This window comes from Cricetulus griseus, chromosome 5 (assembly GCF_003668045.3).
Source record: "Cricetulus griseus strain 17A/GY chromosome 5, alternate assembly CriGri-PICRH-1.0, whole genome shotgun sequence".
Lineage (NCBI taxonomy): Eukaryota > Metazoa > Chordata > Mammalia > Rodentia > Cricetidae > Cricetulus > Cricetulus griseus.
The window spans coordinates 125,471,260-125,615,438 of record NC_048598.1 but is presented as its reverse complement, the minus strand read 5'-3'; positions in this window follow the sequence as shown (position 1 = coordinate 125,615,438).

Below are 144,179 nucleotides of genomic sequence, written 5' to 3'. Positions count from 1 at the left end.
CTTCTTCTTCTTCTTCTTCTTCTTCTTCTTCTTCTTTTCTTTTTTTCTTTTTTCTTTTATTTTTCTTTTTTTTTTGAGCTTCCAGAAGCATTAGAATATCCAACCTGGAAGAAGCCTGAAAAAACCCAGCTAGTCTCATCCTGTTCACTGTCACCTTCCCTGTGGTGACCTGTGCGGCTCTCCAGGCAGTTTTCTCTCAACTGGAGTTGTAACAGCACTCTGCCTTTCATCTATCCAGAGGTCATTGTGTTCTGTCCCATCATTGTGAGAGCCACACAAATGTTTAGACAATAAAACTGTCAATTTTGTCATCTATACAAGGACCATAATAATGAGTATAATTAGGGCTTGTAGATGGTTCAGTAATTAAAGACACTTGCTGAGAAAGCCTGATCGTATGTTCTCTCCTGGATCCCCCAGGGGAAGGAAAGATTCTACTCAAAACAGTTGTCCTCTGACCTCTACACACACATATTGATGATGATGATTATATTGAGAATAAATTTTAAAAATAATGCATATAGTTAGTATCACTGTTTGCAACTGCCTTGTGGCAATGATATGAGAATTAATTGGACAAATATTTGTAAAGCCCAAAGAAACCATGCCAATGTTTATTAAGCAAATTGAAAACAACCAGTATCAAACCTAACAGCTAGGGTTACCTGAACTTGACATGCTTATCCGTCTCTACAACTTGCTTCACTACTCCTTCCTCTAGAATTCTCCACTTTTTCCTGTCTCAATTTTTCTGTCCATATTCTCCCAAATCTTCGTATCTCTGTTTACACGCCATAACATTATGACTATTGAGTCATTTCTCTTGCTCAGGTTATTTTCCTCCCAGAAGCCCGAGCACCTGCAAGTTTGTCAGTGATCTCCCATCCCTTCCTTTTAAGGACATTTAAGGAGCTGTTGTGCCTGACTCACAAACAGATGAAACTTGTTTCTTCATTTAACTCTAGTAGCATTTTTCTTGGTTGCATTGAAGCATAGAGCCGATGAAACTAGAAGAAAAGCAAAGGTAGGCATATAGAGTGGGAGCTCCTCCTCACCTTCCCCATGCATGTCCTTACAGACTCTGCTCCTGATTGCCACAGGCACCCAGCTCGGTCCTCACAAAACTCATTGTGAAGGAAGTCAGACCCTCCAGGACATCATCCAATGTCCTCTAACATCTCAAAAGGTCTAATGCTTTCCTCTTGTTTATTCAAGCCCTGGTCTGACCTTCCCACAATAAAATTTCAGAACAAGAGTTGCAAACAGGAAGCCTAAAGTGCCAGTTCTATGTTTTGTTTCATCTTTGGGTTTCATCATGGCTCAAAACCTGCCAGTTCTCCTTGGCAGGGAGTTTGCTAAGCCCGCAACCCAACTCTTTCTCTTTCTAGGTTCCAACACATCTGAATTACAGCATAGGAACTTATGAACTAGAAAACTACTTGAAGAGTGACCCTTGCCAAACATTAATATGTTTTCATGGAAACTCAGTGTCTTAACTTTCAAGGGACCTGAACTTAACAAGGGAGCTGAGGAAAATAAGTTAAAGAAGGAAAGATTTCTCTAATGCCTGGTTTTGGAGGTTTTGTTTGTACTCAATTGACTCTTCTGCTTTGGACTGGGGCAATGATATGGCAGTGGTAGAGTCTGATGCAGGAGGCTATAGCTTTTTGTAATTAGTGGCTAATATTCAAAATTTGAGAAATTTCATGTAAATTTCTGGATCCTTTTGAAAAATTGGAACAGGTTTTTTGTTGTTGTTGAACCTCCAGTATCAAGAGAGGGTGAGCTGGAGAGGAAGCCTGTTCTCCACACTCCTCACTCATTCCTGGTGTCCTCAGAGCACTTCAACTGGGCTGTGTCACCCAGTTGTTCCTTCTGAACTCTCAAGTTTGAAACTCTTGATTCTGTGACTGGATAGAACACACCACATCAACCTACACACCAAGAGTCCAAAAACAACTCAAGAACATATGGAAAGACCATGTTTTTCTTTCATCTACAAATCAAGCACAAAGTTTCCATGGAGCACTAACCATAAATCACACTCAGCCAATCACACTAGCTCCTTGGACCCACCTTCTCCATCCCTTCCTGATAGAGCTTTGTGTAATCAAAGAGTGTTAGTGAACAAATAGGTCAATGGGATTAGAGATGTAGGCTGGAGAGAAACTGTAATGAAATCCCATCTTCAGGTTGTTTCCCATTTGGGTTATAATTTTTAAAAAGACAATGAATTTTCTGCCATAGCTTGAAACACTTGCAGATTTAGCTTTCTGGAACAGATTTTAATTACATTAGAAATAAAGATGAGGACATACTTTGGAGAAGGAAGGGGAGGGGAAGACTTGAATTCAATTAAAAAGAAGTTATTCACAAGCTTAAAATGGAGATTGGAGGAAGACAGGGTCCCTGCCAAAGCACTGGATTGCTTTCTCTACTTGAAAGATGTGTCTGATCAAACCCCAGAACATTTCCATGCAGCCCAGTGCCTTTAGCTTCTTTTCTATTGCTCTGACAAAATGCCTAAGAAAAACAAATTAAGGAAGGGAAGAGCTGTTTTGGCACATGGTTTCATTGCTTTGAACCTGGGGCAAAGCAGAAATCACAGCATCAGGTATGTGTGGTAGGAGAGGGTGTTTATTTCCTGGAAGCCAGGAGGCAAGGACAGAAAGTAAGAATTCAGGGACAAGACCTATATCCTACAAGGGCTTGCCCTGGTGACATACTTCTCCAAAGAGAAGTATTTCCAACTGCCTCCCAAAAGTCCATTCAACTTTAACCTATCAATGAACAAATCTGTTGATTACATCGAAGCCTCTTGATCCAATCATTTCTCCAAAGCCCCACCTATTCATTGGAGACAGCCTTCAACACATTAGAGTTTGGGCGGAAAGTGAGGAGAGGCATTTCAGACCCAGAGCATGTCAGCCAGCATTCTAGAAAAGACAGTTACAAAGTTCTCACTAGAGGTTATAGAGTACAGTGGAGGAAAAGTCATTTATCTCTGTCCTTCATAGTTCTTAGCTCTGATGGACCATGGTAACAAGAGACAGTGTAACAAGAAAAACAAACAGAATTTATTAATATTCATATTCCATGTACACTTGAAAGATTCCCGAGGAATGAGTACTGCTCAAGGAGGGTGATTTAGAATTAAGATTTCTGAGAAGACAAAGGAAAAGGACGTTGATTCTCAGCAGGCAGCAAACTGTGAGGACGAATAAATGAAGACCAGCCATAGAGTCCTCAGCTGCCACTCGAGGCTGATGAAGGTCAAGAGCTGTCTCCAATGGTCAGGCTTTACTGGTGGAAAGTGGAGGAGGGATGATTTCACCTTTGTAAATGGGAGAGGGTAGAGGGCTACTTTTGTATCTGTTGCTTCTCGATTGCCTTTTGCTCAAAATGCTTGGGCCAAAATGGCATATTTGGAGTGACCTATTTGGTCTCCTACAGTCGCAATGATAGAGGCAGTGTTGAGTGAGGCTGTGGCTACTTGACATGTATTACAGACACCGGAGCAAAATACAAGAAAGTGCCATCTCCTGAGATGAATGAGGCACAAAATAACCTCATGAAACAGCACAATGCTTCAGCTACTTTGTGGCTACAGATTTTACCTGCTGGTATACATACAAATTGTCACACTGATGCATTCACCTTGAGAACATGGGTAAATAACATAAGACACTTCATAGAGCTGTTGTAAAGGTCAAATACACAAAGCACGAAGTACTATACATAGCCAGCAGCACTCAATAAAGCTTACATAGTAGTTACATTGCTACTGCTAGTTTTATCAGAAATTGAAACACTATTTGGGTCAAAGAAGACCAACCCTTCACTTACCTTGGAGTTTAAAGACATATTTTCATCTATTCTCTTCTCTAACAAGTCCATAATCTTGACCTTTCCATCAACTGGCCTACAGTGTGGAGGTATTTACCCTTGATGGTCTGTGATCTTTGTTTCAGCCACATGTCTGCTAGCTGAGTCAAGCTTCTGGCTTTTAATTTGAGGGTGGTAGATAAAAAGACGGGAGACAAAGCCCCTGTGCTGTCTTTCATCCTTTGAAGTTTCTGTTTCTGAAGTTGTTTAAGCTCTTTGAATCCATTACTCCAAGGACTTGTGAGAAAAGATGTTCTAGTCTGACTTAATAATAAGAACCTTTGATGAGGCTAGCTCTCAAGTACTGCTGCTCAATGCCCGTCCAGCTAAATGGATCTTGTGAGCACCAGTTTTCAAAGACTATCCTTGCACCTCAGTTGGGTTCTCTTGGTGTCAATGTAAAATATATAGCCCAGGAGCTGATATTTAGGTTGGCCTATATTCCATATTCCAACATGCTAACAGTTACATGATGTTTTTTATCATAACACGATAATAAATGTTGTTAGTCAAAACACTTCATATACATCAGTGTGTATATATCAGGCAGGTCACAGCAAAGCAGACAAATCCCTGTTATGGGCCTCAGATGCTACCCAATGACCTTCTTAACTAAAAGTCTGTTTGTATACCCCCAAAGGATTTGCCCAATAGTCACCAGGATGCTAGGTCATACATAGAGATGAGCAAAAATGGCCACTTAGGAGGCTAAGACAGCCCAGGGTAATTTGGCTCTAGACCTACAGCATTGCAATACCCTACAGCCTTTGGCTTTCTAATCAGTTATTTGCAGCATGTTCAGAGTCAGCCCAGCTTCTTTCTGGGAACTCAGTTAACAGCTGGTATGTGTTGCTGAGAAGAAAAACCTTTAGATTCAAGATGACACATAATTATCTTGAATATTGAAAATGAAAAGTAGAGTTCAGAGAGAGGTGGTAGAAAATCAAACCCACAATGTAATCAGAGCCAAGGCTGAGACTAGGACCAAATCTCTTCATTTGGGATCAGAGCTGTCTACACTTACAGACAGTGTACCAGGCCAGTACACTTTTCTTTTGGGCTACCAACCAGCTCCCAAATCAAGATATGGAGATTTATTGTTAGTTTTGAATGCTTGGCCTTAGCTTAGCTCTTATTTTGATCTGTTTCCCTTTATCTGCATTTTGCCTGGCTTTTTACTTTTCATTCTTTCTATATTGCCTTTCTATATGTCTGTATATATTTTCCTGCTCTCTATGGAAACATGGGTCTGGCTGGTAGCTGCCTGGCTTCTGCCCTGGGTATGTTCCTCTCTTTTTCCCCATTTTCTTCTTTTGTTTTCCCTCTTGTTCTTTTTAAGCCTAGATTTCTCCTCCTATTAATTCTCTCTGCCCACCAGCCCCATTTATTCTTTCTCTACCTGCCTATTGGCCATTCAGCTTTTTCTTAGACCAATCAGGTACCTTAGGCAGGCAACATGAAACAGCTCACACCTTTTCATAATTAAACAAATGCAACAAAAACAAATGTGTCACATCCTTACATTGTTAAACAAAGGCAGCAGGAACAACCATAACACACCTTTACACAGTTAAAGTACTATTCCACAGCATAAACAAGTGGAACACATCTTTACATAGTTAAATATTCCATAACAATGGCTTGGGATTTTCTGTTCTCACTGAGGAGTAGTTTACAAATGAAGGAGTCTTCATTTGTTCTTAGTGGCTGTGGTGGTAGAAGACTTTGTCAGGCCCAACAACTTAGAATTGGCTTTGTAGAAATGCACTGACCCTTCACTTGAGCCTACAACATAACTAAACATAGGGGGCAAACCCTGGCATCTCTGCCTCCATCTTGTGTCTGTCTCCTTTACCATGGGTCATCAGAATGACTCTGCTGTAGGTATGCTAATCACTCAAGGTGTCTCCATCTCAAAACCAATAATGCTTAGACTATCTTCAAGGCTGAAGACATAAAAATAAGAGTCACAGTTTAAAACCTCCAGTCACTTTAGTTTCCAGAAACAGCAAAGCCTCACAGAGCGTACCACTTCCCCAAACGATGGCAATGAGCTCCAAAGGTGAGGCTGCATGCCCAAACAGATGTGATCACCTGTGGAACAGATGGCTTCCTCTCACACTATGGCCATGATAACAATTTCTTCAGGCCACCTTGCAGATCCAGAACTGAAATAATGATTAGCTAGACCACCTTTTGGCCAAGATTACCTAATATCCACCCATTTCGGACTCCACTTCAGTCAGTTCTTTCTCTACTTAAAACTATCGCTCACTTCAGTACCTCACAGAGCAACTTGGGACGCTGGCTCCCTTTAGTGGTTCCTTGCTATCTGTGGTACCTTTTATGGAAGGAGAGTAAAGAGAAAAACTAGGCTGAAATGAGCATATGAAAAAAACAAAATAACAACAACAAAAAAATTAGTACGAAAAAAGAAACCCTCACCCACACAGGCCAGCCAGTAAAAGAGAATACTTGGGGAAAGTGTGCTGGGTCAAACCTGCACATTGAGACATAAAAGTCCTGATTTTGTTTTCCATCAGTCTCTTGTTCTGGGACACAAGGACCTAGACCACCCAGTGGGTACCCATTGGCCCCTGATATGGACCTGTAGCAACACAGATTGAATCTCCTTTCTCCACTCCTCACAGTCTGTATAATTGGCTTGTCCAGATGAGTCGCCAAGGCTAGTCTGCTGGAATTACAAGAGGGAGGGCTTCTGTCCCAACACTCAGTTAACAAAAACAGCACCTTCTCTATCAGTTTTACATTGGCTCTGGCATTCTTCAGGGAGCCAAGTGTTCAGCCGCTCTCTACTATTCATCAAAATTTAAATGGACAATCGGAAATATCACTCACATGTGGAGGGTTAAAAGCCCTGAGGTCTATTTTCTCTGGTCTCTCCAGGGTGCTGATCGGCACACAGCCTTTGAACTGAAGCAGTTGTTCCCTGCAGGCTCTGCCACCAGCTGTGACTTTGGACATTTTGAAGTAAAAGAAAGCTACATAGTTTGCTTCTTTTTAGAAACAGAAATTCCCAGAAACAGGGAGTTTGTTTTTTGAGCTGACTGACTCCTGATTTCCTTATGACATAGAGCCCCTCTCACTGAGAACAAGAAGAGGGGAGACTAAGCAGGAGGGGGAATTGATGGGGGAATGTCCTTCCATATGCTGTGAACATATGTTTCTCTTATTGGTTGGTGAATAAATGCTGATTGGCCAGTAGCCAGGCAGGAAGTATAGGCAGGGCTACCAGACTAGGAATGCTGGGAAGAGGAACTCAGAGAGGAGTCGCCAGAGAGACACCATGTAGCTGCCAAAGAATAGCACGGGTAACATGTGAGAGCATTACAGGTAAGCCACAGCCCCGTGGCAATACATAGTTTAATAGAAATGGGTTAATAATTAAGAAAGAGCTAGCTGATAAGAATCCTGGGCCATTGGCCAAACAGTTTAAAATTAATATAAGTGTTTATTTGAGACTAAACTGCTGATGGACCAGGTGGAAATAGAAATTCTGTCTACGGGGGATTAAAAGGAAAACCTTCGAGAAGCCAATACTAGGCCGAGAAACAGCACCAGGGAGTTAGAAGACCAGAAGAGACAATCCTAGAATGGGTAGTGGACACAAGCATTCTCTCAGGCTGATGATTTTGAGAAACAGCATACCAGAAAAACTCCTAAGGGAAATTTACCTTTATAAAAGAAATCTATCCTCCTAAGGGTGATCCTCTCTCAGTCCCTGGAGATGCTTACTAACATGAAACAGTGTCTTAAGTGTGCAAAACAAAACTTTCTGTCTGCACTCTTCTGACTACCTTCCCTCAAACAGCTCCCCTCCCCAGCAATCCCAGAACTCTTGTCCCTTTGTTGAAATTCAAACCCAAGTTTCAACCACCCCTTTGAGCTTCGGATCTCCAGGTTTCACCTGCATGTACGAAACACGTGAGTTCTGTTTGGTCTTCCCTGTCCTTTGTCGTAGAGACAAAACATGAAGGAGAAGAAGGAAAGGGTGTGTATGGTTTTGTTTCCTTTCAGACAGATGAAAGATCATAAAAAAAAAAAGTGTGAAACAAGAAAGCAGAAAAACTAGAGCTGAGAGCTCATGTGACCCTTCAGCACGAAGAGTGTCCCTTAAGGAAGTGACAGCTGCTCCAAGGGCAAGACTATCAGCAACACTGAGGCCTGAGAAGACCTGAGTGGAGGAGATTAGCATATGGTGTATTAGCATGTGGCAGCCCTCAGCCTGCACGGACTTCATTCAACCATTGGATCATGCTCAGAAAAGACTAGAACTGTGGGAACTTGGGAGAAGATTACTATATAACTGACCCATAAAATATCACACAGCCCCTGCCCTTCCCTTTTGCCCTCTTAATGCTGGATCACACGCTAAGTCTGGCACATCTCTGGCACATCTGTCATTCTTCTTTAATTAATTATCTCCTTTCCCGTAACTACCCATGTGTCTGTGTACAATTTCTTGTGATACCATGAGCCTCATCAACAGATCAGCATGGCATGATAACCCTACTGGTACACTAATGGCACACTTACCTTGGTTACCAACAGCTCCCTAATTGAACTTAAGACCTGTTCAGTGTTGGGTAATAGCCCCTGGTCATGAGGAAGTGAGGCAGGCTACACTGGGCAATAGATCCTAGCCATAAAAAATTGCTTGGCCCCAGACTGATTGTTCTGTTCCACTGCAGAAGGAAAAGTCCCCAGTATGAAAAACAATCTAGCCTATCTCCAGTCAAAACACAAAAGAGTAGCTGTACCTTCCTAGTAGCTAACTACATATGGCTCCCGGGGTCTCTAAATATATTCAACCTTCATCCCGTAAAAAGTTTGGGGTTCCTTGCTATTCAACCTTCATCCCGTAAAAAGTTTGGGGTTCCTTGCTATTCCAATAATGCAGTCTCAACCTTTTGAGATGGAGTCTGTCTGCCTCTCTGCCTCATTTTTCTTACACCCAAGAGGGAAACAATGCCTGGTACTGGAAACCTAGCTAGCTACCCAGTGCTAGTAAAATCATAGTTATTGGAGGAAACCCCATAACCACTAATTAGTAAACCAGCATAATCCCTAACAAGAATCTCTAAACACTTGTCCTTATACCCACAGATAAGTGTGGTCTTCACCCGTCATCCAGGAAACTTCTCTTTGCAATAGACAGAGACCACAGAAAACTGCAACCAATCAACATGCAGAGTTGTGGAGTCTAGTCCAAAAGGAGACAGCTAAACAACAGCTCACACCTAAGGCTCAGGGAACACTGAAGAAGAGGGGGCAGAAAGTTTGTAAGAGCCAAAGGATTGGCGAGTTTGTTGTGAGATTGTGTCTCCTAATAACACCAGAAGCTACAGTCATTAAGTCTCACCAACATGACTGCCCAAATGTGAGCTGAGTGAGGACAACACCAACAAGCATGCCAAACTGGATGGGAAAAAAGTCCACAAGATCTTAACCCTATTTGAGGAACTACAGGCAACTGAGAAAAGCTTGGAGTGGTAAGAGATGGGCTTCCCCAGGAAAGAGCTCAAACTATCCAGGGCCAATGGTCAGCAGTGGAAAACAACCATATAAGTAGCATTATATAGACTAAGCAGTTAAGTATTTAGTAATATGTATGTATATACAAATACGTTTATCTATGAGATAACCATTAGTGAAAGGAGGCGGCCATGAGTTTGAAGGAGAGAGGTAAAAGGTGTAGGCGAGGATAAAAGAACAAAAGTGAAGGGACAAATGTTATAATTACAATATAATCTCAAAAAATAAAACTAAAAAAGAGGCATAAGAACCTGGGAAGTTGGGAAGTCAAGTGGCTGCCCGCCAGACTCAGATCCACTCCTGTAACATTATGGGTCACACCCACAAGGATGCTGTCAGACTGCAAGGATATAGCCACTGGGAGTTGAAATTCCCTTTAAAAATCCACGTTTGTGTTAAATAGTCTACAAGACTGATTGGCTGGATAAAAATTTGTCTGTGATTATGGAGAGCTGAAATGCCACGAGTTGGGAGACAAAGTATCCTGGGTTATTAATCCCCATAACAGCCATTTGTTTGGCTCCATATTCTTGTGAGTATCAAAGTAAAATCCTTTTTGTAATAAACAAATAGATCCCTGGCTTTCAGCCACCTGCAGCCCGAAACAGATTTCCTCTCTGTTAACCTATCTACCTACCTCATGTTTTTATCCAAGTATTTTTAAATTGTATGTATGTGTGTGCATATTTGTGCACAGGTGTGTAAGCATATGTGTTCGTATACATACGGAGGAGAAAAGATAATCTTGGGTGTCATTCTTCTAATACCATCCATCTGTTTTGTTTTGGGTTTTTTGTTGTTGTTGTTGTTGTTGTTGTTGTTTTTGAGACAGGCTTTCTCTGTGTAGCTTTGGAGCCTATCCTGGTACTCGCTCTGAAGATCAGGCTGGCCTCGAATTCACAGAGATCCACCTGCCTCTGCCTCCCGAGTACTGGGATTAAAGGTGTGCACCACTGATGCCCAGCATACCATCCTTCTTTTAACTTTTTAAGAAGGAGTCTCACTGGCCTGGAACTTACCAAACCTGGCAGAAGTCCCAGGGACCTGCCTGACTCTGCCTTACCAGGTCTAGGGTTAGCATGTGCATGCATCACTATGCCCAGCTTTTTCTCATGTGTTCTGGGGATCAAGCTCAGGTCCTCATATCACAATGTGAGCACTTTACCAACTGAGCCATCTCCCCAGGCCCCACCAGTATAATTTTAAAGAGCCTTAATTTATGGTTTCCATTGTTCTGTTATTCCGAAACTAAATGAAACTGTCACCACCTTGGCAAACAGTATTTGGAGAACCCTAAAACTGCATCCCCAGGCCACAGCTGTTAGTATTCAGGCATCTGTATTGGCCTGTCTTTGGGGTTCTAACAGGATACACCCTCAGCTGCAGCCACTAAGAGCACCACCTGTGCACATTCACTATGTTCACTTTTAAAGCAGCCCTGCCCACCTCCCATCCCTCTCCCTCTCTCCCCTCTTGTGCTCTCTCTCTCTCTCTCTCTTTCTCTCTCTCTCTCTCTCTCTCTGTGTGTGTGTGTGTCTGTATCTACCCCTCCCTCTCCCTCTCCCTTCCTCCCTCCTTTCCTTTCTCCCTTTCTTTCCTCTCTCTCCCCCTCTTTCCTCTCTCTTCTCTCCTGCTGCTCCTGTCTCTGGAGGCTGGTGTCTCCCCTTCCCTTTCCCCTTTTTATGATCCCTTTCCCTAAGTAAAAAAAAAAAAAAAAAAACCCTCTGCTTGAACCCTGTCACATGGTGTCTTTTTCTCAAGCACTGCTTTTCTTAAATTGCAACAACAGTAATTTATGTTTGGCTCCAGAATAAGCTATCTCTTATCCCTTTTGAGGGAAAGGCTGTGGGTTTTTTTCCCCCATCAACTTCTTTATTGTTATTATTGTTATTAATTAGTACTATTATGTTTTTATTTAAAATAATTTTTAAATTTCAATATATTTTGATCATATTTTCCCTTCCCCCAAGTCCTTCCATATCCCCTCCTCATTCCTACACACCCAACTTTAAGCTCTTTCTCAAAAACACAAACAAAAACCCAATTGTCTTAGGGTTTCTATTGCTATGAAGAGACACCATGGCCATGGCAACTGTTGCAAAGGAAAACATTTAATTGAGGTGGCAGCTTACAGATTCAAAGATTCAGTCCATTATCATCCTGGTAGAGAGAATGGTAGCATTCAGGCAAACATGGTACTGGCTACATCTTGATCAGAAGGCAACAGGAAGTGGACTGTGACACTGGGTGGTATATGGTACATAGGAAACCTCAAAGCCCTCCCCCACAGTGACACATTTCCTCCAACAAGGTGATACTTACTCTAACACAGCCATACCTCCCAATACTGCCTCCTAATGCTATGAGATTACATTCCAACTACTATACCAATGCAACAATAAAATCTCCCCAAACCAAGTAAACAAAATAAAACCACTCCCCAAAAGAAAAAAGAGCCACCTAACTGTAACTAAATAAAAGCACTGTACACATGCATACACACATGCAAACAAAAACAAAACTGTGGAGTCCATCATATGTTGGTCAACTGCTCCTGAACATGAAGTCTGCCCTGGAGTGATTGCTATAACCAATGTTACTCTATTGGAGAAAACTGACTCAGCAACTTCCAACCTCCATGGATGAAAACTTCTTAGCACTTCACTGAGCACAGACAGATGGATAGGTACAAAGTTGGCAGGAATGCTTCTAGATACCCTTATAAAACCACTCAGTAAATCATCTCATAATAACTTCACTAGTGTTATTTGAGACACTGTCCTGGACTGAAGATTAACCCTTACCGAAACCAGTTCTCAGGGAGGAGTTGTTGAACTCTGACACACTTAAAGAGAGCAGAAATGAGAAGTTGTAAGACAGAGATTTAAAAACAGAAGGTTACATGTATAAATGTGATTGAGTCCTTCTGTTTCCAGATGTAAGAGAGGAAGGAACTTCTCCAGAGAGCAGGTAAGGCTTCTCTAAGAACTACCTAAGAACACAGCTTACATGTCTGAGCCTGCTTCTCTATCAAAAGGAATGGAAAATCTAAGAGAAAAAAACCACAAGAGAATAAATCTCCTGGATCAAACACTTCAAATATTCCATCGGAATAAAATCCCATCTACATTCGCTAATGCCTCTAGCTGTCAGGTTTTCATATTCAATCTTCACTCCCCTGCTCCAAAGAAACAAAGGAAGGAATGAAGGAAGGAAGGAAGGAAGGAAGGAAGGAAGGAAGGAAGGAAGATAAGGAGGGAGGAAAAGGAGGGAGGGAAGGAGGAAAGGAAGAAGGGGGAGGGAGGGAGGGAAGGGGTTGTTCCACATGTCAACTCAACCTTTTGAACCTTTCTTTCCAAATAATTCTGCACACATAAGCAAATTTAAGAACCCTGAGCTTTGGCTCTTAATCGCCCCAGTAGCAACTGAATCTGATTTTAAATTTAGCATTTTGTAGTCTAATCATTATGCATGTAATTACTTACATATGCATACCTAATCTAAATGTCTTTCAAGTGTTAAAAGTCTCCAGATTACAAAGAAACTTGGAGCAAGTCTTTCTCTGTTCCACCAGCAAGCTCCCAAATAATAATACAGAGACTTATTAATTATGAAAGTGTGGCCTATAACTTAGGCTTGTTCCTAACTAGATCTTATAACTTAAATTAACACATTTATATTAATCCATATTCTATCACATGGTGTTACCTATCTTCCATCTTGCACCTCCTGTTTCCCCTTCCTTGTCTCCTGGCATCTCCTCTGTGCCTAGATTCCTCCTCCTCTTCCTTTCTCTCTGCTGGGAAGTCCTGCCTATGCCTCCTGCCTAGCTATTGGCCATTCAGCTTTTATTACACCCATCACAGCAATACACCTTCACCCAGTGTACAACTATTCCACAATAGAAACTCTTTGTAAGGTCCCCTGTCTTAAAGGATTAGCTATACTCTGGTAGTTATAGATGGGCTGCTAAAAACACAACTGGACTCTGTGTATCTGCCACTTCACATTGCTTTCTGCTGCTATAGAAGACCAACATCTACAGCATTCCCACTCTCTCTTGCCACTAAAGGCAGCACATGGCCCATGACTCTTGGGAAGGCTCTCCCCCCATCCCCATCCCCAACAACAACAACAAAAACCTTTATTTTATTTACTATTATTGTATGTGTGAGAAGGGAAGGACATGCAACACACACATGCCACCACCATCACCACCCCCCAAAATATCCTTATTACATTTACAATGTAGATGTCATACAAGAACATATAAAACTTCTTCATTTACTATTGTAAAAAAGGAATGGTGTGTGCCACCTTTCTTGGAATCAGTTTTTCCTTCCACTCCACCACTTCTAATACCTGGTTTCCTGTGGACAGCAGCTGGAACCCGCTGATAATACTGGCTCCTCCTTTATGAACTGCCCTATGCAGTTCGTTCTGATCCCTTTGCCCAGAATTTGGAAGAAAACCTGCATCTAAATAATAAGGATGTGGATGAGTATAAATAATTATTTTAGGATTATAGAACCTAGACTATCTGGTAATCTTCAAGTTTTGTCAGAATATGTAACATGAGGCTTAACTCAGGTAATTTGCAGATAAATAACAATTCTAAAGAATTGTATGGGTTAGTCCCAGAAGGTTCAGGTCAATAGCAATGTTCTGACCAAAGGGGAAAATACACACATTTTAGATAAGGAGGACCCTACCCAAAGTGTAGCGTTCTTTTCTATTGTACCACTATTTCCACCCCTCCTTTCCTTTCTTATAAAAACCTTGTGTAAATGGGATCTCTAACTGACAGGCATCTTTTCAAGGTGCCAGCTCTTGAATAAATCTGACTTTCTTACCAATTATTGTCTCTTGGATATTGGCTTCCAAGTGGTAAGCAGATGGATTGGGGCAGTTTACACTACAATTTCAACTCTGACATTTTCTACATGTGAATAGCAGGAGAGCCCACAGGTTAAGGACTCAACCCCATAAAATGTTACCTACTTTAGATGCCAACCACAAGTTGCGGTTGTCACCCATACTGGTCACATGACTGACTAGGGTGAAATGCTTGAAAGTTTGAAAGTCGCATTTCACCCTGACTGGTCAGGGTTCCCTTTCTTTATGAGTCAAATGCTAGAGCAGCTCATATATTCAGAGAAAACTACTTATGTTTTCTTATTTATTGCAAGAGATATCACAAAGGGTACAGAGGGACACACAGTGTGAGATATACACATGAAGTGGGGCATAGCTTCCACACCCTTTCCAGGCATGTTACCCTTGAAGCAGGCACACAGTGGCCCAGAAACACTCCAAACCTTCCTAATGCTGCAACCCTTTAATACAGTTGCTTATGGTGACCCCAACCATAAGATTATTTTTGGTGCTACTTCATAACTGTAATTTTGTTACTGCTATGAATCATAATGTAAATATCTGTGTTGGTCTTAGGGGACCCCTGTGATGGTCTTAGAGGACTCATGTGAAAGGGCTGTTCAATCCCCCCAAAAGGGGTCGCACAGGTTGAGAACCACTGCTCTAAACCTTGTCTTCAGGGAGTTGTAGGCAAGTTTTATTATGTAGGCATGACTGATTAAATTGTTAGCCATTATAGGTCAAGTCACAATTTAGCCTTTTCCCCCAGAAGTCAGATATCATAGGTGGGAGATCCTGAGGAATGTTCTTTTTCTCTAAGCCCATATTTGGTCTGCTTACCAAAAAGCCCCATCTTGGGACTGCCTGAGAGCTCTAGCCTCCAGTCGCTGGTTGACATACAAAAAGATACTTGTTGGAAATGACAAGGAGTCAGAAGCTGTGTGCAATGGAGCTAGGAGGAAGATGATAGATGATAGATAGATAGATAGATAGATAGATAGATAGATAGATAGATAGATAGATAGATCTTATTATGTTAGTGTCATCCTGTCTCTAGATTCACTCTTATAGAAGAGAAAAATAAATGATTGGCTTAAGTTGCTGTAAGTTAAGTGAAATAGTTTCTTACATGGAAAAGTAGATATTGTAGATATTGTCAAAAGTACTCTTTCATGTTCTTTGACTATGCTGTTTGTATGCCTGTCACTGTGGTTGAGCTATTTTACAGTTCTGTAAATGCTATGTAACTACTAGTAATGCAAATCCGCTCTTGTCCATAAACATGCAAATGAATTCAGTCTGGCAGAGGTGTGACGGAGCCCCCACAGCTCTGCTCTACTAAGAAAATTCATTTTCATATTCCTAATTACCTATCTGTGCCTCTGCTCTCTGGATTGTCCTTTGCATTGATTATAATATCTCACTGGTTCCCTCTTCAATAAGTTAAATAAACTCGTCTGCACATGTTCAGTCTACATTTGTTTGAAAGTCGCATTTCACCCTTTAAAATGTTTCTTTTAATAGGGGTTTTCTCTACCTGCAGCCTGATTAAAAATACATAATCCTAACTGATTGACATACTTAGCATGGCTATATTTAAGTAAACTAATGCAAGGCTGAGGGAAACAGCCTTTTTCTTTAACAGTGAATGAGCAACAGAAACTAAATTTTCAAAGTCATGATACAAAGAACAAAGAATAAACTTTTCTCCTAGTAACCTAACTGTGAAAAGGATAGAGAGAGAGAGGGAAGTCCACTTGCCCCTCTCACCCTTACACTACAGAGATCTGGGAAAGTGACTGGTAAAGACTCAGTCAGTGTCAATTGTCACAGACTTGTCAACAGTTTCTGGAGTAAGTACAGCATCCAGACTTTTATAGTCTCTTCATAGTCACCAGGAACCATGGGGAATGAAAATTATGCATTCTTCTTATCTTACTTTTCTAGACACTTAGTTGGAAACACAAAACAGATTAACAGAGAAATGCATGCAGACAGATAAACCCAATTTCACTCATTTTGTTTTTGACAGATGGTAGAAGTCATAGGAAAATGAGATTTGACAAGGGAATGTGAGTGGAAGATTCAGGAAGCATAGGAAGGCCCGTCTGTCCAGATTCTTATGGCACCTGTCTGTCTTTGGAGATAAGGGTTCTTGTCAATTTTCATGGGAAAGCATCTCCCATGAGACCTCAGGGTCTCTATCAGGAGGAACTTACTTCGCTACTTCTCAATTTCCTCACTTTAATTATTCATTATACCAAAGCATCTTATGTATGAGCTGGATCCTACACCCCATTACAGGTACCTAGGCAAGAGCTGAAGTCACCACCACCACAACAAAAAAAGTCATATCAGATGAAACAACTCATTCTAGAAGACTCCAATTGAGCAGGCACTTAGATTTATCACACATTTACCTCCTTCCTGCTCATCACTCCCCTTCTCGTAACAGAGAGTGAGCAGGGGAAGTTATTAGAAAGGGCTCGGCTGACTTTCTTTATAAATTTGTGAGATACTTGAGTGGGAGAGGAAATTGGCTCCCACCAAATCTTGACCCTATATGACTTTTACTTACCTTGTAAACACTAAAAATCGATTTGATTTCTGGGTGAGCTTGGGCACCCTAAAAGGACGGGAACAGCCTCACTCCATCCATTCCATTTCTCTGTTCACAGCTAGTAACTCATAAAGGAGAAGGAAGGTTAATCGGGTGCAGTCTCTTGAGTCTGTTACAGGAAAAAAGAGTTCAAGTGTCCCCCTTCCCTTTGTATTATCTGTCTGGCCCTCCATAGCCACAGCATGTGTCATATTTTTTCTTGATGGAAGTCCCTTAAGGGCTTGTCTTTTGATGAGTCTCATACAGCATCCAGCACACTGGGGGCATTTCATTTGAATTAAAGAGCATACTGGTAATTGGAATAAGAAATTAGCATTTTTCTTTCTCCCAGGGATTTCTTTGTAATTGTCCCTGGAGAGGGCCCAAGCTACATCCTAATAAGCACAGGGACATTTTTCATGAGACTATTAAAGCGTGTCATATCCCATATCACCCCTGTCTAATCTTCAGGAGGCTCTGTGGGAAATCGAATCCCATTGTCAGTATTTGAAGATACATGCTCTTGTGTATCGGCATGTTAAAAGTTGATATCAGCCCAGAAAGGACTTTCTAGAGACTTGAGTAAACTATAGGTCAGCATTTGAAAGGGTATATCAAGCTTGAGATAGAATATTTTATCCAGAAGCTGTCTAAACCTAGGCATACATATTTTATCTAAAAAGACAATTAAAAAAGAAAACTGCCCTGGGAGAAAGGACTTTTAAAAAATTACATTGTAATCATGATTCTTTGTCTTGGCTGTCAGCTTGATTTGGATCTAGATTCAAATGTCTCTGGGTAGCTCTGTGAAGGTGTTTCCTATAAGGACTGACTGAGGTGGAAAATTCCCCAAGATGTAAGGTGCCTCCTGTCTGCAGCCCACATATAAGGAAGTCTGAGGCAAAACTACCTCTGCCTGCTTGCCTTGGTCCCTTGCTGCTGAGTGCACCTACTCTGTTGCTGCTACCACTGCTGCCACCACCATCCTTCACTGACATCTGAATCCAACTTTTTTGCCTCCCAATATGGACTGAAGTCCAGCTGTTCTCCAGGAATCCTCCAGACCTTCAGTACCAGGTGAGGATGGCTGAGGTGTCCAGTCTCAGGGACTGAGCATCTATCAGGTTTCCAGCCTCTCTAGTGTGAAAACAGCTATTGTAGACTACCCAGCATGTAGCCTGTGATCCAATCTGATATGAGCCCTCTTTATAAATATTCAGTCTATGGGTTCTGTTCCTCTGGAGAACCTTGACAGAGCCTGGATGCCTGAAGGAGTGGATCCTGAAATGACCCTTTGTCAGCAGAGTCAAAAGCATTAAAACCGGGGGATGCCCAAGGTTTTAAGATTCTTATAGCTATGTGGTTTCAAACTGGTCCAGGACAGGACTTCAGAGTTTAACTGGGAGGTTGTTATAAAGGAACAGAAGAGCTGAAGACAAGAAAAACGTAGACACAGTGCTCTCTGCCCGCTATTCTCCTCAAAGCAGAACACAGATTTACAAAGACAAGAGCTACTCTGGCCCCTTTTCTACCAAGGAGAACAAAAGCAACTTTAGACTCTTACAGGCTCAGAGTTGGCACTGGAAGAATCCACACGAATATAATTGACTGACTGGTCTTCAGCTGACATTTATTTGCTTCCCATAAGCTGCTGTCACAGTCCTTTTGCCCTATGGCTTCCCACAAAATTGTTGTTTTTGAAGACACTTTATATGAGATAGAACTAAAAGCCACTGTTCTGGGGACTGCTCATTGTATACATAAAAAAGTGTATATAGTAAAACCTTTTGTTTTTCTTTCTCTTTTTTGGTTTTGTTTGTCTTTCAAGACAGGGTTTCTCTGTAGCTTTGGAGGCTGTCCTGAAACTTGCTCTGTAGACAGGTTGGTCTCGAACTCACAGAGATCTGCCTGCCTCTGCCTCTCGAGTGTTGGGCTTAAAGGCATGCGACACCACCACCTGACTGTTTTTCTTTCTCTTGTTAATCTGTCTCTTGTCACAGGATCTGTTCCAATTAAGAACCTTTGAAGGTTAATGAAAATATTTTTCTTGTGCTCTGTTACCATAATATATTAGATACACAAGGAGCTTGAGAAGATGCCTGACATGTGCCACCCAATAAAGGAACATCATTGATGAGGTCACCAGAAGTGTATCTGCCTTACATGACCTCACCCTTGAGGGACAGTGACCTGAAGACCAAGTAATTGATGAGAAGAAAGGGAATCCTTTTGAAAAATATTTTATTTTTGTTTTTTAATTACGCTGCATGAGTAGGATGTTGAGCCTGTGTATGTGGAGCCTGTGGAAGCCAGAAGATGTTGAATCCCGGGGGCTGGAATTACAAGCAGTTTTGAGCCTCTTGCTGTGAGTGCTGAGGGCCAAGCCAGGTCTTCTGAAAGAGCAGTACATGCTCTTAACTGCCAAGCCATCTCTTCAGCCTCAAAGGGGGATCATTTAAAGAGACACGTGGCAGACACATCAACCAGAAAAAAAGGAAAAAGAATGCAATGACTTTGATTCAGCCTTCTGTGAAGAGGAGAAAATAAAACCATGTTGGTTGTTGCTTTTGTTTTCTCTTTCAAACCTCCCATGTTTCTAGTTAGGGCAGACTCCTGCTACAAAGGAGATTAAAAAGAAAAGCAAGCAGGTTTATTTGCACACCCTGTGCAAAGACAAGGCTGTAATTCAACAATACAGCTTCCGGGGTGCCGTCTTCCCACAGGAGCCTAGAATAGTTCCATATCCCGGAAGTTGTTCTCTGACCTCCACATGAGGGATTTGGCTCATCCACACACCAATAATAAATAGACTTTAGTTAAAAAGAAAGATTCTGGCTTGTAAAGCATAACAACAAATTTTAGAGAAGTGATAAAATAAAATAAAAGCAGTCTCAAACCAAAGGCAGGGACATGGGGAGGATTCGGCTGGTGCCCTCTCTGAGCTAGTAAGGATTACAAGAGAGATTTACCACTCTAAGAGGAAGAGAGAGAAAAAAGAATTTCCATCTGTGAAAAATAGACAGAGGCAAAGATCTGCCTTGCATCTTAACATCTTTACCCTAGCAATCCTTTATATTTGGGAGTGGCCATTCTGACTTCCTGCAGCATCTTTGGGGCCCAGATACCGCCTGGCACTTAGAAGTCATACCACAAATATTTGCTAAATCAGTGAAAGAACAGCAGGAGGTTCCAATGTTTCTGAGCACTCAGGAGACGGTGCTTCCATAAGCAGCAACAGCACCTGGCTCACTCACTTTCACCTCCAGTGACTGATCACCATCTGGCCACTTTTCTTCTCTTGATTCTTGTCACCAAGTGTGGACATTGGCCCCTTGCTCTGTTAACCCTGAACACCTCTACCTAAAGGTTAGTGTGTGAAGCATCCAGCCTTTATCAGTGTCAGAAGGGGCTGCAGCATTGCTCAGGTCACAGTCTCTGCCAGTACTGAGCCTCTGACTATCCTGCCATGGAGATGCCATCCCCCAACTGCTCCATTCCAGGCTCTGGGGCTGCTTTTCCACTCCCCTGTCTTCCTGGAGTTCTAGCCATTTCTGGTCTTGATTCCAATGCTGACAGAAGGAGGGCAACAGAGGCAGAACAAATCATTTTTCTCTTTCAAACTATCCTCAGGCCCCAAAATGCCATTAACTTATCTCTTTGGTGACTCCAAAAATGGATGGAATCCTTGAAAGTACAGAATTCCTTTTGGAGCTTCAGAGAAGCCATTAAAAGATATCAGCAAATCCCCAAACCTAGGAATCTTTGTTTCATTTTAGCTCAAATATTTCCATGAGCAGAATACTCTAGTCCCCACTGGCCAGAGCACTGTCCCAAGAGCTGTGCCTTCCCTGCCTCTTCTCACTATACAGAGGATATATTACATTTCTACACATGGTCCAGGGCAGGCCAAACTTGCTATTGCCACAAGAACTTTGCTCACTGTGCTAACAGAGTTCTTCATTATTGACAAAGCAGAGTTGGAAAGTGATGTAGGGGAGGTGTTGAATGAGATGGTTGTGGAACAACTATTACATACACATTTGTCTTTCCATCTCCGATTCCCACACACACAGCACCCCATTAAAACAAAGATGTGAAGTTCATTCTAAAGACTTCATCTTTTGGAGTTTCACTAATGGTTGCCTAGAAATAGACCCATCATAGTAGCCTCAGTTTGGAACTGTCTAGACTCTGTTTTAACATTAAATAATAGGAAAACACCAAGAGTCTGAAGCTAGAGAGAAAAAAAAAAAAGGAAAAGGACGGAAAGAGAAATCCAGAGGCATTTGTTTAAAAGACTGTAGATCAATGTCGTCTACACAGGGAGAGGTGGGATTTTGAAAGATGAAACAAGTTCTAGACTTCAGGAGAGAAGCTGAGGGAATGCCTACCTCCAGGAGATGTCTCTGGACTTTGAAGTGAAGCTTTAATTCTGTCCAGTGTCCTCTTCAGTAGCTGTAACCAGGAGTCACTACAGAAACATTTCCCTTTGAGACAAAGGCAGATGACAGGAAGAGCCTGTCCCCTGGCCTATCCCATCCTCTCTGAGGGCTGAGGCTCTTCTGGGCCCTTCGCTCTGGTGAACAGTGTTGCTTCCGCCTTCCTGCATGGGGAGGAAGATTCCATACTCAGCTGAGTCTCTATCCTTTTCATAGTCTTTCTCTGTGAAAATAGGTGAGCCAGTGAACTGGACTGGAAGTTGAGAATATGTCAGATTTTTTTCAAAATATTATATGCACTTAAAGTCAAATAATATTGTGAAAGACTTAAAATGATATTTCTTAATACATCCCTCTCACCTCCCACCCTACCCCTACTCCACCTCCTCTCTTCAGAGGCATGCTTTAAACTTGTATTGTTGCTGAATTATGTTCCCCTGCCCTTGGCTGTATTTCCACATTTCTGCATGATACTTACACTGCTATTCCTCAAATCATCAGTTTTAGAAACATCATTAATTGACTTCTGTATCAGAGTCCATAAACCCATGCCAAATGATTCCATACAGGGAAATTTTACATAAAGTATCAGAAGGTATTAGAATTGCAGAATTTCAGAGACTGGTGGCTCAAGCTCCTGCCTCCCCAGGGCTCAGGATGGAGGGGGAGGAGATACCTTCCAAATGGCCTAGCATGAGGGGGTCACTGCAGCCACCTGGAAGAATATGCAAATATCACTCAATTCTTTCTCATGTTTTTTTTTCCAAAAATAATGACGCGTTTTGTGTGTTGCTTGATTTACTGTAATAACCTGTGTCAAGTCTCCCAAGCACTATCCAGTATAGATAAGCATCAGTGTAGCTGGAGGTTTCTCATCCCATCTGGTCCCACAGTTGCTTTTAAAATAACTACTCAGAGGGGTAATACTAATTAAAAACTGATTGGCCTATTAGCTCAGGCTTATTATTAACTGGCTCTCATAACTAAATTAAACCATTTTTATTAGTTTATATTTTACCACAAGGCTCGTGTCTTGTTACCTCACATCTTACTTCTCCTTCTCAATCCTGCCTTCTTCCTCCCTGTATCTCTGCTTGGATTTCCTGCCTGGCTATTGGCCAAATCAGCTTATTTATTAACCAATAGTAATAAAATACATTCACAGCAAACGGAAGGGCATCCCACATCACATCAGTTCCATGTACGATTTTCCTGCTGACTCTCATTCCTGCTTCCTGGTCCTGATCCAACTGCAGGCCTGATCCTCCAGGCCTGCAACTAGACTGCACTCAAGACCCTCTCTCGGTCTCCCACACACAGGCCTCCATGACTTCTTTGGTTTTACTCCTTTATTATGCTGACACATATCCTCTGAAGAAGACTAACTACAAACTTTTAGACATAGCCTTTGAGAACACTTTTATTCTGCTCTCATGCTGTATTTAAATTCCAGATGGAAATTTAAATTCTGTGCAGAATCTTGAAGGCTTCGTTCTACTTTGATATAGTTTCCACCGTTGCTTTTGAGAATGAAATCCCATTCTGACTTCTGATCTTTTTTTGTGTGTGTGACCCTCTTTTTTCTCTAGAATCTCATGCTTTTTCTCTTTATTCCTGATGTTCAGAAATGTCACAGTAGTGTTCTTTGTCGGGAACTTTTTATATTCATGGTGTTGATCAATGGAAGGGTCTTTTCATTCATATAGAAGACAGTCAACATTTTCCATAGTGGGCCAGATAATCAATGTTTTAGACTGTGAAATCTGTAATATCTGTCTGGAATCTTCAGCTGTAAAGGTATAGCAAAGCAGCCAAGGACAACACAGAAACAAATGAGCATGATTGTGTTCCAATAAAACTTCATTTCCAAAAAGCTCATGGAATAGTTTACCAACTCCTGCTATTGCAGAATAGCATTGTTATATTAAAAAGTCACACTCAAATTAAAAAAAATTGCACACAATAAAACTCAATGTTTTAAATAAATTTCTAATTTTGTGATTTTTGTATCTGAGGAATTATCATCTCTGGGATAAAGCCTGTTTGTTCATTCTTCTCCTTTGGTTTTTAACTATGCCCTACTAAAAAGAAACAGTCACAAAGAACTGTTCTTTTGTGAATTCTACTAACAGACTTATTTCTGCATTGACATCATGCTGAGTGTATTTTTGTCTGCCCAGAAGTATAGTAGGTATTGGGTTTTACATTATCAGAAAATAAGCAACTTACACACATTCTTATGTTTCAGGAACTCTAGCTCCAAATCCCAAACTAATCAATGAAAAAGTTCAGTATCCTTTCATTTGCATGATTTTCTCCCCAGGCTAATATAAAGCTACAGAGAAATGAAATGTTCCTTCAAGCAGTTTCATTTTTATAACTTTCCTATGAATTTGGAATTTGTAATATGTCTTTTGAGGAGCCTTACGAGATCTGAGTTTCTGGTTTTTTGGGGTTGTTTGGGTCTAAATGTTCATGGTGCTCAGTTCGGGGACCCTGCCTTGGGTTATTTCTTTGTAATATCCTTTCCTGTTTCTTACGTTCTCCTCCTAGATTTTTTTTTTATCAGATGTTGGCTCTCTTAAACTGTCTTTCCTTTATTTTTGTTTTACTTAAAGTGGATTGCTTCCATTACTGAACAGTAGAAGAAAAAAAATTGAATTGAACATTGAATTTGGTAAGCATGTCTTAAAATTTCTCAGACATTGTCTGTCCTCAAAGTCTCTCTCTTTCCTTCCTCTCTCACTTTGCCCCTGTCTCTCTCTACATCTCCCTATCTCTTTTGAAAATGGTAGCTTGCTTTTATTTTGGAACTGAAATACATGTTGTCTTTTTATGACTATTCTTGGGGAGAACTGGATTTTGCATATCGAACCATTCCTGTAGTATCTCTGTTTCATTTGAGCATACACACCCCTAACTTCCCATTTTTAAGTTTTGTATTGTTTCTCTGTCTTCTATATTGGAGGCTCCGAAGAAAACATCTGTTAAACCCCACCTGTTCATTTACATTTAGAAGATGGAGAAAAGTGATGGGAGAATCAAAGTTACCAAGATGTAATGACTCACTCCCATCCCACCCCACAAGGGAAAAAAAAAGTTCTGATCAGTGCCTGTCACACCAGCCTCCCCCTCCCAGGACAGCTGTAATCCTGAATTTAAAAAAAAATAGAATGAATAACAAACAAATAGTCTCCTGAAGGCACTATTAATTGCCTTAGATACCTGGAGACCAGGAAGTTGGCATTTGAAAGTGCCATCTTATTTCCCTTGACTTCTAGCTTGAAAACAAGTTCCACTCTGCACCAAGCAGAGAGTCATAGTTCTAATAGACACTCCAGCTTTCAGGCTCAGATGTTCAGAGTACTGGGCAAAATCGAGAAGAAGCTGGTGCTTTTCCCACAAAGGAGTGGACCAACCAGAAAAGTGGGTCTCTGTATTCTGTAAATAAATTTCCTCTCACCTCCAGCTGTTCCCCAGAACTAGGGATGAATAGGGCAGGCTCTAAGAAGCTTGGGAAGAGTGGTGGTCAGAAGAGGGAAAGGAAGAGGAAGAGGAATAGGGAGAGGAAGGGTATCAGTTTGGCTACTGCCTACCACAAGGAAAGATAGCTTTCAGTTTTAGGTTGAATTCAGACAAGTTAGCAACCAGATAATTTCTAAATGAGAAGTTCTGAATGCCTGGGCATGGCCTATTAGTCTAAGGTTCAGGGGAATCCTCACATATTAGGGGTGTGTGTGTGTGTGTGTGTGTGTGTGTGTGTGTGTGTGTGTGTGTGTGTGTGTGTGTGTGTGTTATTCAGCCTCCCTGGAGAAGCAGCCACCTGGCTGACCCTGGTTGTTATCATCGCAGGGCCAGCCCCATGCTATGCCCCACCCTCAGAATCCCCGTATTCAGTTTCTGTGTTACTGTTGGTATCTCTGGTGTATGACGTTCCCATCATGCTCTGAGCCTAGCCTCTTGTGATGTTTAGTTTCAGTTGCCAACTTGCATGATCTAGAACCACCCTCTTTATTAAGAGACTCTCAATAAAGGATTATCTAGATTAGGTTAGCCTGTGTGCATGTCTGTATGGAATTGTCTTATTCTGATAACTGATGTGGGGAGACGGCCTACTTTGAGTAGCATCATTGACTGCATTTGATTCCTGGACTACACAAGAGTGAAAGGTGAGCTTGGTAATAAATATGCATGCACTCATTTCTCTCTGCTCTTAACGTTGAATGTGGTGTAACTAGTAGTTTAGAGTTCCTGCCATCTTGACATCCCTGCCATGGTTAGCTGTTACCTGGAATTGTGAGCTAAAATAAAAGCTTTCTTCCAAAAGTTGCTTTTTGTTGGAGTATGTTCTCATAGCAACAGAAATGAAACTTGGGCACATCTCCAGGGTCAATTTCTACTAGATGGCAAGGGGCCGTTATGACTTTTACAGGTATAAAGGAGGTACCAACCAAGCCCTGGCCCAAACAGACATGTCAATCTCATCTCCTGGGCCTCAGGGGTCATCAGCTTGGTTGTTACTGTTGCTCTCTGTGGGCAGTGAAATACTTGTCCCTCGGGTCAACACACTATCTCCTCCTCTGCTTTCCATCCTCAAAAACACATTGACATTTGATAGTTTAGCTTGCTTCCTTCCTCCTACGGCTTCCTGGCATTTTCTTTCTTAGCCTTTTCGTGGGGTTTCAGGAGAGGGAAGAGAAAGACATATCCATAGTTGAGTTCACTATTATGACAGCATCACCGAAGATACTCACATAGACTAACAATGTCAACAGGCAATGTAATCAACGAGACCCCCATCATACGATGATCTATAATTGACCAAAACATTTTCCATAAGACATGGTGACAACATGTTTTGGGGTGCACCTGGCATCTTAGGAGCAGGCTGCACAGGAAGGTATACAGCAATTAGTGCCAACAAGTGAATGCCTCAGCAAACAGCTGCCCTACAAAGGCAGGCATGGGTGAAGAGAGGTTTAAAGAACTGCCTTACAGCTGCCAGAGCTGTCCTTTATTACCTTTGGCTGAGAGGAAGCCAATGTGGAGGCAGACACAGAGGAAGCCTATCCCTGCTCCCCAGCAAGGCCACAGGATGTGAAGGTGCCCTCATGTTCTCCCCCCTCTCCCTCTTTCTCTCTCTTTCTCTCTCTCTTTCTCTCTCTTTCTCTCTTCTCTCTCTCAAGTGCCACACTGTTCTATTAGGCCACGTGTCTGCCTGCTTGCAGACTCCCTCTGAGGGAAGACAAAATAGTGTTTTGCACAGAACATCAGGAGCCACCCTGAGTTCAAGTTTCCCTCCCAGTTAGAGGGCTAGACAGGAAAACTAGAAGCTTCCCTCCCATCTGTATCTTTGGCTCTCTTCATATGTCAAGGATTTAAATGGAGCCAGATCTACCTCTCATGTGTGCAATGATGCAGTGATTTCCCAGCTTCTCTCTCTCTCTCTCTCTCTCTCTCTCTCTCTCTCTCTCTCTCTCTCTCTCTCCCAGATAAATAAATGAGAAGAGGTTAAGTACCCAATCAAGTGCAAGCAACTAAAAATGAGGAAGGGAAATTTGAAGCCAGAGGTGTCAGATTCCTAGGTAAGATCTGAACCACAGTGCTGCACAGACGGGCCAACTTCAGCAAGAAGGATCCCCTCATTTGAGCCATTTTTAGAATAGACCTAATGGCTCAGTCCAGACCTGGCTCAGTTCCATCTAGAGTTTGCCATGCTGAGCCACCTCTCTACTTCTTTAAGTAGCCAATGGTTGTAGAGTTTTTCTACAGCTTGAGCAACAGATTGCAGGGAATCAATTGTATTGGATCAAGAGCTGCCAGTTTCCATCTGCAGGAAGGCTTGTTTCAGCAGTCAAATAAACCAATGCCTTCTGTAGTTACTTTGCACTGTCCTCTTGGGGTAACAAGACAGCCTCACCTGCTCTGCTACCCCACTCCCCACAAAGAAGCTTCCCCCAGCAGGCAATAGAGGGGGGGCATCCACCCAAGGGCCCCAGGTGGACTCACTAAGTTGCTTTCTAAAAGAAATAGATGATTAAATTGGAGTGCAAACCAACACTGTGGGCGCTCTAGCCTCTGTGCCCATAGCTCTGTTGTGTGATTTTCTGTGCTTGTCAACAAACCACTCCACTGGCCTGCTTGTCCCCTCCAGGGACCCCTCTCATTGCTTGTCCCCTCCAGGAGCCCAAGAGAACATTCCCCTTTATCTCCATTGCCACTCCCCCACCCCAGACAATAAGCAGAAGACCAGCTGAATCTAGGCAGACCAGCAGCTCTAGAGAGCCTCCTGATGTGGGGAAGAAAAGTATCAGATCCAGTCAGCTGTGTCCCTGAATCCCTGTGAAGAGCCAGGCAGGAAAGAGGGACACTTCTAGTCAACATAAAGAAAAGTCGACTTTTGTCTTCCCTTTCTTCTCACCCGCTCTGCTATAGGCCACACTTGTCTGTTCCAAGAAAAATGTTTTATTATTGATCCCTCATGGCAGGGGGAATTGTCTCTCTCCGCTGACCCATGTGTCTGGAAAATACCAGCCTCACTTCAAAAAGAACCCCAGTTCCCAGGGATCAAAGAGACATTTCCATAACGGTTTATGTCCTTGTGGTCACTTCTCTATCTGGTGTTCCGTCTCCTGCCAAACTCTCAAATAACAATAGCCCCCTTTAGTCTCTTGCAGAACCTTCTCCGCAAGGAAGTATTTCTTCATCTCTCCTAGTTCTGTCCCATCAAGAGTTTGGCCACCAGTTTCCCATTAGAATAAACTTCAGGGAATTATTCACATTTTTATTTAGGGCAAAGTTTTCCCTCATTGAATACTGCCTGATACAAATAGGCCACTGGGAATCACTGGGATGTAGAGATTTTCATTATAGTGGCATTTGCTGTATGGAACTGCACCCAAGTTTGAAATTTTCTATTGACTTCAAATTGAATTCTTTTTCTCCAGCCTTCCAGAAAGTGAGCTGCAATTGCCCCCAAACATCACAGTTTTTAATAATATGGGACGATCTACCCCCTCCCCCAAGAGAAATCACCTCCCTCAGGGTTCCAGGGAAATTTACTAGACAGAAATATACCTGGTTGGTATGCACATTGGGAAAATTTACTGACCTCAGGGTGCACATGAGCATCTCAGAAGTGTCCAACACAATGTCACAGGCTTATCTTAAACTAGTACATACTGTACCCAAATAGTATAGATCAGGTTCCACTTCCTCTATTTTTTTCACAATATTCTCCAAGTTCAGCATTTCTCTAACCTCAAACACAATATTCTATAAAAGCTACCTTAAAAGATTGGAAACAAGTCTTCAAAGGGAGATTACACCCGACTCTTGCTTCAGGCATAACTTCTGATGTTATCTGAGGCACTCTTGGTCTCTTAAGAGAATTTTTGCCATTGCCTTAGCCTTAAGAAAATCGAGAAAGTCTTTAAATGCTGACAAGTGTTCCCAACTTTATGAATATACAGGCTAATGCTCTCTCTACCTCATGGAAGAATGAGTAAAAGTGAAACACTGTGGCCATGTTAAAATACCCGATCCCAGCCTAGGACTACAGTTGTCATCACTGTTGTCCTGACTTCTGATAATACTTAAGTTTCAGGAATTCTGTTTATAGGCAGGAAACAATCTTTATGATTCTGAACCTTTTGCTGTCACTCAAACTGGATTTATTCAATGACAGTGCTGACCTGAGCACCTTTCTTTGTTATTGTGATGGTTAATACTGATGATTAAAGTCCCAGTATGAGTCCTCAGTATCAAGGTTCAGACAGTCTACCTCCCCATGTTACCCACCAAATTTATGGACTGTTTCCGACCACCTGAAAGGTAATGCTGAAGGTCACTGGGGGGGGGGGAGAAAACCAGGGCAGGCAAATGAAATAAAGGGAAAAGTAATTATAGGTCAAAGCATTGTGAAATGTCTACTCATTGCTGGATGTGCCCCTTACACTTGGCACTTAGTGTCACTTACATCAATTAAGCTTCATCACTTCACCTTTTAAGATTCCCTAACCCATGTCGCCTAGATTTGAGATTGTCAATTATCCCTGCTCATAAGAATCCAGGTTGTTCTGGCTGACAGCGTGAGCATGAGAACAACTGCTGGTGCGTGAGCAGTGTGCGTGGGGTGCCTCCAAATCCACTCCAATTGGGCAGCTGCTTATCAACCCTTTTCCCCAGAAACCGATTTAGCCTAATGATTGCGAGTAGCAATGACTTCTGCTTAATTAGTACAGTAATCAGTGCAAATTCCCCCTCAATGGTAGAAACCCATTTGGCAGGTGCCAAGTGATGCTTAACCAGGTGCTAAATAGGTGTAAGAGCTTCAGTTCTGGTCCTTTCCAGCCAGTTTCCAGACACATCAAGATGAAATGAGGTCCTAAGCTTGCCTGGATAGATATACTGTTTAAAACTCTAACTTCTGGTGAAAGTCATGACCTCTACTCCAGCGCCCTGCCTCAATGAGTCCACATGAAGACAGAGATGATAACACCAATGGCAGAACTGAAAGGAATGGAGTCAAAGCCCATCTCCTGGTCCCTAATTCCTCCTCTCTCCCTGCCCCTACTCACTACTCCCTTGCTGGTCATATTTAACTTCACCTCTGTCTAATCTACAGCTCTGTTTCCATGGACAGAACATGAATGAGTGGAGGACTGTCATTTTAAATTGTACACTGTCCTATGGACCAACAGTGAGAGAGTGTGTGGCCCTGGGCCAGAGAGGAAGTGAAGATAAACATGAAAGGGATGAGGCTCCAAGTTTTTTTTTTAATTTTTATTTTATTTTATTAGTTCAAATTAGGAACAAGATTGCTTCGGATGTCAATCCCTTCTCCCTCTCCCTCCCCTCCCCCCAACATCCCACCTGCCCCTAGCCATCCCCCCTCCACTCCCCAGGCAGGGTAAGGCCCTCAAAAAGGGCTCCCCATAGTCTACCACATCATCCTGGGCCAGGCCTAGGCCCTTCCCCATGTGTCCAGGTCAAGAGATCATCTCCAAGGTAACCATTTCTTCAAATACATGTATTCGTTATGATCTCTCATGTAAGGTCCTTAAGCCATTCCACCTCCACCAGCCCACAAAACAATTTCTATGCACCAACCTTTTTCTCTGTAGCAAGCATTAATTAGTTAGACGAAGTCAATCTTCACAACTTTAGTATAAATTGCTTGAAGACATAGACTTTGACTTAAACTTGGCATAGCGACTACCCCAGAGCACAGTAAGAATTCAAAAACTCTAAGTCAGTATCATTAGTATTCTTACAACGTGGTTAGGCCACTTTGTTTTCAAATAAGCATGTATTGCCCAGCATCTATTAAGTAAGACTTTTCAGCACCAATTTTAGAGGTGTTGAGCATGGACGGACATTTGTGTTGCCTAGAAGAAGAATTCTGCCAGGTGTTTATTAAAGTCCCTCTTGGAGAACTGAGACCCACAGATGCTGCTTTGGGGGTTTTCCAGCCTCATATCCCTGAAAACAGATTGATTGATGTTTGAGTATAATTGGGGATGGAGGCTGTTCATGGGTGACAGCCTAGAACCTCTGATTGGTTCCGCAGTGGCAGCACCAGTTTTATCTTTAATGATCAATCAATATGCAACAAAATTGCCAAGTTTCCACTCCAGGGAAAGGATCATGGGAAGAATGAGTAAAAGTGAAACACTGTGGCCATGTTAAAACACCCAATCCCAGCCTAGGACTACAGTTGTCATCACTGTTGTCCTGACCTCTGATAATACTTAAGTTTCAGGAATTCTGTTTATAGGCAGGAAACAATACGTAAGTTCCAGGAATTCTGTTTATTGGCAGGAAACAATCTTTATGATTCTGAACTTCCTGCTGTCACTCAAACTGGATTTATACAATGACAGTGCTGATCTGAGCACCTTTCTTTGTTATTGTGATGGTTAATACTGATAATTAAAGTGCCAGTATGAGGATGTTTCCAGAAACAGCTGCACGGTGTGGGGGAGGGTGTCTTACTTACTTACCAGTTCAATCTATTGATGGATTCCAATCTAACAGACTGTCTGGAGATGGTGGAACTGTAGAAGGTAGGACCCTGTAGGAAGACATGATTGTCAACAAGTCCCCACCTCATTCAGGGCATGTATTTGAAAGACACATCTCAGTCCTAGACTCTGTTACATCTGCTTTTTGACTGCAATGAGGTGAGCAACTTTGTTCTATCAGGCTCCCACCACTGCTGTATCCTGCCTCATCTCTGCCCTGTAACAATGGAACTAGCTGACCATGGTTGAAATCTTTGAGACTATGAGCCCAAATAAATCCTTCCTTTTAAAACTATTTCTCCCAGATGTTTGGTCACAGGAATGAAAACTCTGACTAACACAGTTAATGACTAAGAAAAAAAAAAAGAACCCTTGAATTTTTCTGTTAATTAGCAACATTCCTATAGAGAAAGAATGTAAGAGCCTATGTATATGTGAATAGATGTCTCTGTGTGCAATAAATGGCCCAAAATTCTCTAGAAATATCTAGATGGGAACCTCACCTTCTGAGAGTGTCATTAACAAGCCGCACACATTCATTTTCTGCATCCTCTCAGTGCCCCACTGCAAGCCAGAATCTGTGATCTGGGACCAGCTGCTCTGCCAAGCATGGATTTTAATGAGGGACTCTGCGATGGAAAGCCATGGATGCCACCACTTTTCACATTACTACAGGCTGCTGATTGGCACCGAGGAGGCTTGCCAAGGTCTTAGGGTGTGTGCAAGGGAGCAGTGAGCTGTGTGTAGATAGAGTTCTCACATATTGTTGACAGCTAGTAAGAGCAAGCAATACAAATACAGCTCTAAGCCACATGAAGCTCACAAAAAAAATTAAACTTATCTCAATAGAAAATGTGAAATTAAACTTAATTCCACTGCACTTCGGGCAGATGGGAGTGAGTGAATTTGTTTTTGTTTTGTTTTTTGATGCAAACCTGTCATCTGTCAAACCAAAAGTCCTTCTTAATACATCCTTTGTACCTCACACTGCCTAGCATACAGCTGGTACAGCAGTACTTTATAGCTTATCTTGGTTTGTAAGTATATATTTTAATAGCGTTTTTATGTTTTGAAAGCCTCAGACATTTATACAGTGTATATGGATCTTATCTACCTCTACCTCCCTTTAACTCCCCCTAGTGCCTCTAACTTATCTCACGATTTCTTGTTCCCTTTTGGGTGTTTGTCTTGTTATTAATAGCCCTGAGTTCAGTTCGTTCATACTGCCCATAAGCACATCAGTGTGTGAACATCCACCAAGGCATGAGTAGCCTACTGATGGCTTTCTCTCCAAAGGAGAGTCTGTAAGTACATATTTATAAATTGATTTATTAAAGACTATTTCATTTACTATTTTGTCCCCACTGTGTGATACCAAGTAGATAAATTAGAGTTTTATATAATATTTTGCCTATAATAAAACATTCATTGGCTAAACAAGCACCCTTCATATGAGATGGAAGGAGATTCTACAGGAATGATAAATTAACCAGACTTGAGACTTGGAATTCTTGAGCTAAATCCCAACTATGGCTGGGCATGCCATGATTTGGAGGGCAGACTGGGCTACACAGTAAGGCCCTGTCTCAACAAGAACAACAAATTCCCAACTCAGCACCTTCCTTACTAAGTAATGACGAACCTGAGCTTCTAAATTCCTTCATTTATAAATGAGCATAATGAAATCTGTGTGTTTAAAATTGATTTTCAGGAGGTGGCTGTGAGGATTCAATGAGATAATATTGTCTAGGGTCCAATTCCCTAGAATCAGGGCCTAAGACAAGGATTCGTGGACAAGGAATTTACTAAGAACTGCTCCCAGGTTTAGCACACATAGGCCCTGGGTTGATTCAAGAATTGTTTAGAAGAGAATTAGATACGGAATTGGAGAATGCAGACTGGAGAAGCAAGAGAAATGGAGTGAAGATGTCCTTTTAGACAAAACCTGGACTCAGCCCTTCAGAACCCAGAGATAAATTTCTGAGTATAAATGATGCCTGCATTTGTCCTAATCCCAGGCAGAGGAGCTGGCGGCTCATAGGCGATACCTGTCAGTCATTGGCTAAGGCTGAACTTACAAAGAGAAATTCCCAGGCATTGACAAGCTGCTGTCTGGGCAGAGGGCCTCCAGTGGCAGCTGCAGTGTTTCAGAAAAGGAAGGCAATGGGAAGGAAGTAATTGTGCTACAAGACTGTAGAAACTGAATCCGAATTGTGTCTATTTGTGCTCCTGTGTGACCCGGTACCTGAAATTGGAGAATGTTTTAAACTATTGGCCCTTCCCTAAAACTGAGTGTTTGGTGCCTTGGAGAGAGATTTGAAGCATGCTGTCAGTCAGACTGCAAATGAGATTAATGTCAAATTAATGAACAGTAGGTACTTGGGGGAAATGAGCTTTTGGACATTTTTAGCAGAGTATAGGAGTTGGGGACTGATTCTACCATACTTACTCCAACGCCCAGGAGCTGACTCTTAGACAAATTTCACGAGTCCTGAAACATCTCTTCCCACATTTCTAAGATGGAACAGGCTTCAGTACCTGCAAAGAGGCCATTGGCTGCTGCCAGTGTCCATCCCACTGATTGACAGGGAGTCCGTTTGTGCTATTTAGTCTTAAAACAGGAAGGGCTAAACCTCCAAAGCCAAAGGAGGCTTAGGAATAACTTTCAGTCTCTGAAATCAGGGTTTCTCATTCAGGGATTGTGTGGGATGACAGAAACTTGGCTCTTTTGTGTGAATGAATGATTCAAGCTTTTCAGCTGTTTCTTAAAGTTGAGAAAAGGTTCCACACCTAGAGAAGATTCAAGAAGAGAAAAACCTGGCTATGGAACCCAAAGCTGGGCACAGAACCCCAAAGCTGGGCACAAAGCCCCAAAGCTCTACTTACAACCCCACATTTCAACTTAATAGTCACTGAACTTTAAGTGGAGCTCTCGGTTACCTGTGTAGGCAAACAAAAACAATGGGGTGGCCCCTCATTTCTGTGATAGAGCAGCAGAGTCCTGAAGGCCTGAGAACAAGACACTAAAGGCAAAAGGGAACACTGCAAGGAAAGGCAGCCATGAGGGCCAGACAGCAGCCATGGGGTGTAAAGGTAGGGTGAGGAACTCCAGATGGATCATGGGTAGGGGTAGGAGTCAGGAGGCATGAGCAGAGGGCAGAGGGTGCCGAATGAGAAGCAGCAAACACTGATAACAAGGAAACTGTTTTTTTTTTTTTTTTTTTTTTTTTTTTTGGCAATTCTTACCTTAACCACGCCCCCTAAATATCCGCTTGTTCTTCCCTTCATTCTCTCTCTCATTTCTTCTCCCCAAGGCAGAAGACAAGGTAAGCCATTTCTATAGGGTGAAATCACATCCCAGAGAGCTCAGACCTTCGCTAAGGCCTCTTCCAGCTCCCATAATTCTATGTCCCTATGACTTTTCCCAATAATAAAGGAAGAAGAGACTGTTGGGAGCTTAAGTAGGTCTGATACTTGACAAAAGAGTTGGCAAGAAAGCATTATCTTCTGACTTTCTCTGCCTAGTGTGTCATACACAGGCTTAAATTTCTTCCCTTCTCACTAAGAAAATCCTAACTGGGGGTAGCCTTAACCTCTAAGAAATGACTTGAAAACTAATTAAATGTACAGAAATACTTACGAAGATAGGCTGAAAGGAGCCTAAAAATATAGACCAAGTAACTAGAATTTGATGTGTCAACAGCACCGTCCAGAAAGTCTGTGACTGGGGTTGTCAGGGCAAGAACCTGGACTTCAGCTGTCCCCCAAGTGTCCCCACTCTGAAGCCAAAACAACAAGTAATGGTTGAAGGCAGAGAAAGGAGATATTTATCAAGATGGTAACACTGAGAAGAGCCACAGATAAAGGGTACAGCCACCCCATGCCCACCTTCAGGGCATTGATATGAGCCTTAGATTTAAGCAGAGGAAGAGTTAGTGCAGGAGGTGAGGGGTACGAATACACAAGTAGATGTGACCAAGGTGTGACCTACTTAACCACTGTCTCAGTTCTGGCTGGCCAGGTGATCCTAAGAATTCTTTCTCAGCTGTCATCACTTGAAGGGATCAATCTGGCTCCTACAAGATGATCAGATCTGTATTCTTGCTCCCACAGGTAATTGTCCCGCGCGTGCTCTGTATTTCTCGCCAGCAAGAAATCATACACGGGACACTCGGATCCTTCTGCAGACAAGCTTTAATGCATCTTGAGAGGAGAGCATAAGCTTCCCAGAGCGGAGACATTGAACCAAGAAAACCATCCCTTATAAAGGCTGACCAGCCGCCTGGGACGTGTTACCCTATGAATGGCTTTAGCTCCTCAGGCCAAAATGAGCCACGGGATAGGCAGAGATCAAAGGAATGGAGATTACCCAGCGCCTGTGAAGTAATTTACATCTTGGTGTCTTCAGGCACCTATTATTGTAATGGAGGATGCAGGAACCGGCTTCCTACAGGTAATTACCTTCCTGAGAGAGGAGTCTGCTCTGTGAGGGCTTGCTCTTCCTGGAATGCAAGGGTTTAGGACAAAGACGAAGTTCTGTGATGTCACTTTGAAGGGAAACGAGACAGGCTAGCCAGCTACTTCCCCCTTGAAGGTTACCAAGCTGACCAGCAGAAGTTAAGCAGTGGCCCAAAGTAAAGCACACAAACACAATGCAGAGGTGGAGATGCTATCTGTCATCCTTCTTTGAGCTCACTTCTGGGCCCAGGTGAAGAGTCAACACTTTTTTAGAAAACGAAGTTTCTAAGTTGCATGTTCCATACCCTTTTGGAAGCCTGTACCTAATGAATAATTCTTAAAGCTATAACATGTGGATTCAGCAATTAAGACAGAAAGCACCAACTGGCCATCTCAGTATTCACACATACAGATAGACACACATGTTTCATGTGTACATGGTGCAAGCATATACACATACCACACACACACACACACACACACACACACACACACACACACACACACACACACACTGTCTCTATCCCAGGAATTATATTTTCCCATTATAAATAAGAAACTGGGAATTTTTTTTTTCCTCTTACTTATCATGAGAGCTTGGTCAGGTGTGACTTAGTTTCTGTGTCTGAGTATCACATAACAAAAATGCATGTGCGTTAAGCCACAGAGTTTCAAGGCGACACCAGCTAGGCGGGTGGTGTTGACTGAGTAGCCAGCCCACATCTCCTTCCAGTAACTCTTGTCTACTCCTTCTCCAACATAACACCCAGGAATTCTGAACAGCTCTGAACCGAGGGATCACCCTGCCGTGGGGAAGGACTGGACAATTCAAGGAGAATCCGTGGTGGGACTAGAGCTTCTATTTCTCCTCTCTGGGTTCTCTGAGCCTGGCTGAAGCACTCAGTCTGGGACTGCCCATCTGAGCACACTTAGTCTAATTCCCTTTGCTCTGGAACTGCCTCCCCAGGGTACAGCTTTGCCATCTCAGATACTTTGTGTTGAGAGGCCAAAGCACAACTTCACTGAGACAACAGGACAACGTCATATCCTTGCTAGGTTCCCCTTTTTCTCCAACCTAGGCCAGGCAGGCATGGCTAACCCCAAGAGCCTAACCGTCACCCAGTTCCCTCTCTTGCACGATTTGCCTACTTCTCCAGGCCCAGCTTGAAGCACCCAACCTCATGCTGCCTTCTGCATGGACTGGTTCCCCTGTAGTTCTCACTGATTCCCATATTGAAGGACTTGCATTCACCCAACAATGAGAGAGGAACTAGAACAAGTAATACGCACACAGGACTCAGCCCAGTAGGAGCTGTGTTATCAGCTTAGGATCATCCAGCCAGACAATGCATTTGAGATTTTTAGACATGAAGAAAGTGATGTTATAGGAAGGACACAGAGAGCTGCAATAGCAGCCTGGCACAGGATACCACTGGTGCAGAGACCAGGCAGGAAATGTCTACTCGTTAGTATGCCTCTGCATGGCTGCATCTTTCAAGCCTGATTAATACTTAATGTGACTGTCTTAAAATCTGTCACTATCTGGCAGCGCTCACATGACTGCCAGTGACAGCAGCACAAATATTTGTATTAGAACGACGTTGTCTAGGAGGGTTCGATGACTAATAAGCTTTGCCTGGCCACCCACAGAGATTTTGGTTACTAATTTATCTGATAGAAATGTTAACTGAAAGTGCTAGAACTAGAGTGGGGAAAAAAAAGGGAAGGGCAGGTTGTTAGTAGCTGGAGGGAGTGGCTTTAATATCATAAGGGTATCCTACTGCTGAAGGGACTCATAAGTAAGTTAGAAAGTCCTCAGAATCCTGCTGGAACCAGGGCAGAAGTTCATGCAACTTGGAATTCCAGCAGACAATGGAGGAGATTTTGTCAAAAATTAATTAATTAAAACAAAACAAAAAACGTTAAAATCTCAAAGAAGGAAGGTGAGGGAAGAGGATGGCTCTGCATCAGGACAATAGTGATTGTTTTTCAATTTCAGAGAAAATGCACACAAGGTACCAACTGCTGTAACTTCAGCAATCCACACAGAACCACCCTATATGTTCCCAAGTGAGAAAAAAAATGTTCTGAGAGCTACTGCTTGATGGACAGCTATGTGGCTGTGAGCAATTTACAAACCTGTCTACCTCAGGCAAATCTTAAGTCAGTTCACCTTTTAACCCCTCCAGGGGTCATATGGGGCACTATGGTATTCCTGACTCCTCATTCTAGAGTCAAATATTTTCCCAGTGTGATGAAGCAGTGCTAGCTCTCAGGAAGGGTGTTGGGGAGGATTATGGGCCCAAAACATTGGGTTATTTTATTTTATTTTGAGACAAATCCAGCTTGGTAGTCCAGGCTAGCCTGGACCTCAGTATATAGCCCAGGATGGCCTCAAACTCTCAATCTTCCTTCCTCAGCCTCCCAAGTGCTAGCATTACAGCTGTGGGCCACTCTACCTGGCCCAGACCTTGATTTAGTCTAGCCTCTACCTTTTGCCAAGTGTGTACCCTGGGGAAGTTACTTAACCTCTCTGGGCTTCAGTTTTCACATCAGCAAAGTGACTGTATTTATCACAGTGTGGCTTCAAGCATGACACGACTTAACATACAACCATCATTTCCAGAGACTCAAACCTTCCCAATTCTTGGTCCCCATTTTCCCCTTTCTTTTACTCCTATATCTTTCTTCTCATGAAGCATTACTTTCCAGCTATTCAACACATATAATCCCCCTCAGACCTGCTGCCTTACCTGGACACTCCTCTTCATGACATATACACCATATTTCAAACATGATAGCAAAGGCATTGATTCAAATGAAGGCAGACGGAAATCCCCAATAGGATATGATGCTAACAGAAGGGGCCTGTGCAACTGTCTCATCATCATCATCATTATCACCATCAATTAGGTACCTGCCACGGGCTGGTTTATAAAAGATGACTAGCCTCCTGTGTCCTATAAGATAAAACCCAATAAATTACTGACAAGGCCAAATTACTCTATGTTAAAATCCAAATGCCACATGGGACATTAGGAGTATAGAAAGGAGAAACTGATGGAGAAGATGGGTTTGTGTCCAATGGGCAACCCTGAGCTGTGAGCCCTATGAGGTCAGGGCTGAGTCTAGAATGTCAGTCTGGGAATCTTAAGTGCTGTGAGCAGGGCTCATAGAACACACTCCACATCCAGGTTCCTTAGAGGATGCTACTGAAGATTCATGCATGTAGATCATCACTGGCTGTTTCATAGTTCCACAGTTATCCCCTTCAGCGACTACATGGCATCTCCCTGACTCTGCCTACTTTCTTCTGTGTATTTTTTGTTGGATTTCCTGCTTAGCTATATTCTCCCTGGTCATTGGTCAAATCAGCTTTAATTATCAACCAATAAAAGCAACACATATTCACAGCATACAGAGGGACATCCCGTATCAGCAGCTCTTAATCTCTGAGTCATCTCTTCATCCACTAAGCACTTGATTCTTGCTGTGTCTTTTCCTGGTTTTCTGTTTTTAGTATGAGTTTATATAGCATCTCCGGACCTGGCTCTGTCCATTTCTATAACATTTCTTCTCTCCTCAAGCTCTATATTCCAGACATCTTGGATGTTCAAGCACAGTCAAATTTCAGTTCCTCTTCTGGGAATATTACTCCCTCTTCTCTTAGCTAGTTTCTACTCTCCTCAAAACATGTTTTTTCTAGAACCCCTGTTCTGTCTCATTAAGCAAAGCTTGTTTACCCTATAATGTAGTCCTAACGTACTCTCTGCTAATTGAAACAGCATGAGTTATATTACACCAACAATACACACCTAAATTGTGATAACTTTGCATTACAACATTTTGTTTGACATTTAATTTGCAAAATAATTTCAAACTTGGAAAAAGTTGCAAAACTAAAAATAGAATAAAAAACTGCCATATATGCCCTTTACAAAAATTTCCTTACTGTTACAATTTATCCCATTTACTCCAGTATTTGAGGGGAAACCACATGAATTCTAGTCCTTTTCCACTAATCACTTCAGTGGATACATGCTAAGACTAGGAGAGCCTTTCACTAACCATAGTACACATCTATGCCACAGTTTAACATTCATGCAATACTCTTTAAATCTAACCTGACATCCATATTCCCATTTTGTCAGCTTATCCAATTATGTCCTTTATAGCAAGATCCAGTATAGAGGGCATATTTCATTTAGTCATTGTGTCTCTATATTCTCTTTAATCTGGAACATTGACACAGTCTGCCTTTTGTCTTTTATGACATTGACATTTAAAGCTTATTTTTCATATCATCATCTAAAAAAGAGTAGGCAGCTCCTCTCAGTTTCATAGCTATCATCTCTAGAATGTGTGTGCTCTCAAGCCAAGGTAAGATCTGAGCAAGCATGAAGACACTTCTCGTGCCCTCACATAGCATTAGTGAGAATTGATCACACATGCCTATTAAAAGCAATGGGCTGAGAATTGTGGGAAACAAATAGACAAGTACCAATAGTCTACTAGACTTTCTACATGTCTGTCATGAAATTTATCATGTAGTATTACAAATGCATGTGTAGATTCAATGCTATCATAGCAGGGACCATGTTGGTTGTTGTCATCTCTCCAGTCCCTGCTATTTGTCCCTCATATGTCCCTAGAACATAGTCATGTCTCCTAAAAATGTTTGTTGAGTGAGTGAATAATCAGGTATCCTGAGTTTGCATACTGTCTCAAATATCACACAGCCTTCTATAATCATTCATTATTCTAATCCTAGGATGTTCAAAAGAGTCCAGGCATTGAATGTGGTCAAATGTTTCCCTAAACTCTAGATAGATAATTCTAGAATCAACATGCAAACCTTAGTAATGATCATAAAGAAAGCAATAAATATTTGATTGTGGTTTGAATTTTTTCCTCTAATGTCTACATATTCTACAATGACCACCATCGGCTTAGTAGGATACCTGAGCTAAAGAGCAGCCAAGATAACATTTAATTCATATAAATAAGCCATATTCCAACAAGTCTCCTTTAACAACTTCTTGGAGATTCTGTCTTTTCATAAACCTTGGATAGGACTGAACACACACACAGAGGTTATTAAGAATAATATCCAAGACCTTAATGTCCTCAATCTCACAGCTATGAAAACGTATCTGCATCACCAGACTGGCAAGCAGCTATGCCAGTGGTAGAGCTGAGACCTTAGACTGCTTTGCTCATGCTCTCTCCTTCCCGGTCACCTGCTCACCTGGCCCACTCCCAGCACTGAGCTGCCAGTTCCTGTTTAGCTGCTCCTATCTCACCATCCAAATTCATCTCGGAGATGTTTTCTTCCCAGGCTCAGACTTTGAAATCTCTCACTGCATTTGTAATTAGCTACCTCTGTGTCTGTTTTTCACCTCTAGCTCCAGGAGCGAAGTCCTTGTTTTCTTCACCTTCATCTTCCCCAAGTTGGCATGTTAATTGGCCAGAGTGGTTATACATCTGATGGCATCAACTTCAAGGCTCTTACTTAGCTCTGTGGTTTGCTACTCGGAAACCTCAGCTTTGAACTACCCCTGAAATTGGAGTCCAGTTGGGACATCTAAGTGGATGTGATATGGCAAGAAGGGGCTAAGGAAATCTATGCACCATCCCAGTTGCCTGGTAATGGCAGCTTTCATTGTATGTTTTCCCTTTAACACAGCACAGTTAGCTCTTTTGTAAAGGCTTTACCTTGAACATCACTTACTAATTAAGCCCATTTCTCCCTGCCAGTTTCTTTGTACTGCAAATGGGATCCAGCCCTGGCTGCTGTGTGATTTGCAGCCACAGGAGTTACAAAGGTACAGAGTGCCCAGAGAGCACTCCCAAGGTGGTGAGAGAATGGGAGAGAGGAGTGACAAATGGTTTGTTTGTTCTAAGAATTACATATCCTCTCCTAGACTTTCTCACTGAGTATTGAATTATTTTACACTTCCTCCAAAACGTAGAAAATGAGAACCAAGCATTTGGAAAGCTGCTGTAAAGGATTAGTGCATTTGGCAAATAATGTGAAATAATCTTTTTTTTCAGCCTTGCATTTTCTTAATAGCTAACACTCATATAATGGGTTATTTTATGGCAGTTACTATTTTAAGCACTTAATCCTCATACCAGCCTTGGGAAGCAGATAACATTACCATGCCTACTTTACAGAAACTGAGGTACAAGGAGATAACTAGGTATTGTATTACATTTCCTGGGGAGACATAAAGAAACAGCATTCTCTGCAGAGAGAGCACTAGCCAGCCAAAGAAGGGTCTCCATCCAAGCCCAGCACAGTGAACTAATGAGTTCATTGTGGTTACTTACAGGAGTCTGCATCGGATGCCGAGATCTGCATTGCTACAGTCCCCACTTCCAGTCAACCTTCTGCCTCTTGCATATACAAGCATGCCTTAAATCCATAAGCACCAGAAGGACAAAGAGCAATTGATGACTTGAGGGGGTCCCTGTGGGTGTCACAGCAGGCAGGGGAAGTGAACCTTGAAGAGGTGAGAATGAAAAGTAAGTTTAGATTGACTTCCTCCACCTAGATCAAACTTCAGGAAGTCTGATGCCAGGGGGTTTACTGCCACTATATTTAAACACAATATAATCTGGAAAAAATGTTCCTGGTATAATACAATCCCCAGTACACAAGGAAGTATAATTACATAGAAACTCAACTTGGAGTAAATGTCATTTCTTCCAAGAAGATAGGTTCTAGAGATAGGCTACCTGTATTAGCTTAGTGGCCTTGAAGGAACCAGCTTCCCTTTTGGCAGCCATAACAGCCGAACACGTGCTTGCCATAAACCTGCCTTGGTCACTTAGAGGTCAGATGCCTACCTCGTGACAAGGAGCCAATCAGAAGGTAGCTGGTGGCGCTATGCTTTACGACCCTGGGTGTGCTTTTCGGACAAGCGCACAGCAATGACGTAGAGAACATAGCAACCACCCTGGGAGGGCCTATGGGCCATAACAACCAGTTGACCAATCAACACAGGGCAAGCCCTCCAAGCCTGGAGGCACACCAATCCTGAGCCTGTGAGTACCCCTAGACACTCACCTTACGCTGCCCTATAAGATCTTTTGGGAGCCCCTAGGAGCTGTCTTTTCTAGCCATCCGCCATGGCTGGTGGGTGAAAGACCCGAGCTAACATGGGGTTAGCTCGTTAAATTACAATAAAGCCTCGTGCAGTTTGCAGCAAGCTCTCGAATCCGCCTGGTGATTGGGGTGACCGAGAACATGGCCTGGGACCCCGGACACTTGAGTTTTCAGGGGTCTAACAGCCTAAGGAAGGATCAGGCCTGGTCTTGGTTTTATCAATAGTGTAGAGGTCATTTTGACTATTAGCCACTGCTGGACCTGGTTGTGGGAACTTGGGGGAGCCTCTGGCTATACAAGATAGTGTAAGAGTCATTTAGGCTATTAGATATCTCTGGTCCTGCTTGTGAGAGCTCTGGGAAGCCCCTGGCTATACAGGAAATGTAAGGATCATTTAGATTACTAGCCACCTCCAGTCTTGGTTGTAGGAGCTAGATATGGCCTGACCCAATAGATAACACTGATCACTAGGCTATTAATCACCTCCAACACCCAGCCTTCTGGATGGAAGGACATGTTTTACATCTTTTCCATTGAAAAGACCATCCTGAGTGCTTAATATTCCTGGTTTCCCTGGAGACCTGTGGGTACAAGGACCTTTGTGTTCCTAATGATGATTGGAGTCTTAGATGAGGATCATGACTCTCTTCCTGCCCCTAACAGGGGATGTTAACAAGCCTATTCCCATTATCACAGATCTAGCTATAGCTGTGTTTGTTTTTGTTTTTGTTGTTGTTTTCTTAGTTATCATATCTGCAGACCAAGGCATTCTGTAGACCTTTGCAGCAATTCTGCTTCCTGATGGCCTATGGACATGTTAAGCTAGGAAAAAATAGGTCTGTTGAAACAGTGGGTCTTAAAACATCATGGGGTAAATCCAGGACTTGAACTTGGCAGTTTGACTTCAAAGGCAAACTAATATACATCCAATCCACACACAAAAAAGGAGAAAATACACTAAATTTCTTCCTTAGTAAGTGTTTATCTTAAGTTTCTGTCTCCTTCTTTGGAGGCTAAGGAGAACTACTTTGTGGATGGATGGAGCATCGGTGGCAATGTCCATAATGTGCTTACTAAGGAAACCTATAATATGCATGTGCTCCAAAATTGTATTTAGTGTTATCACCTTTGCCATTCTTTATATATCAAAAGGGACCCCACAACTTTATTTGTAACTTTATATGTACCTATAATTACCAGACCAAGATGGATTCCTTTAAGCCCAAACTCTGAGTAATCATATGAACATTTACTATTTTCAGTATTGAAAATCTAACCTTAAATAGAAGACATCATGGAGCAAATGAAAAGTTTCCTGAAAGCTCCACCTGCCCCTCCCCACAGCATATGGGATTTTGGTGTTAGAGCCAGTATTACCCTACAGAGTCACTGGGTAGCCAGGCCAACTCCAAGCTCTTTGGGCCTAATCAGAGTGGGCTTGAATGTTGGCCAGTGGCCTCACTGGAGTCTATTTCATTCTAGAGTTCAGCCCCAGGACCCTAAAGCTTCCTAAGAATTTTCCAGATTGAGCATAGACTGTTCCAGGGCCCCCAGAGAAGCTCTGAAGGAAAGAACTCCCCTGATAAGTGGAAAAGAAGAAAATAAGGAAAGAAAACATCAATTCCCAAGAACCTCTGAATTTCATGGGCCCAGTTGAACCTAAAATTAAGCCCAGAGTAGTTGAGCTTTAAGATGTGAGTACCTACTAAAATCGTGAAAGAAAAATGTCATGAACCACACAGCCCCCTGCTAGGACCTTATGGCCACACCAAGTGCCTAACGAGAGAACAGAAGCCCATGGGAAATGCAGGTGGAAAGACAGAGCATGAATATGGCAGCCCCCTGGAAGTCTAGCTACACCAGGTCTACCACTGGAAAACAGGCAAGGATGATCAGACAGGGATGTCTTGCCTGGAGTCCTCTGAGGCAAAATATGAGCCTCAGAAGTGTGTGAGGGCCCTGTTCTTTGAACAAGGGGCATCGATAAGTGGCACCAAAGCTGTCGCTTTAAGAAGGAACTTGAAAGGGATAATCCTGATGTGTGGTTTTGTCAGAAAAGGATGAAAACTGTCACTAGAAAAAGAAAATTGCGTACGAAAGGACATCAGCCTTTCTCATCTACCTAAAAGAGCATGAGGGAAAGCATCTGTTCAGCCGCTGAACATTTTGCTTAAAAAGCAAAGAGAAAACCTCTGAGCACAGAGAACTAACTGTGCCTCTGCACAGGGCAAGGATTTGTGGTCAAATTAACACTTCAACTCGAAGAAATTGTTGTTAAAATCTCCAGACATGAAATTAATATAATTAGGTAATAGCCCCTGAACTCAAATCTCTCAGCAAGTTGAGAGGGAGAAAAAGCAGCTAGAGTGGACCTCATTAAAACGAAATGCATAAATCCAACCTCTGAAGAATGCCAGGAAGGGAAAAGCCACTGTAATTGCAAACTCAGGCAAGACCAATGAGCAGTGATAGAGCACAAAAGGCTCAGAACTGGGTATCCCAAAGTCTGGGATCATGCCTGGCCAGCAACTACACAGTCCTGGATAAATGGATTGAACTCGTGTTTTTCAAACTGTAGCATGAGCCAACACCCTTAAAACACAGCCGTTTAGATCCCATAACCAGTGTTTCAGCTTCTGTAGTGCAGAGCTGGACCTCAGTAAGTACAATTCTAATGAATCTCCAAAGGGAATTGATACTGCTGGACAAGGACCACACCCAGAGAATCAATGACTCTACCTGGGCCTTGGTTTCCAAGCCAATGAATAAACTGGAAACTAGACAGTCTCAAAGCTCTTACCCTGTGCAATCCAGAAACAGGTGCTTTCTCCACCCCTGTTAAAAAATGAAAATCAGGAAAATCCAGAAGTGTCCCCACTCAAAGCACAATGCTAATTACGGTACCAGTGCTCTCTTGAGAAAGCAAATACACATGATGAGAAGAAAGACTCTATTTATGATTCCAGGAGGGAAAAAACTGTCTGCAAAGATAGATACTAGATTGAACGTTATGCCATCAAGATGGTTCAGTGGCTAAAGGCATTTGTCCGGCAAACCTGATGACCACAGACTGATCACAGAACTCATGCAAAGGTTGTAAAAATAAAAAGAGCTGACCCCAAGACATACGGCACATGACCTCCACAGGCATACTGCAGCATGTGCACCCACAACACACGTCACTCACTAAACACTTACACACACTAACAACAAAAGTAGTAAGTAATTTTTAAATGATTAAATGTAAAGTCAGTGGTTTGTCTTGCCATCCTTGGCCACGTTTATATGTTATATGTTTGTTATGCTTGGCTTTTTAATAGAAAAAGGAAAACATGGGGATTCCATGGCCAATTGAAGGGTATGAAATCCCCACGCTCATTTTCTGCTTATTAATTGAGGTAAGTCAACAGTGTGTTATAAGCTTGGCATCTTTGATGTCTCTTTATTATTGGGGCTATTACATCTGTAATCACTTACAGATATGTATGTATCTATTATACACCATAACCCCACTATAAGAGTGTGTAAAACCATTAGGTAACTTTGTGAAAACTTAATATGAATATATATTTTATCATATTTTAATTAGTTGAGTTTATATGTGCATATGATTAAATGTGTAAATTTCTTGGAAAAAATAGTATACTTTTGATATTTGCATTCTACCTTTTTCAACAATATGTTCCTTGATCACTTCCATTAAGCTTTCTGTAGTAAATCTCTCTCTCTCTCTCTCTCTCTCTCTCTCTCTCTCTCTCTCTCTGTGTGTGTGTGTGTGTGTGTGTGTGTGTGTTGTGTGTGTGTGTGTGTTTAGTTATTCCTGTGTTTAAAAATTCAGAATGAAGCAAACTTAAGTAAGAGATATTGAACAACTTTTTTCACTTCATTCACTTCAATCCTCAGTTTCTTTCCAGAGAAAATAAAGAATAAGATTAAAAAATTTCTTGCTTCATAGGCTATTCTAACAGTTGCTTTAGTTAATAATGTATAATACAGCAACACATCTGTAAAACGGTAGCTGTTGTTATAAAATAATATGACATGTTTTCATTAAAATATTTAATTAGCTAAGTATAGGACTTTAATAAATATTAAATTAACACAACCAGTTTCCAACTTAAAATAATAAGCCTTTATTTCCAAGCTTAACTTCAAAAATTAATATGGAAACCGTTAGATTCCAGGAGAGGGACACTGATAAATGTGGTCACCTGAGAAGCAATGGCCACAGGGTAATTTTATGAACTTGTCCTTATTGTTAGGTCTTGAGCCATAAATTATATCTAACGATTCGTGTTTGAAATTGACTCTTTGTATCAAATTTATGACCTTAACAATTAGAGCTTTCGATTTTCTTACCACCACTTTCTATAGAAAGTTTCATGCCCTAATTGCTATTTCTGCACACATACATCCCCATCCAGGTTGTCACCTAAACATAAATCCTTGGCTGGAATCATCCAATCACATTTCTAAACAGCTGAGAGCATTAGAGTGATTATTGTGTACAAAATGGCTCAGGCTTTGTCCCAAGCAGCAGTCTTGTCTAAGGCCTTTGGTTTAACATATGGGTAATGATTGATAGCATTGACCAAATCAGGAAGCATTTAGAGAATCACTGCAGGGGCAGGGCTCTAGGCTGAGCACCTGGGGGAGCGATAGAGGCATAGAAAGGCATGACTTAGAATCTAAAAGGATAAACGCTATCTGTGATGGTCAGCTTTCATTGTCAACTTGACACAATCTAGAATCACTTGGGAAGAGGGTCTTAATGAAGGACTGTCCTCATGGGCATGGCCTGTGGAGGACTGTCTTAAGTACATTAATTGATGTAGGAAGACCCAGCCTTCCTACATGTAGGTGGCACCATTCCCTAGGCAGGGCTCTTGAACTGCAAAAGAGTGAAGGAAATGAGTAGAGCACAAGCAAGTGAGTATGTATGAAATTATTTCTCTTGGCTTTTGACTGTGGATGTGATGTGACTAGCTGACTTAAGCTCCAGCTGCTGTGACTTGCCCATAATGATGAACTACAACCTGGAATTGTAAGCTAAGATAAGCCCTCTCTCCCCTAAATTACCTGTTCAGCGTATTTTAGCAGAGCAATAAATGAAACTAGAACAATATATAATAACTATCATACTTTTTTTAAAAAATGAAGCACAACGAGTATCAAAATTGAGAGCTCCAAAGAGATTTGTAGTTTAAAAGACAAAAATATCTTCCCAGTATGAGTGACCATGTAAGGCAAGCCAGAGGGATACACATTGAAGGGTCATCAAGAGCGATGGGATTTCTCTGAGGTGTCATAAATTGAGAGAAGTCATTCTACATCTAAGGAATGGTGTATACAAAGATACTAAGACACAGGAGTGGGGTTTCCTTTGGCTCCAAGAGACAGGTATGTTCGAGTTATGCTTCTGCACCAATATAAGGGAAGATGATATTTTGGCTCAGAGTTTTAGGGGGTTCAGTCCTGATTACTTGGCCCTATCTGCTTGAGCAGAACATCACAGCTGCAGTAGCATTTGACAGAGGAGTTTCTTCATCTCGTGGTAGGCAGGAAGCACAAAGAGAGGGGTTTGGGGAGAAGCCTGGGTCAAGACTTTCCCAAGAACCCAAACTTTCTGCTTCCTCCTGCTAGGTCCCACCTTCTATGGTTTCCAGAACCTCCCAAAACAGTGCAAACAGTTAGGGTCCATGTTCAATTCATATGCCTGGAGGGATATCTCATATTCAAATAATAACAATGAGAAATGTAGATGGTTAGACAATGATAGTTATTATCAACTGACATTCACTGCATGCCTTCTGTATTCTAAATGCTTTGTGTACAATTTTATGTGTACAATTCTGTGCATTGTTTTATCCACTCTTTATTTAACGACTGAATTAAATGTAGTTGAATTGAATCATATTGATTGAAATGAATATTCTTTTGTAACCCTGAAAACACTATTAGGACCAAACATATAGTCCCAAAATTGTTTAGCTTGTTCCTGGAAATATGTAACACTGGAAAATAAGACTGAGAAAGTAAAACAGCTAACTTCCAGACCCTTGCCTTGTCCAGACATGGTGACACACACCTAGAATCCCACTACCCAGGAAGCTGAGGCAAGCAAACTGTAAACTTGAGGTCAGCCTGAGTTAATACCCTTAGACTGTTGCTCAAACCCTTGCCTCACAGTACTTGCCATTCCACAGTGACTGTCCTAACCTGGTCAAACCCAACTTCCTTGCCTTGCAAACCCCACCTCAAAGGAAAGCCTTCACCCTATCCAAAACCAACCCTCCCCTCTTTCTGTACACACACATACATACACATTGTTGAAGTATGATTTACATTTTTAAAATCTATACATATTTAATGTATATGTTTGATGAAAATAGATACAAGTATATTCTTGTGAAACCACCAGTGCCATACTCTATAATAAACCTGTCTCGTTTCTTCTGAAAATTCCTCTCTTGTTTTTATTTGTTATTATTGGTTTTGTAATAAAAATACTTGAGAACCAACATCTTAGCATATTTTGGTATGCATTATACCACAATTACATAGACACTATGCTGCACACTACATAGGACTTACTCATCTTGCATAACCAAATCTTTGTACTCCACAACTAATGCCTCCATCTTTCAGGCTCCCCAGAGTCCCTGGCAAGCACTCCACTCTCCACTTCAGTAAGCTGGACTACTTAAAATTCATCCTATAAATGGTATCATGTAGTATTCATTCTTCTTTATCTGGGTTATTTTACTTAGCATAACATCCTCCAGATTCATCCATGTGGTCAAAATGGTAGAGTTCCTTCTTCTCAATGTTGAATGATATTCCATTACATGTGTAACTCATCCAGCATCTGCCATTGAATGTATTGTCTTGGTAACTTAGCTTTTGCAAGTGATGCTGAAGTGATCTCAGGAACACAGACGCATCCTTAGGGATTTCTGGTCCCTATGCTAGCTCTCTTTTTAACATCTGGAAGACCCTCCATGTCATTCTCCATAGCAGCCATACCATTTTATGTTCCTCACTGAAAGTGTTCAAGGCTCTCTACACATCTTTACTGGCACTTGCTAATCTCTATTTGAGTGGGGTTTTTGTTTTGTGTTCAATAGTGACTAACCTACAAGTGTGAGTGGTATCACATCACAGTTTGGATTACATTTACCTTGTGAGCAGTGATGTTAAATACCCTTTCATATGTCTTCTGTCCATTTGCATGTATCTCCTTTGAAGAGTGTCTACTAAATCTATCACACAATTTTATTTCAGTTATGGGCTCCCCCCAACTGATCTGTGTGTGTTCCTTCTGTCATTAGCCCATCATTAGACATACTGGCAACTCTTTCCTGACATTCTGAAGGCTGCCGACCTTTACTCTATGATTGTCTCTCTGTTTTACAGAAAACTTTCAGTCTCACATAGTCCCTGTTTTCTACTTTTGCTTATACCACTGTGTCTCTGATGCCATCTCTAAGAAATCATTGCCAAGAGTCAAGCAGGAAGCTTTCCCTCAGGGTCATCAAAGAGTTTTATGACTTCAGATTTTGGGTTCATTTTGTTTGTTTGTTTTCCCCTTCTGTATAGTATAAGATAAAGGCTTAAAATAATCCTTTTGCATGTGGATATACAGTTTTTATTACACCACTTATTTTTCCACAAAACTTTAATGAAGATTAGTTGGCTATGCATGAGTTTTTTGCTGATCTCTCAAGTCTGTTCTAGTGGTCTGTATACCAGACCACTTTTTATGCCAATTGCATACTGCTTTGGTTGTATAATTTTGTAATAGTGTTATACTGCTAGCCTTTTTCTTCCTGTTAAAAATTATTTAGTTACTCAGACTCTTTAGGTTCCATATGAAATTCTTATTTTTTAATTTTTTTGTAAAGAATATTTTGGACTTTGATAGAGATTGCATTGAATCTGTAGATCAATCTGGGCAGTAGGGACATTTGAATAATGTTCATTCTTGCAGCTCATAGCAATACAATATCATTCATTGATTTGTCTCTGTTTTCTTTGTTTTGTAATTTTCAGTGTATACACCTTCTATTTCTTTTGTTGTAATTATTCTTTTAACATTTTTATACTTTGGTAAATATGATTTTTTTAAATTTCTTTTTTGGGTAATTTCTTTTTACAGTAAATAACTTTACCCGACTTTTATATCTTGCAGCTTTGTTAAATTCATTTATTACTCCTAACATTTTTGTGTGATTACAAAGGTTTTCTACATAGAAAAATTGTATTATCTACAAAACGATAGTTTGTTTTGTCCTTTCTGATTTGGATGTCTTTTGCTTATCTTTCTTACCTTCTCACTCTGGCCAGTTCTTCCAGTACTGGGTCTTACAATTGAATGAATCTCAGTTGAATACGGACTCCTCACACAGCCTTCCTTGTGTTGAAGTGTCTTCCATGTTTAACTTACTAAGAGTTTTTCTGCATCTATTGAAACAATTGCATGATTTTTATCCCTCATTTTGTTAATGTGGTGTATAGAGTCAATCGATTTGCATATGTTGAATTATCCTTGCATTCTAGGGATAAGCCACACCCAGACAAGGTAAATTATCTTGTGCTATTGAATTCCTTTTCTAATGTTTTGCTAAAGATTTCTTCATACATGCTCCTCAGGGATACTAGCCTTCATTTGGCCTCTTCTTCTTTTAATTTTTTCTTTTCCTGTACTGTCTTTCCAGCTTCCATAGCTGAGTTATGCTGGCCTCATAAAGAGTTTGTAAGCATACTTTGTTCTTCTAATTTTGGAGGGAGCTAAAGGATGACTGTGTAAATACCTTCCCTTGACTTCCCTTTTCTGAGTCAACTATGAAGACTTGTCATGTGGTGATGTCTCCTTTATTACAGAAATTCTTGCTTCTCAAGGCTTCAATAGCTGACATGTCGATACATTACTACTTTACAGCTGAGGCATCTTAGGCACAGAAAGACGCACTACCTTCTGCCAAACTAAGTGGCAGAAATGGGATTAAAGCTCAGACTCTGACACTGGAATTCAACCTCTTAAGCAATTAGCAGTGACAATAAATGGCAAGTCAGGAGTCTTGTACCCAAAGGGGCATTCAAGACTTCTCCTAAAGCTCTGCTGTCATCTGCTCACATGAGATTCCTGCTAGCTGAGGGATTCCTCTGCAGCATTACTGTACATGAAGCCCTATACCTTATGGTTCTCTTGCCTATTTGTATGCTTGTTTGCTTGTAGCCCAGGCTGGCCTTGTGCTTAGTTATGCCTGCCTAAACCTCCCAAAAGGCTGGGATTAAATGCATACACAGCCATATTCATCTGGATTTTCTATTTTCTTTTTCCAAGTGCCTTGTGTTGACTAAGTCCACTGCATGACTCAACTCAAGTACTTATTCTTTAGCACAGAGCACTCACAAAGGAAAACAATCTCACTTAATCAGGAACAGGAAACTACCCACAGTCTCCCACCCCACCCCCACCCCAACAGTAGACAAACCTTGCCATGATTTCCATCACTCCATCTAAAACATGTTTCAGTTTAGCACATCTTATTGCTTTTCATTTTGTGGGAGGCAGGGGAGAAAAATCCGGCCTCAGGCATCGCCTCAAACTGTCAGATTAGTATTTCCAGTTACCAGCTGGGGCTTAAATACTCACACTGAATTCCCAGGTCCAACAGGCACAGACTCCTTTTCACTGATTCTGTTCCTTAAGGCAATTACTTAAGAAGCACAGTACAGGGTGGGGAAGCAGGGAGACAGGGATAATGGTAGAAATCTTTAACTTATTTCCAACAGAAAATTCAGAAGAATTCAGGACTTACCATTTTCTATTGTCTTTTTAAAATTTATTAAGCAAAACCTCCACACTGGCTTAGTCATGCTGCCTAGTGTCATGCTCACTGTTGTTAAGAATTTTTTTTGGAAGTTTTAAGTGTCTGTATTTTACCTACAGGCATGTATTCACATCACTTATATGCTTGGTAGGCCCAATAAGGTTTCTGGATCCCCTGGAACTGGAGTTACAGATAGTTGTGAGCCATCACATGGGTGCTGGGAATCAAACTTGGTCCTTTGGAAAAGCAGTGAAAGACCCCTGGTGGCTCAGGCCCCCAAGATGTCGGCCCAGGACCGCAGCGACCCCAATCACCAGGCGGAGGCGAAAGCTTGATACAAACAGCAAGAGGCTTTATTGCAGTTGTTTAATGAGCTAACCCCATTAGCTCGGGCCTTTCATCCATCCACCATGGCGGATGGCTGGGAAAAAGACTCCAAGAAACCACAGGACAGAGATCTTCTAAGGCAGCATAAGGGGAGTTTCTAGGGGTACACACAGGCTCAGGATTGGTGTCCTCCAGACTTGGAGGATTTGCCCTGTGTTGATTGGTCAATGGTTGTTATGGCCTATAGGCCCTCCCAGGGTGGTTGCTATGCTCTGCACATCATTGCTGTGCACTTGTCCGTAAAGCACACCCAAAGCCATAAAGCATAGCACCACCAGCTAACTTCTGATTAGTTCCTTGCCACAAGGCAGGCATCTGACCTCCTAGTGACCAAGGCAAGGTAAGGCAAGCACGTGTTAGGCTGTTATGGCTGCCGAAATGGGGAGCTGGTCCCTTCAGCAGCAAGTATTCTTAACCACTGAGTTATCTCTCCAACTCTAAGAAGTCTTATTAATAGCCATTGCTAATAACTAAGTTAATAATTAAGAAACTTAACTTTAAGTGCCAAAAATTATGAGTTATATGACCACCGTTGAGCCAAAATATGATTGGAAGTTCCGTGGCTTTCTATGTTTTCAAAAGACAATCAAATACAGAAAGAAATATTCATGTGCAGACCAATATCTTATTTGCCTTTTTAGTTCTAACCTCAAGGTCAGAAAGTCATTCGGAGATCCCTGAGAATAATTCACTACTTCAAATATAGTAACTTGGCTAAAAATTCATATCTGCTATAAAACTGAGAATCAAACTTCTATTAACTATATTAATTATTTTTTAAAGCAGGCATGGATAATGACAACTTCCTGAACCATATCTCTGTACCTCTCTGAAAATTCAGACACTAAGTACACAGTCATTACCACTTCCCAAAGTATTGAGATTCATTTTTCCTTAGCCTAAATTGTTCTCCATCTCCAAGCAATTAGCATCTCCCTCCTTGTAAACAAGTGGAAGTTCACAGCTACCCTACCCCCCCTACTGCCCCCAATTGTTTCAGAGTCCCCATACACATGTTAACAATACATATATATATATATATATATATATATATATATATATATTAATTCCATGAGCCTAAAAGCAACTTAAATACAGGAACCAAGCATTGTTCATGTATGAGCCCTTCCAATATCTAGCACTGTGTTTGACATGGACAGGAACCCAGCCATTGTTGCCAAACTGTAGCTGAATGGAGCCATTGAAAAATAACATCTTAAAAGAATACTTTGGGATGATTAATCTGACTGTGGTCTGTGACAGTGATGGGAAAGTACAAGGAATGAAAGCAGAGGAACTGCTTAAGTAGCTGTGATAATGTACTACTTAGTGTGACTAGCAGGGCCTGGGCCATGTAGCTGTGGGAACAGAATCAGAGTATGAAGGAGATTTTAGAAACAAAACAAATACAGTTGGAGTGATTGGATGCAGTGGAGGATGAGTGTGGCAGAAATACTAAACTGATCACCAAAACTTCATGACTTTTAAAGGGTTGTCAAGAAGTAACCGTCCAGTTGGAGCCGATCTATCCTAGGGTTCCCTATACTTATATGTGCCTACACAAGTAGCATTTGCTATTGAAATGAGAGGAGTTATAAATGTTGCTAAATTGATTTGGCTAAATAATGGGTGTGTAGTTTGAATGTAATTGGCCCCCATAATCTCATAAGAAGTGGCACTATTAGGAGGTGTATCCTTGTTGGATTAAGTATGGTCTGTGGGGGACCAAAAATTACCAATTATAAAGTTTCTCAGTGTCCAAACCTCCACTCCTATTTCCAGGAGCCTGAATCTCCATTGTCTAGCAGATGCTGGCTAAATTGCTGCAAGATGGCTTGGCTTCAGTGGAGAATGTCTCCTAGTTTGCATTGCAACAGACCTAGGCCCTGAGTGTGCTGCACCTGTGCTGGGGGTTTTGTTTGCATGCCTAGGGACTGTTTGGGTGTGCCTCTAGGGTTAAAAGAATTACATGATATCAGCTTTATAGATGATAGTAGATGCCTTCTGCGGTCACCCCCACCATTGGGAAGCTTTTCAGAAGGATGAGAGAATAAACTAGAGACTCCAGATTCCAGCATGGACTGAGAGCCCTCCTGAAATGATAATGAAAGACCCCCGGAGGCTCAGACACCCAGGATCTCCACCCAGGAATGCGGCCACCCCAATCACTAGGCAGAGGCGAAAGCATGATGCAAACAGTAAGAGGCTTTATTCAACCAGCACGCTGGGGTCCAAACTCAAGTTCACACAGGAGTCAAGGAGTCTGGAACACACACACACACACACACACACACACACACACACACACACACACACACACACACACGAAGGTCTAAGGGCTTCTTAAAGGCAAAAACCACAACCAGGTGGGGTTGGGGGAATGAGGGGAATGCAAAGGTAAACAGTTCTGATGGGCTCACTCCAAGTGGCTGACCATAATCTCTGGGCCCATGGGATCATGGAATGTTCAGGTGGTGGCTTCCCTATCTCTGGGAATCATTTGTCAGGGTGGAATTCCTCAACCCTAACGGCCCTTTCCTGTTAAGGTCATAAGTTTAGATTCTTACATATCTGCAAAGAAAACATCTTAGGCTAGAGTCCTTCAGTTGAAGGCCACAAATTAGAGTTTCCATGGTTACTTAAGGTCATACAAGGTACAGAGTTAGTAACTATGCATTTCAAGGGAGATACATTTGACTGAGATAAGACAGGGCATGGGCTTGCAGGGTTACAGAATCACAGAGCCTGTCAGTTATCCCCTGGGATTGGGGAATCTTTATGACCAGCAATTAGCAAAGGAATGTTAACAGCAGTGGTGGATAGTTACCTCTCCTTCTCTGAGAGCAGGGCATCAGGAGCCAGTTGTGGTACTCCTGATTTAAGGAGTTAAATTTTCCTTTATCATTAGAGGTTCCCTAAGTTTTTAAGCTTTTATTAATTTGAATTCTTGGTCCTTCAATAAGGTGTCTGTGTCTGGTCTTTATTGCCGTTAGGTAGCTAGGAGTTTACAGGTCCACACACCCCCACTCAGGAATGGATCCGAGGCTGTTCAGATGGCTCCATTACATCCTCCAAGGACATCAGTCTGGAATAGATAGCCTCTGTGGCATGGGACTAATACAAGCCGGGCCCAGTAATGGTCTTGTTAGAGGAAGTATGCTACTGTTGGGGTAGACTTTGAGGTTTCCTATGCTCAGGATACTACCCAGAGTCTTAGTCAACTTCCTGTTGCCTGCAAGATGTAGGACTCTCAGCTACTTCTGCCTGCATGTTACCATGTTCCCCTGCGTGATGATAATAAACTGAACCTCTGAAACTGTAAGTGCGTCACCCCAATTAAATGTTTTCCTTATAAGAGTTGCTGTGGTCATTGATGGGGGATGTCCTTCTTATGCTGTGAATATATATTTCTCTTATTGGTTGATGAATAACCAATGGACAGGCAGGATTTAGCCAGGTAGGAAATCCAAACAGGGATAGAAAAAGAAAGTAGGTGGAGTCAAAGAGATGCCATGTAGCTACTGGAAGGTAGGACACCTAGGTATTCTCCAGTAAGCCAAGACCACATGGAGATACATAAATTAAATAGAAATAGGTTAATAATTAAGAGAGAGCTAGGCAATAAGAAGCATGAGCCATCGGCCAAATAGTTTATAATTAATATATAAGTCTCAGTGTGTTTATTTGGAACTAAATGGCTTGTGGGACCAGACTGGACAGAAACTTCAGTCTACAGTTCACGGTGTCCTTTCACAGGAAAAAACAAAACAACAACAACAAAAAAAAAACACTACCTAAAACAATGGGGGAAAAATCCCTATGACCTTTTACCAATTCAACCCAGAAAGAAAAAAAATTATGGTCCCAAGAGAGGAAGATGGCTATATCCTACAATGGCTGCTTAATTGAGAATGCTAATGCACTTTGTGTTAGACCTAACTCATGTTGAGGCACTGAGATTGTGTGTTTGATGTTAGTGTAGCAACTGCTACCTTACTAGCAACCAATAAACAGAAAGGGGTAGGGACCACTGTGGATGCTCTTTGGTGGCATTCAGTGTTTTGAAAAATGGTGGCATTATTTAAATATAATGGGATAATTGATAGAAGGAACACTTAAGAGGGAAGTATCAACACTTAACTAAATAGGTCATTGTGTGAGAAAATGGCAGAAATTGGTGGTGCAAAGACTCAACTCCACATTCAGTAGCTGTCCTTAAAAACTAATACATCTGTGATAAAAGATGACTCAGTGCTTAAAGAGTGTGCACTGCTACTGCAGAGAACCCAAGTTTGGTTCCTGGCAACCGCAACTGGAGGCTCTCAAGCACTTGTAAGTCTAGCACCCTCTTCTGGCCTCTGTGGGCACTACACTCACATGCTTAAACACACATCTCTAGCTCTTCTTACCTACTGTTTTTGCTCTCCGTTTTCTCATCTGTAGGATAATACATGGAGAAAAGTCTTGCAAGAAATAAATAGCTATTCTAACATAAAACATTATAATCCTATCACCCACTATTAAAACTATAGGAGACCATACTGATCACTTGAATGAGAAAAACACTAAATCTCATATAACAGTTTCTAAAACTGGACATCACCTTAGCTTATATGATTGTCATGATATAGATACTATTATTATCATTAATTTATAATGGAAAAAACACCAAAACAAGTGGGTTAAGTAATCTTCCCAAGGTCATGCCACTAGTAAGTGGAAAAGTAGGGATCAAGCCCAGGCAGACCGACTCCCAAGTCTATGCTCTTAACTACCATAGAAGGATGTCCTCTCCAGATACAGCTTTCTTTTTTTAGATGTGGAAACTCAGGTCCTGTCACACAGGTGGTTATGCACTAAATATAGAATACAGTGACAGAGAAAGCAATTTTCTCCCTGGGAAAATTCTAGTTTCTCATAAAGGCTGGTTCTGCAAAAAAATCACTGAGCTAAGAATGCATAAATTACTAAGGAAACTGAACCAGATATTTGAGCAGAATTTATGTTGATAGGAGAAAAGAAACAAAATGAGCTTTCCCTCTGCTATATCTTTCAAATAGGAAACAGAAAGGATAAGCAAAAGGTTTTACTTCAATATTTCTTTAGTAAGTTTTTTCACTTTGGTTCTAAAACATGAAGGTCATTGAAGAAATGGAACCAGTTCTTGAACCCATTCCAGTGCAAGCAATGGTTGCAGGGGACAAAAAGTCTGCATCAAGGGCAACTGTCACTCTAGAAACATGACGCAAGTATGCTGAGGGTTAGCAGATGCCAAAAGAACCTACAACATACTCTTTCCTCCTGTGACACCAAGGAACAATGCTCACACAGGAGAGTGAATATCTAAGCAAAACCTCAAAAGACAGTTGATGCCAAATGAACCTCCTTCTGGACAAATCCACCTATGTATAAGATGGTCCTCTGGATTCCACATAAAAGAATATTCTCTTTCACAATGTCTTACAACCCAATGAGAGAAAATGTCAGACTTCCTGTGGTGGTTCATGCCTGTTATCTCTGTGCTTGGGAGGGAAAGGTAATATGATTAGGAGGGCAAGACCAGTCTCTTCTACATAACATATTTAAGGCCAGACTGGACCACATTATACCCTGTCTCAAAAGAGTGAAGGAAATCTTTGGCATCTGGACCTCCTAGGAAATATGGTTCTCCCCTAGGAGAGGACCAACTGAGGACGAGACCCTCTTACTCGTGCCTACTGGTGTTGTTTGTGAAAGTCTTCACCCTTGTTAATACCCAGGTGGAACATAGTCACTAAATCCCCATTTGCTTCATCGGCTCTCTTCTGTTTCCCACATGAAGAGACTGGAGTCTGGGATGTTGTGGATCAGTTACAGGCAATTTTGAGTGTTTATTTCTGACAATGCCTTGATCTTCACTCCCAAATCAGGACACATTGATAAAGAGCTTTTGAAGTGATATGCTAAATACAGAAATAAAACAGAAATCAGGAAACGAAGGTAAGAACAGGGGACTGGGGGCATCTCTGAGTGAGGAAGAAAAGAAGGCTAATTACATTCAGTCCGTTCCTTCCCACCCTAAGGTAGGTGTCTCTGTAACACTGGGCAACAGGCCATCAGAGAGAGACAAGAGAGTTATTCTTTACCTCTGATGCTCTCCACTTATTTGGACTCACCTATGCTATGTAACTGATTCTCCCATTTTACAGAAGACTTGGAACAGACGGTTTAAGAGATACACTTAAGGTTATGGATTTCCAAGCAAAACATGTCTGCATATCCCACCCAGGCTCTTTGCCGCCCACCACAATTCCATACTAAATGCAAGCCCTGCTGCCAGCCAGCTGTAGGGTGAGGATGAATCATAGCTCTGCGGGGTTCAGGGCTTTCACATGGAAAATGATGTTACAAGAGTATGATGTACAGTTCTGCGTGTCTATGAATCCAGAAGCATCTATCCATAAATTTTCACAAACTACCATTGTTTAAATTGCCAGTTATGATCTATTAGTAGATTATGAAACTAATTTAATGGTTAGCCACCTCTCCCCCTTTTAAATGAAATGGAGCTGTAAAGGTTTGAATAGATCAAGAAAAGGTGGGATAAAGTAGAATTAGATAAAAGGGGGGCTAAGATCAGCATTTATTCCCTTACAGTAAAGGAGGAACACAGTTTTAAAGTGAGTCTGAGGAATAATATTGAATATATTTCTTAATAGGCAACATTAAACATAGTAATTCAACACAATTGAAAACTAGATTTTAAATTATAGGCCCACACAGAATTTTATACCAGAATTTTACTATAGTCCCCAAATATTTGCTAATTTATTGTTTTAATTGTGGTGTGGTTTTTTTCTGTCCATTTTTTCATCTGTGTCCTTAAACCAAGAATTTGCATCCCCTCCCTCCCTGCCTTCCCTGTGTCATTTTCTCTGTATTCAGTCTCTTTTGAGGGGAGACTTCTGGTGGCTGTCACAGATGGGGGACATGAAGGGAGGAAGGGGTTAAGGTATTGGGTGGAATTGCAGGGTATGTTAAGCCTGTAACATCTGGTTCCCTGAAATGAAAAATACAATGCTGAAAATCTATCAGGAGTGATTCAGAAGGCCCAAGATTCTGGACAGTACTGTCATTGTCTGGGAGGAACAGGACAATTACTTATATCTTTGCTTCTCATATCTCTCCTTGTAGGGAAGATGATTAATATAAATGTGTTCTGAGACTTCAAATAAGGATCTGTGGGGATGCAGGGATGTGAGTCTTATTTTGAGCAAGTATGGCTGGCTACCCAAGAGAAATTGTATAAAAAGCAAAACCATAGGAGAAATGATGTTTGAGGAGGAAACTGGGGACTAGAGCTTCTATCCTGTTACTCAAAACCAGTCTCACCAAAGCAAGGTTGTCCCCCTAAGTTCAAGTTTATGCAGGGAAGATAGGAACTGCAAGGGGCCAGAGTTCTAGGGTAGAGATAGAGTTCTAGGATTCTGGAGTTTCCATAAGGCAGGTTTCCAATGGTTGTTCCTTCCTTGATACTCTTGAGTACCAACTTCTGATTTTCTGTGTTGTTCAAAGCTTGAAGTTATTTGATAGGAAATGCAGTCTGTGTGCTACCAGTTTCTCTGTTGTTCAATGCTTGAGATGAAGGTTGGTAAAGAAACAAATACTTGACTGAAAGCTTTAAGTCTAAGCCATCTGGTTGGAAACCTGAGATGTAGCATCCTAATTCTTTCTATCAGCTTGGTCTTAGGACAGCTTGGCTTGGAATAATGTTCAGGAAATTATTAATAATGAGAAAACATTCTTTTGAGCAGCCCCGGTCCATTAAAGAGGTGGAAAATGTGAGTACAGCCTCATGAGCTCTGCATAAATATTCTCTTTTGTTCTCTCAGTGGAAAAAGAGTGCCTCCTTCAAGGGACTGCACGTAGAGGTGACATGAGGACAGACACTCAGGTTCTAATTGGCTTCCTGCACTGAGGTCTGTGCTCAGAGGACCACAGTGTCCATTTCAGATCTGCCTGGCTATGGTGCCTTTGTCAACTGCTACTGTGTTAAACAGCCCCTGGTGGCTTTATAAAATAGCTGACCTGCTTTTGACCTGTTCTGTAACGCTGGTGCTCAGGGACACTCTCACTGGCTAAATACTTATGTGTCCCATGGCAGATTATAATAAAGACTATAAAGACATAGCCAAGGCCTAATGGCTTCCAGCTGCCCATAGTACAAGGAGCAATTCCTGTCAAAGGAGTATCAATGTGTCTGTTCACCTAGGTCTATAGGTCAAGTCAGCAGCAATGACTCCAGAGCTTTTCAGCCATAGTTCTCTTCCCCTGCAAAGAAGGTATCAGGTAAGAACCATAGGACTTAGTTAAAATACTGAGCTCCAAATTATTACCTTTCTTTTTTTTTTATTCATTATTTTACGTGTATGAGTGATTTGCTCACGTCTGTCTATGAATTATGTCCATGCATTGCCTATGGAGGCAAGAAGATGCCATCACATCCATTGGAACTGGAGCTACATGAAGTTGTGAGTTACCATGTGACTGCTGAGAATTGAAGGCTGGGTCCTCTGAAAGAGCAGTTAGTGCCCTTAACCTCTGAGCCATCTATCTGGCCCATGAATTATTATCTTTGTATGTTTACAACTAGGCAAAGAAGTTAGTCCCAATTCCTGTTTTGGACATACTTAAATAAGTTAAGCACTTGCAAATAAAAGAACCAAAGCATAAAAATTACTTTGTTCAGAAAAAAAAAAAGAATCAACACTGAGAGCATGTGTCAGCTGATACTGTTATCCACCAACAGTAGCAGAAGTCAGTGGCAGAGCAAGTTTGGACAGAGTAGGAAACAATGCAATATTTTTGAGTACTTTGTGCCACAGACTGTTTTAGGTGTTGGGTATATTATCTCCTTTAATCTTTAGAACAGCCTAGGAGTATTATTATCTTCAGAGAAAGATGATCCTTAATGAGTCTTAACTAACTTCGCTAATATCTGCCTCCTAATAGTGAAGATTAAGTGAGGCAGCACAAGTAAGTCCTGAGATTCTTGCTGTAATCCTCACTATATATTTCAAGATAGCATAGATTCTCTCCACCTTGAAGTATATGACAACGGTTGTTAGTTCAGTGGACACTTGTCACTGGATGAGTTGTACTGGGACAAATCAAGATGACAGCCTGGGTCCAGGATTTGGACTCTCTAGCCCAGTGGCATGGTTAGTTTTGTTTGCTTGCTTATTTGCAGCTATGTTCACTCTTTAAAATATGAGTGAGCTATAGGGAACAAATGTACACAAAGCCAAAGATCAAGAAGAGTGGGAATATGTCAAGACAAAGCCAAGGACACTATGCTGGCTAGTTTTATGTCAACTTGACACAAGCTGGAGTCATCTGAGAGGAGGAAATCCCAAATGAGAAAATGTCTTTATAAGATCCCTGACTTCAAGCTCTATTATAGAGCTATAGTCCTGAAAATAGCTCAGTATTGACACAAAATGGAGTCCAATGGAATTGAATTGAAAACCCTGATATTAACCCACATACCTACAGACACCTGATTTTTGACAAAGAAGCTAGAATTATACAATGGAAAAAAGAAAACAAATGGTGCTGGCATAACTGGATGCTGGTGTGTAGAAGACTGCAGATAGATCCATGTCTATCGCCATGCACAAAACTTAAGTCTAAATGGATCAAAGACCTCAACATAAATCCAGCTACACTGAACCTGTTAGAAGAGAAGATAGGTGGTACCCTTGAACAAATTGGTACAGGAGAATGCTTCCTGAACATAACACCAGAAGCATAGACACTGAGATCTACAATTAATAAATGGGACCTCCTGAAATTGAGAAGCTTTTGTAAGGCAAAGGACATAGTCAACAAGACAAAATGGCAGCCCAAAGAATGGGAAGATATTCACCAACCTCCCATCTGACAGAGGCCTGATTTCCAAAATATACAAAGAACTCAAGAAGCTAGTCACCAAAACACTAACTAATCCAATTAAAAAGTGAGGTACAGAACTAGAGAATTCTCAATAGAGGAATCTAAAATGGCTGAAAGACACATAAAGAAAGTGTTCAACATCCTTAGCCATCAGGGAAATGCAAATCAAAACAATTCTGAGATACCATCTTACACCTGTCAGAATGGCTAAAATCAAAAACACCAATGACAGTTTATGCTGGAGAGGATATGGAGAAGGGGGAATCACCCCTCCATTGCTGGTGGGAGTGCCAACTTGTACAGCCACTTTGGAAATCAGTATGATGGTTCCTCAGGAAAATGGGAATCAGTCTACCACAAGATCCAGCAATTCCACTCTTAGGCATATACCCAAAAGATGCACATTCATACAACAAAGACATCTGTTCAACCATGTTCATAGCAACATCATTTGTAATAGCCAGAACCCAGAAGCAACTTAGATGCTCCTCAACTGAAGAATGGCTGGAGAAAATGTAGTACATTTACACAATGGAGTACTACTCAGCAGAAAAAAACAAAAAACAATGGAATCTTGAAATTCGCAGGCAAATGAATGGAACTAGAAGAAACAATCCTGAGTGAGGTAACCAGTCAAAAAAGACAAAAATGGTATGTACTCACTCATATATGGATTTTAGACCTAGAGCAAAGAAGTAGCAGCCTACAACCCACACCACCAGAGAAGCCAGGAAACAAGGAGGACCCCAAGAAAGACATACATGGTTCCCCAGAGAAGGGGAAAGGAACAATATCTCCTAAGCTAATTGGGAGCATGGGGGGAAGGGAGAAGGAGTTAGAAGAAAAAGAAGAGGAGAAAAGGAGGGGAGAGGAGGACATGAGGGTTCGGGAAGATCTAGTCAGGGGAAGAATAGAGGAGAGCAAGAAAAGAGATACCATAATAGAGGGAGCCATTATAGGTTTAAAGAGAAATCTGGCACTAGGGAAATGTCCAGAGATCTACAAGGATGACACCCACTAACAATCTAAGCAATAGTCGAGAGGCTACCTTAAATGCCCTTCTCTGATAATGAGATTGATGACTACCTTATATGCCATCCTGGAGCCTTCATTCAGTAGCTGATGGAAGCAGAAGCAGACACCCACAGCTAAACACTGAGCTGAACTCCTGGAATCCAGTTGCAGAGAGGGAGGAGTGATGAGCAAAGGGGTTAAGACCAGGCTGGAGAAACCCACAGAAACACCTGGCCTGAACAAGGGGGAGCTCATGGAACCCAGACTGATAGCTGGGAAATCAGCATAGGACTGTTCCAGATCCCCTGAACAAAGAGGTCAGTTTGGAGTTCTAGGCAATCTATGGGGCCACTGGCAGTGAATCAGTATTTACCCCTAGTACACAAATGAACTTTGGGAGCCCTCTCCACATAGAGGGATCCTCTCTCAGCCTAGACACACGGGGGAGGGTCTAGGTCCTGCTCCAAATGATATGACAGCCTTTGAAGATCCCCCATGGAAGGTCTCACCCTCCCTGGGAACAGAAAGGGATTGGGATAGTGGGTCAGTGTGGGACAGGGGAGGAGGGAGGGAGAGGGGACTGGGATTGACATGTAAAAGAAGCTTGTTTCTAATTTAAATTTTTTAAAAAAGAAAAAACACAAAAAATACTTCTGAGAAAGAGGTGGGAAAAAATAAATAAATAAAGATCTGGCTGTAGGCAAATCTGCAAATTCTCTTAATCAGTGACTGATGTGAGAGGACCCAGTTCAGTCCATTGTGGGTGGTGCCACCTATGGGATGGTGGTCTTGGATACTATAAGAAAGTAGGCTGAGCAAGCCATAAGGAGCAAGGCAGTAAGCAGCACTCATCTATGGCCGCTGCGTCAGCGCCTGCCTCCAGGCACCTGACCTTTTTGTGTCCATCTTGACTGCCTTCGAAAATGAACTGTGATAAGGAAGAGTAAGGAAAATAACTAATATAAACACAGATTTGCAGATGGTAGCAGGCTGGGACCTGCTAAAGCTAAACCTTGGTCTATAGGAATTGGATTTTCCGGACGCCAACATAGAAAGAGGCAATGTATCCTTAAGATTATGCCTTAAACAAATTTCTTACATGGAGCTTCAGATTAGATGGACAGCATCCCCAACAACAGAAAATGATGTCATCAATGCAATAGAGCTCTTTCATACCACTTTCCTCACTAAAAACCAGTGAGGTGACAAAGAACAGCTCTGTGAAAACAGTATGCTTAAGGCCAAGAAAGATGGCTCCAATACATCTTTCTTCCGATCTCTTCTGATCAAATTTTATAATGTGTGAAGAAATGAACACATCATCTGAAATCTTTCATAAAGAACATTTTCTTAACAGAAAAATATTAGAACTGAGAACCATCTCTGGCTTCAACCCTGCAAATTTCCCACTCCCACCTAAGGCATCTACTCTAAGAGACCACAAGATCCCAGCTATACTGGACCAGACAGAAGAGGATAGGACAGATCAAAAGACCAGAGGCCTGTGATGTCTTCGAAAGATGAGCAGAGCCAATCAGATGGTTCCTTGGGAATTTAAATTTAAAGCTTCAGCTACAAGTAAGGACCACTGTCAAAGAATTGGTTTGGGCGATGGTTCACCATGTACTGGATTATATGTCATCAGAAGAGTGCAAACAGACTGCATGGCCACAGGGAGAAAAACAGTGTGAGTCTGAGAGAGCAATCCCCTCAAAAGCTGCCTTGGAACCAAAATCACTTCCCACTTCCAGGCCTGGCCATGTGGAGCCTTCTTTGTTGGATTCCTGGATCCCAACAACAAACTTCCATTTTCTCCTAGGGCAAATTCAAATGAGTATTCCTTGTGAACAAATGAGCCTGACTAAAACACAGAGTGTTAATAAGAGTAGAACATCAGACAACACAACGATCCAGTCTCTAGATGGCAGGCACTGTGTTGTTGAGTGAGAGCAGATCCAATCCATGAGAGAACAAAAGCAGATGGTTTACTGCTCATCAATTTGGATAAATCTCAGTGGCATTATGCTGAGCGAAAGAAGCCAATCTCAAAAGGTTACACACGGTATAATTCACTTCTATGTCATTTTTGCAAAGACAAAGTTACAGTGATGGAGAACAGATGGGTGGTTCCCAGTAGCTGGGTTTAGAAGGCAATGACTATAAATGAGAAGTGCAAAGGAGTTTGGTGGTTTCAAAGACCCACTCGTGTATTAAAATCACTGAGCTACAAAAATGAAAAGAGGAAAGGGTGAGAGGGAGAGTAAGGTCAAGGGTGACTTCCTTTGAGATGGAAGGGTCATTAAATAAAGGAGGGCTGGCTCCAGGCAAAGCTGCTTAGGCATTAGGCACTCTTGCATGCTGTTAGCCTTCTGTGGCCAGCTCTCAGCACCCCCTTCTCTTCTTTGGCACTGTCTATATATTTTACGTGTATGAGTGTCTTGCCTGCTTATGTGTGCCATATGTATGCCTGGTGCCCACTGAGGTCAAAAGATCCCCTGGAACTAGAGTCACAGAAGGTTGAGAGATTTAAACTGTGTCTTCTTCAAGAGTAACAAATACCTTAACTATCTCTATCCCCCCACATTGTCTTTATAACAAACCAAGGAAAGATCCTCAGGTGTGAGCTACCAGATGAAGGAGGCTTTGATACCCAGAACAGAAAATCTTATTATCCCTCTAAAACTTACACTGTAGATACAGATTATCTTCTATTCTTCCTGCAGATGGCCTTGGTTGGGGAAGAAACAAAGCCCAGACATAGTACCAAAATTCCTCCGAGACAGAAAGGACAACCTCTATGAGGAAATGGTCTGAATACCAAGATATAGCGAACAAAGGCAAAGTGGTTTTGCTGTAGTCGACATGACTATGTACAGTATTTGGGGTGGAGTTAGAGGTGGAAAGGCTTTGACTTAAGACAGTAAAGCAAGAAGAGATCTTCTCCGTGGTCCAGCCAACTTCCCTGTCTCAGCCAGCAATGACACTTTATTTGCATCTCTCTATTCTCCACATAATATTTCCCTTAGGAACTTTGCAGGGACAAAGCATGAGTGAGGGAGCACCAAACATTGCCATAAATGGATTAGTTACTAATGCATAATCATGACCAAAATGCCTGAGTGAACACATTAAGGGGAGGAATGATCTAATTTCATCCCTGTGGGATGGATATGGCAGAGCAGTTCACATCATGGCAGCCAGGAAGCATTGAAAAGGAATTCCAAAAGGACTGGGAAAAGATACATTGCATCCAAGACAGCACCCTCCACAGAGGCTCTGCCTCTAAATTTTTATCACCTCTCACCACTACCAGCATCTTCTGAATCCACTCATTCCATTAGCACCCTGATGATCTATCTAATCATCTCAGGAAACCATCACAGACACCCCATAGGTGTGCTTTACTAACTTCCTGGGTGTCTCACTCTAATTAAGTTGACAATAAGATTACTGCCATACCCTGATCCTGGTGTCCCATTGTTCTTGTCTCCTCAGTCCTTAAAACAGAGCTTGGCATTTGGTAAACAGCAAGTAATAATCCGTGAGAAGGGAGAGAAGGTAGACGGATGGATAAACGAATGAATAAGTGATGCTTCCCTAACCCTACTTACACCTTTGTAAAGTCATGGGAGAAAAAACTCAACAACAAAGAAGCAAGTTCAATATGAAACCCAGCTCCCCAGCAAGGCACATCCCTCAGCTTCTCCCTCCCCTGTCCAATCACTGCCTTTTAAGTCAATTTGCAACTTCTGGTTATCCTTTTACCTATTCACTATTTCCTTAATTTTTACTGATTATGAGAAATTCCTTGACTTTTTAAGAAATGTAAAGCCAGATGTGATGGCTCACATTTGTAACTCCAGCACAAGGGCCATTGAGACAGGACGATTGCCAAGAATTTGTGGCTAGACTAGGCTACATAGTGAATTCTAGGCCAGCCTGGGCTATAGTTTTAGATTCTGTCTCAAAAACCATAAAAAACACATGGAAGGAAGGAGGGAGGGAGGGAGGGAGGGAGGGAGGGAGGGAGGGAGGAAGGAAAGAAGGAAGGAAGGAAGGAAGGAAGGAAGAGGAAGGAGAAAAATATCAAAATACTCTTTTTGTTTTGCTTTTCAGTAAACAAGGGTTTGGTTTTTCCCATGTGAAAGAGTTTTTGGCTGCTGGTGTTGTAGCTGCTAAAAATGTTATTAGGGACCTGCCCCTTCTCTATTTCTGTTCTGTGAGTCTCGGGATACTAGTTTTCCATTTCCACACTGCCCCCCTTATGGACACACCAGGTAGGGCTGACAAACGCAAGGAGAGAAAGCAAAGGCTGTTCTTTTCCCTTGCTTACATTTTTTTTTAACTGACATCCCTTATACTTGAACTTCACTCGTACATCTAGTGGCCCAAATGGCTCACATGACTGCCTACAGTGGTGTGAAATTTAGTATTTGGTTTTCACCTATGTCAGGTTGCTCTCTTGCCATGCTGTTATTATCACAGAGCTCATTTTTCTACCTGGAGCAGTCTCTTTTTACCTGTTCAGGAGGTCACTCCATCTGTTCACTACAGAGCTATTTCATAATGATGTCCCTGAACACAGAGCCCCCAGGAAAAGCTTGCGCCGATGGCTCTCTGTTTCTCAGATGTCACTCAACTCTCCTCTTTATTAGGAGATATTGATAAACTCTGGACTGACAGCAAAAAGCTTTAGCCATAATGACCCTAGGCAAAATAAAAAGAAACATGTAGTATTGCACGGAATTGTAGTCAGACACAATCTGAAGGTTCTAAACTGAAACTTGAATGGGGTCTTCAAACAAGAGTTTTAAAGAGCAATGGAGGGTGAACTCTCAAGCCAGACAGGTCTCAGAAACAATGTCAAATGGGAAGGAAAAGGTCACTATGACTGGCCACCTACTAGTTATCGACTGTTCTCTGTAGTCATTGCCTTCCCAGCTACTGACAAGCACAGGCAGGAAGGAGGGTGACCTCAGGGTAAAGGGCAAAGGACATGAAGCCAGAAGCTGGAGTGGAAGTTTCCTTGACCCATGACATTGGGCAAGGTTCCTCAGCTTCCTCATCTTTAAATGGAAATAATCATGGTTTGTGTCTCTTAGACTGGTGAGGATTTGATGACATGTAAACATAAAGCATAATCCAGTAAATATTATTAATAATAGTTATAACTATTATTATTATTATTGAAACTTGAAGTAGCTTCAACTTGGGTGGTGCTAACATACACTACAAGAGACTGAGAGTTCCATTTCCTCTCCTCTCTCTGAATAGGTAGGTCAATTCCAGTAAGTCATTTTTCCTCTCAGGCCTCAATTATCCATGTCGGTAATATATCTACATACAGCTTGAAAACTCAATGGCCCTATCCCAGGTGCTGCCCTGATGTGAGTCTTAAGCCATTCTCCACACAAAGGCACATGGGTCATAGTGAACCAATTCCATTGACCACAGAGCAGGGACTAGTCTGCTGCAGATGAGGAACCCAGAAAACTCCTCCAGGCACAAGATCCAGCTCAGCTTCTTTTTACACAGATGACCAACTTCTACTCCCAGGGAAATTACATCCTCTGTCCTTGACTATTCAGAAGGCAGTGTACAAATGCCTGCCACACACTAAGATTTTGGTATGCAGTCTAGATAATAGTTTCAATGTTGCAAAATAGATTTTTATCATCCTCATTATGTCAACTGGTAAACCAAAGATAAAAGCTTTCAAATGTAATTCCTAAGATTATGCAGAAAGGGCCGTGGGGTTGATTTTGAAAATCAGATTTATTTTTATTTAAGCCAAGTTCTTGGGATCTGTATAGATGACTCAGTAGTTAAGACCACTTGTTGCTCTTGCAGAGGATCCATGTTCAATCCCCAGTACCCATATTGTAGCTCATAATCAGTAACTCCAATCTGAAGGAGTCTGACTTCCTCTTCTGGTGTCTGGGTACCAAGCATGCACATGGCACATAGGCATATATGCAAGGCAAATACCCATATGCAAAAAATAAAAAATAAAATTTTAAAGGAATAAGACCCAAGTTCTGACATAGCCTCTGGGTATCTCCCAAACTGCTCTTCCTAAGGCCCCTGAAATAATGACTTTTGCATGCCTTCTATCCTCCCTATATAAACGTGACCTAGGTGAGCCCTTTGTACTCACAATGCTACTCTAGGCCTGGTGAGTTCAGAAAGTCTTAAAGGTATGTGCTTGGTGCTAGGACTATAATTCAGTTGGTAAGTATTTCATACCATACACGAATCCTGTATTTGAACCCCAGGTCTGCATAAACTGAGCATCATAGTCATCCCTGTCTGTAGTCTAAGTGCCCTGAATGCAAGAGCAGAGAGATCAGAAATTCAAGGTCATTCTTGGCTACACAGGGAGTTTGAGGTCAACCTGGGAGAGAGTCCAAGAAAGGAAGGAAGGAAGGAAAGAGAAAGAAGGGAGGGTGGGTAGAAGAGACAGAGAGAGAGAGAGAGAGAGAGAGAGAGAGAGAGAGAGAGAGAGAGAATGTGTGTTTGACAGTCTAGTATCAAATATCAAGGTAACTCAGACTCTTGTTTCTCTCTGGCCATGTGTCTTAATTTTATCTGCCTTTCCTTTGATGTTAGCAGTACCTGCATTGTACCCCAAGCTGTGGACCAGGCTCCTATATGAACTGTTCTGATACCCAAATGTTATGATGCTCAAGTCTCTTGTTTTCTTCCCATAAGTGGCTGCCAGCTCCCAGCTGTCTGCCCTGGGTTCACCCCACACCCTGTGGCTTTTTTCCCTCCACACATTCTCTTATTTATTGGACTCTGGTGTCAGCCAGCTCCAAGTTACAAGCTTGGTCTTCATCCAGAACCTAAACATACTCTACTCACACATCCTTGTCTGCCACCTAACCACAGCCAACCTATTTCTGCTTATTGATTACCTAATACAAATTTAAAAAGTGAATCTTTACCATTAAAACCTTTTTAACATCCCAAATTGGGTTACAATTTCCAATTAAACTTTTGTTTATCTGCTTTTCAAACACTAATAAGATTCAGCTTATTGGATTCTGCACACCAGGGTAGACGATCCATTTTAAAAGGCATCAGATGATTCAGTCTTACGCTCGATGAAGGATGTATGCCCCCCAACATATACACAAAGACATAAATAAATGTTAAAAAAATTGAAGATAGATCTACTGTCTGGAATCTATAGTTGTTTGGCCAATAGAAGACAGGAGAAGTAGAGCGATATGCAAGTTTCCAAAGCTAGGCTTCCAGAGACTCATCTGCTTGCTGTTTCCTAAGATGCTTACTGCTACATCCCAGCCACCATACTGTGAGGAAGCCCCAGCCACTCCAACTGTGAAAAGAAGCTAAAGTTAGCACCCTCTTGTCACTCACTGATGGGAGTGAGACACGATGATGGCAGGGTCCTCTACTGTCAGGGCAGTTGCTCCAACTAACCAACCAGGGCTGGAACTAAGTTTCATTTACCAGGCAGAGCTGGTCCTACCAACCTTTGCCCAAACTGCAGATGTATGAGAAAAATAAATGTTGTTTTAAGCCTCTTGAGCTTTGTGGTAGTTTTTAATGTAGCAATAGATAAATAGTAGCCACATCCCTTAATCTAAGTTGTAAATCCTCACATATAAAATGAGGGTGATAGGAATACTAATTCATAAAGTTTATTATAAAAATTAAATGAGAAAGTAGACATGAGCTTCATCTACAGAGTTTATCACGGTGGCTAAATGAGCTGAGGGACTTGAAGAGCACAGTCTGTATCTAGCATTTAGAATGTTTCAAATCATTTCTTCCGGAAGCCAATCCTGAGCAAGGAGTCACATACACATGATTTATTTAGGAGGTGCCCTCAGGGGGCTCCACTAAGGGCATGGGGAAAACAAGCTTTGAAAAGGCAGAAACCACACAAATTCCCAGAGATGGCTTTAACTTGCTCCTCAGGAGAATTCCGGAGTGGAAGTTATACCACATGAAGGGAATAGGGCTTTCACAGTCCTGAGCCCATCAGTCACTGGTTAAGGACCACCTCGGGAAACATTAATGCTTAGACACAGCTGCCTCTCTATGTGGCAAAACAAGTTCTGATAGCCTGAAGGAGGTAGGCTGAAGGCACTTTAAAAAAAAAAGAAAAAAGCCACAAGTGCTGGCTGTTGGAAGCCTAAGCACATCTAGGCTCAGATTGCTGTGCCCCTTACACACCCCCTGCCACCATTGCAAAGTTATTGAAGGGGATTTGGGTGGAGCATTGCCATTATCCACGGCCCAGAGATGTTTAAATTGTGCTAGTTCGCATGAGGATGTACTGTTCCCTGTCCCTCATGAGGAAAGTCAAATTGAATGAATTAGGGGACATTCCTCCATGAGAAGATTTACACTGGTGAGATGAGACAAGAAGCAGTAAATAAAAGCAACAGATTAGTGCAACATTACTAAGTCCCATCATTTAGGCTCCTGCCTGGCAGGTTTAATAAATGAAATCTATCTCTTCTTGGAGGATACACTAGACTAAGTACCTTCTAAATCAGGCCTGCAGAGAATCAAGCAACCTGATGGATATAAAACTTCTTAGTCTACAGCAGCAATGCACGGAAGAGTCTAAGGGGTATGTGCCAGGCATCAGAGAATGCAACATTTGCCTTGAATTAACTAATTTTTATAATCAATGTACTTTGAGTGATGTGCTCCTGCCAAAGTAGATTTGTGACCTGCCTGGAGTACCAATTATGTTCCAATTTATACAGTAAATCCATTTGGTAATATGAGGTGTTGCAACAATTTTAACACATCACTAAAGATGGAAAATCAATTTATTTTCCTTATCATTCAGCAATGAGCTTTATAAATAAAACAAGGAAATGCAGCGTTTCTGTGGCCAGCCCAGCCTCTTGCTTCAACCTTACCTATTTTCATGACTGTTGGTGTGAAGACAGTGCTTGTGTCTGTCCACTGTGAGATTTCATCACAGAGTTCAGTTCAGAGTTCCCCCTAGTCACTAATTCCCTTAAATTTCTGGAAAAGAGTGGGATTATCTCCAGGGCAATCCTGGTCCTGAGTTGATGGGCTGGAACTAAGTTTCAAAAGTGTGTCAGGCATTTCGGGAGCATTATCTCAACCAAGGGAGGTTGATTCAGCCAACATCAGCATCCTTGCTTTATAAATGTGACGTGATGAGGGATATGCCAAGAGCCCCGCTGAGATCCAAACCCTAGATCTTCTGATCCACAAATCCTGACTTTTATCTATGAACTCATCAGGCATCAATATGAATTTTTGACTTTATAGAGAATGAAGTGAAACCAAGCCAGGGGATGATAAAGGAATTCTCTCAAGGTTATTTCGTGGCTCTCTTCCACACTCTCGGCTCAGCAGTAATGGGGGCAGTGTGAGCAGAGAACTCATCACTCGCTCATCCACCCAGGCATCTCACTTTCATAGACAATGCCATTTTCTGTGATCCCAATTTCACTATGACAGCATCAGTGACACCACTTTCCAGACGGCTGAGCTAAGGCTAAATTCCTTAGTAAGTTCAACTTCTTGATGCCACCCTCAACTTGTCACCAAACGATAAAACTATCAGGTGGAAATGTCACATTTGGTCAATAGTTGGCAGTCATGATTGGAGCGGTACATGCTAACAAGAGGAAGTAGCAAGAGGCCAAAAATGAATCTAAAAGGAACAACGTGACCTCTAACCGACAAGAAAACACAGCCCAATCAACTGAGAAAATCGATGGGGTGAAAATGGCCTACTCAGGAAAATCAATGTGTGCAAACCAGCTTCATTGGAGCCCTGTAGCCTCTGCTCCTTGCTCTGACCCCAAAGTTGAACTACATCATTCCTGCTTCCCAAAGACTCCTTCACCTGCACATCCCCCCGAAGGTTGATCCAGACCCTCAAATGCCCTAAGTCACCCAGATGAAAATTTTCCTTTCCCGTTTGGCCCTCAATTTTGCACAAGATTTTATTATTTTACATCTGGATTAGTTCCACTAACTGCTCTGTCTGGTCCTTCCTTTCCCTCATATATTTGGTACACAAAGCTCAGAATAACCTTCTGTTTCCCATTGCCCCTGGAATGCAACAAATTCTCAGGATGCCCATCCTCTTCTCCCTATACAGGTATACTGGTTAGATTATTATTTTTATTTTGTCAGCTTGACAGAGCCAGGGTTGTTGGGAAAAGAGGGATCCTCAATTTAAAAAAAAATGCCTCCGTCATATTGGCCTATAGGTATATCCACGGAGCATTTTCTTGATCAATTATTGATATGCAAGGTCCCATGTTACTATGGTCAGTGAAATACCTAAGCAGGTGGCCTGGGGGTATATAAGAACATGAACTGAGCCTGGCGGCGTGAGCAAGCCACTAAGCAGCACTCTTCCATGGCCTCTGCCTCAGTTCCTGCCTGCAGCTCCCTGCCCTGCTTGAGTCCTACCTTGGCTTCCCTTAATGACGAACTGTGGTCAGGACATGTAGGCCAAATGAATCTTTTCCTCTCCAAGTTGCTTTTAGTCAAATAGTCTTTATCATAGGAATAGCAGCCTAACTACTACAACAGGTTCAGATATTTCACCCTCATCAGAGGCCAGCTGAGGTCCCTTTCCCTACAGGGCTTTCTTGGAACACAGCAGTCTTCTCTTAGTATCTATGGCATGCTGCAGGCCTTACTCACACCTTAGGACATACACACTTGCACAGGCACAGGGCTGGAGGCTAGAGGGTGGCAGCAGTACCACTAACAATATTCTAAAGGCCTGGAGGAAAGCAGCATAGTGTGGCACTGCAGTAATATAGAGTTCTCACCCAAGCTGTGTTTCTAGTTACTGTGGGTCCTTAGGCAAGTGGCTGGACCTTTTAGAACTTGATTCTACAAAATAGGATGATATTACAGTGACCTCTGAGACCCTCTTCTCATATTCCTAATATTCTACACTTCTAAGACAAGGATTGTATCTTTTGAATATTTCCCGTAACACTTAACTATTTGCCTTTTCCTTTAATGTCTAAAGAGCCACCTTTCTCATTTGTTTTGTGGGATTGATAATACTTGCTTCAAGAAGTTTTGAGAGCCTCAATTAAAACACTGCCTGTAAGATACTTAGCACAATCCTGGGATAACAAAGGGACTTAGTAAGATGTTGGTATCATAAAAGAAATACAAGGAGCACACTCAATATCCGTTAATGAATATAACTTTCAAAGTTTTGAAAACAACTTTGGGTTGAAGAAAAGGAAATTGCAAGCAACATTTCATTGTACTCAAATCGTAAGACGTGTTGTTGCTCCTTTAAAAACAGGGATTCTTCTCTTTTCCTTTCCTTCAACTACAAACCCTCGCTTATAACTGCTTCTCTGAATGTGTGCTATGCCCAAGGAAGCTCCCACAACTTGCCATGCTGGTTGGTGACCCCAGCGAGGCCAAGAAAGGACTGATTCCCTTATTCCCCCAAACCATGCTTTTGAGAATCAAAGTTAATGCTTCTTCTGGATGCAAAGACCAGATGGCCCAATCCATAGAACCTGTGGGTCATGACCCCTCTAGAGGGCCAATAACCTGTTCACAAGGGCCATCAGAAAACACAATATTTACATTGCCATTCATAACAGCAGCAAAATTACAGTTATCAAGTAGCATAGGAATACTTCTGTGGTTGGGGGTCACCAAAACATGAGGAACTTTATTAAAGGGTGGCAGCAGGTGGAAGGTTGAGAAACACTGCTACAGAAGTTACAGACGTTTTAAACTGGGGCACAAGAATGACACTGCTTGAGAATGAAGCAAGGCTGTGCAGCAGAATTCCCAAAGACTATTGACAAAGGTTGTCAAAATGTCAACAAGTTGGCTGAATAGATTTTCTCCCCCGCCCCCCACCCAGCCATCCCACCTACTATGCTCCTCTCAGGCCAGAAGACAGAAAATCCTTTCCACTCATGCTCCTTTCCTCAGATAGCCAAGTTCAACGCATAAGCAGTGTGCCCTGGGGCAGCTCCCGAGGGAAGATCACATTGGCCAGACCAAAAGGGACCTTGCACAATGCACTGGAGAGTTTTCAGAAGAACCATGGTGAAGCCTGTTGCCCCTGTGAAAAGTCTTGCTAGAAAACAGTACCCAAAGGGACTGGGTCAAAGTAGCAGAACGGATTAGGGAAACAAGACATACTATGTTTCAGATGTCAAGCAAGCCGGACTAATTTAGGGAGACTGACAATATCCTCCTTGGAAATATAGCAACTTACTAAGTGACAGAGCAAAGGCATCATATAATAAAAGCTTTACCACTGTTTGTGATTCCAGATTTTTAAAATATCGATGCAGGCCACACGCACACAGACATGCACACACACACACACACACACACACACACACACACACACACACACACACACACACACACACACACACAACACACACACGTACACACTCACACACACAAACACACACACACTCACACACACACACACACACACACACACACACACACACACACACACACCTTCACTTTTAATGGAATATCTTGGCTGTTGAAAAGGAAAGATAAATGGAAGACGTGCAGGATGACCTGTAAAGAAGCATTTTAAGTAACTAGGTTACAGGTGAACAAGCAGTCAAGAGCCTCCTGAAAAAGAACCATTGCAGCATTTCCATAGCCTTCCAAATGCTCACAGTGAAGTTCTGAAGAAGAAGTGCATCCCTCCTGGAACCAGCCCATTCCAGACTTCTGTAGGTGTCTTGGTGAACTCAGGGCCACAGGGAAGGTGACAGGCTTCTTCCTGTGTTCTTGCTGGGGTCAGGTTGTTTGACAGCTGAAGTAAGAGCAGTCACTAGGGCTTCTATAGAGCGGGAATATGATGCTGAACATATCAAGAACATACAGAAACATAACCAGTGTTACCTGGAGACTAGGCAGAGAAGAGTGGAAGTATGTGCAATATGGCATAGTGGAATCTACAATGAAACAAGTGGGAAGGGGAAGAAAATGTTATAGGTGATGCCATATGGCTGAAAAATATTAAACTTATGGTCTAAAGAATTGATTTTTTTTTTGCTTCTCACCAATGGTAAGGCCTTATATAAACATTTTTTTCTCTCTGTCTGTCTGTCTGTCTGTCTCTCTCTCTCTCTCTCTCTCTCTCTCTCTCTCTCTCTCTCTCTCTCTCACACACACACACACACACACACACACACACTCACACATTTTCTATCTTCCTCTATCATCATACACACACACACACACACACACACACTTTCTATCTCCCTCTATCATTTGCATTGGGATAACTATTTCTTCTCATTGCTGTGACCAAATACCTGTCTGGAAACAGCTTAAGGGAGTGAGGACATGTCTCTTCTGGTTGAGAGGGGACTTACTGCGGCATGGCACGAAGGCCTGCGTACAACAGCATATGGGGGCAGGTCACATTGTGTTTGCACACAGGAAGCACAGAGAGAGAAATTCTGCTGCCCTGCTTTGTCTCTTCTTTTTACTCAGTCTGAGGCCTCCGCCAACATAGCTGTTTACATTTAGCGTGTGTTCTCCCTCCCGAGTTCAAGTTATTTGAGAATTCGCTCACAGACATGCCCAGAGGTATGTCTTCAAGGAGAAGGGAGTCGACTCGCCAGTAAAGACTACCGAACATAATTTTGTTATAAAAACACTAGTTTTCTTCACTCAGGAGCTCAGGAGTAAAACATAAAATAAATCAATGATAGATCCAAATACTCACGTTTAGGAGATTTCTTAATTTGTTCTGAAGATCTCTTTTGTTTGTATTAGTACTAATGTACAGGAATCCAAATCCATTTTCACACAGGAAGTCTCCTAAGCTAACCTGGTTTCCTGAATATTTATCACATCTCAAAAGGAGAAATTCTGCAATGTTCCATTCTACATGTACTCCTCTCTCATTCTCTCTCTCTCTCTCTCTCTCTCTCTCTCTCTCTCTCTCTCTCTCTTCTCTCTCTGTCTCTTGTCTGTGTGTGTGTGTGTGTGTGTGTGTGTGTGTGTAAGCATGCATGTACTCTCAAAGCATTTGAGTCACAGTGGGTCTAGAAGCCACTGATTCATTGCAGGAGAGAAAGCCAAGGTCACCCTCTTGACTTAGCCCCTGGTTTGTATCTGTGAGAATTCCCTTCCTGGCTAACTGATGGACTCTGAATCTGCCTGCATGGTGTTTTCAGAAAGCCTGGAACCCCTCCCCTCTCCTCAGTGTCCAGTTCCCATGTTGTATGAGGCTGCCAGCCAAAGGACCAATTAGTGTCAACTGTGATGTCAACACTAGCCTGGTAAAGTCTTGGATCCAGCCACATCTTCCTAATGAAGCTCTGGACTATTTAATTAGGAGTGACTCTGACAAGTCTGTCCTTGTCACATCAGCAATAGATTGGAACACAAGGGAGAAAATTTCCACTGGACCCACGCCATGGCATTGGCTCTGTGAACTGAGGTAAGTAGGATGCATCTCACCTTGCTAATGTATAAGAGATTATACATTAATAAGAGATACATTAATACATTAATAAGAGATAAGTCAGCTTCTCCCCTATGAAGTGAGAAGGTGTAAAGACACTGCCATGCATAAAACAAAGGTCCCTTTCTCCCCATCCCACAAGCCATGTGACTATTGTCTTCCTCCTTCCTGATTCACACTGCACTATCTTTAAGGACATATCCTTAGAATAAGAAGGACCTACATCTGAATTCTGGTGCTGGCCTTTCCAAACCGCCTAACCTTGAGTTTGATTCTTAACTTCTCTGAGCCTCGAGTTTTTGTTGTTTTTTTTTTTTCACCTGTTAAATGGAAACAATGGTGCCTATATTTGAGGTGTTGCAATCACTGAAGTGAGTAAAATGTCCTAGGCATAATAGTAAATGTGTAATGGGGAATTTTAAAGGTTCGTTTTAATTCTAATTGTGTATATTGGGAGAGGGTGTGTGCATGTGAGTGCAGGTGCTTCTGGAAGCGAGAGGCATCAGCTCCTCCAGGAGCTGGAGTTACAGGAGGTGGTGAGCTGCTGGATACTTGTGTTGGGTCATACTCTGGTCCAGGGCAAGAGCAGTCCATGCTCTTAAGCATAGAGCCATCTTTCCTGCCCTGTGGGATTCTTCTTATATCTCAATATACCGCATTCTAACAGGAAAAGTCTTCACAGTGATTAAACACAGCATCACTACCTCTCCCATTTCTTGCTCTAGTTCCCTTCTTGTTCCTGCCCATCAATTCACCAACCCTTACATAATGTGGGTTTCACCCACCTCAGCACTCCACTTGCCTCCCTGTGTGTGGCTCCCAAGTCTGAAAACCAAGTTCACCATTACAAAGGACAATGGGACTTTTATTTCCTTTTAACTAAATCATTTGCTCACCAATTCTATTAACTTTTCAGAGGCCATTCCACATGGGGATGGAAAAGGGCCCTTCTAGCCCCAGGGGGAAAAATGGTGACTTATCTGGGAGCAACCACATAACTTCCCCTACTTAATTCTTATTAACTGAAGAGTAAATGGGATCTGGAAATACAGGGTCTGCCTGTGGTTACAACACGGTCTGAAAGGATAAGGTACTTAGCACACAGTGTAAGGGAGTCACCTGCATCTCTACTGTGGCAAGCTTTAAGGAAAACTGGAAAATTTGGGAAGGTCACAACTCTACTAGAGTCTTAGGAGATGAAACAGAATTCTGCTACAGAGTCTGGCAATCAGAACAAATGAAGACCAAAAATGGACCCATAATTTTACTAATTTCCTCTTTGAGTGTAAAAGAAAATTTTCAAAAGCTAAAATTTCCATTAAAAAATAGGATGATATTTCTTTCTTTTTCTAAACATGGCCTCTTAAAACACTGCCCTATTTTCCTTCAAGCCACCATGCTTCCTCTATGAAGTTGTCCCACTAGGGCACGCTGCCCATTGGACAGAGATGGAAGTGCCAGCCCAAGATTCCCCAACTTTCCCCATGTAATAGTAGCACAAGAGAAGATGAAGCAGAAGAAAGATTTGCTCGGACTTAGCTTTCTATTCCTAATTCCATTCACATCCCAGGTCGTTAATTCTTTTAAGACCCGTGCTCATGCTTAGACAACCATGTTGGTGGATTAGATGAGTGTCGCTTCTGACATCACTAGTAGATACAATCTCACAGCAAACTCCCTGATCTTCTGGCTCTTAAAATCTTTTCCCCTCCTCTTCCACAATATTCCCTGTTTGGAGAGGTTGTAGAACCTTGGGAAATGGGGCCATGGAGCCCAGCTGATGGGAGAAGTGCTTCTTATGGGTTAGCCCTGCTTACTTTGCTGTTTTCCACTTCCTTGTCCAGCAGTAATGTGAGGAGTTCTACCACCCATCATGCAGTCACACCACAATTCTTCCCCACCCTCTGAAAGAGTTAAGTGAAACAAGAACATCTCCCCTGCAGGGCTTCTCTCAGGTGTTTTTGTCACACACATGAAGAAGTAGTGAATGTACCAGCTAACCTAAACATGGTTGGTCCACATTTTTTCAAGCCAAAGATCAAATCTCATTTGAGATTATTATAAAGCAAAAGTTCAGCACACCCAGCATTCTCTATCTAAAGAGTCCTGGGATTGTTTCTATACTATTGACTCAATAGTATAGAAGAAAGAAACCTGGAAGCAGAAACTCTTTTCTGCCCAACAAAGGTTCAGATTTCTTGAGCTCCTATGGCCAAGGGACTATTGCCCCAAACCATTCAACTCTAAATGCAACCAGAACATGGAGTCTGACACAAACAGTCCTACAACCTAATCATTAATACACAGAGATTCAGGCCAGGAATGGCGTGTGTGTGTGTGTGTGTGTGTGTGTGTGTGTGTGTGTGTGTGTGTGTGTGTGTGTGTGAGAGAGAGAGAGAGAGAGAGAGAGAGAGAGAGAGAGAGACAGAGAGACAGAGAGACAGAGAGACAGAGAGAGACAGACAGACAGAGACAGAGACAGAGACAGAGACAAAGAGACCTAAAATTTGACCAAGAAGAAAAAGTCAATTTGAATAACAAAGAAACAAATGTCTAAATGAGCTTGTTCCCTTTCTTGTTAATTTTTAATTTATTCCTCCCACCATTTCCCCTACTATTCTGAATCTTGACTTTATTAAGAACTACTATGAAGGAGGACACACTAGACCCTAATGAATCCAATCAAAATATCTACTGACTGCATATTACATTTTATCTCTGAAGTATCGGTCCTTTGGAGACCATGATAAGAACAACTGGTGTACCATCTGTCATAATTAGAACTACAAATTTAGGGGGAAAGTTGTCAGTAATAAAACAATCCCACAACCAATATCCAAATATATATTGGGAAATGCGCTATGAAGGGCAGGATGCCATGAAACACCCCAGATGAAGTAACAGACTGAGCTGAGTTCTGAAGCATGAGCAACAGTTAACTAGGCAGAGACACTTAGAGAAAAACTGGAACAGGATTGGGGACACTGGTCCCCGACAGGTGGATCAGCATGTGGAAAAGCAGAAAGAACCATGGAGAATTTCAATAACAGGAAGATGGCCAAGAGAACTGAGCCCCAAATGTGAGGAGAAATGCAGTGAGATGAGACCACAAAAGGAGGTCAGAGCTGCATCAATAGGTACTTGCACACATGCCAGGCCCCGAGGCTTGTCTTAGTCCACTCACTCAAGAGCCTGTGTTCACAGAGTCCTTCCAAGCTTGCATCTGACTCAGCTGTGCCTTGTTTACCTCGTGCATCTTGAAATTCTCTCTCACCCCTCTTTCCTCCTCAGGTAAACAGTCAGGCTATCTTCCTGGGCTAGCCTCCGCAACACTATTCTCAAGACCCTGTTCCTTCCTGCTGTCACTTCTGACTCTGCCTCTACTTCTTTTTCACTAAAAGAGTCTTGACACTTTTCCCCCTTCTTGGTTCAAATTTATGCCAGGTCTTTTCTTTGACGATGTGGAAACGCCTCCCAAGGATAGTGGTCATTGGAAGGGAAGACAGTCTCTCAGATTTTATCCAACAGCATGAAATCCCCAGTCATGTTCTCCAGGAATGTATTTGTAGGAGACATTTGTAGCCTGATATTCTTGAAGCTCTTTAAGCCTATTAGGAAAGCACTTACCATTTTTAGAAAATGAAACTTGTCTAGCTTCTAGCAGAAATAAAAACCAGAAACCATCATCATGGTTTCATTCAGCAGACTGGGGAAGTTGGGTGATATGACTCCCAGGAAACTGAGTATAATGTCTGGAGATATTTTGGGTTTTGTACAAGAATGAAATGGTGATGCTACTTGCAGCTAAGAAACGGAATCCAGGACTGCTATCAGTATCTGAGATATCCTAAAATGCACACGATAACCAAATCACAGAGATACATCCAACCCAAAATGCTCTTAGTGCAGGGGCTGATAAACCTTACAAGATGTGGAAATGACAGCTCAAGGTCTACACTGCTCATCACTAATTAACATTATTCAATTGCTAACATCTCCACAATGCACTCAAATAATTGCTGCATGCATTTGTATATATTTTTGTTGATTACAGGTTCATCCTTGTCTCTCCAATTTAAGTATTTAAAGCCGTCAATGAAATGAAACATCCTTACTATATACTTAGTAACCCAATAAAATCTGGTTCAGCAATTGGATCTGTCATTCTTCTTCTATAGCAGATCCAATTCCCGAGAAGTTCTACATTTCTTAGCTTATTTTGTGTTACTACAATAGGATACCTAAGAACGTGTGACTTATAAATAAAGGGATTTATTTGTCCAAGATAAGGGGCTACATTAGTGTAGAAATTCTTACTATGCTGTATCACATGACAAGGGAGTGGTGGCATGTAAACTCAGGTTTCTGCTCTTATAAAGCCATTAATCCCATCTTGAGACCCACCGTCATGACTTTATCTAATTCTAATGACTTCCCAAAGCCTCACCTCCAAATATTAAAAACATGAATCTGTAGATCAAGTTTCTATCATGTGAACAAATGTGAACTAAATAGGGGAAATGTCCAAACCACAGCCATCTCCACTTTGCTGCCAAGGACCCCACAGCTACTCTGTGGAAAGGAAAACAGAGGTGCTGCATAATCCAGATAGATTTGAACTTGCAGCAGTGACAACAACCCCAAATCTTAATCTCTCTAATACTACAAGAGTTTATCGCTCACCTACACAACATCTTGATTGTAGACTAGTGACGGGGTGGGATTCTGCTCCTCTTAGTCATTCGAGTGCCCAGATTGATCAAGACTCTGACATCCCGTGATGATGATGAGGCTTCTGGGTTCATCTCAAGAGAAAAGACATGATAGAGATGTAGGCCTCAGTCCAGAATTAGTATAAATCACTTCTGCTCTTGGCTCATAGGCCAAAATATTCATATAGTCACAGCCAGACCAGATAAAAAACTGAGCATGTAGACTGTTATCTAAGTTTGATTTCTAGCCTGACCAGGTAAAACCCAGGTAAGTAACTTCTCTAAGTAACTGTTTTTCATCTTTAAATTAGTAAAAATAATAACTGTTCTTCACACAGCCACTGTGAACATTAAACAAGATGTTTTGCATATGATCCACAGCAGACTTCAGATGTACAGTGTAGGCACAGTTAATGATAATTGCTGTTGTGATTACAACAATGGTGGGAATGATTGTGTAGTTCTTAGGCCGTATGATATGCGTGGATCCATTCAAATAAGAGAAGGTGGGCTCAACTAGAACCTTCTCCCTGACTTTTCCCTTCCACCTGTGATAATACAATGATTTATCAAATTTTATTTTGTGTTCTTGGGAATAGTGTTTAATCTTGTTTATTTGTCTAAAATCAATTTTGAATGTTCATGTTTTAATGAAAATATGGGTGGGATGCAAGACTTAAATAGAAAGATAAACAAGACTGCAGTCTCTTCTTCAAGAGTTCACAGCCTTGGGACTGGAATCCAGAAGAACTCTGGAATAGTACACAGGAGTTTGGGGAGGGAATCACACTATTATTTTTAAGCCTTTGAGGAGAAATGTTAACTGGAATTCAAATGGATGTTATCAGGAAGTAGGTTGTCTGATCCAGGAGAACAATCCAGCAGAGGAAAGACCATTCGTAAATGCTCAGAAGGAAATGAAATTCTGTAATTTAGTAAGGCAAGCATATTGAATGAAAGAGAAAGGCAAGAAGTAGGAGTTGAGGGGTCTTCTATGTGAAGCTGTTTAAGCAGGACAGTGGCATGATTAAATCTGCCTCTGAAATAATTTATGAAGTATATATACTAACCTGCTAATACCACTATAACAAAATAGCCAAGCACTAAGTAGTTTAAACAATAGAAATTTATTTCTTACTGTTCTGGACCTCATGACCAAGATCAAAAAAGAGGTAACAGGGAATAAGTCTACTCCCCTTAGAGTGCGTACGGCTGTCTCTTCTCTGTATCCCCACATGGCCACATGGTCTTCCTTCTGTGCACACAGCCTCCTGGCAGCTCTTCCACTTCTTTTAAGAGCATTAGTCACATTGGGTGAGGGCCCCACCCTTAGGACCTCACTTAGCTTTAGTTAGCACCTCAAAGAGCCCATCTCTATACATAGCTTCCCTGGGTATGGGGGGACTTCAGTAGAAAAGGGCAATTAAGTCTAATAGTGATCCAGCTTGCTGGCAAGACTGCAAGAGAGGAGAATGCTGCCACAATCCAGGCAAATCACTCAGTGACTTGCAACAATCAAATAGACATAGGGATGGAGAAAAGGGGAAGTAGCTGAAGAAAAAGTAGGCATAGGTATGTGGTCTAAAACCCAGGAAATAAAATAAAAGAGATATCAGCATGGCCAGAGTTAGCTAAGGACATGAAAATAGATGCAGACACCCAAGAAAACTCAATAGAGTGAAAAGAAGAGATGGACAAAATTCAAGCTTCAAATAAAACTATTTAAAAAGTGGACAGAACAAGAATTAACAGGAAAGCACTGCAGAAAAAAAAAAAAAACCTAAAAGCAAATAGAAAACTCAAGAATATTTGCTGTCATGAGAGACAGAGAAGAGACCATGATCAGCAGGGTCAAATGTCAACAAAGCATCAATAATGTAAATTTTAAAATGGATTAAGGACCCAGTGACCTTTATGAGAACAGGTGTAGCACAAAAACAGACTGAATCTGAAAAAGACTTGGCACTGTGTGACAAGAGGGGACGAGGGACAGAGGAAACTAAAATCCTCATGATTGAGTTGACTGAGAAGGGTATGAAAAGGGAAGAATAGTGAGACAGATAAGCAAAGTAAAGATGTGGTTTTGTTCAGGTGAAGACTGAAGCGAATACTTTTGCTGAGAGACAGATGCCAGCCAGAAGGTAGATTGGAAGTCGAACAGCGGATAGGATCCCAAAGTGTTAGGAATCCCGACTACTTAAATGATGGTTACATAATCTATTCCACAGGGAAATCTTATGCCATTCAGAAGTTAAAACACAATGGATGATGAGGCTTCTGCTTCTCCCTTCTCTGTCCACAAAGGTCTGGGGCTGAAATCTTCCAGGCTCTTCCACTTTCTCAGATGCCTTTTTCCTGTTCATACATCTTTTAGTTTTGGGGGACAAACACATTATTTTTCTGAGTCAGACTAGTGTTACCTAGTCTCCAGCACCTACTAGCTCAATAAATAGTTGCCAACTAAATCAACCAGGGGCAGTGTCTTCTCTTGCAGTGTGCACCTTCCTGTGGACGCCAGAGAATGGACAGTGTGATAGCCAGGTATAAAGGAAGGGCAGACACACTCAGATGGAAGCGCTCTAGGAAAGATTCATTATTCATTCCACAAACATTTACTGAGCGTATGGCGCTGCCTTCAGCCACTGAACAGATGGCCCAAGGCAACCACTACACAAGGCCTCCTCCAAACTGGAGGATTCCCGACTCCCCACAAATGACAAATCAGTAGCTGCTACATGCACCCATCTGCTGTGATCTGGAGCCCAAATATTCTCTCTGCCTCTTCAGCATGGAGAAGCAGATCACTACCAATTTTTCTTTCTGTCAACAGGAGCTGAGGAATGAATTATGCCCAGTTGACATAAGCAGTTCCAATTGCCTTCAGAATTTGGCCTGAAGCCCAATTATATTTTTCTAGTTTGTGCCACAGCACATGAAAAGTACAATTTGTCTCTTTTCCTTAGTTTTAAAAATACTCAAAAATTAAAAAAGAAAAACCTTGGCTGAGTAAAACCAACCAAGCATGTTCTTCAAGAATGATTTTGAACACAATCAATAGCTATGTTATTATGATATATCCTCTAAGACAGATTCAGTTGAAAAAATCTAGATATATTATTTAAAATTATATGCACATGAATAAAGTATACATTGCATACAAATAAATTTAAAATATTGCTGCTAGGTTGGGGATAAATCAAGAATATAAATATGTTCATGGGCACAGGCATGCATATGTACACACACACAGAGAGAGAGAGAGAGAGAGAGAGAGAGAGAGAGAGAGAGAGAGAGAGAGAGAGAGGGAGAGAGAGCACTAAGTTTATCATGGCAATGTTTTGTGAAAATTATTTTCTAGGCTTATTGTTTGAAATTTAGACAGTATGTTTTCAGGAATAGTGCATTCATGGTAGGGGATTCTGGAGGACATCTCCAAAGGTCTACTTCACCAATAATTCTGGCAAACTAGATAAAACTAATCTGGTTTCCAGGGGCAGGATAGCTAGGTATAGTGGTTCCTGCCGGAAATTTCTGCACCAAAGTAGTAAGGCAGAAAGATCACCATGGATTTGAGGACAGCTGAAGCTACTGGTGAGTTCCAGGACAACCTGAGCCTCAGAATAAGACCCTGACTCTGTCAGGGGTTTCAGTGGCATCTTTTCATCAAGCCAAGACCTCTACACAATAGCATGTCCCAGTTGTGTTCACCCCTTTCCTATAGTTTAGAACATACATCTAACTATAAACTATAAACAGACCCATAACACCTGCGGTTTGCCTTCAGGAGAGAATTACAGGATGGAATACACTGGTGAAATCCAGACAGAAGGACTTTTAGATTATTCAGTGTGGGCTTGCTCAGTTGTCTTCTTGGAGCAGAGAATAGAAACAGCTTTTCAAACTGATTTAATAGCTAGCTTCTAAAATAAGGAGCAAAGTAGATGCTTATGAATGCTTGCAGCCATCTAGTTTTCCTCTTCTGGGCATACTGCCCACCCTTCAGTGGAAGGTGGGCCACATGACTACTTCTGGCCCACAAACCATGAGTAGAGATGTATCCTTGAGGCTGCAGCAGGCAGGGGAAAGCTCCTATGTGTGACTACCTAGTCTTTATGTTTCCTGCTGTTTAGTGTTCTAGGGTTGCTATAACTAAGTACCCCAATCTGAATGGTTTAAAAAACAAAAACTTACTATCTCCTGGGTTAGAAACATGAGAGTGTGGTTTCTTCTATAATCACAAGGGACAGATCTGCTCCAAGACTATGTCCTAGCTTCTAGGAGCACATTGGCTATGGCTGTGTAATTCCAATCTTTATGTGGCAGTCTCTCTGTGTCTCTGCATCTAAAATGCTGCCTTCTTGTAAGAAGGGCAGCTATATCGGATTAGAGTCCTGTTATGGTTGGAATGGTTTCAGTAAATTCCTCGAGTTTCCTGTACTGAAATTTAATCTTAATTGAGGAATACTGAGGGGGAAAAATTTGGTTGTGCTATTCAGAGTCAGGGCCTTTGTAAGTGTTCTAGAGTTAGATAAGGTCATCAGGGTCTGGCCCCCTGGTTGAACTCCTTGTAGTTTTCTAACATGATGAGGAAAGACCAAAAAACACACATGCACAATCCATGACTCTGTCTACTTCTGTGTGACATCTGTACTAGCTAGGGACTCTGGTGTTGTGACCCATTAACTTGGAATTCCAGAAGAGTTGGTTATAACTCACTTGTCAATGGTATCTTGTTATCAGCAACAGAAAATGGATTAATATAATTATATAATGACTGTGTTTGAACTTTAACAACATCTCTAAAGACCCTATATTTAAATAAGGCCACATTCTGAGGTATTGCAGGTTAAATCTCCCAAGTATCTTTACCTGGAGAATTTAATGGAACCATTTTCCTTAGCTACCAAGAACACAGAGACCCAGTGTTGAGAGGGTAAAGCCTGGATGCATGAGTCTAGGCACAGAGCAAAGCTACCTGAGATTCACAAGTACTTCCTAGGAGGGAAGTTTAAACTTTTGTTAAGACTAGGATTTGGAGGGATTTGGAGAGCTGTTTGTTGTGCAGTACATCCTAGTCTAACTATATAACTGTCTTAGTCAGTGCTCTATTGCTGTGAACAGACACCATGACCATGGCAACTCTTATAAAAACATTTAATTGGGGATGGCTTACGGTGTCAGAGGTTTAGTCCTTTCTCATCGTGGCAGGGAGCATGGCAGCATGCAGGCAGACATGATGCCAGAGAGGTTCTAGATCAAGATCCAAAGGCAGCAGGAAGAGAAATAGTGCCACTGGGCCTGGCTTGAGCTTCTGAAACCTTAAGCCCACCCCGAAGTGACATACTTCTCCCAATAAGACCACACTTACTCCAACAAGGTCACACTTCCTAATCCTTTCAAATAATGACACCCCCTATGAGCCTTATGGGGGCCATTTTCATTCAAACCACCACAACAATGATAGAAAAATACTTTATAAATTCCTTGGATGATTTATCATGAAGGTCTTTCATCTTTGCAGCAACTACCAGCAGGCAACTAAAGAGCCCAATTCCCCTCAGACTGAACCAAATACTTCTCTCCTGTACCCAGTTCCCCCACAATCTTGTTCCCTACCATTGCTTTCTTATTATTGTATCAATTACCATTTTCCATTGTGTTTCTGCTCCTAGTTTTCTTTTCCTTACCCTGATTTATTTGTTTGTATTAACTGTCTGGCCCCAGTAAGCTTGTGAGAAATGCCAACTCCGCTATAAACAACTCCTATTATTCGTAGCTACCTTTTAATTCCTTTTCTAAGCCTTTAAATTAATCTGTGTGTGTTCTCTCAATAGCTCCCTAGGTAGCTGGAGGTGATAATGGAAGAGTATTTTCCAGCTTAGGGTTAATAATAACTTGTTTTTTCCTGTCCACATTTAATGTAGAGGTATAAACACATTTCAGAGGCAGTAGATAAATGAAAATATATGTTGAACAATATAACATCACAAATAGAAATTTATATCTGTTTCAAAACATTTTGTATTTATAACAACTCTAACATGTTAGTACTACACATATTATTATCATCTCTTTATCAATAAAGAACAGTAAAGAAAGAAGGTATATCTTTGGCCCTAGAACCACAGGGGTAAAAAAAAGAGATGGTTTGCCCACCCCTTAGAACTCATAAAATTATGTTCTTAAAGCAGGAGAGGGAGTATATGCCTATAATTCCTATACTTGGAGCAGAAGAATGAAGATTCTGAGTACAAGTCCATCCTGAGCTATATATCAAGACCCTGTCCCCCAAAAATTCTTCTTAATGTATATAGGTCTCCATTTCCTTATAGAAAAATGAAGTTGCAAGGCAATTCTGGTACATGCCTTTAATCCCAGCACTTGGGAGGCAGAGGCAGGTGGATCTCTATGTGATCAATGACAGAATGAGTCCTAGGACAGCCAGGGCTTCAAAGAGAACCCTTGTCTTAAAAACCACACACACACACACACACACACACACACAAAAGAAAAATGAAGTTATTTGAAGTGGAAGTTTCCAAATTTAAGCCTAGTTGTGGAAGGTTTATCCTAACCAAACCTTAATGGAAAAAGCCACACCAGGTGTGTGTCCCTGCCCCCCAGAGCCAGGGAAGGGACATTTCAACACAGGAGAAAATACAATCCATTCAACTGTCACTTGTTTTTAAAATTATTAATTTTCTCTTAATTACCAAATACCATAGGTTGAAATAGCCCAACCTCCTATAAAGATCCCTATTTCTTAGTCCCCAATGCTTAGCTGATCCTGGATTACTTGGGTGGGCACTAAATCCAGGTGACTTCTCAATATGGTAAGACACAGAAGAAAAGGTATGTAAAAACAGAAGCAGAAATTAACCACTAGTCAGGGACTACCTAGAGTCACCAGAAGTTTGATGAGGAAAGGGAAGAACTCCTTCTATAGCCACAGAAAAAGTTCAACCTGGTGGGGCCTTATAGTTGTATTTTGTAACCTCCAAAAGCATTAAAGAGTAAGTTTCTGGTTTGCAAAGCTATGTCCCTGCTGCAACACCTACAAGAGACTTCTATAGCAGGTAACATTAAGCTAAATAAGATAAATAAATTCACCCCTTACTGACTGCAACACCATTCCAGGGTGAAGATTTGAAGTCAAATTGAAGGATACAATGATAGTGAGACGAGTTTCAGATATGGAGTGAGGCTCAGGAATTCTATGCCTTGGTCACTCTCAAATTCTCTCTTCATCCATCAGAGTTGAAGATATGGATATTTCCTTTCTTATTTGAGAATAAGAATGCACAGGAAATTGAAAATTGTATTTCTCTTTAGGACTTTTGCTAATACATATTTTCAAGTCATAACACTCCGACATAATGCTGGGTTAGGGAGATAAGCCAAATGCTCCTAAGAACTTATACCAGCTTAATCAGACATTTAAGAAATAGCTTTAACTTTTAAGTGTAAAAGTAATAAATATGCATAAAACTCAAACAATATGGTAAGTGAATAAAATAGGAAATGAAAATCACTCTACCAGGAGAGGGGGTTGACATGAGTAAAGATCAAGGGTTGCTATTATAGATTCCACCTCTTAGTGAGGATCCTGAGAATTCCCTCAGCCTTACCTTCTAGCCCATCCCTATTCCTTTGCGTCAGTTGCTGATACCCAGTAACACCCTCTCCCTGGGCCCGCTAATGGCCACACCTGGCTTGGACTCAGGTAGGTACTTCACACTATCTTCCCATCATCCATGACTGTCTCTCCAGGCTCACCCTCAGCCCTGTATCAGCCTGCTCAGCAGCATCCCTCCTCCCACTTCAACCCCATTTACTAGAGACTCCAACACTTGTTACAGAACCATGTTCCCTAGCTCTATTGTCAGGGTCTCTCCAGAAGTAGGTTTTGTTTTTTGTTTTTTTTTTTCCTACTGCAGGTTAATTTCAGAAGACCTTCCTCCCACCACACCTCCATCTCCCTGGGGTCCTTGTCTCTTGTAAGTAAGATACTCCAAGTTCTTTCTCTAGCCCATCTCAGCCCTTTATCCTAGCCTTTCTCTATTTTCTGATGCTCACCAACCTGCAAAAGCACTCTCTACCAGGGAGAATAAAGCCACAACACTTTCCTAAGATCTAGAGGGGACAACAGAAACAAAGGAATGTAAAACCTACCCAACAAAGACAAGACCAGATATTAACACTTAAAATCTCTTCAATCATTCTAACTCCAGATGTCTTCACAAAAATTAATAGCCAAGACAATATGCCCCCCCCTCAGAACCCAGTAGCCCTACTGCAGTAGGCCCTGAGAATTGCAATGTAGCTGAAACACAAGACAAGGGATTCAAAATAGCAATCATGAATATGTTAAAGGACCTTAGAGAATATGAATGAGTCCCTTAATGAAGATTACAAAACCACAAAGAAACAGTAGAATGAAATAATGAAAACAGTTCATGAGACATGAAAGCAGAAATAGAATTACTAAAGAAAACCCAAACTGAAATGAAACTGGAAAAGAAAAAGTTCAGAAGTCAAAAATGTCAGAAGGCTCAGAGAGTACAAGGCAGAAGAGATAATATCCAGCTTTGACCTGGTATAAGACATGGATATCTCAGTGAAAGAAAGTGTTAAACCTAAAAAAATCCAGTCACAAAATCTGGGATAGTATGAAAAGACCAAATCAATGAATAATAGGAATAGAGGAAGGAGAAAAAAAATCCCAGGTCAAAGCCACAGAAAATGTTTTTTAACAAAATCATAGAAAATGTCCTCAACTTACAGAAGAGGGTAACAAGGTACAAGAACATACAAAACACCAATTAGACAGAACCAGAAAAGAAAGTCACATAATAATCTAAACACTAATAATATAGAACAAAGAAAGTATATTAAAAGCTGCAAGAGGAAGAAACCAAGTAACATATTAAGGCAGGCTCATTAGAATAACACCTCAAAGGAGACTCTGAAACCCAGAGGGCCATAAACATAATGGTATGCAAACTCTCCAGGGACCACAAATGCCAGCTCAGACTGCTATACCTAGCAAAACTATCAATCACATCAAATGAAGAAAAGCATTAAAAACCAAATTTAAGCTATATTTACCCACTAATTCAGATCTATAGAAGGCATTAGATGAAAACTTCAGTCGAAAGAGGTTAATCACACCCAAGAAAACACAAGGAATAAACAATCCCAGAATAGTAAATTAAAAGAAGGGGGAAACCCATATTATAACAACTACATAACAGGAATCAATAAACATTATGTATTGTTAACTTTTGATATAACCATCACAATCACACTTCCCCCACCCCCCAAAAACCAGACTAACAGATTGGATTAGAAAATATGTTCCATCTTTCTGCTGCAAACAAAAAACACCTCACCATCAAGGATAGCCATCACCTCAGGGTGAAATGATGGAAAAAGGTATTCCAAGCAAATGGACCCAAGAAGCAAGCAAGTATAGTTATTTTAATATCTGACAAAACAGACTTCAAAACAAAACTTATCAAAGGAAAACCCAACAAGAAGATTTTCAGTTTCTAAATATTTATGTACCAAACACCTGGGTACCCAAGTTCATTAAAAAAAAAAAAAACTACATCTAAAATCACACATTGGCCCTTCTACAGTTACAGTGAGTGACTTCAATACCCAACTCTTATCAATAAGCAGGTCATCCAAACAAAAACTAAACAGAGAAATGTTGGAGTAAAATAGCATCATAAAACAAAAGGACCTAGCAGATATTTAAAGAACATTCACCCCCAACACAAAAGAAAATACTTTCTCCTCAGCAGCTGATGAAAATTTCTCCAAAATTGACCATGCTTGCACACAAAGAAAGCCTCAACAGATATAAGGAATTTCAAAAACTGCCATGCATCTTATCTAACTGCCATATATTAAAGCTGTATATCAACAACAACAGAAAATATACAAACTCCAGGAAACTGAACAAATCACCACTGAATAAAAACTGGGTCAGAACAGAAATAAAGTAGGAATTTAAAACTGTTTAGAATTGAATGAAAATGAATACACAACACACCTAAATCTGTGGGACATTTGTGGAATATTAGTCAAAGATGTATTGTATTTTTTTTATGCCATGGAACATTTGTTTAACGATGCAAAGATGTGTTGAAGTCTTTTATTTTGCATTTGTTTAACTCTGTGAAGCTGTGTTACTTTGCCTGTCTAAAATACCTGATTGGTTGAATAAAGAGCTGAATGGCTAATAGCTAGGCAGGAGAAAGGATAGGCAGGGCTGCAGGCAGAGAGAATACATAGGAGGAGAAATCTAGGAAGAGAAGATCAAGGAGTGAGAGAGAAAAGGAAAAGGAGAGAGGACACCAGGGACCAGCAACCCAGCTACACATCAAGCCATGGAGCAAGAAGTAAAGAAAGGAATACAGAAAGGTAAATCCCAGAGGCAAAAGATAGAGGGAATGATTTAAGGAAAGCTGGCTAGAAATAAGCTAGGGTCGGGCATTCATCAGTAAGAATGAGACTACATGTGATTATTTGGGAGCTAGGTGGCAGGTCCCCCAAAGGGCAGAAAAGTAAAAAACAATAACAACAACAAAACAACTACAGTATACGTTGAAGGTAGTTCTAAGAGACAAGTTCATAACACTAAGTGCTTGTATCAAAAAACTGAAGAGATCTCACACTCATAACTTAGTAGCTCACTTGAAAGCTCTAAGGCAACAAAAAGAAATGACATCCAAAAAGAGTAGACATCAAGAATAACCAAACTCAGAGCTCACATCAGCTAAATAGAATCAAAAAAATTACAAGGAATCAATGAAATTAAGAGTTGGTTCTTCAGGCTGGAGAAACCCACAGAAACAGCTGACCTGGACAAGGGGGAACTCATGGACCCCAGACTGATAGCTGGGAAACCAGCAGAGGACCCACCCAGACTCCCTAAACGAGGAAGTCAGTTTGGAGGTCTGAACAATCTATGGGGCCACTGGTAGTGGATCAGTATTTATCCCAAGTACACAAATGAACTTTGGGAGCCCTCTCCACATAGAGGGATACTCTCTCAGCCTAGACACACGGGGGAGTGTCTAGGCCCTGCTCCAAATGATATGACAGACTTTAAAGATCCCCCATGGAAGACCTCACCCTCCCTGGGGCGCAGAAATGGGTTGGGATTGGGGCTTAGGTGGGGAGCAGGGGAGGAGGGAAGGGAGAGGGAACTGAGATTGACATGTAAAAGAAGCTTGTTTCTAATCTAAGTAAATGAAAAATGCAAAAAACGAGTTGGTTCTTTGAGAAAATCAGTAAGACTGATAAACCCTTATTCAAATTAACTTTAAATAGAAGATGGAGACAGAAGATCCACATTAATAAAATTAGAGATTTAAAAAAAAGTGAGACATCACAACAGACACCAATAAACCAGAGAATTGTAAAGATGTATTTTAAAAAGTCTGTTCTCTTCCAAGCTGGAAAACCTAAAAGAAATGGATGATTTCTTGATATATACAATTTACCAATCAAGATCAGATAAGCAATGTAAAAATACATACTCCCCCTAGTGAAATAGAAGCAGTAATTAACCCCCCTCCAAAAAAAGCCCAGGGCCAGATAAATTCAGTTCAGAAATCTACCAGACCTTAAAGAAGAATTAATGTCAATACTGCTTTAATTAGTCTGCAAAAGAGAAAGTGAAGGACCGCTGTCCAGGCTTTTTATGAGGCTCCAATTACCTTGATACTTAAACCACACCAAGACCCAGCAACAACAACAAAAGAAATTTACAGACCAATAGCCTTCATAAACACAGATGCAAAAATTTTCAAACACTAGTAAACTGAATCCAAGGACACATGGAAAAGATTATATACAACAATCAAGTTGGCTTCATCCCAGAGATGCATCAGTTCAACATACATAAATTGGTAAAAGTAAACCACCACATAGACAGACTGAAAAACAAAAAGAGATTGAAGAAGACATCAGAAGATGGAAAGATCTCTGATGCTCATGGATCAGTAGAGTTAATATAGTCAAAATGACCATCCTATCAAAAGCAATATACAGATTCAGCATAATCCCCATCAAAATTCCAACCCAATTCTTCTCAATTTCACTTCATATGGAAAAGCAAAAAAACAAAACAAAACAAAACCAAAAAAAAAAAAAACAGGTTAGCTAATACAAACCTGAAAAATAAAAGAACGGTGGAGGTATCACTATCCCAGATTTTAAGTTGTACTACAGAGCTATAATAATAATAATAATAATAATAATAATAATAATAATAATAATAATAATAGCCGGGCTTTGGTGGCACATGCCTTTAATCCCAGCACTCGGGAGGCAGAGGCAGGCGGATCTCTGTGAGTTCAAGGCCAGCCTGGTCTCCAGAGCGAGTGCCAGAATAGGCTCCAAAGCTACACAGAGAAACCCTCTCTCAAAAAAAAAATAATAATAAACAGCATGGTGTTGGCATAAAAGCAGACATATTAACCAGTGGAATAGAATTGAAGACCCAGCCATAAATCAACACACTTATGATACCTGATTTTTACAGAGAAGCCAAAAATACACACTGGGAAAAAAAGACAGCATCTTCAACAAGTGGTGCTGGTCAGACTGGGTAGCTGCATGTAGAAGAATGCAAATAAATCTATATTAATCACCCTGCACAAAAGTCAATTCCAAATGGATCAAAGACCTCCACATAAGCCCACATACTCTGAATCTGGCAGAAGAGAAAGCAGAGAATAGTCTTTCTGAAGAGGACACTGATAGGTCAGGCATTAAGGAAAATAAAAAGGACCTCACAAAATTGAAAAGCATCCATGTGGTAAAGGACACCATCATCTGGACAAAGTGACAGGCTGAAAAATGGGCAAAGATCTTTACCAATTACACCTCTGATAGAGGCTTAGTGTCTAAAATATTTAAGAACAACAACAAAATCTGGTCATCAAGAAAACACATAATCCAATTAAAAATGGGGTACAGAAGTAAGCAGAGAGTTCTCAAAGATGAACACAAATGGCTAAAAAACACTAAGAAATGTCAACATCCTTAGTCATCAGGGAAATGCAAATTAAAGCTACTGTGAGATTTTATCATAGAGTCATAGCGGCCAAAATCAATAAAACCAATGACAGCTCATGCTGACCATTATTTGGGGGAACGGAAACACTTACTGATGGTGGGAGTGAAAACTTGTATGGGAGTGAAAGCTGGTAATAGCTTCATCTCAAGACCCAGCACTACCATTCTTAGGTCTATACCAAAAGGACTCTACAACCTACTATAGAGATATTTGCTCATCCATATTCATTGCTGCTCTATTCATAATAGCCAGAAATTGGAAATAGCTAGATGTTTTTCAACTGATGAATGGATAATGAAAGTGTTGTACATTTACATGATGGAATATTATTCAGCTGTTTAAAAATGAAATTATGAAATGCACGGTTAAATTGAATGGAGCTAGAAAAAAAATAATCCCAAGTGAGATAACCCAGACTCATACAGACAAATACTGTATTTTTTTTAAATGTGGATGTCAGCTTTTAAACCTTTGATAGTTATGCTATAATCTATGTAACAAAAGAGATTAGATTTGGAGTACGGGACTAGGAAGGAGGGGAATATCTCCCAAGGAAGGGGTAATAGAATATGTAGTTATGAAGATATAAGGGGAATCCTGAAATGGGAATACTTCATGGAGATGGGGAAGGAAGAGATTACAGGGAGGGATAACTAACACTAAGGGACATTTGAGGAACCATGTGGAAACTATAGAACTGTAGAAGGTTTCTAAAATGTATGCATACATGAAAGAACTTAAAAGAAGTCACCAAATAATAGAGAAGACAGTGTACCAACTAGATATATTCAAATGCCAAATGAAATATCAAGTGCCAGGAATTGGTTACATCTAGTTGAATCACTGGCCAAAGGGGCTCATGAACATCTCAAGCTATTGCCAAAACTACTGGTTGCTCCCAAAAACTGATGGTAAGGCCCTGTTGCTAAAGACAGCACTTACATATCTCACTGAACATGGAGAGGTTGAATAAGTGCCTAACTAGAATCTTCACACCTATTGACTAGTGTTCATGATACTGCAAGGTACCCTGAATTTTACCAGAGAAGAAAGGTAAACACCAACCCAACTACAAACCATGTGACCTGATCTGCCTACATGATACACTGGTGCAATAGTGGCCCAAACATTGTGGGAGTAACCAACCACTCTTTGCTTGGATTTAAGGCCCATTCCACTAGTTCAGTTCATAACCTTCCTAATGTTGTGACCCTTTAATGTAGTTCCTTATGTTGTGTTAGCTACTTCATAACTGTAATTTTGCTACTGAATTATAATGTAAATATTTGTTCTTTCCAATGGTCTTAGGCAACTGTCTTAGGGTTTCTATTGCTGTAAAGAGACAACATGACCATGGCAACTCTTATAAAGGAAAATATTTAATTGGGTGTCTTACTGTTCAGAGGTTCATTCAATTACCATTATGATAGGACATGGTGGTATGCAGGCAGACATAGTGCTGAAGAGGTAGCTGAGAGTTTTACATCTTGCCTTGATCCATAGGCAATAGGAGACTGTGTCACTGGACATGGCTTGAGCATATATGAGACTTCAAAGCTCACTCCCACAGTGATACACTTCCTCCTACAAGGCCATACTTACTCCAACAAAGACACACCTCCTAATAGTGTCGCTTCCTATGAGCTTATAGGGCAAATTACATTCAAACCACCACAGCAACGCCTGTGAAAGGGTTATTCAACCCCTGAAGGCATCACAACCCTCAGATTTAGAACTGGTGCACTAGATGGAACACATGCATGACACTACTCCAGTATCTAAGAACCTGAGACTAGACAGGCCATGAGCCTAAGAGGAAACCAAATGCCATTGTTTTTGTTAAAGGAACAAAGCAATAAAATGAATCCTTTCAATATTCTACTATATCCAAAGATCAGTATCTCACTCAACCCTCATCAGAGAACCTTCTTCATCCAGGAGATGGGAACTGACACAGAGACCCACAACTGGACAATGTACAGAAAGTGAGAGATCTTGAAACACTCATTCCTAAATGAGATGTCTTCATCAAACCCTTTCCCCCTTAGTGCAGAAGAGGAGGCTTAAAGATTCTAAGAGCCAAAGAGATGGGTAACACCAGGGAAATAATGTCTTTCAGACATAAGAGGACTGATTCACATATAAACTCACAGAGGTTACAGCAGCATGCACAGGGCATAGGCTCAAGTCAGACGTGGTCCCAGTGCTGAGAGTGGAAAGTGGATTAAGGGCTCCCATCCCCATTCGAGAAGCTATCTGCAGCTGATATCCACTTATAATGAAAAAAGTTAGTCTTCTCCAATGGAGTCTCGCTGGGTATATTAAACAAACTTAGGGGTAGCCCCCATGCCCAACAGTAGTTGGCTAACACAAAATAAACTTAATAGCATTTTGTAGATGTTTTGTCTTATATTGCTTTATTTGGGAATTTCTTTGGTATTACTGTTCTTCTACTTGTATATTATGGTTTCAGATTTTATGTTTTTATGGGTTTTGTTTTTGTGGGGGGATCTATTATGTATTTTTCCCTTTGATTTTATTCTAATTCTGTTTTCTTAGTTTTTCTTTGTTTGGTTGCCTGTTTGTTCTCTAATGAGAGAAAGAAAAAGCATGAAGTTGGATGGTTGGGAAGTGGGAGGAACTGAATTAGGGAGGGAAAAGCATGATCAGAATACATTGTATAAAAAATCTATAAAAAGAACAGTAGCCATTACGTATTCTTGATGATTTGTACCTGACTTTTATGATTTTATAAGATTGATTTGTATAGCTGTGGCATTCCACATTACAATAACTATGCCAAAAATGAGCTCTGCATTAAGACAGTTAAGTCAAAAATGAAATCAAAGGGTCCTCCTGTTTCCTGCAGACAACCCTCCACTGTCACTGACTTTCCAACATTCAGATAATCACAGAAACTCCTAAAAGTTCTTTGGCCACAGTTTTACAAACATTTGGTAGAAGGTTGTTAACATGGCCCTCAACAATAAGATTCAATAAACATTTGTGGGTGTGGATGTGTTTAACAGACAGTCATAAAATACCACAATACAACAGAAAGCTATCAGAATGGATACTCATAAACCAGCTAATGCCTGTCAGCAAGCAAAAAACTGGTGGCTTCTCCCACTATTGATACTTATGGTTGCAACTTAATGATGTTTTTACTTAACTGATGGCAGCTGTCTCCATGAAAAACTATTAGCACAGTAGATCTTTACTGAAACTGGCAACGTAATAAATAATGGTTGTGACTTCTCCTTTGTTCACAAGGTTAATTGTTATTTAATAACAATTGTGATGCACTAAGAGCTTCAAAGGAATTATATATGCAAACCATTAGACTAAAATAGACGTCTCAACAATATTCTAATTTATAAGTTTCTGGTAGACCAAAGACATAAAGGTGGTATAGTACTGGATAATACGATGATTACCCAGGATCCTGTATTGTTTTCTTATTTTTCACTTACACTGACAGACACTCATTTAGCAAAATAGCAAGCTATTAATCCACGAGATACAAAGATTTATAAGATACCACTTTGACCTTGGAAAATGTCCAGTATTGTTAAGAGCACTATATACACATAATTGTATTAGGAAATGAGCTCAGTTTAGAAGATACAAAGACAAACTACTCCATCTTTGTTGCAAAATCCTTCGTAGATAATGTCGGATATGGTTTGCTAAGATTTCTTTCATTTTTCCAAGTCTATCCAATTTGATTAAGTAATTGTTAATTGTTTCTTTCCTAGTCTCTGACAAACACACCCTAATTTATTTAACTGCAGTCATTTCTTTAGACAGCACTTGTTTGAGAATGGGATGGAACCTGAGAGATATTAATTTCTTCCTCTCTGTCCTACCAAGGAGAAAAGCGGGGTTCAGTAAAAGGGCTTACTCTAGTCAAATGGCTACAGCAAAGCCCTGACCAGGGCTCAGGTCACCCAGTTTCTGGTCTCTTTGAGGTCTTGGAAGATGGTTATACCCATATTGTCCTTTGTCCTTTGCCCAATTTGGACACAGAGCTTCAAATCTCAACACACAAATGGAATGCATAAAAACAAACACAAAGGGAAAGGAGTAAGGTTGATAGTGGTGGCAGTGGTGATTTAAAATGAACAGAAGAGAAGAAAGGGGGAAAGATAGAGAAGGAAGCAAATGAGTCACTTAGTGACGTGAACTGGGGGCCTTGAGAGTGCATCTACTGTAGCCTTTGCAATATTTCTGGTACTAAAACTCATTCTAGGTTTACAGGCTAAGGAAACAGCGCCGTTAAATGCCTGAGGTCACATGGTAAGTGGCTGCTTGTAGTGAGATCCCAGGCAGGTCTGATCTGAGATCGCATATGCTAGCCCACAACACCATATTGTAGCCGAGGCTGTGCAGCCTCTAGTACACTGTGCCCAACCTACAATGCTGTGATAACTAGATAGTATAGTGCTGCTGCTGCTACTGGCTGGGAAAGCCCTGGAAAGGGCTCAAATTGTTTCAGCAGCCCCTAAATGGCATTTCCAATGTTCCTGCTCTCTACGATGCATTCAGTTACCAAGACAATCATCTCTAATAAGAATTCCAGTGAAGCTCAGAGCAAATTAATTAGCCATGCTGCAGACACATTAAAACTCTGCACGCAGTTACCATAGTAGGTAACCTTGCATGTTTTACAAAGTATGGCGTTTTCATTTCAGCTCATGTTTAATAATGAAATTTTCCCTGCCCTCCCCCCTCCCCCCGGCCAAACAGTGAATGATGAGAAACCCTATGGTAATTCAGGGGTGTTGAATTAATATGCTAGTAGATATTCACATTTTCCCTAAGGCAACCTTCCCCTATGTTATCTATGTTCAGACCTTTATCCTCCCCCAACAAGTTCCAATGCCTGAGAAAACGATAGGCCTTTATTCTTGGCTGTGGGGAGAGTGGTAGGATTTCCCAGGTGTAATTGTGAATAGGAGAGCATGAGAGGATGTCAGGTACTGATGACACTCTCAGCCCACCTTGCAATGAGGCATCATCATCTTCCCCCTTCCCCACTCCAAACAGTGTCTTGAACAGCATCCATTTCTCCCAAGCCCCCTACCCTGCTTTAGTTGTCTTCAGAAAAGTTATCTGTGCCCTAGATTTGAATTCTAGTCCCTCCCATGAATGCAAGCGGCATTATAGCAAGGGTATTGTTTTGTCCACTGCTGTCTCCCTAGCACCAAAACCAGTGTGCAGCACACAGAAGATACACAATAATCTTTGCTGAATAGCAAATAAGCATCAAATGCATCTGTCAATGATGTCTGTTTTACTTTAAAATTCCTAAGAAAACAGAGAAAAGAATGAAATCGTATCATGGAACAGTACTTCACCAGTTTCCCATTAGTTGCTCGTTCTCTGATAACACTCCTCTCCTCTTCCCACCAGCTTTTGCTATAGCCCTATCATTGTACCTACAATCTAGAAGGATATGCCCTATTATCAAAATAAAATCCAGAATTGTTGCATCCTCTCCCACAAATGTCTCAGAAATCAATTGAGGCAAAAACATGCAAACTACAATAGCGACCTGACTAACTAAACCATGAAATATTCATAAAATAAATGTTGTAGAGCCATTACAAAGAATTAGGTTAATGATAGATGTAATAATAGATAGATGGTGGTTTGGTATGGATATAGACAGATGATGGATGGGTGATTGACATTCTAGTTCATCTTAGTAGATCTCTGAACATACATATGAGAAACTATTGACTTTGGCTACCTTTAATGGACAGAATCTAGAGTGGGGTGGGGGCGGGCCTTCGCACATGTGTTCCCATGCATGTGGAGGACAGAAGTCAATCCTGGGTGTCTTCTTCAATCACTCTCCACACTATGTTTTGAGGCAGAGTCTCACTGATCCTCAGAGATCCATACCTAGCTTCCGTGTGGTGCTGGGGGCTAAACTTTACCAAGTGAGCCATTTGCCTAACTTGAGAGACTGCATTTTTAGATATGTCTTTAGAATGGGAGGCTAGGATGTTGGGAAGGGTTGTGTATTTGCATTTTTAATTCAAAAAATTAACTAAGCATCATTATGAACTAGAAGAAAGAGTGTGGATGAGCAGGCAGCAAGCCATAGACAAATTTCAATGTGGCCCTGAAAGAATTCACCCAGCCAAATGAGAATTTCATGCCTTGCTATGTCTACTGAGAACATAACACTTCTTATTAAAAGAATTGAATCTTCATCCTCCCATTCTCTGTGAAAGTTCTCAACCCATGTAATGGCACCTGCTGGATCCCAAGGCCAAAGAAAGTCAGTGAACTGAAAAGCAAGTTAAAAATGCATTTGTTTTGGAGAAGCTAGTTAGATGTGAATTTTGGATTGCTCTCCCAAGAACTCCCATCTCCCCAGTCATTTCTTTTCATGCAAAATAATTTTTAAACCAGAATAAATTAGCCTCTGAGACAATAATACAAAGTAATAAGTGTCTGTAAACATGTTACACTTATTAAGAACTCTCCATTCACATTCGAATCACTTTGGTTTACTGGAATGTATTTCTCACTGCATCATTTATTATCTTCTGGTCCTGTTGCCAATATCCACCACTTGCCAATGTGGTCTATACAGATGTGAGGATAATTGCCAGAGGAAAAGAGATAACCAAGCCGGGATTTTCTGGTTTTGTGCTGAGCTTCTCTGATGCCTGTTCCCCTGAAGATACTGTGAAGTACAGGGTGATGGGATCAGCTCTCTGCCATGGAGGCCTCCTGGTAGCTGATGACCACCTTCAGGGGTGAGTAAGCTATGTCTCTAAACCATGATGAGAGTTGAGACATCCATGAAATGTTCAGGCAGGACCATCTTCACCAACTCTATCAGACACCTATGTCAAGCTCTCTACTCCTCTCTTCTCTGATTGAGCTAGTCAAAAGGATAAGGGAGACAGAGGGTTGTCAAGAGGAAACTGGGGAATTTCATTCTTAATAGAAGGGAACCTTTCTCTTACAGTGGTTCAGCTTACTGCACACCATCATGGAGATCGTAGTGGAAAAGAAATACTTAAGAATGAACAGAATTGGTGTCTCTAAGTCAACCAAGAAAAGGGGTTGAATAATGACTGCAGAGCAAGGCTCATCTTGTCAGATCCTAGACAGATGGAGCCAAATAGCATAAATGCAGATCAAATGGGCACTGCAGACAAGTTTAGAATATATACTCAAAAATATATATATATATATATATATATTATATATATATATATGTATTTATATATACATATATATATTATATATATATATATATATATATATATTCGAGATAGAGTTTCTCTGTGGCTTTGGGGGCTGTCCTGGAACTAGCTCTTGTAGACCAGGCTGGTCTTGAACTCACAGAGATCCACCTGCCTCTGACTCCTGAGTGCTGGGATTAAAGGCGTGCGCCACCACTGCACAGCATAGCTTTATATCTTAATTCTTCCTAGAACTAGAGAAAAATTGCTAAAGTGATCAGCACATCTCTGGATCACTGACAATTGTAGAAGATGAATTAATTTTAATTTAGGAGCTGATTAGTTAATAAAAGAGGTGTCTGAAGACCCACAGGACCTATTTTACAGGCTTAGAACTTTGCTCCTCTGGTAAGGGGCCTTGTTAATCGCCTGTGCTATGCTAATGATAGAAGCCACTCTAAACTCATAGCTGCCATTTTGACCTATATGTGAATCTATATATTTTAGGTCTCTCATGAAGAATTACTTTCACTGGACAGTGGTGGTGCACGCCTTTAATCCCAGCACTCAGGAAGCAGAGGCAGGCAGATCTCTGAGTCTGAGGCCAGCCTGTTCTACAGCGTGAGTTCCAGGACAACCAAGGCTACACAGAGAAACCCTGACTCGAAAACAAAACAAAAATAAATAAAAAATAAAAGGTTACTTTCACAAGAAGAGGGACAGAGCTCAGTCCCAGGGGTTGGAGGGAATTGGAAAGGATGTGCCACAATAGCAAGGGGGGACTCTGAAGGAAAGGTGGAGTACCAAAGACAAATTTAACTGATTTCTCCCTTGGGAAGCAGAGTTCTTAGGCAAGAAAGAGCTCTGTCCACTTCTCATGCTTTTGTACTCTGCCCGGTGGTAGAGAACACGGTTATTTCCTGGCCTTGCTTGATGCCTAAGCCACATGGTCTGCAGAGGAAGCTCATCCTAGGGCAGCTGCCAATTGACCAGCCTGGAGTGGTTTAGATTCGTTTCTATAGCAACAGCATGACCCAATCTCACTCTCAGTTTCACCGGACTCATTTCCTGCAGGGTATTGCCTCTTGCCGGACACACCCCAGCCTCTAGACCACAGTTGTATATATTTTACACAATAAATATAGAACTCACTTGTATGGTTCATTACTGGAAACATCTTGACAAGTCAACCCCAGTACCAGATGGAATGTCATTAAGAAAATTATTAGATTAGAGCTCCAAAGCCCTGACACTTGAGAAAAACTGAATTCCCCTATAAGTTAAATTATGTTGAAATCATAACCCTTAGGATTGTAGACTATGACTTTATTTGAAAATAAGTATTTGAAGATGATATGATTCAAGTTAACATGGCATCATTAAGATAGGTCTTAATCCAAGGCAATCATGTCTGCATAAAAAGAGGGAATGCAGACAAAGGGAGAATATCACATTAAAGTGATGAGTGTTTTCAAGCTAGGAAATGATTTTTTTTAAATGCCAGCAAACCACCAGAAAATATGGGGTAGGTATGAAAGAGCTTCTCAGAGCCCTCTGAGGAAAAAGGCCCTGTCAACACCTTTATCTTAGATTTCTAGCCTTCCACACTGTCAAGCATTACCACTAAACTGCTGCTTAAGCTCCTCAGTGTGTGGTTCTTTTTGTAGCAGCCTCAAGAAATTAACATCCTCACCTTGAAGTCCTGGGCCAGCATCTATTGATTTAATCTCCAACAGCTTTTCCCAACATTTTTCAGGAATGAAACTCTGGTAAAGCAGCTCCAAGTGGGTAGGGATTTGAGTTTCTACCCGGAAAAAGGACTGACTGTGGTACAGGGAGTGTATTTATTATGTCTGCGTTGATGTGACAAAAATACCAGGAAGAAATACTTTCCATGAGGAAAGATTATTTTTGCCTCCATTTCAGAAGGGTTTCAGTCTATCACTGGAGAGAAGGGAGGGCAGAGAATATCAGCCTGTGGTAACAGAAGCAAGCACAAGTGATTTGGGGCAGGCCTGAAACAAGGTACATTCTGTATGTGACTTTGGAAGGCCTACCCTGGGTTATCTACTTCTTCCAGTTAGGCCCCACCTCCTAAAGACCCCTAGAGCCTCCCAAAATAGCAACAACAGAAGGGAAACATGTATTTTAAATGAACCATGGTTGGCAAGGAGAACATTTTAAATTTGGACCATAACAGGGAGGATGATTAAGATCCTTTGAATGTGTGCCTATTCTAATTGACTGACAGCAGGCACCTAGAACCTTCTAGGTAGATACTCCAAAGCTCTGTGCCTGACATGCAAGCCCTGCTCACCTCATCAAATAGGAGTTGATGATAAATGACTCAAGTGTGGTGTCTCTTATACACTGTGTCTCATGGCCTTGAGGTTAGTGTCCTCACACTTCAGCTTTAGATGGCTCTTTGCCTTGATGACTTGGTATCTTGAGCAAGAAAAGAACAATGACTGAGGAACATGTTCTGTGTGAGTACCAAGTGGTGCCCTGTGAGCCAAATATCTCCAAGGTCTTCCAAATATAAAACCTTTACAATCTCTTTCTCTACCAATCCGGGGGACGGGGTTGTCTAACACATTATTACGTCCTTTGTTCATTTATGTTCTCATTCTTGAACAACCTCTTCTTATTCCTCTTCCTCCTCTTCCCTACACTTCATAGATTTGGTGTGGGCAGAATTGTCTACTATAAGCCATCACTGGTCAAAAGAAATGTATTTTTCTTTATGTAATGTCAAAATGGCTAATTCTAAAATCTTCACAGTTGGAGACCATGGTTATTTTCCATGGGCCTTATACGAAACTTCTGAAGAATTCTCAGAGTTTGCAATAGTTCTGAGTAGTTTCTGGGTTCTGGATTGCTCTAATGTACAGACAGCCTTCCACATACTGGTGATTGACCAGAGGCAAAGCTTTTGTCATGGTTTCCAGAAAAGTTTTAAATACAGTGCAACAAGCAAAGTCCTACATCAATCTAGAAGAGACTTCCATGCATTAGCCTGCTTGATTTTCTTCATAACGCAGTGGTGTAGGCAGGACAAGCCCTCTGTTACTCCCAATTTTAATTTAAGGATCAAAATCAGAGAGATTAAATGACTCAATACCCAGAACGAACATATTTCAGGATTGTACCATCTCTCCAATAACTCAACAAATTACTTAATCTCCTTCATGAAGGTATTACCATATATAAACAGAGCCTCTTTAATAACCACCAAGAGTTTCCAAATGAGCAGAGTTAGACAGCTTGGCTGAGATTGCACTGATTAAAGACCATATTTAATGGTGCCTTAAACTATGTCCAAATAGCTTCTCCTCAACACAGCAGAATGGTATATATCTAAAGTGTTCTCTTTAAATGAACCAGTTTGTTATAATTTATGCCTGACTTGTGAGCTCTTCTTGCCTCATCAGGTAGGAATCAGATAAATTAAAGAAATAAGAAAATTCATTTACACATGGTTCCAAGTCTATAGGCTCAGATAAGGACCTATTTTACTCCAGACTTTCCCACAAGAGAAATGGGTTTGGGGGTCACTGCTTTCCTTTCTATCCATTTGCCTTTTTTCACCATAATTGAAATGCCTGTAAGTATACCCTGTTGTCAAACTCACCCTAAATACACACAAACTCAGTGCCACCGGAAGGCAATCACTCTTTAACCCTTCTTAGGAAATAAAAGAGTTCATGGGTGCAGCCTATTCCTGACACCTCTTTTCACTCCTTGACACTGGACTTTTCTGAAATATTGTCAGGTAGAAACCATGGGTTTTACTTTAGTCTTAACATTGCTCTGGACAAAAACCTATTTAAAAAAAAAAAACTGCATTGAAAGGTGAAAATAGCAAAAGCTTGTCAGAAAGAGCCTTCAATTGAGGATGAGAAATGATGTGCATTCCCACTGCCTCCTGCTTGTGGTGAGGCATCCAACTGCGTCCTGCGTGGGTGGACAACCAAAGCTCACCGCGGAGGTGCAGCTGTGTGCAAGTTTGGAACAGTAAAGACATACACGTTTGCTCCCGCGAAGAGCTGAGATTAGGACAAAGAAGGAACACCACTATCTTTCTTTGCTCTTGACGGGCATTACCCAGATCATTTGCCAGAAGGACGGAGCAAAGGTTTCAAATATGTCTTTCAGGTTGAAGTGGCGTGGAACTCATTATCAGATTAGAGATTGAAAGGCACCGGGGTGATTGCTGCTGGGCAGGCCTCCCACGTCCCTGAATCACTCTTCCTGTGGCTGTCCACCCACTCAGCTGCAAAGTACGGCCGTTTGTCAAGTGCCTTGGTACATTCATGAGGCTCCGGTACTCAGAAACTTTTTAAGCCCATTTTTCTCAGACTTGTCCTCACATAGATCACTTTGACCATCCTTTGTATTCCTTTGAATCCTCCTTTATCTTTGTTGGTATGATTCCATATTCTCCCTGACAAACACCTGCAACATTTCGCTCAGACCTCCTCCTCTAATGTCTAAACATTGGGATTCCAGAAAGAGCTCTCCTGCATTGCGCCCCCAATGTACACACACACACACACACACACACACACACACACACACACACACACACACACACATGCACACACGCACCTTCGCACGCTTTGTTTAGACTTTCTCTTTAAGCCATCTCATTCATTTCCTTCACTTTGAACATTATCTACATACTTGATAATACCAGGTCTTCCCTCCAGAGATTTATTTTCTGAGTTTTCAACTAATGTATTCCACCTCTTCCCTGCTATCTCACCTTAGGTACGAAGTTAACAAAAGCAGAAATGAATTCTTCATCTGATTTCCTGCCTAGGTTTTCTTCAAGAAGGATAGACATTTGTCCCAGGAAGGTACTTTGGAAATGAACGAGTAGATAAACCCGACCAAGTTTCTCATGAGAGCAACTCAGAAAGCTAAGAAAATAGTTCAAAATCTGTTTGACAGCACCAGAGAACTAACATGGCAGGGAGTCATTATGAGAGCCAAAGCCCCAAAAGAGAAGGAAACTAATAGTGAGACAATGGCGAAGTTTCTAATTCACACAGAAATGGCCAAGAGGCAGAGAAACTGAGTCTTCAATGAACATTCAGAGCAACCGAAGTTAGAGTCTGGGGCCTGCTAAGAAAAGGGACCCCTGTAAATACCCAAATTGTTTTTGTTCCTTATGTTAGTGTTCTTCAGAGGAAAATAACCAATAGGACACACACACACACACACACAGTCGGGGGCGGGGGCTGGGGGGGTGGTTTAAGAGTTTGACAAATTTAGAATCTTCAGGGAATATCAGCAAGGTCTAAATCTGAGGAAGAAGTGGTATTTAATCTCAAGTCTAAGGGCAATCTGGGAACCTCAGGGCACCTCAGTCTTTTCTCTGATCCTGTGTGTTCTGAACTCACCTTAAGTACATAAACATGCAGGGAAGCGTCCATTAAAAGGCTCTTTCTCAGAAAATCGGGAAACAATGTGTGTACCACATCACTGGCACCCTTTTTTCAATTTCTGAAGCTCAAATCGTCTCACTTCCTGACTAAACTGGGCTGATGAGGAACTCAGTGTCCCCTAGCTCTTTCCAGAATCAAATATGCTCTTTCCATAGGAGAGGTGAAAGTGTCTGAAGCCCTCAGTCTTCTCTACTTTCATATAGTGTGTCTAAAACAAGTAGGCTTTTAAGATGCAGAAAATGATGATCAAAATCTAAGGGAAATAACGAACAATACAAATAGACATATATAAGATCTGGATACCAGATTTGTTTTAAATGTGGTCAAGGGAATGAAATAAAGAAATAAAGAAATTTTGTGTAATCTAAAAAGCTTAAAAGAAACACATGGAATAGAGATGAAAGTATAATATCCAAAGTTAAAATCTCAGGAAAGAGCTTTAATGGCAAACTAAAAAGGAAAGAAGAAAAAAATAGTGTATTAGAAACCAAATCTCTAAATAATGTTTCAACCAAACTGAAGCACAGAAAAAAAGTAAATAAAAATTCAGAGCAGAGCACAAGAGATAAACAAAGCCTTGCAAAAAGACCTATTGTTTATGGAAGTCACTGTCTCAAAGCATGAGAATTTAGAAAGGTCAGAGGTTAGCCAAACATCTCAGAAACCGATTTAATGAGTCCTATGAACCCCGAGCACAATAGAAGAAAGAAAAATATGAAAGGCAGATCATTGTAAAACTATTGAAAAGCAAGATGAGACATTTATAATGGTTGGGAGAGGACTTGCTTCGCTCACAGGCACAATTAAGATACACAACTCACAAACCAAAGAAGCCAAAATACAGTGGATCATTTTCTTAAACTTACTGAGAGAAAATAATTGCCCTAACTTAGAATATAATACATACTCAGGGAAATTATCTTTTAAAGCTAAAGGAAAAGAAGTGTTTCCAGATGAATACAGTTTGTCAAGAACTCCTACACTAAGAAAAGGTGCTAAGAAGCATTTGGGAAGGGTGAGTGTGTGTGGTACGTGTGAATGTGTACACGTGTGTGCAGTAGATACACCTGTGTATTCACATGTGGAAGCCATGTGTCTAGAGGAGAACACCTGCCTTCCTCTATAGCTCCCAGCCTTATTCTCTTGAGATAAAGTCTCTTGTCCAGCCTGAAGCTCACTGTTTGGGCTAAGCTGGCTGGTTAGTGAGCTCACAAGATCCACCTATCTCTGCCCACTCCCTACTCCAATGCAGGGTTACAGACATGCACAGCCAAGCCAGGCTTTTTTATAGGGATACTGGGGACTCAACTGTAGGTCCTCATTCTTACATGGTAGACACTGCTACCTACTGAGATATCTTCTCAACTCCTGAAGAGTATTTTTAAGCAGAAATAAAATGGTCCCATATGAAAACCTAGGGATAAAATAGGAATGAGCAATGCAAGGTTCTATGTGGGTAAATATAAAATATACTAAAGCAACAGCAATAATGTCCTCTGTGGCTTTAAACAGAGGATCATGGCGTATGACAGAAGAGCATATCTGTTTTTAGATGTTAGTTTAAGTAGGGTTACAGTGCTCTAAGGCAATGCTACTAAAAGCGCCACTCCACAGCAAAATAAGAAGCTTGCTCCAAAATTTAGTTCCATACACTACTTCCTTAATTTAGAAAGTTATCATTTGGGCTGGAGGTGTAGCTCAGTTGCAGAGTATATGCTTAGCATATATAAAATCTTGAGCTGAATACACACACACACACACACACACACACACACACACACACACACACACACACGAGGTATCATTTGCAAAAATGTCAGCTGAAATAAACAGTCTGCCCGGTGATGTAGTTGATTTCAATTCTGTTTCAAGCTTCTGAGCTCATTAAGTGGAAACAGTGCGTAGAACAGCTGCCTGTTCCACAAATCACGCTTGAGGGATGCTATTCTGAGATTCACTTTACTTAGTAAGAGGGAAAAATACTAATACATTATTAGGCTTTGATACTTCCGGATACATAATCTAATCCTTAGGATAAATAATAGAAGAACAGGAAGATAATGTTGAACTTGGGATCATGGGAAATAATCCAAAGGCAAAGAAAGAAGAGATTTTAAAAAGAACAAAGACTATTTGAGACAAATGGAAAATAGTAGGATGGTAGGTGAACGCCCACATAGGTCAACAATTTCCTTCTATGTAAACAAACACAACAAACACAATATTTGTGGTTTAAAATAGATTTTTCTCACTGGGTATTTAAATGTATATTTATGAATACATATATGCAGAGATTAAAGAGATGTCAATTGAAGGTAAGAGGGTAGAAGATGCTATGAAAATACTAGCCAAAAAAAAAAGTTTTATCAGCTATATGACTAACACATAAATAAGACTTTTTTAAAAAAGAACATTACAGCTGGGCGTTGGTAGCACACGCCTTTAATCCCAGCACTCGGGAGGCAGAGGCAGGTGGATCTCTGTGAGTTTGAGGCCAGCCTGGTTTATAGAACCAGTGCCAGGATAGGCTCCAAAGCTACACAGAGAAACCCTGTCCCAAAAAACCAAAAAAAAAAAAAAAAAAGAACATTACTAGATTTGAAGAACCTAACAATAAAAATACCAATAACAGACTCTGTACTAAGTTTAGAACTATGTCAGATTTATTTGCATCCCTTACAATTGCTTCTAACACATATAATGCAAATGAAACAGAACTGAGAGCTGAGCATAGTGGCATCCCTATAAATCCAACACTCCAAGTTTCCGGCCAGTCTGGTCTATACAGCAAGTTCCATGCCATGTAGGACTACATAGTGAGACTGTGTAAACAAAACCTGTAAAATATTCAAATCCACAACTATAATGGGAAACTTCAAACACCTGTATCATATCTAGAACAGATAGTCACAAAAGTTAGTAAGGGCTGCCAGTATGGCTCATTCCTTTAAAATCCCAGCACTCAAAAAATTGTCAGTAGGGACAAATATGAAAAAAAAAAAAACAGATTTCCATGATTGAAATATACATACATATATATATATATATATATATATATATATATATATATATATATAATTACACTTAATGACTGCAGAATATATATTCTTTTTAAGAAGTCTGAAAACATTTACAAAAGCTGTAATATTTGGAGCTGTGAAGGAATTCTCAAAAAATTTTGAAAGATCAGAATCATAACAGAGTAGATTCTTTTGTCCCAGTGGTAGTAGGTCAGATAAATAGAAAAATTAAATCTAGGCTGAAATGTCTAATCCCAAGTACACAATAAAAATGAAGAAAGATTAAAAATCAGTTGGCTAAGCAACCATTTTGAGAAATGTTGTGTGATGAAACTTTTCCTGGGAAGACACAACACACACATCTATTCACCTTGGTAGGGCACCCAAGACAGATCAAAGCATGTACCACCAAAGACCAGTTTGATGAACCAATTGGGGTTACTTACAGGAATATGGGTAAGAGATTATTTACAAAAGCAGAAATGTCTCAAAGACAGCTGTATCACTAAAGCACACCCCAGCACAGGTACAGCTTACAAAAGCTGGGACTCTGAAGCACATGGAATACTCAGCAGGCAGCTCAACAGGTTGGAAACTGTCTTTTCCAGGTGACTCTGTTGGTCTAAACCTCTTCCCAGAAGCTGAGCTGGTGTCTGCTTCTTCCAGGTAGCTGGTCTTGTCTCAGAGTCTTCTTTGCAGCTTGACTCATCAGAGAGGGAGGAGCCCAGTGAAGCTGGTCAGTTTCAGGGACTTCCTGAAGCTGTTTTGAGTTGTTTATCTCCCTGCTCAAAGAGTTTCCCTGCAGATTGGAAGGTTGTATTCTCATTCTCAGAGGAAACTGTTATTCAACAAGAAATTAAAAAATAAACAGAACATTGAGCCCAAGTAAATAATAATGGTAAAAGTATGTATTAATATTTTTTAAAAATACACTACAGAGAATACCACTGAAAAAACAGTTGCTTTATTGAAAAAAAGCAAATGGTAAACTCCTTCAGAAAAAGGTACAAACCATGCCACAAATGAGATAAATCACCACTAGAGATCTCATAAACATTGAAAGATAAGATATTATAAAATCTACATACATAAAGCATATTCATACATATGATGGTTTGACCAGGAATGACCCCCCAAAGAATCAGGTATTTGAGTGCTTGGCCCATAGAAAGTGTGACCTTATTAAAGGAAGTGTGTCACTGTGGAGGTGGGCTTTGAGGTCTCAAATATGCTCAAGTTACACCCAGTCTCCTACTGCCTTTAGATCAAGATATAGAACTCTCAGCTCCTTCTCCAGCACCATGTCAGCCTGCATGCCGCCATGCTCCCTGCCACGATGATATTGGATTGAGCCTCTGAAATTATAAGCCAGGCCCAATTAAATGTTTTCCTTTGTAAGAGTAGCCATGGTCATGGTGTCTTTTCACAGCAATAGAAGCCCTAAGTAAGACAATGCATGAAAGAAACGGAAATTAAATTTAAAAATAATTCACTGTTTAAGGACCTTCCCTTAAAGCACACTACTGGTCCAGACAGCTCTCCTGTAAACTCTATAAAAGTTTCCAAGAACAACTAAGGTCATGATCATCCTATTTTCTTTTCTCTCTCCTAAAAGAATGTACAGCAAACATGCAATGAATTATTGTTGAAATAGAGTGAACAAGTAAATGAATAGATCATACATGCCCCTGCTCTAAGGGCAGGTATAGCTTTTCTAGTAGATTTCTTCTAGCATTGTCTTGTTGTTTCCTTAAGTGTCTCATGTAGCCCAAACCAACCTGTGCTTAAACTCCTGATCCTCCTGCCTCTACCTTCCAAGTCAAGTGCTGGGATTATGGGAATGGGCCAGCATGCCCAGTGTGCATTCAGACTTTAAACCACCATTGCTAGTAATTGGGACCATGAGCAGTTGCATTCATACAACCTTGAGCTTCCCAAATTTTGGGAACCTAGTGAATGCATGCTGTCTCCCTTAAATCCTTGCAATTAATTAATTCTAACAACAAAAAAAACCAACCTTATCTACCAACACTAGTGTTTGCTACACATGGGGCTTATGGGAAGTTATTGCAAAGAGGCATAAAAGTGACCAAAGGCAATGTATCAAGAGTTAAAAGCTTTTATTCAGTTAGAAATATAGTTTTCTTGCTGAGCAGACTTCAAAGTCAAGCAAAAACCTCCATTCTTGTGGTAAGCAAATAAGATTCCTAAAATAAAATGTGCAGTCAGTGATATTTATTTACAAGTGCCCTGTGACCACCTTCTAAGAAATGCTAAGCGATGGCGATTTCAAAGCCACCAGCACAAGCAGAGCAATGGCTCTGTTAAAAGATTGGCTTCATGTGATGGGTCTAGCAATGTGGCCTTTATTACTCTTGCAACTAAACGTCAGCTCCAGGGTGAATCAAAATTAATTTGGCTATGCCTTCACATCTTGTTTTCTCTATCTGCAAAAGCTATCTATTAATCCTATGTGAAAATAGAATCTATAGAGACCTCATGTGCTTAATAAATTTTAGTATCCAGGTTATCTTCCGCATAAGCCCAGAAGGGGGAAAAAAAAGAAGAAATAAAATGTCTTTTCTTTTTAATTGGTTGAAAGACACAGCCAACTTTTGTACCGTTGTCATTCACTGGAATCTTCCTTAATAAAAATGAAGAAAAGACCATGGAAATGGATCAGTGGTTAAAGTGCTTGCTGCCTGGGTGAGAACCCGAGTTTAGATCTTTGGCACTCCCAATGACAACTAGGTACAGCAGCACACCCTGTAACTCCAGTGCTATGAGGACAAAGAGAGCAGATCCCAGAGACCGCTGGCCCTCCAGGTTCACTGAAACTGTGAGCTCCAGGTACTTCCAAAGCAATAGAAAAAAAAATACCCAGAGTGAAACTTTAGCCTCCATGAACTCACTTGTGTGTGCACACACGTGTGCACAGACACAATGAAGAAAAGTGAAGGAAGAACTAATAAAGTGTGTTCTTAAACATTAATGACCCTTCTCAGAACTTTTAATACACCCAGGGAACGTAAAAATCATCAAAAAGAAATGAGCTCGACAGATGTATGACTGGTCCCCAGGACATTATCTCATATACCCCAAACAGCATCATCTAATAAACCAAATGTTATCAGCCCTATATCACAATGAAAATAACTTTTGGGTCCCTGTGGGAAAAGATAGAAAAGAGGAGTGGGTAAAGGGGGAGGGAAGCGAGAAAAACTAAAAGTCTTCGTCTGAATGAGTTTGTTTTCCAGAAGAACAATATGGGACTAACTATTCCACACAAAGGTGGAGACTATGTCTGCTTTGCCAACTTCCGTTCGCCTAGGAGGTAACATAGTGTCTAAACTCATAGATATTTAATAAGTAATTACTGAAAGCACAAAAGAGTACATGAATGCATGCTACATGTATCTTTGGAGTCATAAATATTCAGTCTATAGCCAAGAAGTTAGAAACACAAAGAACCTTTAAGCATTAACTCTCAGAACCAGCAGCCAGATTTCCAGCTTTAAGTGACCCTGGTTGTACCCAATAGTCACCACTTAACCATCCCTCTGGCAAAACAACATGTTGTTTTTGTTTTCAAATACATGATTTGTGGCCCCTGTGAAGTGGCTTCAACCTCAGGTCTCACTCTGCCTGTGTTTTCTGTTGTCTCACAATACAGCTGCTGGTGCTAGACATTAAAATTCAGAAAGGGAGACGCTGCATTGCATACGAAAGGAAGACCAAGAGCAGAGCTGAGCAATTGGGAATCCATCAATATAGTGTCTGCTCTCATTACTGAGGGGTGCTTAATCTTATTATTCAGTTTCAGGAGCGAGCAGGAGGCGTGTGGTAAAATTCAATAGAGACAGTACATAGAGAAGCAGATAGGGTGAGAGTAAGTTACCCCCGATGCAGCACTGTCTCGGTTACCAACCTCAACAGCTTACCTATCAATAAGTATGACTACTTAATCAAAACAGTGTAAGAGTATTGATTTTTATCAGCATTTTTAACCTATGGAAAACAGCTCAAATGCCCCATCAAATATAGAAAGGCTACATTAACTTTTTGGTTGAGTCTCAAGAATTTGTGTAAAGTGTGTACAAAGTTTGTACAAAGCCCCCGAGTTCAGTGTGTGGAACCACCAAAAAACCTTTTCCTTAAAAAGATGTAAATTTATGTTTGGAGCCTTTTTCTTAAGCAGTTTTCATAAACACAGATGTGAGGTTAAAAGTTAATTGTAGGGGGCTGCAGAGAGATGGCTCACTGTTGCTGCTCTGTTGGGAACTGGACTTTGATTCCTAGTACCCACACCAGGAACTTCACTACCACCTGCAACTCCAGTTCCAGGGGATCAGACATCCTCTTCTGACCTCCATGGCCCTGGCACATGTGTGCACATACCCACACAGAGACACATACATGTATACACGTCAAGAAATAATAAAATAAAAACTAATGAAGCTGATTGTGCATATAAGCATGGTTGAGCATGCCTGAGTGGATATGCAATGAGGACACTGCTCCTCTGTCTCTACCCTTCATCTGAGGCAAGATTTCCTTCTTAAAATAATGAGGATTATGAAGAGCAATCTCATCTCCTGAGCAGCTACTAGCTATCAAAAATGAAGTGATTTAAGGGTGGTAATTACATTACAAAAGTTTATACATCATTTGTGCATCATGTAGGAAAAAATATATAGTCGATTACTGATGTTATTAAACCCCAAAGACTCACTGGGTGAGAACATAAAGATCAACCACTTGTTTGGGTAATTAACTCACTCTTTCCCATAGCTTCCATTCAGCCTTCATTTGATTTTCTTTCTCATAGGCAATAACAACGTAGTGGGAAGGGGCTACTGGAAGGTGATGCCAATTATTTGCCAAATGTAATTATCATTTTGTAATCATATTAATTTCTAATTTACTGTCAGTAGATCGTTAAAGTGCCAATTACACATCTCTGCTTTAATGTATTCATAAAAACACAATCATGCATTTATTGCCTTTATAATTCCTGAGATAATTATACAACAGGCTGAAGGTATATTTCTTCAGTGACTCAGCCAACTTAACAGTCACATTGAAAGCTCCTATGGTTAGGAAATTAACGTACCAGAACTGACTCATTAGGGCTAAAACTAATTATTCGTTGCTACTTCCTGTGAAGGTCCATAGGGCCATGCCATAGAATGCAGTTGTAAGGAAGACTTTGCCACTCTGTTAAGTTGTGAAAATGCTGGAGCTGTGGACTGGGAAAGCCACTTAGTGCTCAGAGTTTGATGGGCTGTTCTGCAGTTAGAAATACAGACAATGGAGCCATGGCTTGTGAAGTGTCAGAGGTCATCTATGACATATTTTAGATTAAGAATCTGGTCGCTGGTCATTTAAGGCTGAAGAATCAGCTGTGATTAGTAAGAGATGAACATAATTGACACAAGGTCTTCTGGGAAATGTGTTGTCAATGTCAACCCACAAAGTCTGTGGTCTAATGCACACCAAGGCTGCATCTAAAGGTGGCAGCTGAACCTGGTAATGCATAAGAGTGTCTCATGGAATACTGCTGTTGGGAGCATAAAATTGGCAGGATTGGGGGGAGGGGTCATGGAAAGAAGTTGTGGCATGGCACCATGAAGCTGGATCAGACCAACAGAGGCCATCAATGAAGGCACTAATGTGGAAGTGGAGACCCAGAATACTGGAGATGCCAGCACCATGGAACATCTGCCAAAGGCAGTGGTAGGTATGGAGTGGAGCTGGCCCACGCCTGCCAGACAAGCTGTGTGTGCTGCAGACGGCAGAGCTGGAGACAAATGGTCTCCCAAAGCCCTTTCAATCCCAAAAGATCGTAAGTGTTAAACAGGGTTTGTTTACACTGCTGAATTTTGGGTTGCTTTAATTTGATTGTTCCTGTGCCCTAGTTCTTCCCTTTTGGAAAAAGAAATACGTAAGTCTTTGTTTGTTTGGTTGGTTGGTTGATTGGTTGGTTTTGGCTTTGATTGTTTGTATGTTCAGTTGTTTGTTTAGTTTTTTATTTTACAGGAGCTCAAGCTTAAAGATACATTGAAGTTTTAAAGCATTGGGATTTTTAAAGATTGGGGAACTTTAAAAGTTGTATTTTATATTATGATATTAGCATGAGGTCTTGGGTACAAGAAAAGAATGAAAAGTTATGACTTGCAATGATGGATCTGCGAAGCTGGCAGGAAGTGTTTATGCTAGCTAGTTTTTATTGTCAACTTGACACAACCTAGAGTCACCTGGTAAGAGGGAACCTCAAGTGAAGCATTGCCTCAGTCTGATTGGCCTGTGAGTATCTGTGGGGCATTTTCTCAATTGTTGATTGTCACAGGAGCATCCATCCCACTGTGGGTTGTTACTTCCTGGCAGAGAGTCCCAGGCTATATAGAAAGTTGGTTGTGTATGACCCAAAAGAGCAAACCAGTAAACAAAATTCCCTCATGGTTTCTTCTTCAGTTTCCACCTGAGCTCCTGTCTTGATACCCTCAATGATGGATTTGGCCAGGAAATGTAAGAGGAAATGAACCCTGTCCTCCCCTAAGTAGCTTTGGGTCAGAGCGCTTTATCACAGCAACCAAAACCAAATTAGAATGTAAGTCTATTCCTTCCTCTCCATTCTTCCCCAGGTGAGAGTCATACAGAAAGAAACTGTTCTGAGGAACAAGAAGGTGATTTCCAGGTTGGTTAATAGGTCACATATTTTCCAAAGAACAACAGCAAGAGGCTGCTTTTCTAGGCTACCAAGGAGTAATATTCATCAAAGTTCATCTCATCCCTTGGGGTCAAATCATATGTCTCCTCTTTAACATAGATATAGAAATCCATTCTTCTGAGAACAGGAATTATCAAAGGAGCCTTTAGTTTAGATTTTCTGCCCTTTCTACTTTAAATATATATATAAAGTTTTGATTCAATTGAAGTGTCTTTTCTTATCATAAAAGTATGACATTACATGTCTTTTTTTGTTCTCTCGTGTCTAAACTTGCCATGTTAAAACAGAAGCGGTGATACCAAGCTTCATGTTTCACAGGAGGAAGACATTCTGGAATACTGCAGCTTCAATCTTTCCTCAGGAAGGATTCTACAGAAGGCCCTTCTCCATTGCCACAATCCTATGATGCTCCTTTAATTGTTCCGTTCATTGTTCTATAATGGTACTGACGCACAGGCCAATCCATAATACATACTGTTTTTATAAATAAAGTTTTATCAGAACACAGTCACACACACACTTGTTCAATTATTATCTATGCCCCCCCATTAGAAAGTCGAATAGCTCCAGCAAAGCCTGACATATTTATTGTCTGACCCATTAAAAAAAAAAGTTTGCCAATGACCTTTGTAGCCTTTCTACAGCATGCTTAGCAGCCTGGGACACTAGCTGAATTATGAACATCCCCTCATTTCTAGCAATGCACTCAGCAGCCTAGCCCCTTTACCTGCATACACTATGTACACAGCCCTCTCCAAACAATGCACCCTGCAACCTCAGACCCTCAGGCTCTGCTGCATCAGGCATCGTGTACACCTCTCTCGGAACACCACTGTAAGTTTCTTTGTTCCTAACAACAATCAAGTTTAGACAAATCTTATTCAAATATATTCCCAATGTATCTGATTACAAAGAATAGAAATGCTGATCTGACCAGAACTGGTTTTGGGTGCATGTACATTAAGGCAAACTGCATCCTTCAAGTGAGATTTTAGGGAGGATCCCCTATTTACCATCTTACACCTACACATGATTGAGCCTGCATCTGATTAAAGTCAAAGACATTACTGCAAGAGGCATGAGCAGTAAGGAAAGTGAATGAATGTATGGCTTAGCTATCAATCAAAATACAGAACCACGCAAATTATGCCTCTTACTAGTCATCCCTCTTTTCTTTAGACACTATAAAAAGACCCCAGGCTGCAATCTGTGGCTCTTGGGTACTCTCACTCAGGTGGCCCACTACCAGCCTTGACAGTGTGTCCCTCTCTAATCTATGCTATTGCTCCATTCCAAATAAAGTTCCCTTGCTATTTGACAAATCTGGGTGAGCCCTTATTTCCGCCTCTGAAATAAGATCCTGGAATACCCTGCCCACACCCTGACCACCAGAAACATTTGTTTGGCTTTGGTCTCATTTGTTTGTTTATTAATTTAACTTATTAAGAACTCCTCCTCTCCACAAATAATGGTATTTACATTATTTTTCTTGTTTTTTTTGCTTTGTTTTGTGAACATAGTGTATTCCTATGTAGTCCAAGCTGGCCTGGAATTCAGTATGTAAACCAGACTTGTCTCAAACTTGCAGAGATCCTCCAGCCTCAACCTCCTAGGATTGCAGATGTATTGTTGTAATTGAAGAAAAGCATTGCTCAAGAGAAAGATGCCATGAGACAGGGTTCAAGCAGAGGTTTTTGTTTGTTTGTTTGTTTGTTTGTTTTTCGAGACAGGGTTTCTCTGTGTAGCTTTGGAGCCTGTCCTGGAACTAGCTCTTGTAGACCAGGCTGGTCTCAAACTCACAGAGATCCACCTGCCTCTGCCTCCCGAGTGCTGGGACTAAAGGTGTGTGCCACCAACGCTCAGCTTTTTTTATTATTAGGGAAACGGATCATAAAAAGGGGAAAGCAGGGGGAGTGGGGGGGAGGACCAGCCTTTGGAGACAGGAGCATCAGAAGAGAGGAAAGAGCTAAGAGGGGGGAGAAAAAAGAGGCAAAGAGAAAGAGAGAGTGAGAGTGGGAGAGAGAGAGAGCAGAACAGAGATAGGGAGAGAAAGAAAGAGAGAGGGAGAGATGGGAGGTGGGCAGGGCCCTTTTCAAAGAGAACATAGTGAATATGCACAGGTGGTGCTCTTAGTGGCTGCAGCTGAGGGTGTATCCTGCCAGAACCCAAGGACAGGGCAGTACAAATGACTGAATACTAACATGTATGACACTACCACACCCAGACAATTCTTACCTTGCTTAATATTGTTTCCTTTTCCTCTCTCTGCATTATTGTTTCTAGATTAGAGTGTGTTAGTTGACTGTGTCAGTAATCTCAGCACTGAGGAGTCTGAGGCAGGATTATGAATTCACAATAGACCTGGGATATAGAACAAAATTCTGAGTAAAAAATAAACAAAAAAGCATTTTTTAAGCTACTGAAATTTAACTCATGGCTATATTTCATACATATTCCCCCAAGGTGTCAGAGAAACTCACAAAACACTTTGTAATAACTTTTTGTTCTATAGCCTGAGAAGGAGTCACTCCCTGAGTCTTAAAAAATGCATTCATCGCTTTATGTAACAATATTTTATGAAGATGGGTGCTATGTACCAAGTCCAGTTTTTAAAAACACAGAAATAGATTTGAAAAAGCAGGGACCCTTCCCCATAAAGAAACTTCCAGCTTAAAAGGGGGAATTCCAGCTGCTTAGAGGCACTGCTGTGCAAGTGGTATCTTCCTTAACAAACACTTGTATTGTGGCATAACAAAAACTCTTCACAGCTTCATAGTTGAACTCATTTGCATCTCATAATAAATCTATGAGGTCAAATCTTACTTTATTCTCATTTTTTAGATATAGAAAGTGAATGGGTATGAATCAAGGATAAGACTATGGCAACAGCTTAGTCATAAGATCCAAGTAAGCCATTATCAAGAAGCAGAGCTAAGCCAGGGGTATACCTTTAATCCCAGCACTCTGGGGGTAGAGACAGACAGATCTCTGAGTCCAAGGACAGCTTGGTCTACTGAGCAAGTTTCAGGGCAGCCTAGGCTACACAGAGTAACTTGAAAAACAGGAGAAGAGAAGGAAGAAGAGGAAAAGGAGGAGAAGGAAGAAGAAGAAATAGGAATAGGAGCTAAGATTTGACCACCAGTCTAGCTGGAAGCTGTTTGTATGTGTATCTGTGTCTCTGTGTCTCTATGTGCCTCTGTGTACCTATGCAGCTATGCATCCATGTGTGTTCTGGGAACAAACTGATACCCTTGCACACACCAGGCAAGCACTCTGTCCCATGAGCTACTGATGGGGAATGTACAGTGTATGTTCATCTTATTGATTATTGAATAAAGTACTGTTTGGCCAATGAGGCAGCAAGTTAGACAGGACTGGGAGTCAAAGAGGATTCTGGGAAATGTAGTAGAGAAGTGGTGATCCAGGCAGGAAGTGACATAGCATGGAGACTCATATTTAAGCAAGGAGAAACAGGAAGTTTCTTTTTCCCCTCCACTCTTTCTCCAGTGGCGCAATGTGATCCACCAGCAAGGAGGGACACAAATGGAAGGTGTCCGATAAGATAAGTCTTATAAAATATATAGATTTATCATAATTAAGACTGAGCTAACAGATGAGAATCCTAGTCATTGGCCAAGCAGCATTTGTACCTGATATGTCTCTATTATTTTGTCCATCCACGAAGCGGGTAGAATTCGGGCAGCTTTGGCAGAAAGATTTATTGTAACAAGCTACATCCATAACCACAAATCTAAACCCATAACACCTTTTCCAGTATTGACTTTCATTTTTATTTCCTATGACCTCAGAATAGATACTGCTCCTACATGGGTCATCCCTAAATCCCCACTCACATGGCATGTGGAAGGCTTGCTGTGCTGTGCAGACACAGCCACTCTCTGGCACCTGTGTGCTTTCTGTTGCAGGGAGAGAGGTGTGTAAGCTCCTAATTTAAGGCCTGAAGATGTTCAGGTTTCCCCAATAAAAATTCTTATCAGATGAAAGTCTCCAAACAATGAAAGGGGTTTGTTTAACTCTGTTATAGTGGGGCTGGTAATAGAATTGAGGTGTATTATCTTTTAGCAAAACTGATGGTAGCTACAAATTTTTAGGAAAAAGGTAAAAAATGCCATCCAAAACTAAACTTGTGTAACTTTATTTAGGCTTAATTTTTGGATCTTAAAAAAAAATGACTGCTGTTTAAACACACATAAATATGACTGCATGGAACATGGGGATTGGATACAGTGAAGATAATGTTGAGGGCATTCAAAAGAAAGGAATGTGGGGCTCAGAGTAATTGAAGACAGGAGAGGTGTGATCATAGCTGTGTTAACTACCTCAGGTTGGCCTTACAATTACCACAGATGGGGTCATTCAGACAACAGAAATATGCTTGTTCATGCTTCTGGAGGCTAGAAAGTGCAAGAAGCAGGCCAGCAGGACTAGGCTCCAGGAGGCCCTCTTTCTGGCTTGTAGACTAATGTGTTCTCTTTTTTATTATTTATTTATTTATTTATTTATTTATTTATTTATTTATCCTTTTTTTTTTTCCGAGACAGGGTTTCTCTGTGTAGCTTTGGAGCCTGTCCTGGCACTCGCTCTGGAGACCAGGCTGGCCTCGAACTCACAGAGATCCACCTGCCTCTGCCTCCCGAGTGCTGGGATTAAAGGCGTTCGTCACCAATGCCTGGCTGACTACTGTGTTTTCTACACATTGTGTTCTCAGCTTTTTGTTGTTGTTGTTTTGTGTTTTGTGTTTGTTTTAATTTGTTTGCTTGTTTATTGGGCATTGCTAATGTAGAGAAAGAAATTCCTCTTTTTTTTTCCTCTTTGTAAAATTTAGGATTCCACAATTAAGGCCTCACTTAACCTTAATTAACTCCTAAAAGTTCAGCCTCTGAATACAGCTACATTGGAGGTTAAGGCTTTCATCTAAGAATCTGGGGGAGAACACAAGTCAGTCCATAACAACAGCATGGACAGAGAGAGTTGAGATCCAGTAGCTTGTCCAGGTATTGGTGCATAAGGACAGGAAACTGACTAAGAAGGCCTTCCCTGCTGTGTGGTGGTCAGTGATCATGATGTCTGTGTTGTAAATAAGTTTATAAGTTTAGCTGTCTGCTGTACTGTGTGATCGTGGGACACAGGAGAGCAGTTTGAGGGAATCAGAAGTAGCAATGGGAACAAGAATTGGGATGGATAAGGCCACTGGGAGAAGGTTAGTTATAAAAACAATCCCCTAATAAAAGGCACTGCCAAGATTGGGAAAGAATTAAAGCAATCTCTATTCACTGATAACATCATCTCATACATAAAAATTATAAGGAGTACACAATAAAACTATCAAAATTAATATGCAAGATCCACAGTTATAAAATATAAGTTCAATATACAAAAGATTATGTTTATATGTACTAGCAGTGTACAATCCAAAATTGAAATTAAGAAAATATATCATCTCCAAGCATCAAAGTGACTAAGATACTTAGGAAGAAATTCAACAGAAATATAAGATGTGTACAATGAAAATTACGTATTACATGTAAACCCAAATACATTTATGGGAATTTCAGTCCCAGTTTGTGATTTCTACCCTAAGAGAAAGAAAAAGACAGTATGAACCCAGCAGGCCAGAGTTCTGGAGAGCTACGGAGAAACATGGGTTTCTATCTGTTCCCAGCTGGAGCACTCATGGGATAAATGTGGATCAGATGTCTTGGGGGCTACCGAGAAAGAAAAGGAGCAGGGCTGTTTTCTGTGACCATCATCATGGCTCAGAGTGATGGGAAAGCCCATAAGAACACAGACCCTTTCCTTTGGGAGACAAGGAGATCAGAACCTATGCCCGAACTCTGAACTCTCAGAGTACTGAGAGTCTTATAGCATGAATAACGACACTGATTGGAAGGTAGGATGCACTGAATATCTGGTGGCTCTTGAGGACAAAGAGTGGGGTGGCATGTTACTTTGGAACCAGAGAATGAGTACACAGTGCTACAGAGAGATACCAAAGAGAGCAGGCGATTACAAGCCTCTCAAAAAGAAGCCAGCTGGATTCACTTTAGAAATTGTACATGCAGACACAAAGGAGTGATGCCCCTTCCATGAGGATTTAAAACCTCAGTTATCTCAAGCCAAATTTATAGGTAAGGGTCCTCCCCTGTAGAAAGCCACTCTATAAAACATACGGAGGGAACTTCTTTTTTCTAATACACAGATCCAAATACAGACTACAACACATATGAAGAAACAATGAAATGTGGCCAAATTTCTAATTTTTATATATAGTCAATTTCTGGATATGTATGTATATATGTGTATATATCACATATATGTATATATATGTATCATATATATATATATATATATATATATATATATATATATATATCCAGTAACTGATTACTACCACTACTTAAAAGTGTCCCCCAAAGATCATATGTAAAATTTTAACACTAAAATTTACATACTAATGAAATTCGGATGAAGATCTGAGAAGTAATCAGGATTAGATGAAGTCATAAGAATAGGATCCCAGCCGGGCGTTGGTGGCGCACGCCTTTAATCCCAGCACTTCGGAGGCAGAGGCAGGTGGATCTCTGTGAGTTCAAGACCAGCCTGGTTAGTTCCAGGCTAGTTCCAGGACAGCCTCCAAAGCCACAGGGAAACCCTGTCTCGAAAAAACAAAAATAAAAACAAACACAAAAACAAAAAGAATAGGATCCCTATGGCTGAATCGGTGGCTTTCAGAGAGTAAAAGGGGTATGATGTACCTTGCTTTCTCAGTCTCATCATGCAATACTTTGTCCGTATCATGTGACTCTTACCAGACTGTGAGAATCATGTTTTCTGTCTTACAGTTCCACAACCATGAGCCAAACCTCTATTTATCACAAGCAACCCAGACTCTGCTATCCATCATCACACTAACAAAAAACAGCAATACCAAAGAAAGGAATAGAAGTCAGTTACCTGACTAAGAATTGAAAATTGCTGTCATAAGATTCTTTGTGAGGTCAAGAAAGGAACGAGCAAACAGAACAAAAATGTCAGCAAGGATGGAAATAAAAACCAAAATGTTTGGAGTACAAGAGATATGAAGTTTTCAAAGAAGAGTTTCAACAATAGGTGTGTTCAAGTGTGGGAAACTTGAAGGTAAGTCATCAGAGGAAGAAAGAGATCAAAATAAGAAGAGTGAAGAGAACCAGTGTGGCTTATGGGGACACCATCTAGCACACCAGCACATGTGTGGGAATCTCAGAAGGAGAAGCCAACACAGCATGAAGCCTACAAAAGTACAATGGTAGAAAACCTCCTAAATCAAGGAAGGAAACTGACGTCCAAATCAAGAAACCCAACACCCTAATGAGATGAATGCAAAGAAATCTACATTGAGACACAAAACCCACTTGTCAAAAGTCAGAGAAAAAAATTGAAAGCAGAAAGAGAGAGGAATTTGTCATATGTAAGAGAACTCCTTTAAGATTATAGGTGCATTTCTCAACAGGAACTTAGTAGGCTAGAATGGAGTTTGATAATATATTCAAAGCACTGAAAGAATGAACTACCAACCAAAAATATGATAGCAAGCATTCCTCCAGGTGGATTACAAAGGTCAAACACAGGTCAAAAGGTGTCAAGTACCTTTACTTGCTGAGCCATCTCACTGGCCCACTCACTATAAATTGTAAAATACATATAACTTGAAAGTAAAAATATGGAAAAAGAGATTACATCAAAATAATAACCAATAAGGAATAGGGGTAGCCAGACTAATATCAGACAAAATAGACCTTAAATAAAAAAATATATAAATAGCCGGCAAGGCATTGGTGGTGCACGCCTTTAATCCCAGAGGCAGAGGCAGGCGGATCTCTGTGAGTTCGAGGCCAGCCTGGTCTCCAGAGTGAGTGCCAGGATAGGCTCCAAAGCCACACAGAGAAACCCTGTCTCAAAAAACCAAATATACATATTTTATATCATTTTATAAAAATCCATCCTCAAGAACATATAGCAACTATGAATGTATGTGCACCAAACATCAGGGTATCCACATATATGTGAAGCAAACATTGGCAGATCTGAAAGAAACAGACTTCTAATAAAAGTAATTCAATACATCCCACTCTCAAAAATACATGGAACACTCAGACAGAAGATTAATACACTAAACAACACTACACACCTGCCCAACAAGCAGATACATTTCCATCTAACAACAGCATTCTTCTCAAGTACACAGAAACTGCCCAAAATAGATCGTGTTAGGCCACAAAGCAAGTCCTACACATAAGAAGATTGAAATCTTACCATGTGTATTTCCCAAGCACAAGGAAAAGAAACTAGAATTTAAGGACTGAAGGAAATCTGGGAAAATGACAAATGTATGTAAACTAAAGCAACAGATACTTGAATAGCTAATAGATCAAAGAAGAAAATCAAGGCAAAAGCTTAGGGCTGGGGAGATAGTTCAGTTATTAAAACCTGTGTTTTCAAGCAGAAGGACTTGAGTTCAAATCCCAGAACCACCAATAGGAAAGGGAAGGAGGAAGGGAGAGAGAATATTCTCTCAGCTATAAGAAGGGAAGTCCTGCCACGTGGCATGATACAGATGAATATTAAAGATGGTGTTAGGTAGAGTAAGTCTGCCACCCCAGGACAAAGGCCACATGATTCCACTCCTTCAGGAGTGTCTGAACTGGCCACACCCATAGGTTCACAAAATAGAAAACAAGGCTCTAAAGAGGACATAAGGAGTCAATATTTAGCAGACAGAGTTTTATCCATGCAAGACAAAACGCTCTAGAATATACTAAGTAATTTTGTAATAATGTCACACTGTTTACTTAAAAAGTCTTGAAAAGCTATGTCATATTAATGTTTCTTACCATAAGAAATGGGCATATAATCTTCCTTGTATCTGTAGGAGTTTGGTTTAATGAGCCTTTCAAAAATGCTTAGCTGCTCAAGTCCTTTCAATAAAATGGTGTAGTATTTACAATCTCTTCCTATATACTTTACACCATCTCAGTTTGTTTCCAACACCTAAAACATTATAAATGCCATGTAGCTGTTATATTGTTTTATAAGGTAACAAGGCAAGAAAGATCTGTATATACTTCACTGTGTGTGTGTGTGTGTGTGTGTGTGTGTATGTATGTATGTATGTATGTATGTATGTGTGTGTTAGGCAAGCATTTTATCACTAAGCTACATCACCAGCCCACAGGTGCATTTTTAAGGGGTGGGGGTGTGACTTAGTGTCATGGTGTTTGCCCAGTATGTAGCAGTCCCTGGGTCTGGTGTACCATATTCTTTGATCCAAAGTTGTTTGACTGAAAGTGCAGAGCCTACAGATCCAGGAGACCAGCTACATAGCCGAATCTTCCAGCATAGATATAATAAAAATATATGGCCAATAACAAGTGTTTGACAGGATATAGGGAAATTGGAATTGGCATAAATTGCTGATGGGAATGTAAATTAACTCAATTGTTTTTTTTTAAATAAGCTGGCAATTACTGAAAATGTTAAATGGACAGCTAGCACACAACCCATGAAATATACTTCTAGGTAAATACCCAAGAGAATTGAAAAACGGATGTCCATACAAAATGTGTGCCTAAATGTTCATAGAAATACTTTTCTAATAGCCAAAATGACCATCAAGTAATGAATTAATTAATAAAGGGTGGTTTATACACACAATGAAATACTGTTCATCAAGTAGGAGTTACATGCTGATACAGGCGTAGGACCTGGAGAGCATTATGTTAAGTGAAAGAAGCCAGACACAAAGTGTCTCCCAGGGTTATTGGTTCACTTACATTAAAATGTAGTCTAGGCAAAGTTATAGAGACAGAAAGTAGGATGGTAGTTTGGGAAAGACAGGAATAGGAATGACTGCTAATGGGTACAGAGTTTCTTTTAGGGGTGGCAAAAAAAAAAAAAACGCTCTGAAATTAGATCATAGTGGTAATTGCACAACTTTGAGATCATACTAAAAACCATTTAATGAACACTGAAAAACATGAGTTTTATATGGGAACTGTATCTCCACATAACATTTTATTTTTTAATTTAAAAGCTTTATTTTTACTTTATGTGTATGAGTATTTTGCATGTATGTGTACCATGTATGTGTCTGGTTGCCCATAGAGATCAGAAGAGGGTGTCTGATCCCCTGGAACTAGAGTTACAGATAATTATGAGCTGCCATGTGGATTCTGGGAACCGAACCTGGGTCCTTTGCAAGAGCAGCCAGTGCTCTTAATTGCTGAGCTGTCTTTCCAATTCCCTCTACTCAATATTTTAAAGATTCTTTCTCACCAAATACAAGCGGAGGAAGGTCAGCCTAGAGAAGGAGGAAGAAAACCCGCAGGAAATAAGTTCACCACGTTCCTAGAGAGACCCTAACAAAAGAGCGCTGTCATTTTTTTAATTCCAGAGAACTATAGACAGTTGCTGAGGCATTCTCAGATTTGAAGCACTACACCAAACAGCAATGGCATCTGAGCCAGAGAAAGGTTTTAGGCAGTTCTGGTCGAAAATAAAGGGAAAGAAACTTCTAAAAGCTGTTCTGTTTGCAGGGATTTCTCTCTCTCTTTTTCTTTCAGAGTGGCAGGGGTTCAAAGGAAATGTGTGTAGAATCTCCTGGTTCCCCAGTTGCTGAAAATCCTTCAATCTTCCATGGTAGTGATGTGCTCAGAAACAGCAATCTGAATGTGTAAAGCCCCCCCCCCCCCCTACACACACACACACACACACACACACACACACACACACACACATCCCCCAGGGAAGTGCACAGGGGCACAGCTCTGGGCAGGCTGTGAGAGAGACAGAGGGATTCCCTGGGCAAAGGCAGTTGTGAACTACCCCCTCCCCCACCAGCCTTCAGGACCTACAATGGGGCTTGCAGTTACTTAGTTGATCCAAGGAAGCTGCAGGACACATGGCCACCAATTCAATGCATACAGATGCGGTTCTGCAGAATTTCACACAGTTGCTACCTGCAGACCACATTACTGTGGTATAGTTGGTACCTCAAGCAAACAGGAAGGGCAGAAATTCTCTCTGATTTGATCCTAATTCCATTCTCTAGTCTAATCTCTTCTTCTAATTCTATACTTCTATTCCCTCACTTGGTATTCTCTTTTCACTAAGATGTATTAGTCAGTGTGCCAACATTTACAATGGAGAGAACTCCAGGCTCGGCAGAATGTATTACCCCTGGTGCCCCTGTCAATGTGCAGGCCAAGCAGCCTCACCTCCACTTGCCCTCCCAATAAAGTAAATAGGTCCCCAATGAGATGAGCCTTGCCCTCACAGGGACTGCATGAATGGTGGCTCCATGGCAGGAAAATGGAATGAAGAACTGACAAATGGTGAGAGTTTCTGACATTGGGGCTTCTTCTATGTGTGACTATTTCCCACAAACTTTCCTCCAGACAGAAGCTGATCTTGCCATTGAGCAAGGGTTGCAATTGCTGGCTGTCCTTACCTCTCTGGCACTTGTTTTCATCTGCTTACTGACTCAATGATCTCTGGGTTCAAGCTGGAAAATCAGAAAGAGAAGTGGCCACACAGGAAGAAAAATTTGGTGCTAAACTTGGGAGGACAGTCAAGAGCTGCTGGGACTTGAGATGTTCCTCTTTCTGAAAGGAGGTCGGTACACAGAGGAAAGGAGCTTAAAGGACCCAGGGCATCAGATGCCTTAGATGGAGAGGACCACAGACACCAAAGTCAGTAGGATAGAAGCAGCAGTTGTAGAAAGCCATCAGAGAGCATCCCAAGACATATTCCCCGGGTACCCAAGCCTGGGTAGGAAGCCTTACCATGTATAGAAGGTTCTAGATCAAGGGTAGAACCTAAGAATCCTACCTCTCTAAAAGATAACTGTAGGAACAGTTAACACCTACATCTGCTTTACCAGCAGGGAGCAAACACATTCCCTAGAAGGTTTGTGATGGCTATTCCTGGTTGTCAAGTTGACTACATAAGCAATTAACTCAAAAAAATGTCTGAGTACACCTGTGGGGGACTTTTGCTTAATCATCTGAAGTGGAAAGATCTTCTACTCTGGATCTTGGAGGTGGGAAGGCATACCTTTGCTCCAGATCTTAGAGGCGGGAAGACCCACCCTAAAATGGGCCACAGCCGCTGCTGGGATCCTATATAAGGAAATGGAAGAAGGAAGTTGCACTCACTCTTCCTGCTTGCTCTTACCCTCACTAGCAAGTCCATTCCTTCACTGGCATTACAGCCTACTTCTTGCAAATTCCAGTACATACTAAAAAGCAGCAGAAACATCCAGGCGCATGGACTGGGCAACTAACAGAATCATGAACCTTCTGTTCATAGGTAGTCATTCTTGGAATTGCCGGACCACAGCCTGTAAGTCATTCTAATAGTGTGTGTGTGTGTGTGTGTGTGTGTGTGTGTGTGTGTGTGTGTGTGTAGAGGGAGAGAGAGAGAGAGAGAGAGACAGACAGACAGACAGAGATTCATTCTGTAACTTAACCTATTCTAGAGAATCATGACTAATACATGATCCCAGCCCTCCTCCATAGGAGAGGCCTGCTATACCCAACATTCCTCTATAGGGGAGGCCTGACTCATTGGTTTGGCCCTTACTTTTGGGCATCTCTGGAACTGTCTCCTGTTAATGTTACAAGCTTTTGGTCCCAGTTCTGAAGTTAGATAATGTTGAGTTCAAACCTCTACTCTTTTAATAAGCTGAAAGACCTAAAGCAAATGACCCTCTTTCTAGCCTCAAAAACATCAAAGAGAAGTAATCAAGTTCATTCATGAGCTTGGAACTGAGAGAATCAGAAGAAAGATTAAAAACTAGGAATCAGCTATTAGAGCTAGTTCAAGGCATAATTTAGATAAGGCTGTTGAGGAAGTATACTTGGGGGTTAGAAAACTCAGGACTGGTCCAGAAAGCTGTTACTAACTTGTATAGGGGTGGGCTACCAGGGAACAAGGGGTGTAGCTCAATGGTAGAGCTACATACACTTGCCTAGTATGGTAGTTTCAATAACAGTGGCCACTATAGGCTCATACATTTGAATGCTTAGTCACCAGGGAGTAGCGCTATTTGAAAAAATTAGGATTAGGAGGGATGGCCTTGTTGGAGGAAGTGTGTCACTGGAGGTGGGCTTTGGAGTTTCACAAATATGCCAGGCTTAGTCTCTCTCTCTCTCTCTCTCTCTCTCTCTCTCTCTCTCTCTCTCTCTCTCTCTCTCTCTCTGTGTGTGTGTGTGTGTGTGTGTGCCTGTATGGAGTTCTCAGCTACTGCTTTAGAATCAAGAGTGCCACCATGCTTCCTACCTTAATAATAATGGATTAACCCTCTGAAACTATAAGCAAGTTCACAATTAAATCATTTGTTTTATAAGAATTACCTTGGCCATTGTATTGAACCAGGTCTCCATTTTGGCAGCCATAACAGCCTAACACGTGCTTGCCTGACCTTGCCTTGGTCACTAGGAGGTCAGATGCCTGCCTCGTGGCAAGGAACCAATCAGAAGTTAGCTGGTGGTGCTATGCTTTACGGCTCTGGGTGTGCTTTACGGACAAGTGCACAGCAATGACGTGCAGAGCATAACAACCACCCTGGAAGGGCCTATGGGCCAAAACAACCAGTTGGCCAATCAACACAGGGCAAGACCTCCAAGCCTGGAGGGACACCAATCCCGAGCCTGTGCATTCCCCTAGACACTCCCATTATGCTGCCCTATAAGATCTCTATCTGGTGGTTTCTCGGTGTCTCTTCCCAGCTATCCGACATAGTGGGTGGATGAAAGGCCCAAGCTAATGGGGTTAGCTCGTTAAACAACTGCAATAAAAGACTCATTGCTTTTTCATTGAAATGGGCCTCTTGGTGATTTGGGGGATTCAGAATTTGAGCACAACAGTATCTCTTCATAGTAATAGAACAGTAACTAATACAGAAGTTGGTAACAGGAAGTGGGGTATTGCTGTTGTTAGGACGGACACCAGGCTGACCCTGGCCCCTGATGACAGGTGGGGCATGCATGTCACTCATCACACATTACGACCTGTGTGAGGACTCTGCACATGTGTGAAACCTCAGTGCGCATGCGCAGTTTTCCCTTTAAAAGTTCCACCTACCCCCTCCCCTTTTCTCTCTTCCGCTCTTCTCTTCTCTTACTCTCTTGCTCTCTCTTCACTTATGCTCTCTTCACTTTCTCTCTTCTCTCTTCCTCTCTGCCCTGATCTGTTCTTCCATTTCTCTCCTCTCCCCCTCCCCCACCTGGAATAAACTTTGTTTAATGTACCCTCCATGGTTTATGTTCCATAGAGCACATCTTTAATTTAAGCAGAAACCTAACAGGCCTGACTATGCTGTTTGTTATAGGAATATGGAAGACTTTGGGACTTTGAACTAGGAAAATGGCTGAATTTTTTAAGCAGGAGCTTACTGGGCCATCATAGGAGAAGCATGGAAGACAGTGATGAGAGTGATTTGAACAGTGGGGGCCCAGCTTAAGAAGTTACTGAGAGAAAGATTAGTAAGTTGCCTAGAGATCATTCTTGTGCATTTCAGTCAGGCAAAGAACATGGCTGAGTTCTGCCCTTGTCGTAAAAATCTGCCTAAATCGAAGAGTTTTTGATAGGTGGCATTGACAGACAGCCTAGTATTAACTGTATTGTATGGTTATTAGTGGTCACTCTTATGCAGATCTATAACGAAAAGGATCAAGCTGAGCAGGGAGAAATACAAGCTATACAGTTTAATGAGAAAGCAAACACCAGGAGATACAGTGTTAGAGCCAAGTTAGTCCAGTGTTCAAGGAGATAAAATGTTTTTTTAAAAAGCCTGATGCTAAATGGAATACAGGAAGCATCTACCTCAGGGCAAAACCCCCAGCTAAGCTTCCAACTTGTGGAAAGTAATTAAAGAAAAGCTTAAGTAGTCAAGGGAACCATCAAAAACAGAAAGCTGATGCAAAAGTAACTGAAGAAGGAGGCCAAGTTCCAGCCCTACCAAACAGTTGAATTTGGAGCTTCAGACACGTAGTACTAACTTTAGAGTGAAGGATACAAAAAAGGGTTTGTAGGATCTCCCTCTGTGGCTAAGGAAAACCTCTGCAGCCAGTGTGTGTCCCTGCATGGAGGCCCAGAGAGGCCATTGCATGAAGCTGTGAAAAGCCTGGGTTGTGTTGGAAATGGAAAGATGTTGGAGATGCCAGAGTAATGGAATGGCTGCAAGGGGAGCTGCAGACCAGGTGTAGAACCAGCCCAAGGGAGAGAAGTTTTTGCAGACAACAAACCTGAAAGGAGTTGGAGATCTGAAGGCCCTTTGATAGCAGACATGGAGACGCAGAATTTGGAGTTTTCTCCATTGAGTGTCTGTCTTGCTTTGGTCTAGTATTTTCTCACAATGCTCCCTCTCTTCCATTTTGAGATATATATGCATATCTGCTCCATTGTTGTTAGTATTCAGGCATCTATACTGGCCTGACCTTGGGGTTCTTACAGGATACGCCCTCAGCTGCAGCCATGAAGAGTACCACCTGTGCACATTCACTATGTTCCCTCTTAAAGGGGCCCTGCCCACCACCCATCTTTCTTTCTCTTTCCCTCTCTTTTTCTCTTCCTCTCTCTTTCTCTTTCCTATCTCTCTCTCTCTCTCTCTCTCTCTCTCTCTCTCTCTCTCTCTCTGCTTCTCTGTCTCTGTCTCTCTCTCTGCCTGTCTCTCTCTGCCTCTCTCTTCTCTTCTGTTGCTCCTGTCCCCAGAGGCTGCTCTCCCTTCTCCCCTCCCCCCTTTCCCATTCACTTTCCCCCAATTTAAAAAACAAAAACAGAAAATCCTCCACCCAAGTTCTGTCTCTTGGCATCTTTCTCTCAGGTACTGCTTTTTAAAATTACAACAATTTTATGTTGGAAGAATGTGATCTGCTTTTTGATTTTGATTTTATAGGGCTTGCAGTTAAGAGATTGTCTTGAGTCTCAGAAGAGATTTTAAACAGTGTTGAGACTGTGATAGACTATGGGAACTTTTGAAGTTAGTTAGACTGATTGCACTTTTGCATTATGATATGGCTACAAGCCTATGGGTAAAAGGGAATGATGGAATGTGGTAGTTTGAAAGAGAATGCCACTTACCCCCAAAGGCTCATACATTTGAATGCTTAGCAACTAGGGTGTGGCACTATTTGAAAGGATTAGAGGATTAGGAGGCATAACCTTGTTGAAAACGTTTGTCACTGGGAGAGGGCTTTGAGGTTTCAAAAGCCCAAGCCTCTCTCTGCCTAAGGATGGAGTTCTCAGCGACTGCTCTAGCATCATGATTGCCTCCATCATGCTTCCTGTCTTGGTAATAATAGATTAAGCCCCTGAAACTATAATCAAGCCTCCAATTAAATTCTTTCTTTTAAAAGAGTTGTCTTGGTCATGGTATCTCTTCAGAGCAATAGGACAATGTTTGAGACACATAGCATGTATGAGTTCAATCTTCAAACATAAAAGCTTCAAAACCAACCTTTGAGGAGAGAGATGAGAGTGCTAGGCACTGTCTAGAGGACCTTCCAGAAGTTTTCTGATTTAGACAGCTGTGTTCTATCCATTGTCTTCATATCAGTGAAGCTATTTTATACACTTCCAGGTGTAGAAATACATCCTCAGAAAGTTGGTAGAAATGGCTGTTGTCCATATAGCACTGTGCTGTTTTGAATGAGAATGGTCCACATAGGCTTATATATTCGAACTCTTGATCCCCAGTCGGTAGAATTGTTTGAGAAGGATTATGAGGTGTGACTTGGTTGGAGGAGGTGTTTCACTTGGGGTGGGCTTTGAGGTTCCAAAAGCCTGTGCCATTCCAAGTTAGCTCTCTTTCTACCTCCAACTTTCAGATCGGGATGTACCATGCCTGCTTGCCTGGCACCTACTCTCCTCAATGATGATCATGGGCTCTAACCTCTGGAACTGTGAACCATTTTAAACATTTTCTTTTATAAGCTGCCTTGGTTATGGTATCTCTTCACAGCAATAGAAAAGTAACTGAGATAAGCACTGTGAATGAGTTTTCTGCCCATAGAAATGATTGATAGAAATCCTGGGCACTATCTTTTATTGTTCCTTGGGAAGGTAACCATTCTGCATCCATTAGCAAATTCACTACCGATCCCTGAGCACCTATACGTAGCCTTCAGATTTTCCTTCTGCATTTTTCAATTCTTGCTGGCCTCTTCATGACTTAATAAGTCACATAGCCTCTCTGACATGCCTCTTTTTCATTTGTATAAGAGTCTGATTTTACCTTTTGGAAAAGTACACTTTGGAAACACCAAGTCCCAGGGGAAAATCATTAACACAGTCTGAGAAGCAGGCTTATCTAACAATAAGATCTCTTCTTACAAAAAGGATGCTCCGAAAGCTGCCAGTGAAGCAGGCCAAGAAATGAGAGTGTTTGGGCAGGGTAAGACTGGGGTCCAAGGGAAAGGAGGAGGAGTCAAGCAAATCTAAGGAGAATTAAATTAATGTTCATCATTCTTGACAAAGTGATTATGGTCAACTCATAGCCCTCCCCATGGCTCTGTACCACCCATTCCTCCCCCAGATGAGAGGTAACCTTTCCTCATCAACTCAAAGTACAGTGTGTCCTGTTATGTCCTTCTCTGGGGACCAAGAGGCCTACTCAGCTGACATTTACATAACCAAGGGAGCTACTCAAGCATTCTTTAAAGAACAGAGAACATTTCCCTTCAAGGTGATTTCTGTTCCCAACTAGACCATAAAGCAGATGCCACTAAGAGAAGAAAGAGAAACCCTCAAACTGAATGTCAGTGTGCCCCTTCTGACAGAACACACATATCTGCCATGCTAACATCTTTACAGGCTGCCCCATTCCACCCATCCAGCTTACAGATGAAAAATGAAATTTGCAGCAGCCTCTATCTGAAAAATGTGTGAATTACTCCTCAGCCACCCTCAAGCTTCTCTTTCAAAAGCTGTCTCAGGAAACCTAATCCCTCTTCTTCTCCTCACTCCCTTCCCTACTCTGATATCCAGGTAAACTGAGCACAGAGCAACCACCACCAACTCTGGAACATGCTGAGGGAGGGGTGGCATGTGGGAAAGCCATCACGCTTGGACCGGTATTTCTTAAGAAGGCATCTCTCCAGATGTTCTCCCACCTTCAACAGCATAAGACACAGGGCACTCTGATGGGGGATGTTCTTCACAGAAACGTCTGTCTACAGCACCCCTTAAAGATCCTCTTATATCACTTTCAAGTTTTCTAGAAAACTTCCCAACCAGAAGCAGACATCATGAGTTCTCATTTCCAAGCGTCCAAAGGGATGTATCCACCTCAGGAATTGGGTGCCTCGTTACACCTCCTGCTATGATCCTTCCAGAAGCCTGAAAAGGTAGTTTGGCTAATAAGCCTGAAGTTTTTCTGTCCAGCAAGGGGGCTCTTCGGGAAAGTGCTCATGTGTTTCAAACTGGGGGAGGCTATAGCCACTGCCATCCCAGATGGTCCCATTTTTCATCGTCAGAAGTTCTAGAGGGGGGTGCTGCTGTAGAGCCCCATCCCAGTGTCCACTGTCTTATTTGCAATCTTAGGGCAATATGACACAGATATACTGGTGAGTGTTTTTCAGTTGCAGAGTTCTTGGTATCTCTCAAAGAATAAGCACGCCCCAAATTTGAGGCTTAAATGCCAGAAAAGCTAATTCAAGAACGTCACAAAATGCTCGTGTAATTCAAGAAAATCACCGCAAGATGGCAGGCTTTAACCTCTAACGGAGCCACAAAGCTCCAGATTTTTTTTCTGCCTGCAGGCTGTTGGTGTTTTTTGTTTGTTTGTTTGTTTGTTTGTTTGTTTTTGTTTTGGGGGGATGTAGGGTTGGGAGGCAGACCAAGGTGATGAGCTGTATGTAAGCAGAGGTGACTCTTCATTTATTAATATTCCCAGACGCAGCTTGAGGAGATTTCATGTCACTTTAGGAAGCTGATTTGTTTTGGCACTCATTTTCTTTAAGAAGAATAATTTCCTGGTCATCTGTCAGATAAGGCACCTTTAAATTTTAGTTCCTCCACTCACAGGAAAATAAAATGTCTGCCTGAAAGATTCAAGATAGAGAGGATGCATATATGGACAGAGCAAGTACTTGTGTATTCATTCACAACAGAAGAATCCTGTTTTCTGTGGGTTCCAGAGAATAAATAATGTACCTGCTAACAAAACAAACTGTTGATGGACCTTACACACAAAACCAGAGAGGTAAAGTCATATTGGCTGTTTAGGTTTCAACTATACTCATGATTTGCATCATTGACTCTGCTCATTTTTTCTTCTAAGGACTTAGTCATCAACTCAAGAAAAAATGATGCAAGAATCTGTGTCTGAAGGTGTCTGATCCTATCTCCCGGAAGGATAAAGCAGAAAACCTGCTCCAAATTGCTTAGAAAAAGAATGCATGCTTATGTGGGTGGAGAGTCTGTCAGGGAGAGAACCACCAAGGAGGAGACAGACAGAGACTCACACTGGGTGGCTACTTAAACAGCATAATCTTGAGTTCTCTTGAACAAAACAGGGAAGTAATTTGATTGCATCTGGATCAAGTGGGTTTCAGAGCAATAAGAGCCATACAAGGGAGTAGAGAGAGTTAATGGGAAGCATTTTAAAGTCACAATTAAGGTATAATTTCCTTAGGGTTTTCAAAATAACAATAGCTTGCAGAAGGCAGTTAGCACACAGCCTGGGAGAAGACTTGGCCTGTCCTGTTCATAAAGACTCACTCCTGGATCCAACCACAAGAGCCAGTAATTAGATTTCACTTCTCCCTGTCCCAAGCAGGCTTGCTGGGTGACCATTAGCCTCTACTCCAGAGGTGGAAGCGGTGATCCGGGAACGTCTACACAGGTCAGGGCTCATGAAGACAGCAGCAATTAACCTCCCTCCAAGTGTGTGTCTGCCTGGGAGGGGACACAGAGACAGGTCTGTGCATGGTACATTAAAAAGCATTTATGAACGGGTAGGTCAGAAGAGCTCAGGGAAAGAACCATGTAATGAGTGATGGTTATTAATGACCATTATTATCCTTGTCCTGACCCAAGAACTATTCCTTCAAGATTGTTTACTTAGTATGCAGAAGTGAAGCGCTGATACAAGGGGCTCTGAGACTCTATTAATCCACTGGTGATACACACAGAGAAAATAGCTCCATAAAATGAAATTCTCATCCTAAAAATTAATATATATAAATGAAAATTTTAGAGCCCCCGTATTTTACCGGGAGAGAAATGGATTGATTCTTCGTGCCATGAATCACACAAGGGAAGGTGTCAGTGCAGGTTTAACATGAATAAAATATTGATCTTCCTTGTTACTTGATTCAACTTCATTCCTTTGGATTGCCAGGGGCTTCTGAGACAACATAGGCTTTGGTCTGGAGGGCAATCAAGAGCTGTACTTTCTGGTCTTTTGTTTATTCATTCAAGTTTTGGGCTAACAACATTTCTGCAGGATAAAGAGGAGAATTCAGAGAAAGTCCTCAAGTATGCCGAGTTCTCTACAGATTAAGTGAAGTTGGAATAGGCTGCTTCAGAGGGGCTGGGACAGAGGATAAGTGTGCCATGACAGCATGACTCATGCTGTTTCTTGACATTTGCTTTACATTTTTCATTAGCTAGACTGTCATAATTCATTAATACAACAAAATTAATATTTTAGGCAGTACCCTCAAAAGAGTGTTTAGGTAAAAGCAAATGCACTCTTTCATCTGCCTGTCTCAGTTACCCAAGTCATCTGTCCTCTGTAGATGACACTGCTAGATGGTCTGTGTTACACACACACACACACACACACACACACACACACACACACTCACACTCACATACACTCACACACACAGCATATAAAAATAGGATGAGACTATGTTAGCTTTCCCTTATTATTACAAAATATCTAAGACAATCAATTTAAAAGGAGAAAGGTTTCTTTGACTCACAGTTTCAGAGGCTTCAGGTCATAATCACTAGGCCCTGTCAGTTTGGGCTTTTGGCAGACAAAATATAGTGGTCCAAGCTTTATACCTTATGGTGGCTGGGAAGTAAAAAGGAAGATAGAAAGGGAGCCATGATCATAATATGCCCTTCAGTGACCCACCCCGGATAACCTAGCTTCCTTCTACTAGGCTCTACCATCTAAACATTCCACCACTTCTCAAGAGTGCAGCAGGCTAGTAACCAAGCCATTAGCATATGAGCTTTCTCCACATATTTAAGACCCAACCCATAACAAAACCATTCATGTTATAGAATTTAATATGCTTTGGAAATATTTCAGTGATGGGGTGAAGATAGATCATTTTTAACAAGCACATACTATTCCACGGTATGAAAACCCTTTCGCTTACTTAATCATCTATCTGCTAATGGGTCATCAGAATGTCCAGTTTTCAGTTGCTGCAGTGATGCCTCAGTTTACACATTCTGACCTCACAGACAGTTCTTAACATATCAGCAGAAAGAAGCAGGAGTAGAACAGGTATTAGATGACAGAGGCTCATCCTAGGACAGCCCCTATCCTGCTCTGGCCTGAGATAGGCTCTAGACATATGGAAGAATTTCTTACTCTTGTCTCACCTTACCCCACCCCCCATCACTCAGGAAAGAATGCCATCAAGGTAAATGGAGGTAACATAGTCTAATCCGGTAAACTGACAAGGAAGGTATATGAAATTGACACCAGCAATATAGACTGAGTCCATAGAGTTAGCACAGATAACAGGGACAGACCAGCAGAGCTCAGAGTAAACAGACATCTCTGTCTCAGGACACAATCTGGAGAGCAGAGAGAGGGAAAAGAATCCTGAGTGGGCTGAGTGCTTATAAAAAAATTTAAAAAAAAGACTGAGTTCAACTAAAGGCTCCTAAATGTGCTTTGGACTGGTGAGGTGAAGTTTATCACCATGAATGAAAAGGAAAATCAACTGAGTGTTGCTTTACTGGGGCCTCAGAGTGCTGGAGGCCAGAGAAAAGGCACCAATAATGTTGGTTTCTAGTGACAGAAAGAGAGAGACTTTCATGCTCCCTCTCTGGCTCCTGGTGGTTCACTGACAATCCTGGACATTATCTGGCCTATAGAAACATCACTCTAATCTCTCTGTGTAGGCTCATGATCTCCCTGTGTGTATGGCCATGTCCAAACTCTCCCTCTTATTCATCATATTGGATTGGGGCTCACCCTAGTGACCTCATTTTAACTTGGTTATTTATATAAGGACACTTTCCAAATAAGACACATATTCTGAGATATGGAGTTTAGAATCATGTATTTGGGGGTAACAGAAATTTTTAATCCATAACAAATGTGACGTCTAAAGAGAAACAACATTCTGATTTTGCACACCTAAATTATGTACATTGAAAAGTGTGCCTGCGATACAGTTTTATTTGCATTCACAAATAGGAAAATTAGGGGCTGGGAATATGGTTCAGTCAGTAAAGTGCTTGCCACAAAGTGTGAGGACATGAGTTAGATTCCCAGCACCCACATAAAAACCAGACACTATGGAGGAAATGATGCAATCCCTGGGGCTTGCTGGCCAGCCAGTCTAGCCTAATTAGCAAACTTTGGGTCCTGGGAGACTCTGTCTCAATAAATAAGGTGGAAGAGTAGTTGAGGAAGACACTCAACACTGACCTCTGGTTCCATGTGGTTGTGCATGCATACACACACACACACACACACACACACACACACACACACACACACACACAAAGGAGGGCAGAAGAAGAAATAGGAAAATTAACTGAAATGCATACACTTAAAAATGCTTAAACCAACAGAAGGAAAAGAGCCCAACAGAAGGCACAAGAATCAGAGACCCACTGATCCACTTACTCAGGAATCCCATAAGAACACTCAGTTGGAAGCCATAGTATACATATGCAGAGGACCTGGTGCAGACCCCTGCAGGCCCTGTGCATGCTGCCTCAGTCTCTGTGAGTTCATATGAGCTTTGGTCATGTGGATTTACAGAACCTATTTTCTTGGTATCCTCCATCTTCTTTGGCTCTTACTCTTTCTGCCTCCTCTTCTGAGGAGTTCCTTGAGCTCTGAAGGGAGGGATTTAATCGAAGCATCCCATTTTCTGTTGATTTGTCTCATCCAACTCCAAAGTGACAGTTTTTGTTTTATCCCATTTTATTTTGTTATATTTTTTTAAATGAATGAATGAAAGCCTGGTCACTAGGGTAAAGGTTGGCAACTGAACAGTCACTTATGCCTGCTGGGAGAGGGAAAATCAGTTTTCTTCAATAGAGGAACACTGGGTATATTAACTGCTCTAGGACAGGCCTCATTTTCAGGAGTAATTGACCAACATATAATAGTCTCTACATTTGTGTGTGTGTGTGCTTTTATTTGGTTGCAGTTTGATTTTTGTTTGTTTGTTTGTTTTTTTCTTTTTAGAAGTGGTTTATTTTGTTTTCTTGGTTTGGGGGGGCTGTTGTATTGAGGTTTTGATGGTTTTTTGAGAAAGAACTTAAAGTTGGGTGGGTAGGGATGGGGAAAGGATCTGGATGGATTTGGGGGAGAGGAAGAATATGATCAAAATATATTTAAATTTAGAATTTTAGACAATAAAAACAAAATATAAGAAAGAAATTTAAAACTTTAAAGAATTGAATGAACATGAAAAAAGATGCTTAAAGCATCAACTAGAATAGGGCTTTTATTTTGCCTCTCGATTTCACAGAATTTGTAAATGATCTCCTAATACCCACTGCCTGATTTGCTGAGTGTTCTGATTTCATTTCTGTGCCTGTGATAAAAACCCTGATCAAAAGCAATTTAAAGGGAGTAAGTGTTTGTTTCAGCATACAGGTTACAGTCCATACAGAGGGATCAGGTCAGGAACTCAAAACAGGACTTCCTGAAGGCAGCCCTGCTTGCTGTTCCACACAGCATTACCTCCAACCAAGAGAGTCACTTCACAGACAAAGGACAACAGGAACCATGGAGGATGCTACTTATTAACTGGTTCATGGTCTGGCTTATACTCAGATAGCTTTCTTACACAGCCCAGGTCCACCTGCTTAGGGGATGGTCTGCCCACAGTGGGCTGGGCTCTCCTATGTCTATTAACAATCAAGACAGTCTCCCACAGACATGCCCACAGGCCAATCTGATCAAGGCAGTCCCTCAAATGAGACTCCCTTCTCAGATGACGCTAGGCTGTGTGAAGTTGACAGCTAAAGCTAACCAGGGGACTGAGATAAATCTTGCCACCAAACTCCATCAAAGAAAAGAAGCAACAAGGTAAGATGCCATGTTCTGGATCCTATGCTGCAAAAACACCTGTGACAACCAAGGATGCAGTGCCTGAGCAGATCGTGGATGCCAAGAGTGGGGGTGGGGTAGAAGTCAGTGAAAACTTCCTGGGACTCATCACCTACTCATTTCATTTTCCTATTTACACAGGAAGGACCATAGACAGGCTTCAAGGGTCTCTAGTTTCCTGACCCAGTTGTCTGCCCAGTCAGTCACCCAGCAGCAGTAGGAATGACCAACTAAAATGGCCAGCAAGGCCACTCACTCTCAGGGGAAGTCTTCTCAACTAGTCAGTGCTTGAGCTGACGTCAGCAACTCAACAGCAGGGTGGGTTTGGTGGAGTTTCCAACTGACTATAAGACCCACCTGATGGGGTCCTTCTGCATATATATTTGTCTTATTGGCTGATAAATAAAGCACTGTTGGCCAATAGGGGCGCAAATTAGGCGGGACTAGGAGAGAAGGAGGATTCTGGGAAATGTAGGAAAGGGACACAGTCGCCAGGAAGACAGGACTCAAGGCCGGCATCCTCTATAAGTCTTATAAATATATAGATCAATAGCTATGGTTGGTAATTAAGACTGATCTTGCAGATAAGAAATCCTAGTCATTGGCCAGCAACATTGCACCTAATATTAATCTCTGTGTGTTATTTTGGGCAACCACATGGCTACGGGGCTCGGGCGGCTGGTGGAAAGATTTATTCGTTATACCCACTGCTCTCAGAACTTCCTACAAAGCCATGTCTAATGTCTTCTTCTATGTCAGAGGCACACAGCTAATTGGAGGTCTGAAACTTTGCAGACTGCCATAGCATGACCTACCAGGGAGAAGAGCTTAGAACAGAAAGCAGAGGGAAAGCTCCAGGGGGATGTGTGAGTATCACATCAACTGCTAGATTACATCAGACTCCATAAAGCAAAACTAGTGTGGCATGAGAGAAGGTGGGGAGAGATACCTAAGTTTCCTCACTCCAACTGGAATAACTTTAACAGACTTTTTAAACTGCTCATGGAGTCCTTCAGAGGCAAAAGCTCCAGTCCC